At 38.8% G+C, this 144,179-nt stretch overlaps 2 protein-coding genes across 2 annotated transcripts in view; both read right to left on the bottom strand.

The window, feature by feature from the left end:
* LOC120534902 overlaps nt 1-49,771 on the bottom strand; it is a 78,056-nt gene extending 28,285 nt beyond the window's left edge. Inside the window, exons 1-4 of the mRNA XM_039762407.1 lie at nt 49,622-49,771; nt 45,729-45,798; nt 23,932-24,205; nt 14,781-14,914 (exon numbers count right to left, since the gene is read on the bottom strand). Coding sequence (XP_039618341.1) covers nt 14,781-14,914; nt 23,932-24,205; nt 45,729-45,798; nt 49,622-49,771 — 628 coding nt within the window. The remainder of the gene's footprint in view (nt 1-14,780; nt 14,915-23,931; nt 24,206-45,728; nt 45,799-49,621) is intronic.
* An 18,673-nt stretch (nt 49,772-68,444) lies between these two features.
* LOC120534978 (cilia- and flagella-associated protein 20-like) lies at nt 68,445-132,413 on the bottom strand. The gene is made up of 5 exons (XM_039762475.1): nt 132,312-132,413; nt 108,499-108,610; nt 91,814-92,002; nt 91,392-91,498; nt 68,445-68,501 (listed from the first exon to the last, which is right to left on the bottom strand). The coding sequence occupies exons 1-5, from the start codon at nt 132,410-132,412 to the stop codon at nt 68,480-68,482; spliced, it is 531 nt and encodes a 176-aa protein (XP_039618409.1). The 5' UTR covers nt 132,413; the 3' UTR covers nt 68,445-68,479.
* Between the last annotated feature and the right edge of the window lie 11,766 nt (nt 132,414-144,179).

Below are 144,179 nucleotides of genomic sequence, written 5' to 3'. Positions count from 1 at the left end.
AGATTAAGCATAATTATATAAACTAAAAGCATAAACAATAAGGTGCATTTATGTATAAATATGGCACACTACATATTTTTATTGAATACTACTTATTCTGTCACAAAATAGCTTAAAAGATATTGAAAATCTGTGCATTTTGAGAGTAAGGATGCACTTTTGCCCTCTGCATGGTATATTAACCTTTGTATTGGTAGTTTTAAACTTTTTAGTTATTGCTCTAATGCTATTAAGTAGTATATTCACTTTCACTGTGCACATCGTGGCGAGGATGGCAGTAACAATATCTGAGCTGCACAACCTAAGCTATTCCAGCCCCATAAGCTTTTTACAACGGGTCCCTCAAAATTCCCATGGACTTCCAGGACAGATAAGAAATATTGTGCTTTCAGCATTTCCTGTGTAAGCCACAGGTATTCTATTTCTGGGCTGTGCCTGATAAGCCTCCCCTCCTTCTCCATCGGAGACATTCAATTGGCATCCTAACTAAATGCCTAAACCACCTCACCTGGCTCCTTTCAGTCCAGAGGAGAAGTGGTCTACTTCAGTACTACTAACACAAAAATAATATGTAATAAAACATAATCACAATACCGAACATAAAACACCACATAACCAGTAAAATGAAATGTACATAAGATGAAATTCTAGTTGGCCATTTTGTAATTTAGTTTTCTAAATTGTTCCCACAAGATAGTTGCACTATTAAAATTAAGACTTGATAAATACTCTCAGCATTTCAATCAAGACTTATTTGAAATCTTGGCAGGTAGATTATTCAAGAGTTTCAGCAGGATTTGTTTTGAAAAGTATTGTATATTTTGGCTGCAGTGTACAACTTGTAATAAATTACCTGACAAAATGACAAAACACACTTACACACCTCTGAGAATTTAAATCAGGCAGTTGTTGCATCAAAAAGTGATGAATAGAGAGTTGGACAGATTGGAGATTGGACAATTAAGCATCTGGAACCCACTGTAATTTGGGAAAAACAGGAAATAGTGTACATCAGTCTCCCTGTTACTCTAAACCTTTTAATATTCCTCTCAAAACTTCTAAAAGATTTTGTGAAAAACATTAACAAATAATAGAGGGGGAGGCCAAGGTATTTACAGCTTTACAGGTCATTTATGGGGAGAGAAAAAAAGTTAAAGGCTATTTCTACAGCAAAAAGGACAGATAATAAGAGAAATTAAACTTCTGGCTATATTGCATTCAAGGAGGTGTGTAATGTAAAGAAAAGGTTTAAATGGAGACGTTGACTTACCAGGAGGCCAATAAGGCAATTTAAAAACCATTTTTATGTCGATATACTTTCCATTTCAATCTAGCAGGACTGTGTCTAATCATCTGGGTCTCTAATTATCCCTTCAATTTGGTTGACATAACTAGGCAATTTTTCCCCTATTTTTTTTTTTTTTCACAGTAAAAATTTCAGTAGAATACCTTTGCTCATTTCATAAATATGGTAAATAGAAAAAAAGTATTTTTATTCTAATATTTGATGTTGTTTAAAAACCAGAGTAAATCAGAAAGCATGCTTATACTTTTCTAACATACAACAGTGATAAATTACTCAGCCACTGTTAAAATAATTATACAGTAAAAACATTTATTTATTTAATTTTTAGGACATAAAATGTCAATATTTTTATAAGCAATACATAAAGAAATTTTATTCATAATAAATTATATATGTTAATCCAGACTTGAAGGTAAAATAACTCTGCTTCAATCAGTAACATTTGAGATTAATCAGAAGCTATCTTTTAAAGTAACAGTTTTTATTTGAAGATACTAAATAGGGTTTTATATTAAACAATATTTTAAAGTAAAATAAGTAAAACAGTAAATAAACAAAGCACTGTACAAAGAAATAAAGTTTTAATGTAGAACTTTGGTATTTACTTGCATAAAGAAGATTCACACAAAATTAAATAAGAAAAATATTACAACAACACAACACAAACTAACAATTTCAGAAGTTTATATGAAATAATTATCAATGTGATTTTGCTTTAATTTTGAATCTCTCATTTGATCCACATTATCTTGCAGATGCTTCAAGGTCAGAAGCTGACCAGCTGATGTGTCATTCTATTTGTTGAGAAAAAAAAAAAAAATCAGTAGCTCCTTCAGCATTCCGGTTGTTTCAGTGTGACATAGGCCACTTATTTCCTCACATACATCATCGATCTGAGTTGCTCTCTTTATTAGCTTGGAAAAATGATAATGAGAATCCTTACACAAGGTCTTACTCAAAGAGAATCTGATGTCCCAGAGCATTACTACACATTATCCATGGGGTAATGTCTTCAATTGTTGGGACTGAAAAACCATCAAAAATGCTAAAGTAACTGAACAAAATTGTTATTATCCTTATCATCAGAATCCAAGAAATATCCTTTTCCTCTTCAGATCTTTCCACTGTAACACCAGGTCAAAGTTTTTAACAGCATTTGATATGGGTAGTATTATCAGTTTCAACTCAAGCTGCAGCAGAAAAATAAATAACTGTCTTTATGTTGACATTTTTAAGAAGGTCCATAAATTTTGATTTTTCTTCGAGAGCCTTTTGTTGTTCTAACAGTGGGTTTATTAACCTCTTTCTGCATCATTCTAAATGTATAGGCTGTAAAAGTACAGTAACATTCAATGGCACAAATATTACCAAGATTTCACCAGATGTCAGTTGCTCTGCTTCGGTGGTTTGGAGTGATTTAAATGAGTTAAGCTGCTCTTTCTTCCAGTCCTTAATTCCTTAAAATAGTTGTTCTCTAAAGGAATAAATGACTTGAAAAAACAGTCTTTAAAAGGATGATTTTTGTGACATGTGCTTAGCTGGGAGGGCATTTAAGTTAACATATTTAAGAGTATGGGGCTTATTTTCCTATGGCTAACAGTGGTAACTTTAAAGTCCCAAGCACATTACTGACAAAGAAATGTCATTCTTTAATCACTCCATTTAATTTTTTTAACTGAAGAATCAAGTTTTGTGGCAAAGTGTTTTCATGGTTAAACCTAAACCCGTCTCATCTGCAATAGAAGTTTGGGAAGGAACTAAACTTGCTTCATTAATATACTTTAGAAATATTACTTTAAATTCTTTGCTTCCAACATAATCACCAAAAAGACTCTTACTTGTAATTTAGCGCTGACAGATACCATCACATTATTACCACCTTGATAACCACCTCAAACACACAGTGAAAGACAGGTCTCTTACTAACTTTTTTGTTAGGGTAAAGAGTCAGACTGCAAGAGGGACTTTATTTTCTGGTTCTTAACAAAAACATGTATAAAGTCCATATTATCATTTTTTGTCTGCTTAATGATATCTCTCTTTCCTAAGCTGTCTTTGATCACCATTTCAAATAGTAAAATTGCATTTAAAAGCACTTTTAAGGTACCCAAGAACACTGTACAACAATATACGTAAAATCAAATAGTCCAATGTACAAATAAAATTAATGAGAACAACAACAGGCAATATTTAAAAGATAAGTTTCAAGTTTAGATTTAAAAATAGAAAGAGGTTAAAGGAATGGAGCTCCAAAGACAGGGCACTTCATAACCATGGATGGCCCTGATACACAAAAATCCCTGTCACCCATAGTGCGCAATCTGCACAGTCGAATGGTTAACAGCAAGGAATCATGTAAATAAAGTGAACTTGATGTAGTATATGGATATAAATAATGAAAACAAGTAAGTTGGGGACAGACCAGGAAGAGTCTTAAAAACTAAAAGGAGAAATTAATATTGAATGTCAAAAGGGACAGGTAGCCAGTGTAACTTTAGAATTGAAGGAGTAATATACTCCTGGGGTTTTAAAAGGGTAAGCTCTCTTGCCGCTGAATTTCAATCAAATCAAATCATATCAAATAGCCTTTAACGGTCAATTTACTATATTTACAGAACATACAGAAGAACTGTGTTTTATCTTGGTAGAGTAATATATATTGCTCTACTTTCCCCTATTGTATTATTAATATGTAGCCTTAGAATACCTAATCTCACAGACTTACCACTGTATATAACTTATCCCCACCTTCCCTTCTATATCTATAACCTCAGGCAATTAGATGTAGTAAAAAGACAAGCAGGAGTTAAGTTACACATAAAATAATGTATTATTGATAATATTCATAAATAATAACAAAATGCAAAGTACATTTGAATATTGGCAACCATACAACCTGATAAAATGGTGATGTGTAATTCAGGTGGCACACAGACTTGCAGTTACTTAAAATGTCTCTAGTTAAGGCATCGTTGGTGCTCAGCTTTCAGCCACATGTCTGTTCAATATGGCTGCTGAGCTGTGCTCTTCAATGTAATGTCTTCATCATCATATGTGGGTCAGTCAGAGAGATGCTTCTTCATATGTGGGTCATTTAGAGAGATGCTTCTTCATCATATGTCAGTCAGTCAGAGAGAGAGAATGTGGTTGAGCAAGTACATTTATACTGTAGATGTTCTCTCCAATTCCTAGAACCAATAGGACATCATGGTACCTAAAGGCCTCTGAGACTAGCCAATTCCAAACAGCCATACCTCAGACCAATGGGTGAAATAGAACATCTTATCTCCTGCCCCCCAAGACCATATATTACACTAACCTGGCTTTGTGTGGGGGATGGGAGAAAAGACTTTAGCAAAGAAATGCTCATCAAACTGGTTTAAGACACATCCCCAAATCCTGTCGTAAAATTACAAAGAAAAGTCGTAAACATGGGGGGATAAACAAGAATGCCTCTCACCAAGGTACCACTAAATTACATTGGTTTGCCTAAATTATAAATAAAGACATACAAAACATTTATCAAGTTATATGCAAAATCCTACATCACAACACTCCACCCCGATGAATGTTTTGTACAGTGTCTTTATACACAATGTGTTTAAATTGTTTCAAGAGTCTGATGCATAACTTGTGCATTGATTTGCAGTATTTGCTCTCCCCAGATGACTTGTATCTGCTCCAGCTTGCGTCAACTCTTTCTGCAGTCTCCATATGTCATCAGATCTGGTGGTTCAAAATGAGACAAGTCCACACCTTCCACTAAACTAGCCCACTACAATTGAGTCTATTGTGTGAATTTTTAATCTGTACTTGTTCTCTGTCTAACTGCTAATTAGACCCCTGTCCCAAACTATCTGTTTACGCATATGCAACTGTACAATTAACATCAAAATTTGAAAGGTAACATGCCACAGGTGCCAGTACAACCACTTCTGCCCAAGTGACAGCCCATGTGCCACTGCATAAACTGTTCACAAACCAACATCTGTGGCCCCTCTACACACATTTGGGGTTGACTTAGTTGCCTCTTGTGCTTTCCTACCCATGGTGCAACTCTTGACTGCCATCAGCCTTTACCAGTATAGGCTGGCATCACCACCATGAGACATCAAAGCTTTGCAACTCTCATCATTCCCCCCGTAGGCCACCCCTAGAGTTGTTTGCTCACCATATGCATACTCATTGTGCTAAACACCTCAGTTCAGAATTGGCCCACTGGTCCTGTGCTTGTACCACAGCCGACAATCTCAGCAGGGCTTCCGCATTTTCCCAATTAGACTATACCTAAACATCGGAGCCCATATGTCTTGCAAATGTATCAGCTGCACCTGCTTTCCTGAAAAGTTCACCAATTTTCTTAGTATACATTTTCCTTAATATTATTAATTATATTAATTATCCCACTTAATTAATTAATACCCAGAATGTATACTTTATGAGCCCAAAATAATCCCCTTATTTTGGCATTCCTAACTGGTTTGTTCAGTTTCCACCCCTTGGAATATAAATTTGCTGCAGTAATGAACAAACCTTTCCTTTTAAACTATAGCTATTGTGACTAGTCCTATTATTGCATGACTTGTGGACTTGTTACTCACTTAAACCCCAGTAAGTGTCTTTTCTTGCTGTCTCTTCAGTTCTTCTTCATGTCTTTGTCTTTGCTTGTTGCTTTGTCTTTCTCTTTCTTTTTTTTTTCATTCTGCTATGTAGGCAGGTCTGCAAAATGGAAGGTGACAAAGCAGTTTCTGTCCATCTCATTTTCTTGGCTGTCGACCTGGTGCCAAAACTCAAACTTTGCTTCCAGGCATTCATTGGAACAGCTTGGCACTAGTGCCACGCCACCCAATGTGCCAATGGTAACCCGATCTCCTGCATGGATTTTACTCTGCTAATTGCCTTCACTATTTATTACCTGCACCAAACCAAAGTCCATAAAAACCTTACAATAGAAGTAGCACTATTGCAAAAGGCCAGAAAATTGAAACAGAAATAACTATTTTCCTTTCCTGTCTTCCTGCACTACCCTTCTATTTTTTTCATTGCCTGTGTGTCCTTTTTTTTATTGTATGGTAACTACTACCTGAAAGTGTGGACTGAAGCCTCTCCAAAACCCAAGTTCTAAATCCAGCATTTCTGCTAAAACTGACCTGTGTTCTTTACTAAAGACCAGCTCACTTTTCTCCATTTTATTGCATGGAGAGTCATAGGCTGTCTTTTGAACAACTGGTCAGTCAGGTTTGAATTACTGAACCTAAGTTTGTGTGTCTTGTTAATTACTGCTGGCCCTAGCACAGCTGTTAGGACCTTCACACCCCTGTGCATTCCTGGCTTCCTGCTGAGCTTGTAAAACTTCCTGCTGCACCATCCCCATCCTTTGTTCTTTGGCTTGTCCTGTTTCATTCAAACCAACTCCTAAACTGGTGCACTTTCTTTCCAACTCAGCCATTCTTGCACTAGCACATTCAGACCTTTCACACACAAGCACTTGAATTCCTTTCATTTCCATTGTTCTTTGTTTTAATTCCACACTTTCTTTACTCAGTATCCTTAAGCCAATATCCAGTTCATGCCCTCTAGTCAACAATTGCCATTCACACTCACCAGCTCCTCTGCCTTCTATCTGATCTCTTTGTCCTAAATCAAATTTCAATGCAGCACTGGTTACCTTTCCTAACAGTGGTGAAATATCTATCAGTGTAGCATGCTCTTTAAATACTGGACAGGCCTCAGAATTACTTGGAGATTGTGGTGCAGTGGAGAATAAAGGAAGAAAACACCCTTGCTGTTTTCCTTCCTTTCATCTCTCTCCTTTTCCTCACACTCACATTCCCACTTCTTTATCTGTGCACACATCTGTCTCATGTAAGTCACCCACCCATGTTTTAGGGTTCCAGTCCGATCTGGTTACTATGCCCTAACTTTCACCATGGGTGGTTTACATTTCTTTTTCCACTTCTTTCACTGCTTTCTACTTTAGCAGGGTGTTCTACATGCTAACACTTCACAATTATCACACCAACTGTTACATCTTTCAAAACTCTCACTCAACATTCCATAACTTTCACTTTCATTCACTTTGCTATTTTCTTCCTTATCATGATCTTCCTTATTACCAATAATACAAGCTAGTAAACCTCTTATAACAGCAGCTGTCTTCTTTAAACCTGATCTCTGTTTTCTTGCTTTTAATCCTTCCAGCCCCCTTCCATTTTGTGGCACACTCAGCTCAGCTTCTGCTTTCTCTACCTGAACTACAGGTTTCCTAGCTTTAGCCTGCTTCCTCTGCCACTCCACTGGAAGATGGCTGACTTTAAAATGAACTTAGGCATTTCTAAGTCTACAATTTCTCTAATACAATTTGCCAAATTCGTTATGGGTTGGCCTACTTTTGCCCCTGTAAGCAAACATACACATACATACACAAAGATTCTAAACGAATAAGTACCGTATGAATGACAATGCATGTCCCATCACTCCCTAGCACTTTAACCACTTAAATGCCGTATGAATGACGCATGCATCTTTCACCACTCCCTAGCACTTTAATTAGGGACTCACTACCACCAGTACTAACAAACATGCGGGTGTCCTTGTGACACACATGAAGTCTCTACACTTTGTTGGTTATATTCCATTCAGCAACCAAACAATGTTTTACTTCCACCGCATTTGTACACTGGGTGCCCTAAAATTCACATACATAAACAAACACATACATCAAAACAGTATTTGCAAACAGGGTGCAAAACTTGGTTACCCCAAAATCCTGCCGACTACGCCAATTGTTTTATCTTGGTAGAGTAATATATATTGCTCTACTTTCCCTATTGTATTATTAATATGTAGCCTTAGAATACCTAATCTCACAGACTTACCACTGTATATAACTTATCCCCACCTTCCCTTCTATATCTATAACCTCAGGCAATTAGATGTAGTAAAAGACAAGCAGGAGTTAAGTTACACATAAAATAATGTATTACTGATAATATTCATAAATAATAACAAAATGCAAAGTACATTTGAATATTGGCAACCATACAACCTGATAAAATGGTGATGTGTAATTCAGGTGGCACACAGACTTGCAGTTACTTAAAATGTCTCTAGTTAAGGCATCGTTGGTGCTCAGCTTTCAGCCACATGTCTGTTCAATATGGCTGCTGAGCTGTGCTCTTCATGTTGTCTTCATCATCACAGGTTAGCAGAGAGATGCTTCTTCATATGTGGGTCAGTTAGAGAGATGCTTCTTCATCATATGTCAGTCAGTCAGAGAGAGAGAATGTGGTTGAGCAAGTACATTTATAGATGTTCTCTCCAATTCCTAGAACCAATAGGACATCATGGTACCTAAAGGCCTCTGAGACTAGCCAATTCCAAACAGCCATACCTCAGACCAATGGGTGAAATAGAACATCTTATCTCCTGCCCCCAAGACCATATATTACACTAACCTGGCTTTGTGTGGGGGATGGGAGAAAAGACTTTAGCAAAGAAATGCTCATCAAACTGGTTTAAGACACATCCCCCAAATCCTGTCGTAAAATTACAAAGAAAAGTCGTAAACATGGGGGGGATAAACAAGAATGCCTCTCACCAAGGTACCACTAAATTACATTGGTTTGCCTAAAGACATACAAAACATTTATCAAGTTATATGCAAAATCCTACATCACAACAAACTGAAATACTGTTTCTCTCTCATCTTCGTAGTACAATAAAATATAAAATATTAAAAAAATATATAACACATTAAGTATAACATATAAGATTAATAAACTTAGAACTTGCAAAGTAAACCCAAGTACAATGTGCAATAATCAGCAGTGCTAACGCCACTTACAGTAAAAAGTGAGAAGGTGCATTATAGAGTAGCTTATGAGATGTACAAAAAGACGGACAGACAGAGGGGAAGATAGTGGACAGAGTTCAACATCCTGACAGCTTGGTGGATGAAGCTGTTTGAGTGTCATGTGAAGCGGGCCCGGAGGGTGCGGTACCTTTTCCCTGAGGGGAGGAGGCTGAAGAGGGAATGTAAGGAGTAGGAAGAGTCCCCAGCAATGCTAATGGCTCTACGGGTGTGGAAAATGTCCTTGAGGGAGGGCAGTGGGTAACAAATGATCTTACTGGCCGCATCCACTATGCATTGCAGGGACTTCCTACAGGAGGCAGTGCAGCCTCCATACCATACAGGGATGCAGCTAGTAAGGATGTGCTCAATTGTGCCCCGGTAGAAAGAGCACATGATGGGGGGAGGAACTTGTGCTCTCTTCAGTTTGCGTTGTAAGTAGAGGCGGGTTTGAGCTTTCTTATACATATTTCTTCTACATATTTTAACTTTGTTTAAGGTCTGAGCAGGGATACCAAATAAAACAGAGCTGCAATTGTCAAGTCGTGAGGTGACAAAAGTATGGATGAGTGCCTTAGTTGCAGTATCAAGAGAGCAATGGATGCAGCCTTGAAATCTGCTTAAAGTGGGAAAAGACAACCTTGGTAATATTATTAATACAGTGATACCTTGACTTACGAGTGTCCCAACTAACGAGTTTTTTGAGATACGAGCAGTCTCTTGGCCGATTTTTTGCTTTGAGTTGAAAGCTAAAATTTGGGTTACGAGCCAGCTTCAGATACCCCATGCCACCGGTAGTTCGTGCAGCTCGCAACAGTGTACGCCGCAACATCCTGTGTCTCACTCGTTCACTTTAAGCAGTTAGCTCACAGTGGAAGCTTCAGTGTTGTGCTCGCATTTGTGCTTGCAGTTATTCTTGCAAAACTTTGTTTTCCTAACTATGGGTCCGAAGAAAGTAAGTGCGAAGGACAGTGCAGAGAAGAGGAAGCGGATGATGTGCATTGAATTAAAGAAAGAAATAATACAAAAACATGAGCAAGGTGTGCGTGTAGTCGATTTGGCGAAGCAATACAAACGTAGCACTTCTACAATCTGCACCATACTGAAGCAGAAGGAGTCGATAAAGGCTATAATGCCAGGCAAGGGCGTTAAAATCATCTCTAAACAGCGGACATCTATCCATGAAAATATGGAGAAGCTGCTGATTGTGTGGTTGATGGAGAAGCAGCTCGCAGGAGATACCGTGACAGAGGCTATAATCTGCAAGAAAGCACAAGCAATTTACGCCGATTTGCAGCAGCAGACCCCAGGCACTACAGACGAGGCATCGGGCGAGCCATTTAAAGCCAGTCCGGGCTGGTTCGAGAATTTTAAAAAGAGGACCGGCATTCACTCCTTGTCAGGCATGGTGAGGCAGCAAGCGCGGATATGAAGGCAGCTGAGGATTACCTCAAAACTTTTGCAGGAATTATAGCGGCCGAAGGATACATCCCCCAGCAAGTCTTCAACTGTGATGAAACAGGACTCTTTTGGAAGAAGATGGCAAGGAGGACTTCTATAACAGCAGAGGAGGATGCCAGGCCACAAACCCATGTAGGACAGGCTAACCCTCGCACTGTGCGCCAATGCGAGCAGCGACTGCAAGATTAAGCCGCTGTTCTTTTATAATTTGGAAAACCCCAGAGCCTTCAAATCACAAAAGATTATGAAAGAAAAACTGCAGGTTATGTGGAGGGCAAACCTGAGGGTGTGGGTCACCAGGCAGTTCTTTGTGGAGTGGGTGAATTTGGTCTTTGGTCCTGACGTTAAAAAAATATCTCCAGGAAAATAAACTACCTCTGCAAGCCCTTCTCGTCCTGAACAATGCGCCTGATCACCCACCTAACCTTGAAGATGACATCCTTGAAGAGTTCAGGCTTATAAAGGTTCTCTACCTTCCACCCAACACCACCCCTACCCTGCAGCCCATGGACCAGCAGGTGATTTCTAATTTTAAAATTGTTCCGCCGCTGCTTTGAGGTGATGGAGAGCACAAACCTCACCCTTCGAGAGTTCTTTAAGGACCACTATAACATTGTTATATGCCTCAGAATTACCAATTTGGCATGGCAGGGTGTTACAAAGAGGACCTTGACCTCTGAGTGGAAGAAGCTGTAGCCTGAGGTTGTGTCTGAAACGGAATTTAAAAGACTTGAATCCGTAGCGGCAGTGGTGGAGGAGATTGTATCCCTCGGCAAGACCATAGGCCTGGACATGGATGAAGGTGACATCAATGAGCTCATCAAGGAGCAGTCTGAGGAACTGACAATAGAGGAGCTAAAGGAGCTACAGACGCAGCAGCACACAGAGGTTTTGCAGGAAATAACTGATGCGGAAGAGGCGGATGAAGTTATCTCTACAAGTGAGATAAAGGAAATATTGGGAATGTGGGAGAAACTTTCAGACTTTATTCAAAAGAAACACCCAGAAAAAGTTTCAACTGGGCACGCGACGGCGCTATATAATGACACTTGCATGACGCATTTTAGAAACATTTTGAAAGAGAGGATAAAACAGACCTCATTGGACAGGTTTTTTCGAAAAACACTGCAGATAAAAGTGGGGAAGGTGCGGCGAAAAGGGCAAAAATCAGTGAATAACATTTAGCTATTCAGTTCAGCCTTTCTCCACCACCTCCGTCAGCATCTTCAACTTGTCTGATCTCCAAGGTAAATGCTGTACAGTTTATTGCAGTACATTCTATTGTATTGCATTTTGATACAATATTCGTTATTTATAAGTACATTTTTCTTATTTAACAACATGTAACAAAAAAACTGCAGTGTTGTTAGGGGGTCCGGAACGGATTAATGGCATTTCAATTCATTCAATGGGGAAAACTGATTTGAGATAAGAGAATTTTGACTTACGAACTCGGTCACAGAACGAATTACACTCGTATCTCAAGGTATCACTGTATTTGGATCAAAGGAGAGTGTAAGGTCAAGAAAAACACCAAGATTTTTAACCTGTGTAGACAAGGATATAATAAAGCCTGCGGTTTTTCCTGAGAATTTTCTTTAAAGTGTCTGGAGAAGCAATAATTAAAGCCTCTATTGTATCACTGTTCAGTCTGAGAAAGGTTTCAGAAAACAAGTGTTTAACGTCAGCCAAACAGGCAACCAATGCAGGAGGAGATACTGTCTTCATAAGCCCTGTGCGTAAATAAATCGGTGTATCATCAGTGTAAGTGAAATCAGAGGACATGCTGTCTAAGTACGGCACCAAGAGAAAGTATGTCTATACTAATACAGTAAAAGGCAAAGCCCTCACTGACTCACTCATCACTAATTCTAAAACTTCATGTGTAGGTAGAAAGCTGAAATTTGGCAGGCTCATTCCTTACAGATTACTTACAAAAGTTAAGCAGGTTTCATTTCGAAATTCTATGGGTAACGGTCATAACAGTCGACAATGTCCGCCATGTTAAACTTTCTTAGATAGAAATTTTTGGCCTTAATTCTAAGCGGTATGTGTGGAGACAACCAGGCACTGGTCATCACTTGTTCAATACAGTCCCCACAGTGAATCATGGCGGTGCCAGCATCATGCTGTGGGGGTGTTTTTCAGCTGCAGGGACAGGACGACAGATTGCAATCAAGGGAAAGATGAATGCAGCCAAGTACAGGGATATCCTGGACAAAAACCTTCTCCAGAGTGCTAAGGACCTCAGACTGGGCCGAAGGTTTACCTTCCAACAAGACAATGACCCTAAGCACACAGCTAAAATAACAAAGGAGTGACTAAAACCCAATTGAGAATCTCTGGAGAGACCTAAAAATGGCTGTCCACCAACGTTTACCATTCAACCCGACAGAACTGGAGAGGATCTGCAAGGAGGAATGGCAGAGGATCCCCAAATCCAGGTGTGAAAAACTTGTTGCATCTTTCCCAAGACAACTCAAAAGGGTGCTTCTACTAAATACTGAGCAAAGGGTCTGAATACTTAGGACCATGTGATATTTCAGTTTTTCTTTTTTAATAAATCTGCAACAATTTCAAAAATTATTTTTTTTGTCTGTCAATATGGGGTGCTGTGTGTACATTAATGAGGAAAAAATTAATATAAATGATTTTAGCAAATGGCTGCAATATAACAAAGAGTGAAAAATTGAAGGGGGTCTGAATACTTTCCGTACCCACTGTATATACGTCCATAGCCTGCAGCTCGGTCACCGTGTGAGGCGGCATTGGCACTCCTGAGCATAATCTAATTTTGAAGGTTGGGGCACCAATAATGTTACTGAGAAACTTACAGCCACCGAAACTTTGTAACGGCATGAGACTTCAGGTCACGTGTCTGCAAAAGATCCTAATTGAGGCATACGGGCAGTGGCTCAGGGAAGAGAGTTTTTATTCCTTGCATCCCCGTTATACCCTCTGATCTCTCATTTCAATTCAAACGCCTCCAATTTCCAGTAAGGCTCTGCTTCGCAATGACAATTAAGTCTCAGGGACAGACCCTACAAAAGGATGACATTGATTTGAGGCAAGATTGCTTTTCACATGGCCACCTGTATGTTGCATGCTCAAGAGTAAGCTCAGTGCACAGCTTGGTCATATTACAACTGGAGGGCCGAACTGACAACGTGGGATACAAAGAGATCCTTAACAAATAATTATTAGTATATTTTCCCTCAATTTAAAAAGGTTTACTTTTCTTCTTAATAAAAATTTTAAGGCAGTACTTTGCCACTGCGAAGCGCAGGTATTTTGCTAGTAGATAATAAAGAGCAGAGGGCCAAGAACGGATCCCTGAAGGACACCCTGTAACGAATAAGATGAGTCAGACCTAAACTTACCAATGGCAACAAATTTGTATAGGTCCTTAAGGTATGATTTAAACCACACAAGAGCACTTCCAGTAATATGTAACTCATTCTCAAGTCTAAAGAAAAGAATGACATGATGTACCATATCAAAAGCAGCAGTGAGGTCTAAAAAGATCATGAATGTTAAACAACCACAATCTGCTGCGATTAAGAGATCATTAGTCACCCTGACATGTGTTGTCCCTGTACAGTGACTGACCCTAAAACCAGACTAAATTGAAATGGTCTTTCAAATGGCCCACAACAGCACATTCTAGGATTTTACTAAGAAAGAGAAGATTTGCAATAGGTCGATAGTTTTTAAAATCCTCAGGGTCAAGCCAAGGTTTTTTTGAGAAAACGTGTAACAGCCATCTTTAGGCTGGAAGGGACCAGGTTAGTATAAAGAGATGTATTGTTAATACTGGTGATAAAGGTAAGATAAGGCAAAGCAGCCTCAACCAAAGGAAAAGAAGAAGACGCTTTCATATTCTTTTTTTTACCCCCAGTCAGAAAGTTTGTTTTGCCAGCCCTAATTCGAGATCAATCTTTTTTTTTTACGTTCCCCTTTTATAAAAGCAAAAAAAGAAGTGTGTTTAGTTTTTGTTCCATCAACATTGAAAAAACAGGACAGCAAGTAAAGAATTAGGGTAAGGTATACATGTGGACAATGCTAGAGGTAGCTGTCAACTGAATACAATAGTTGAGTGACTGCTTTGTGTAATAATTCATTGGGTCACTCAAAATCAATAAAATATATAAATCTACATACCTGTTTTGATACCTGTTTCTTGTTCAAGCTGTTGATAAAGATTGTTTGAATAACTTGCCATTTTGCTTTCAATAGAGATTTGCTTGACTGCACTGACAATGCCAGCACACAACCTTGTTGTCCCAGCACCCAACCTGCCAAAGAAATGTAAGGATTATAATCACAAAAGGAATGTGTCCTTGTGCATATCAGCAATAAACCTGAGACCAATGTTTATAAAAAGGTATTCAAATTCCAGTCCCATCTCTATATGTAAGGTAATGACACATCCTATCAGTGTCTGCATGGGTATCCAGGAATATCAGTTTTCCTGTCATTCCATAAGAGTCCTGTATCACTAAAATAACAAATCTAAACGGACCAGCAGTGACACCAGCTGACGGTCCTATGGCATCATTCACCTAACAGGACTACACGGTCACTTATCGAACTCCAATTTTGATGCAAATTATCTGGAAATTGAAAATGAAAGTCAGGTATTTGCATCAGCTATTCAGTCATCATTTGATCGTAGTGCTGAACACCCTTGTGTAGCTAATGCGCCCATGGCAACGTTCACCCTGAGAGGACTACACAGACAACTGGACTTCATCAGACAACATGGTGCACTCGTGGATCACTATGGATTACCAGCCACTCAACTAGTTCAAGCGGTCTTATTCCAGTAAGTGCCTTTCAGCTTGTGAGTGATGAGACAAATGGGTATGTAATAAGTATGTGAATTTTACATGCCGTAGAGGCTCATGGAATATAAAACAGAGTGACAATTGTCATAAATATGTATTTTATGTTGATTTATGTGTAAAACCATTGCTTTGTGTGCTTTTCAAGAAACTGAGTTTTTTTTTTTTTTTTTTAATATTCAGCCCTGGGATAAAAGGGAAAAAAATAATTAACCCTTAAAAAGTTAACTGGTATACCATCTTACACAATATTGGGAAAGTGAGCATTCTATTAGCATTTCAGGCATGAAGCTGAATTCAATAATTTTACAATATTCATTCATCATCAATCTAAGCAGAAAAATGCAGTAATTCAGAAGAAAACTGTACACCAGACACCTTTCCAAATTAAAATTATAGAAACTACATCAGAGATTGGACCCTAATAGTGAACAATGCCATGGGAGCATCCGACTTCCCTATGGCATAGGTTTCAGAATTTTCTAAAATCAACATCCTTTTTACTAGTAATAAACATCCATCAAATATTTACGATCACAGCAGTTCTTAATTCATAGGCGTTTGAAGTTAACTGTCTTACTCCCTCCTAAAATTAAGTGATAAAATGACCATGACTTTATACACAACATTATTAGGCATTGAACAAACCCTACTCATTTGGAATTATCCAAGTGCACAATTTAATGGAAAAAATTCTCTCATGTTAACTAAAACTATGAAAAAATCTAATCTTCTTTGCATGGAACTGTGACATTGGCAGAAATTCATTAATGTTGCTCTAAATAAGTCTGCTGAGTTTCTGCCAGTGTCTCTGTTAAACTCACTATTGTTTTAATAAATATGATATATAACAGAATGTCTTTCTATTACTAATTATCTCTCTTGTTTTAGGGAGGGTTGGGTTTTTAGCATGGTGTAAGATTATGTAATCTTAACTTCATGACAAATAAGATTGATTGTATTTCTGGTAATTTCATATTTCTGATATGTATTGTTTTGTTTATTGGATTCTGTGTTTAACTGCAAAATTATAACACACTTTTTTAAGGCATAATTCTGGAACTAAAAATACAGTGGAATGCAAAAGTTTGGGCAACCTTGTTAATAGTCATTATTTTCGTGTATAAATCGTTGGTTGTTACGATAAAAAATGTCAGTTAAATATATCATATAGAAGACACACACAGTGATATTTGAGAAGTGAAATGAAGTTTATTGGATTTACAGAAAGTGTGCAATAATTGTTCAAACAAAATCAGGCAGGTGCATAAATTTGGGCACCGTTGTCATTTTATTGATTCCAAAACTTTTAGAACTAATTATTGGAACTCAAATTGGCTTGGTAAGCTCCGTGACCCCTGACCTACATACACAGGTGAATCCTATAATGAGAAAGAGTATTTAAGGGGGTCAATTGTAAGTTTCCCTCCTCCTTTATTTTTCTCTGAAGAGTAGCAACATGGGGGGCAGAAAACAACTCTCAAATGACCTGAAGACAAAGCTTGTTCACCATCATGGTTTAGGGGAAGGATACAGAAAGCTGTCCCAGAGATTTAAGCTGTCTGTTTCCACAGTTAGGAACATATTGAGGAAATGGAAGACCACAGGCTCAGTTCAAGTTAAGGCTCGAAGTGGCACAACAAGAAAGCTTTCGGATAGACAGAAGCGACGAATGGTGAGAAACAGTCAGAGTCAACCCACAGACCAGCACCAAAGACCTACAACATCATCTTGCAGCAGATGGAGTCACTGTGCATCGTTCAACCATTCGGCGCACTTTACACAAGGAGATGCTGTATGCGACAGTGATGCAGAGGAAGCCTTTTCTCCACCCACAGCACAAACAGAGCCGCTTGAGGTATGCTCAAGCACATTTGGACAAGCCAGCTTCATTTTGGAATAAGGTGCTGTGGACTGATGAAACTAAAATGGAGTTATTTGGGCATAACAAAGGGTGTTATGCATGGAGGAAAAAGAACACAGCATTCCAAAAAAACACCTGCCACCTACAGTAAAATATGGTGGTGGTTCCATCATGCTGTGGGGCTGTGTGGCCAGTGCAAGGACTGGGAATCTTGTCAAAGTTGAGGGACGCATGGATTCCACTCAGTATCAGCAGATTCTGGAGACCAATGTCCAGGAATCACTGACAAAGCTGAAGCTGCGCCGGGGCTGGATCTTTCAACAAGACAACGACATGAAACAGAGGAACAAGTACAACGTTCTGGAATGGCCATCTCAGTTCCCAGACCTGAATATAATTGAAAATCTGTGGTGTGAGTTAAAGAGAGCTGTCCATGCTCAGAAGCCATCAAACCTGAATGAACTAGAGATGTTTTGTAAAGAGGAATTGTCCAAAATACCTTCAACCACAATCCAGACTCTCATTGGAACCTACAGGAAGCGTTTAGAGGCTGTAATTTCTGCAAAAGGCGGATCTACTAAATATTGATTTCATTTCTTTTTTGTGGTGCCCAAATTTATGCACCTGCCTGATTTTGTTTGAACAATTATTGCACACTTTCTGTAAATCCAATAAACTTCATTTCACTTCTCAAATATCAACTGTGTGTGTCTCCTATATGATATATTTAACTGACATTTTTTATCGTAACAACCAACGATTTATACAGGAAAATAATGACTATTAACAAGGTTGCCCAAACTTTTGCATCCCACTGCATATACAGTGAACCCTCGTTTATCACGGTTAATCCGTTCCAGACTCTACCGTGATAAATGAATTTTCGCGAAGTAGGATTCTTTATTTATAAATCGAATATTTTCGCAGTTAGAGTATAGAAAACCAGTTTATGATCTTCTAAATATGTTTTTTAACATTATTAGAGCCTTTTAGACATGAACACCCTTTAGTCACCATTACACTCGTATTGCCCAATATATTAGACAAAATAAGAGAAAATAAGACATATTAGACATTACAAATATCATATTACTAGGCGCACTCGCCTTTTAAGGCGACCGACTTTTATCCTCAATTTTTGTGCGCTCCATGTGTACATCAGGCATGTAAGTAAGTGTAGGGAATGAGAACATCAAAGTGCCCATTCATAACATTTCCCGAAAACCTACTTTTTTTTTATCCCCTCAAGTGCCTGTCCAAAGTCGTATAATGTCAGCCCGAATCTGTACCGCTAAAGACGGAGTTTCATGCACTAAATAAGATATAGAGGAGAATAAGCACCATCTCCCCTGATATTTACTACGCAGTGAGGCATTTGTACTCCATCAACATTAATTATTTCCAGAGACATAATTTTGTCTATTTTTCCAGCACATCGCGCACAAAAGCAAGGGAACGATGAGAGCACCAGAACTCTGCTCACATCGCGTTGCTTCGTACCTCAAGTCACCAGTAGTAAGTCTGTAATAAGCGGAATACCGCTACGCTTTGCACTCATGGAACGGAAGGACAATCCCGAACACTTTTATATAGTAGATTATTGTACTGTACATTTAATTGCACACAAACACACACAGTTCTTACACACAACCACTAACCTATGAAGGCACGACCTCAGTAGGAGAGTCTTCAGAGGTGGTGCAGTATCTTCAGCAGGTGTGTTGTTGTCTTCTTCCGCTGAAGGAGTACTAGGTGTAGGCAGTGGGTGTCTGGGTGCGCGGCTGAAGAACATCTTGATAGGCAGTTGCTGGTGCTGTCTTTTCATATGCGTGAGGAGGCTTTTGTAGGGTATTGCCATCTTTAATCATATCCAAGAGTTTCACCTTCTCCTGGATAGTAAGCATCTTCCTCCGGCGCTTAGTTTTATTGTCAGATGGCTTAGAAAAAGCAGCAAGTTTAGGAGCCATCGTAGGGCTTAGATAAAAGTTCTCAGAAAGCGCATGCATAGTGACGTAAGCGTGTATGAGAAAAAAATCGCGATAGAGTGAAGCCGCGAAAGTCGAAGCGTGATATAGCGAAGGATCACTGTATATCTTACTGACTTACAAAGCTTTTTGTTAAAACAACCCAGAATATTTCTCTACACTGCTTACACCATTTAAATGTTTAAGAAGTCTGAGGATGCTGTTCTTCCTTTCACCACTTTTGAAAAATGCTCCTTCATATTTGAGGCTCCTACTCTCTGAAACTCGCTTTATATATGTTTATTTGTGCCAATTCATCTGTCTTAATATTTAAATCTAGACTGAAAACCATCATAAATGCAAAGAATTATTATCATCATACTCTAATTTAATTCCTGTCCATTCATCTAAGGGTTTCCATCAATCATGCTGTTCAGTCTGATTGTACACCAACCACTTCACTATAATAATTAAAAATTATTATAATTCCAAGTTTGTCTATATTGGTACAGATATAATGTAATAAATGTACTGCTCAACTGTTATATTTGACTAGCCAACCCGCGGCGTAGCATACGCCGCATAATCAGGCCGCTTTTTAAATGATTTTTAAGCACAGAGGAAAAAATAAAAATTTGAAAAATCCGTAATTTAATAAACCACCAAGAAAAGTAACATTGCAACAATGCACACTACGAAGCAACATACAATTGTCCGTGACTGAAAACCGGAGGAGCGCCTTCTCCTTCCAAAGCGAAGGACGGGGTTGAACGGCGCTTGTTCAGTACGCACTGCCCACTTATGTGCCCGCCCCCAACTCCCTTCGCTTTTGTCTGTGTACAGTCCACACGCACCTGTGAGTCACGTTGACTGTTAATTTTCCAAACACCGCCTCAGTAGGTTTCCACGTTGACTTTTCATTGTTCTTTGCGGTTCTGGGTGCTTTTTTATATATAATCCACCAAGTCACCCGACCGGGGGGGGTGGGGGGAGTAAGGGATGAGGTTACAAAGGGCAGGAACGTAATCAGTTGGAGCGTATGACCCGCAAGTACTGGGAATTTCTCGTTCGTGGGGAACAATCGCAAGCCACGGTCTCCATCACGAATGGGGTTCAACGGCTTACCCACGCCGGGTAGACACACGTTGATCCATTCAGTGTAGCGCGTGCAGTACCGGACATACAAGTGCATCACAGACCTGTTAATGCTCAATCTCACGTGGCTGAAAGCCACTTGTCCCTCTAAGAATTTGGACGCCGACCGCTGTTGGGTCGTGTAACTATTTAGGAGGCGGGAGTCTCGTTTGTTTTCGGAAATAAGCGTCCTAATCGCTCCACTATGTAAGAACTGCCATGCACCACCACCCACAGAATCGAGAAAGAGCTGTCAATCCTCTCCGTGTCCGGGCCAGGTGAGGTTTCCTGTGTTGAGTCAAATGAAGCAAAAGGCTCCACACCTGGTGGTGCCCTTCCGTCAATTCCTTTAAGTTTCAGCTTTGTAACCATACTCCCCCCCCGAACCCAAAGACTTTGGTTACCCGGTTGGCTGCCCGGGTCATGGGAATGACGCCGCCGGATCACCTGTTGCGGGGCCTGCAATGGTGAATCAGGTGATGAAACAGAGGCACAGGGTTTATTGGTTTTTAAAGACTGCTTTCTTCATTGGGTTTTAACCAATGCACGGAACGAACCAACACACAATCGTATGTGCGCAGCACAGGCGCGGAGGGTGGAACGGGAGGAGAGGAGGACGACATCCACTCCGCTCCCTCCGTCATGCTAGTCTGCCGATTTCTCGTTCAGTATACACCGCCTGCTCAAGTGCCCACCTCCAACTCGTCACTCAAGTCGGTGTCGTCTTTGTACAGTGCAGATGCACCTGTGAGGCTAGGGTTGCCACCCGTCGTTTAAAATACGGAATCGTCCCATATTTGAGAATGAAATTGCGTGTTCCGTGGTCTTGGCCCCCAAGGGATGTGGCCCCCGCTGCAGTATGTGTCCCTTATTTGTTTGTATTAAAAGTGGTAACCCTACCTGTGACTCACGAAGACTTTTCATTGCTCTGTGCAGTTTTGGCTGCCTTTCTATATATAATCCACCAAGACACCCGACCATGTGTATAAAGTGCAGGAGCATCTAAGAAGACGCATGTTTGTCGCGGATGCGAATTGCTGTATGTAGCGTGTAAAACAGTTTGCTATGAGCAACAGTTTCGTCAATGACATTTCTCCAAAAAAACCCGACTGACAGAAACAAACAGTTACCTGAAGCAGGAATTTCTATAACATTGAAAGAAGTGTTGTTTCCATGAAATACATTTGAAGCGGCAGCCATGGAGGGCAAAAGAATAGTCAACGTGGCTCACAGCTGGGTTTGGACCGCAGCACAGACCAAAGCAAGTGAGTATGTGTTTGATGAGCGGTTTGATTTGGCGGGCAGTGGTCTGAGGTGCGTTCCTGAGCACGTGGGAGGAGGGGTAGTTTGTGGGGGCTTCGTTGTTCCTTTCGCATGGTTTTTCATGGTGGACGCGGTTGGTGTCTAAACCGAAAAGAATAATGAAAAGTCAACGTGGCTTAGACGTGCATGTGGACTCCTAGCACTGACGAAAGGAGCTAATTGGGTGGTCGGTGAGTTTTTGCGTCCGGGCACATGGGTAGGCAGCGTGAATGCGTAGAGAGCGAGGGTAGACACAGGCCGGTGAAAAAGGAGTGTTGGTGGGCAGGAAAACGTCTTCCGTGTTCCTGCAGGAGCATCTAAGAAGACGCATGTTTGTCACGGATGCGAATTGCTGTATGTAGCGTGTAAAACAGTTTGCTATGGTGCAAGCGGTCATGCGTTGTAACCGAAAACTCGTAGACTGCTTACTTCATTGTGTTTTAACCTCAGTTGTAAATGATTGTTTTAAAGATCCCATGAGATACCCCTCGCAAACCGTTTCACACGCTGCATATGGCGATTCACCTCCGCGAGAAACATGCCTCTATGAACAGTCAACGCAGCTCGGAGGTGCATGACATGAACATAGCATTAACCTGACCTGCACCTCATGTGGCCTCCACGACAGACGAATATAAATGACGCCACTTTTTCTGTGTCCTCGCGTCCGACTTGGTGGGCGTGGCCCTGCGAGTTGTCGTCATATCCAATGGTCTTGGAGTTGGTGGGCGTGGCTCCTTCCTGCGTCGCCATAGGTGTCTCACTTGTCGGCTTAGTGAATCCACGGCCCTTCCGCGTGCTTTTCATGGTTGTCTTGCCTTAGTGAATTATATATATATATATATATATATATATATATATATATATATATATATATATATATATATATATATATAGATAATTTATTGTAATTTTTCTAGACCGATGAAATTACCTTTGATGACTATTAAAGGCATTATTAAAGAAAAAGACAAAAATGAGTGCTTAATATCATAAACATTACTGTGTACGGATATTCAATCTTTAAAATAAACTAGGGAGTTCTGACCCCTGCTCACTTCACTCACCCACCCCCGGGTTTGGTTTACCGGATATACAATTTAAAGAGATTGTTATTTTCATGGAAATTGTTACAAATGTAATATTTTCACTTTTACTTTAAAACTTTTGTAAAAACCAATACTTGTCCTTTATTTCCGGGCCTGGGCGTGGTTAAATCTTTCTCGCAGGACGTATAACGCTTCTCGTGTTGTGAAGGGGGGTGGCTGAACATACGCTAAGGGGATGCCATCAGATCAACGGCTGTCTTTCTGCTGCTGCTGAGCTGTTCTTCTTGTCGCGCTGCACATCAATCATTTAAAAGCCTGTACAGCAGCTGTCCTTTTGCCACTTTGTGTCTCTGCCACTCACGTTGTGAAGGGGGGGGCATCTGCTGGCTTACTGCTGCTGGCAAGCTACGTGTTCTGCTTGTTGCTTGTCGTTGTTGTAAGAGCTGAGAGCACATGATGTATGTCTGCCAAAAGCATTCCAACAACTGCTTGGTTAGATGTCTGTGAATTTGTTTTAAATGTTGTCTCACGTGATGTTCAAGTGTCTCTTACGGAAAGTCAAATTGTCATCTGAGAAGATCACGTCTCATCTCCCTTGTCTCCTTCCCAGGATTTTTTTTTTTTTTTTAATAATAGAGAGATAGTTTAACTTTCACATTTAGGGAAGCAAAGTGGGCCAGTGGTAGCGCTGTTGCCTCTCAGTTAAGAAGACTAGGGTTCTTGTACTAGGTCCTTCCTCCATGGAGTTTGCATATACTCCCCGTGTCTGCATGAGTTTCCTCCAGGTGCTCCAGTTTCCTCCCACAGTCCAAAGACATGAGGGTTAGGTGAATTGGTGATCGTAAATTGGCCCTATACTGTGTGGTCTGGGTGTGTATACTGTACGTGCTCGCCCTGTGATGGACTGGCACTCTGTCCAGGGTTTGTTCCTGCCTTGCACCCTATGCTAGCTGAGATTGGCTCCAACAGACCCTAATAACCCTATTCAACACTAAGCAGGTTAGAAAATGACTGACTTTCACATACACTGCAACTGTGCACATTGGATACAATTAATAAGGCTCTAAAAAGGAAAGAAAAAAATATTCTACACTTTTTCATAACACTGTACAATAAAACAAATGTAGGTGGTTCAAAGAAAGAATAGCATCTTACCGTCCTTGTTCCAGTAAAACCACATCTTTCCAGCCTAGCTTTGCAAGATGATAAGCAACAGAGGTACCAATAATTCCTCCTCCACAGATTACAACACGGGCCTGGCTAGGTAGAGGACTTAATATGCTCTTTCCCTCAGAGCTCAAACTCCTTAAAATGCTAAACATCACACTTCTTCTTCGAGCAACAGACCTTCTGACATCAAATGGGAATTTAGGAAACATTGCAGAGTTGAAAGTCTTACAATGCCAAGCACAGCCTTGCATTGCCTTTCCTGAAAAATAAAGAAATATATATAACTAAAAACAGACACCAAATGAATAATTTTACTTTTACTTGATAAAAATCATACACCAACTCAAAAAATAAGGTTTAAACCAGTTTAAATTAAGTCTTTTTTCACTACTGGAAGATTTATTGACTTATCAACAAATTTAAAATTATTTAGCTTAATTTAAAAAACCTTGTCAAGTAAATTTTGCCCTTCAAAACATTAGAACAATCTGGATGAGAAAAGGCCATTCGGACAACAAAGCTTACCAGTTCTATACACTTAATTCTTCCAAAATATCATCAAATCTAGTTTCAAAAGTCCCTAATTTCCTGCTGTCTACCAAACTACTTGGTAACTTATTAAATGTGTCAAGAAAACATCTAAATGTTTGCGCGAAATTTGCCCTTAAGTTTCCACTGTGCTAATTCATTACAAAATTTTAAACACTTCATTCATGTTCCCTTTAAATCTCTTTCTCCTTAAACTAAAAAGTCTCAGCTCTTTTAATCTTTCTTCATAACTCATTCCATATAGACCTGGAATCACTCTAGTGGTGCTATTTTTTTTTTCATAGCTTGAAAACCAAGACTACACACAGTACTCCAGGTGAGGACTTGCCATTGTGTTATAAACCTTGAGCATAACCTTCCTGAACTTTGACTTGTACTCTATACATCATTCTATATAACTTAACATTTTACTAACCTCCTTAATGGCTTTCGAACAATGTCTGGCAGTTGATAGTGAGAAGTCCACTATGACTCAAATCTTTCTCATAAGGTGTACGTTCCAAGTTTCAGATCTCCCATTGTGTATTCAACCATAAAATTATTACTTCCTAATGTAATACTTTACATTTACTTACATTTAATTTCATCTGCCACAAACCTACCCGAGCCTGTTCTTTCTCATCACACTGCCATACAGATGTTCTTTGTGCAAATTGCACTGAATTGTAGAACGATGTACAGATACACCATCAGCAAGATGTTCTTGCAGGTCTTTGGAGGTGATCTGTGGGTTGCCTGTAATCATTCTCAGAAACCTGCGCATAAGCCGTTCCTGTATTTTTCTAGGCCTGCCAGACCTGGGTTTAACAGCAACTGTGCCTGTGGCCTTCCATTTCCTCATTACATTCCTTACAGTTGAAACTGACAGTTTAAACTTCTGAGATAGCTTTTTGTAGACTTCCCCTAAACCATGATACTCAACAATCTTTGTTTTCAGATCTTTTGAGAGTTGCTTTGAGGATCTGATGCAGTCATTCTTCAAAGGAGAGTCAAAGAGAAGCACAACTTGCAATTAACCACTTAAATAACTTTTCTCATGATTGGATACACCTGTCTATGAAGTTCAGGGCTTAACAAGCTAGTCCAACCAATTTGGCGTTGCAAGTAATCAGTATTGAGCAGTTTCATGCATTCAAATCAGCAAAATTACAAGGGTACCCAAATTTTTGCACAGCTAGTTTTTCACATTTAATTTCATTTCACACAACTAAATACTGCTTCACTAAAAATCTTTGTTCAGAAAACACCTCAGTACTCAGATGTTCCTAGGAAATGAAAGACATACCACTGTTATCTTTTTTGTTGAAAGTAAATTATTGTGCAGGCTGAGATAGGTTCCCAAACTTTTTCATATGACTGTATATACATATACTGACCCTTGTAGGACACTATTCTTAACATCAGCCAATTCTAATAAGAGTTCCTCCCACCATACCCCTTCCTGTTTCTGAGCTAATTTTGCACCCACTTCTTTTAGTTTGCTTACCCCACTGGCAGATTTTTTTTTTGGAAATTAAAGTATTAAAAAACTCCAATTTCAAAGTTTTTTTTTCTTTTTAAGGTTTTGCATATACACTTTTTGCAGATTAATATTACATTTGACATTACGGGATAAAATTTACTTTTTGTTCTCAAAAAACAATCAAAAAAGGAAATGGTACGTTTTTCTATGGACTGTTTAATAAACGTTTATGTAGCTTATGTAATATATGCAATTGTGTTTGAGGAAGTAAGAAGGATATTATAGGCACCCCTTGTAAAAATTAGTAAGAAGGGTTAGAAAAAAATCCCTGTTTGCTGAAGAACCGTCATCATGCACTAAAAAATGAGAAACATCTGACTTTTAATTTAAACAAGTTCATTCAAAGAAAAACAAAGTCCACATCAAGAAATAAATATTTTTTAACAAAAACACATGCCACAATTGTTGGCACCCCTGCATTTAATGCTTTGTACAACCTCCCTTTGCCAATAAAACAGCACAGAGTCTTCTCTTGTAACCTTTTATAAAGTTGGAGAACACACAGCATTGCATCTGAGACCATTCTTCTTTCCATAATCTCTCCAGATCAACCAGGGTCCTAGACCCTCTCCTGTGTCCTCTCCTCTTCAGCTCACTCCACAGGTTTTCAGTAGGGTTCAAGTGAGGGAACTAAGATGGCCATGGCAGAACTTTGCTTTTGTGGTCAGTTAACCATTGCAGGGTTGATTTGGACGTCTGTTTCAGATCTTTATCCTGTTGGAAGATCCAATGATGACCCACTTTTAGTTTTCTGGCTAAGGCGGCAAGGTTTTGATTTAAAATCTCCTGCTATTTCATGGAATCCATGATGCCATGTACCATATCAATGTTTCCAGGGCCTTTAGAGGAAAAACAGCTCCACAACATTCTAGAACCTCCACCATATTTCACATTTGGGACAAGGTTCTTTTCATTATACCCATGCAGCTTTTTACACCAAACCCACTTTGCGTGTTTATTGCCAAAAAGTTACATTTTTGTTTCATCAGACCATTGAACACGGTTCCAGTCAAAGCCGTAGTAACGTTTTACAAAATACAGGTGCATACGTTTGTGGATAACTTACAGAAAAGGCTTCTTTCTGGCATACCTTCCAAATAATTTGTAGGCATGGATATGCCGTCTGATGGTGGTTCTGGAAACTCCAGGATTTTACTTTTTCTTTCAATTCCTCAACATCGATCCTTGGAGATATTACTTTCTGTTTTACCACCCTTCTCACTGTACATGGGGGTGAAATAAAAATGGGTCATATTCCAGGCGGGTTTGTGACAGTTCCAGTTGATGACCACTTTTTTAATTATTCCCCTTACAAGAGAAATGGGCATTTTCAGGTGAGCAGCTGTTTTTTTTATAACCATTACCTGAGTTGTGAAGGACAACACACTTCTCCCTCATTTGGATTGAGTGTTCTTTTTTCTTTGCTACGACAATGGCTGGTTAAGGAAATATGGTTCCATGAATCCTCACATTTGTATCCCAGGTAATCAGGAAGTCATTGATTTCAGTTGGGAAGTTCATATACACTCCAATCAACTTAACAATCTCCAATTTAAATGGGAAACATGCTTAAGTTACATTGGTTCAAATTCATTTCCAAGGGTGCCAACAACTGTGACACGTGATTTTGTTAAGAAGGTTTTATTTTTTGATGAGGTCTTTGTATTTCTTTTAATGAACTTGTTTCATTTGAAAGTCAGATGTTTCTCATTTTTTCTGTGCAAGATGACAGTTCTTCAGCAAACAGGGATTTTTTTCTAACCCTTCTTATTAATTTTTACGAGGGGTGTCAATAATAGTGGAGGGCACTGTATATATAATATAAATAGTCTTGTGTGCCTAATTACATTAAACAAATTAATTACAAATTAAATAATAATAATTAAATACAAAGCATTCCAAAATGAAAACTAATTTAGTGAGATTAATTCATAACTGCCATAGTAGTAATCTCTTTTCCAGCTTCAAACTTAGGATAGAAGCAAAGAGGCCAAAAGATATATGTACTATAGTACCTGAACACAAGGCAAGGATAAGAAAAGGTTAGAAAATAAAGTATCTAATAAATAGACAAAACAGCAAAATCCTGTGATGTTCCTGGGGCCAAATTAACAATCCACTTTCATCATGGGGAGTAGTTTGCATATGTGCTTACCTGAAAGTGGCACAAAACACTCCTGTATTTGTCTCTAATCTGGACACTTTTCTTCCTCCTTCCAGTCAGACTCAAGATCCAAGGTCATTGAACTTGCAGGCGCAAGATGTATTTAAACTTCACCCTGAGTCAATTCTTGCCACTTAACTTTTGTGTGTCCAGGATCATTCTTTTCTTGCAACAGGTAAAGCAGGCTAGCCCCACTCTCTAACATGATTTCACCTTACCATACACTAGAAGGTGGGAGGTCACCTTACCATACACTAAAAGGTGGGAGGTCTACACATGATCTTTCTTCTTTTTTTATTTATGTATCAGAACACAATAAATGCAATTGTATAAAGTTAGCATAAACAATATGCTGTGATCCAAAACAAAACTAAAAATACAGTATATTAAGCTAAATTACCCACACCTGAAAGGTATTCCTCACATATATAGTGCCCTCCAAAATATTTTTCCATGATTTAACCATCTGTTCCACAGTTTAAAATTACAAATAAAAAAATTCACATGTGATTAAAATGCATACTGCAAACTTTAATTTAAGGGTATTTGCATATATTTCTGCCATACCATGTAGAAATTACAAGTTTACCTACATGGTCCACCAATTTCTGGACACCATAATGTTTGCAATCACAGGTAAGTTTCATTGCTTCATTAGTACAGGCATAAGATACCTAGGCTTGCATCTACCCTTTGTAGTTTGAGTTGCCATTGTTCCACATGAGGACAAAAGCTGTGCCAATGAAAGTCAAAGAAGCCATTATAAGGCTGAAAACTAAGAATAAAACCATTAGAAACTTTAATAGGATACAATTACATTTTTATATAGCCCAAAATCACACATGAAGTGCCGCAATGGGCTTTAACAGGCCCTGCCTCTTGATAGCCCCCCAGTCTGGACTCTCTAAGGCCGGAGTTGTACTTCATGCGACGCATGCTGCAGCATGTTCATACTTGCATGCGTACTTTACGTAAATCTGGAGGAATCCACCAGGTGGCAGTGCGAGATATTATCACGGTGAGAACATGTTCGGCTTCTCGGTGTTGTGAATTGCCTAGAATGCCTATTAAATTCTGATGACACCTTACCGCAATATCTCTGAAAAGGATGTTTATTGATTAAATCCATCAATCCAGGGATGTGTCCATTCCTGCAAGCATTGTGCACGAGTGAGAAACAGTCCCTTGACGAGGCCTCAGCTCATCGCAAGGTGAATACAAGCACACACATACACTAGCGTCACTTTAGCGGCACCAAATCCCCAAATCTGCATATCTTTGGAAGGAAACCGGAGTACAGTGTGGAATACAAGCAGGAAATACCAGCAAAATAACTCCCTGCGAGACAGCAGTGCTATCGCTCCACCACCGTGACACCCCCATGTGTGTAATTATTCCCCCATGTGTGTAATTAACAGTATTCATTATTTAGACGAAATTATATGTAAAATGTAACATACACACTTTAATGCATTTCATCATGAAATTGATATCAAGTATAAATCTAAAGATTCTAAATGTGCAGAGAGTTGGAATATCATACATTTAATTTGTTCTGTGTGGCGATCTATTGCTGCTTTCCGCTGCGGTCAGGTCCAAGAAGCTCGTAGCGATTAAAAACTGGGATGACGTTTACGACGGTCTGTTTTAATGATAAAGTAAACTACAAGGTTGAAGTGGACATTTCGAGATTAAACCCGAAATTTCCACTTTAATCACAAAATACACGTTTCACTGTGTCCTTTATTTTTTTCTCAGTGGCTGAAATATAACGATATACATTATGTTGCTGTTGTTAAGTTGCAAAAATATAAAAGACGACACAAAAGATGGTATGTGAGACTTTTAAAATGTATCGTTATTCATATTCATCAAACAGCAAAGCGCGCACATCGATCCCCGAAGGATCTCCATAGAGGCTTGCTGTCACATGTAGATAGTAAACAGAGACTCTGACGTCACATTCCGACTTTTATCACACTGCGCTCCCCCGACTTTTTGCTGGTACTGCAACTCGCGCACGCGTCGCGTTAATTTCTGAGGACCTGGAAAAGACAAGGAAAAACTCCCAAAAAACCTTTGTAGAGAAAAAAATGGAAAAACCTTGTGAAAGGCAGTTCAAAGAGAGACCCCTTTTTCCAGGTAGGTTGGGCGTGTAGTGGTGTCAAAAAAAAAACAAAAAACAAAGGGGGGGGTAAATAAATCCTGCAGACCTTGGCCATCAAGCGGACTCCCCCTATTGGCCATACCAGAGCTGAGTCAGTGCTGGGCCAGCCAATTTGATGAAAGAACCCCTCTACCTGATGATTCCTGCAATCCTCCATAAGAGATAACTTTACCTTAGGCACGCAAAACAACTTGGCATGCGGGCAGTGGCACCAAGTGCCACATTTGAGTACTGAGAAGAGAAACAGAATATGTAAGGGTTAGTAATTAATTATAAACTACCAAGTTACTTATGTTTTAATGCTAATAACTAACAACAGAGATGCCGTCTGTACAGTTAATCAACACCTCTAATCAGGATATGTTAAACTGAAGTAGTGATTCTTCAGCCAGGACTTGAAAGCTGAGACCGAAGGGGCATCTCTTATAGTAGCAGGCAGACCATTACACAGTTTAGGGCCCCTGTAAGTAAAAGCTCAACTTCCCACTGTTATTTTATTAATCCTTGGAATCATAAGCACACCTGCATCTTGAGATCTTAATGTACATTCTGGTTTGGAAGTCATGATGATAAGTTCAGACAAGTCAGTCTTGACCATTTAAGGCTTTATTTGTTAAAAGGAGGATTTTTAAATCTGCCAATACTTAACTGGGAGCCAGTGTAAGGATTTAAGAACTGGAGTTATGTGTTTGCATTTTCTTGTTCTTGTAATAATTCTTGCAGCATTATTTTAGATTAACTGAACGCTGTATAAAGAACAGTTTGAACATCCAGAGAAAACCTACTAGAAATAAATGCATTAATTAACTTCTCAGAATCTAGCTTGTTTAGAAAAAGTCTTCATTTCCCAACATTTTTAAGATGGAAGAGACTTGATTTAGACAACTTTGTAATGTATGCTCTTAAATGACTGTGATATAGTGGGTCTGTGGCTCAGAAACAATGGCCAGATTTAAAATTAATAATCGCCACACTTGCAGTTTAAAGAGGGGGCATGGTAGAGTGGCAGGTGCGGTTCTCAGATGCGATGTGGCACAGGCGTTTCCTCACTAAGTGCACAGGTGAAGAATTTTCCGTATCTGTAATTGATGCTGGGAGCAGCTAATCGCCGCACCTGTGCCACATCCCCATTATATATAGTAGAAGCGCAAGTGTGGAGGGGAGAGAGAGAAAAGAGGTTAAGAGTGGGAGAAGAAGGCAGGAGAAAGAAAGATCCAGTGTGTGTGTGAGCGAGAAAGCGAGCAGGAAGAGCAGGCTTGCTGATCAATGCAGGCAGCTGCAGGCAGTCGCTCCAGCTGAAAAAATCTTAGGAGCTGGAGTGACCTAGAAGGAGGTTGGCATGCCACATATGTCCATGGAAGGCACCGGCTGAATATAGCCCGGTGACGGAAGGACTACCATACCAGCAGAAGGAAAGTCAGCTGCACCTGCAGGTAGGGTGACTCAGAGTTTCTATGTGCTTTGATCACTTTTATTTTAAGGGGAGCCACTGCATAAAGACCATTCTCTCAAAGTCATATTATAATGTGATGTTAGCTGATCTAAATTGAAATTTAATTGATAAAATTAAAACTCAAAGAATCTATACATTTTGAAGCAGAATTACAATCTAGATGTTGTTGTCTTTTTTTTAAATCTGCGAGTGTATTGGTAAGGAAAGAACCAAATCAAATGCAATTAGGTAGTGACCAGAAATAACTTAAATTTAAATTTTACTCCATTAAATGAAGTTATAAATAAATCTAATGTGTAGTTATGATTATGAGTTGGACCTTTGACAATCTGACAAAATCCTACTTACTTAACAAATAAGTAAAACATTTGCTAAAAAGAGACAGTTTCCACATTAATGTGTACATTAAAATTCCCCATCAATATTATATGATCATAATTTATAGCCAAAGTATATAAAAGTTTGCCAAATTCAGTCATAAACAATGAATATGACCCTGGTGGTATGTAGACTATCACTACAATTGTGTTGGAACTGGTTTTAATATTTAAAATGAATGCCACAAAGAATGTGAACTCACCTAAACTTTTAGAATGATTTGAATTTTGTTATAATGAATTTTTCCAAGCTCTCATCCTCGACCAGAATCTCTAGACTTATGATGGAATGAGTATCCATCTGGTGATGCCTCAGCTCGGGGAACAATGTTAGATTTACTAAGCCAGGTTTCAGTGAGAAAACACTTTAAAGAAAGGAAAGCTTTACTTTCAAGGGAGTGAATGTTCAATAAGCAGCATTTAAAACTGTATACTTCTTTCTGAACTGGTAATAATATTGTTTGTTTTAATTGGAACAGTTGTCCCTGGTGGAGGGTCTGATTTTATCTCTTGGTCTAAATAAGATTACCTAAATTAACTGTCTGGAATATCATTAAGAAGAAAGAGCACACTGGTGAACTCAGTAATTGCAAAGGGACTAGCAGGCCAAGGAAGACCTCCACTGCTGATCATAGAAGAACCCTCATTATGGTCAACAAAAAGGCCCAAACGCTTGTACGACAGATCAAGAAACAGTCTCATGGCAGTTGCTCAGTGAATTCTGAGATATATGAAAAGATCTGCTCCAGTTCCAATAAATGCCTCAAAACTCACTGAACGGCACTTCATCCTGCAACGTGATAATATACCAAACAAACTGCTAAGGCAACACAGGAGTTTTTCAAAGCTAAAAAATGTAAAAAATTGTTGAATTGCCAAGCCAGTCACACAAATATAAAATCCAATTGAGCATTCCTTCTATAAGCTGAAGAGAAACCTTAAGGGGACAAGAACCCGAAGAAAGCAGGATCTGAAGATGGCTGCATTAGAAGTTCAGCAGAGTATCACCAGAGAAGATACATTTTGCTGCATGGTGATGTCTAGGAGTTGCTGACTTCCAGCAATCATTGCATGCAAGGCACAGTATATGCAACAAAGTACTTAACATGACTGCTTTAATATACCTACTATTGCTATGTCCCAAATATTACGGTGCGCAGAAATGGGTGGGACTACGAAGAAGTAGTGTTGTCTTTTCCACATAGTGTGACTGAAACGTCTGAATTCCTTGATTTGTAATTTTAAACTGTGGATACACACACATATACAGTAAAACCTTGGACTGCGAGTAACTTGGTCTTTGCTTTGTCTACTGAGCATCACGTGATCACAACTGAGCTGATGGTTCTTCTGTCTTGCTGCAGGATCGTGGGTAATCGTCTCCCATTCTCGGTCTCAGTCGACATGTCTCACTCATATAGTCAACGTCTGTATATGTGTGTGTGTTGTAACATGCGAGTCCCTGACTTGCACCGCAAAACAGTACTTTAGCAACGCCAGCGCTATTCAGCTTGAAACAGTAGCAGCACAGTTATTTACTGTAGCGGAATCTGCCACTATCCTATACAAAGACACTGCAGTCAGGCAAGGTCATGGCCAGGTTAGTGGCCAAGTAATACTATGCCCTGCGCATTTATAATGTTCCTTGTATCCCCCATCAAAGGCAGGCGCTTACAGCATGTCCGTGATCTTTTCAGATTCGCTTTTACAGTGAACTGCTACAGCACTGGGAGCCTGTGGATGCTTCGGGATGCTTTTCCGCGTGTCGTCCCGTTGGGTGGAATCCCAAAAGAGTTTAGAAACCTTACAGTGCATAAAGCATTTTTTTATTTTTTGATCAAGTGTAGTAAGTCTTCAGGCAAAAGCAACCGTCATTGGATAGGTTCCTTGTTAAAGTCGCAAAAAAAGAAGATTCCAGTGAGCCAACAGATTGCAGGGATTCCATTAGTTAGAGTGAAAGTCGTCCTGCACAATAACCCTACTCTCTCGTCTCCCTCACACCAGCCAAGATTCTTTTCAAAGGTAAAATGCAGGTTAATTTGTTTTATGCATTTTTACTTTATGTTTTGTATTAATCATTTTTATATGAATAGTTTTGGGTTGTGGAACGAATCATCTGAGTTTCCATTATTTCTTATGGGGAAATTCGCTTTGATATACAAGTGCTTTGGATTACAAACACGTTTCCGGAACGAATTATGCTCGCAATTGAAGGTTCCACTGTATATGTATGTATATGCTGTCACACACATGCGCTTGGGAGTCAACCAAAGGGACCAGGAAACAACAATTCCACGCCAGGCCAAGGGGCAGTGGGTTGAACTGAACTGCATTCTTTTCTCTCCACAGACCAAACGAGAAATCCTTCCTGTCCCAGCCCTGAGGACATCACTTCCTGTCCCAGCCCAGAGGACATCACTTCCTGTGAACCAGCTATAAAAACCCCTCATCCTCCATTCTTAAACAGTTCTGTTTTGGACTCTAACCAGTACACATTGTACTCTACATTAAAGCCTTTTGCAGCAAGGGAAGCTGTATGAGAGAGAAATCTCGTTACTATGCAGTACATTCAGCAGATATTTTCATTACAACGAAGTGCACAAAAGACCTTGAAATGCCTGCATGAATCATCCACAGAGCAGTTAGTTCTATGGCCGCAGCTCAGTTGTGTACAACGATCCCCAAACAGAAACTGTAATTTTATTTCTTCGAACCTTCCTCGTACTGTTTTTTTATCAGTGATGCCTTTTGTCTATTGCTCGTCAACATTTCAAAAACATTAATTGGAATTTAACTCATTGTCCCCCTCCTATAGAAGCGGCAGACATAAAAAAACAATCAGTTCATATTAGAAAAAAAAACATTTTACATTTTAGCAGCTCTCAATTGTGGCAAAAAGAAAAAAGGTATGGCAAGTGAATTCAGAATGTTGTCATCAACACTTTAACTTTCTTGAAAGACCGAGCAAAAAAAGAAGAAAAATCTTGGGCTGCAAACGTATGGGAACTGCTGCATTTCAAGACATTGAAAAGGCAGTTTTTATGTGGTTCAGTGATGCTCGTTCAAGAAACATTCCTATTAATGCGGCATTCATTCAATAAAATGTGAGGTTGTAAACTCTCTTGGGACCTCTCCCAACTAGACAGCACGCCGAAGGGTGTCCCGAAGTGCGATCTCCACGTCTGTATGGAGCAAAAGTAGGCTCATAGCAATGCAGCGGCTCTCCACCAAAGTAAACAGAAAAGATCTAGATGGGTGATGGAAGGTTAGGAGTACTTAAATTGTAAATGCAGATAACAGGATTACTTGGTCACTGACCTGGCCGACTGCTGTGTCTGTGTATAGCAGACTGGCAGATCACGCTACAATAAATAACTGTGCCGTTCCTGTTTCAAACTGAATAAAGCTGGTTTTGCTAAAGTACTGAGGCTAAGCCTCGTGTTTTGGGGTACAAGACAGGGACTTACAGCATGACCCCGATCTTTTATGATTTGCTTCACTGTACCTCCATTAGCCTGCCATTGTCCAACCCCACATATTATACACATATTTTTTATATATACACAAATTTTTATATATATATATATATATATATATATATATATATATATATATATATATATATATATATATATATATATATATATATATATATATATATATATACACACACATATACATATACACACACACACATATATATATATATATATAGGAGAAAAATACGTTCCAGTTATGACCATTACGCATATAATTTCGAAATGAAACCTGCCCAACTTTTGTAACTAAGCTGTAAGGAATGAGCATGCCAAATTTAAGCCTTCTACCTACACGGGAAGTTGGAGAATTAGTGATGAGTGAGTGAGTGAGCCCTCACTGACTCACTCACTTACTGACTGACTGACTGAGTCACTCATCACTAATTCTCCAAATATTGCTAGTATTTATATATATATATATATATATTGAATATTGAATGAATGCCGCATTAATAGGAATGTTTCTTGAACGAGCATCACTGAACCACATAAAAACAAATGTCTTGAAATGCAGCAGTTCACATACGTTTGCAGCCCGACATTTTTCTTCTTTTTTTATGATACGATATGATTGTGTATATATATATATATATATATATATATATATATATATATATATATACATACATATATACACACACACACACACAATATATATATACAGTAATCGTGCTTCGACTTTCGCGGCTTCACTCTATCGCGGATTTTAAATGTAAGCACAAATAAATATATATCACAGATTTTTCGCTGGTTCGCCGCTTTCTGCGGACAATGGGTCCTTTAATTTAGGTTACATGCTTCCTCAGTTTGATTGCCCAGTTCATTTCATACAAGGGATGCTATTGGCGGTTGGCTTAGAAGCTACCCAATCAGAGCATGTATTACATATTAACTAAAACTCCTCAATGATATAAGATATGCTTCCCGCGCGGTGCTTGCTTGCTTCTCTCTATCTTTCTCACTCTCTCTGCCTGACGGAGGGGGTGTGAGCAGAGGGGCTGTTTGCACAGAGGAAACGGAGGCTCCTCTACAAAATGCCTCTTTATCGCGGTGCTTCTGTATACTTAAAAGCACGTATTGATTTTTTGATTGTTTGGTTTTCTTTGTGAGCGCTCTCTCTGACATTCTCTGCTCCTGACGGCGCTCCTTTGAAGATGAGATACGCTTGCTTTCTTTTAATTGTGACAAAGAACTGTCATCTCTGTCTTGTCATGGAGCACAATTTAAACGTTTGACTAAAGGGTGTTATTTCATGTCTAGAGGGCTCTAATAATGTTAACAGGATGGGAGAGTTTATAAGGGCTTAAAATATATAAAAATAAACATATAAACATACAAACATATGGTTTCTACTTCGCGGATTTTCACCTATAGCGGGGGGGTCTGGAACGCAACCCCCGCGATCGAGGAGGGATTACTGTATAATGTGTGTGTGTGTTCGCAGCGGTGAAATACTGTCTGAATATTTTTATTAATAAAAAAGTAAACATTTTTTGACTGAACGAAAATATGTAAAAAATTAATTGTTAAGGATCTCTCTGTATACCACGTTGTCAGTTCGGCCCTCTGGTTGTAATATGACTAAGCTGTGTGCTGAGCTCACTCTTGAGCATGCAACATACAGTTGGCCATGTGAAAAGCAATCCCGCCTCAAATCAATGCCAACCTTTTGTAGTGTTTGTCCCTGAGACTTATTAATTGTCATTGCGAAGCAGAGCCTTACTGGAAATTGAACGCGTTTGAATTGAAATGGGAGATTAGATGGTATAACGGGGATGCGAGGAATAAAAACTGTGTCACCTGAGGCACTGCCAGTAAATATAGTTGCTTCAATTAGGTTGTTTTGTAGAGATGTGACCTGAAGTCATGTGCCGTTACAAAGTTTCAGTGGTTGTAAGTTTCTGCTTCCTTGGCGAAGGTCGTAAACGAAAGAAGACACCGCAGTGAACACAGAAGAGAACCGTGGATTAAATAAAACCTACACAATAACTGTAACAATCGTAACAAATGAACAATAAAATAGAAGAGAACCCGTGAATTAAATAAAAAGGTTGCTTCGTTGGTGAAGCAAGGAAAAAGCACTTTCTTATATGTCGTTCGTTTTTAAAACAGTGCAGAAGCTGTGAGAAAGCTGCTTCCTTGGCGAAGCTCGTAAACGAAAGAAGACACCGCAGTGAACACAGAAGAGAACCCGTGGATTAAATAAAACCTACACAATAACTAGAAAAATCGTAATAAATGAACAATGAAACAGCGGAGAACCCATGGATTAAATAAAAAGGCTGCTTCGTTGGCGAAGCAAGGAAAAAGGACTTTCTTATATATCGTTCGTTTATAAAACAGTGCAGAAGCTCTGAGAAAGCTGCTTCCTTCGCAAAGTAAGGAAACGACTGAAGAGACGGCAGGGACGCGGTAAGTGTTCGGCAAGGCAGCTGAAGCGCTGCATTATGGGATCTGTAGTTTATTGTGTTACCAGTGCTTCATATCCCCGGGCCATTAATAACAATAATACAGTATATAAAATTATCTCGCGGGCGGATATAATTACCGCGGGCCGGATGTTGCCTGCGGGCCTTGAGTTTGACACATATGGAGTAAATAGAACTTGAAAAGATATATTTTTTCGTACATCGAGCCCGCGTGCTATTGTGGTTTGGCTTGCATGCCTCAATAAGTCATCCTCCCCTCGCTCTTACTTTTTTTACCGTTCATCTAATGAATACACTGAGTATGGCTTTACCAAAACAATCATTGATGACGAAGTATCCATTATTCGAGTATGTAGATAGGGGTATATATATACATATATATACCCGCGTATCTCAGCGGAGACGTAGTGTCTTAAAGAAGCTATGAAAAAGGAACATTTTAAAAATAACGTAACATGACTGTCAATATACAGTAATTGTTTTGTGAGTTTTACTGAGTGTTGCTGTCATCAAGGATTTGATTATCATTATTATTCCTTTCAATCAGGTTCATATTTGTAGGATGTGTTGTGTTCAAGTTACATTCCATGTTTGTCAATCGTTGTAAAGATGACAGGTTTCATTCATCGATTCGTTTCTTACTGCATCAATAAACAGCTCGTCGTCTTCTTTATCTGAGACCCGACACACTGCATGCACGGTTTTTTTTTTGTTTTTTTTTTTTACATTGTCTTCCTTTAGCGGGACATTGATTTTTTTCCACAGGTTAAATTCATCGATTCATTTCTTACTGCATCAATAAACAGCTCGTCTTCTTCTTTATCTGAGACCCGACACACTGCATGCACGGGTTTTTTTTACACTGTCTTCCTTTAGCGGGACATTGACTTTTTCCACCGTGTGCTTTGTTTCCACAGTAGCTGCATTTATGAATATGCTTGTATGTATCAGACGCTTCATATTTTTTGCTGCCTTTTCAATTGTGTAATTCGTTTTTTGTTCAGCGCTCTTTGGAACTGTTGCTTTTTGTCTGTGCACTACGTCAGTTCACGTGAGCCGCTCGGTGTACATGCATCGAAGTTTCCCAGCTGTGCTGGTGCCATGTCGTGCTATGTCCATGGCTGTATCTAATGTTACCGAAGTCCCGGCACTTAAAACTTTCTCTCGCAGTTTCGCTGAGTTTGTGCCTAACACCACCCTGACCATCTCATTTTCCTCTGCATAAGGACAGTCCTTCACCCATGAATATTTAGCCATGGCAGTTTGCTATTGGATTGCCACTGACGGACGGCATTATATGGGTAGGCACTAAATTGCAAACGCCAGCGACAGCCTGTCTATGAACTTAAAGTTTAGGTTTACATCGTGCTTTGTTTCCGAAGTAGCAGAACTCATGAATATGGTTGTATAGGTCACTCGCTCGCTTCTTATTGTTTCGCTGCCTTCTCAATTATATAATGCATGTTTTCTTCAGCGCTTTTTGGGCCTCTTATATACTGTGTGTGTGTATATATATTTCAGTTCCAAAGATTTCAGATATCAGTTCCAAAGTGCTGCCCCGTGTTTAGGGGCCTCCCATTTGTGCACTACTTTCATTTCTCAGAGTTACTTATTTAATACTGTTTTAGCAAATAAATACATATGTTTTGCACATCATGATCATACAAATGGATGATTTGACATATGAACTATCAGACACGAGTAACGCAAGACTTTTTGAGGGACAATTTTCACCAAAGTCGAGATTGTGGGCGATAGCAGTGCCATGAATTTATACAATGCCACCCTAATGACAGTGTCACCATTTCTAAGAAGATGAGTTGTCTAAAACCCACAATCATTTTACAGAACGTGGACAGAATCATGAGATTGATACTTTCAGGTATACACAAAGAGATGCATGGAAATTGGAGACACATTAAAAAAACCCACACACCACCACACTAAGAAGCACAATCTTAAATACAATGTTCAGGGAACAACAATATCTCTACAAATGTATTGATCACTGCATCAGCATTTCTGCAAGTTAAATCAAATTCAGGAACAAGTAACAATGGACAGAACACAAAAAAAGTTAGTTTGTTAAATACTTTATTTGCAACTGTACAAAATTAGAAATAACACTCAACAAATGAAAAAAGATGCATCCTTTCTGCATTAAATGTTTTAAATTTGGAGGTATGCCACTAGAAAATGAAAGCATCGAACTTGCCTAGGTCTTTGCAGCAACACATGGTCAAAGAGTTTTGAAGTAATTTAAAATGCACTTAAGAGTTTTGACTCTTTCGAAAAAGTTGAAACCGTTGGAGAGCCAACAGAGTTGGGTCTGTTGGGGATCGGAACTGGTGTGGTGCTGAGGCTTCGCCCGCTGCACGGCACCACTCGGGTCTCAATTTGAGGCGGCCCATACGGGTGGGCGTATGGAACGTCTTGTCTCTCCAGAAAGATGATCATCTTCCTCTGCTGTTGGAGGAGCTGTGTAAACTCCGCATTTCAGTGGCGGCACTCTCCGAGATGCGCAGACCAGGGACTGGCCAGATCTCTGCAAGTGGATAAACCTTTTATTGGTTTGGTCGGTCTGATGGTTGTAATACTCAGGGAGTAGCTGTTGCTACAGCGGATTGGCTTCTTCCAATGGTGTCCGATGTCACTCCTTTCAACAACCGTATTATGGGACTCAGATTACAGCATTTCCTGGGTGCCTTGTCTGCTGTCTCAGTGTATGCTCTGACCACAGTGAGTGATGTCTTGGTGAGGGAGACACTTTATTCGCAGCTTCGCTCGATAGTTGATGGGTGCCCACAAGGTGACACTCCTTTGGTCATGGGTGACTTCAATGCAACCACTGGCATTGACAGGGCTGGCTATGAGGATTGTCTCGGTTCCCATGGATCTGGTGACCGAGGTGAAAGTGGCTCCATTTTCCTTGACTTTGCAAAACATCAGGGGCTGTGAATCGCTGGATCCTGGTTCCAGCACCCTGATCCGCATCATTGGACTTGGTACTCCAATACTGGTGGTGAAGGAGGTCGATCACATCCTCGTGGAGGTTCTTGCAAAACTGCAGGGTGTACAGAAGTGCCCAGTTTGTGAATTCTTACCCCAGACTTGTTGTTGCTACTCTTAGGATCTAGCTTAGGTCCAGCAGGTTACCACCTACTAGGAAAATGAGCCTGGACTTGGCCAGACTCCATGACCAGGCTGTTTCTAATGAGTTTGCACGCAGTTTGTGTGAGGAACTTTCAGATTTGGGTACGATTGCCAATCCTAATGTGATGTGGGAGACCTTCTGTGACAAGACCCTGAAAGTTGCTGAGGGTTTGTGTTGGTGTTACCGGTGTTCCCAGAAGGGGTGTTTCATATCACAGGGCACCCTCATCGAGAGGAGTTGCAGCAAACGGCTCAATGACAACTCTGGTCTGTACCGGGAACTGAGAAGGATGGTTGCGAGGGCTGTGAGGGCAGATAAAAAGGCATTTGTTAGAGGAATCTGTACAGGGATCTGTACAGGTGAGCCTACCTTTCAACATCCCTTCTCAGTGCGATAACAACTGAATTAGTACTGTAACCTGCTTCCCTTAAGGTTTTTAATTAAAACTGAAATTTCAATGAATACAAAATAACGACGTTTAATCAAAAAAACTAAAGTTAATATTAATGAGAATTTCTCATATATGCTAAAACATCTGCCATTTAAAATAAGAAAAAAATGTTTAGATAATGAATGATAAATGATCGATGTGCAGCGCAACAAACATAACAGGCAGCATGCCATCTCCTTAGCGTGCATTCAGCCACCCCCCTTGACAACGCATCCTGAGAGAAAGAGACTTAACCACACCCGGGGCCAGAAATAAAGGATAAGTATTCTTTTTACAAAAGTTTTAAAATAAAAGTGAAAATAATGCATATGTAACAATTCCCATGAAAACCCATCTCCCATCTCTTTAAATTGTATATCTGGTAAACCAAACCCAGGGGTTGGTGAACAAAACAAGCAGCATGCAGAGCCCCCTACTTTTCTATAAATAAATTTTACATAAAATTTTCTTAAATACAGAACAGAAAAAAAAGACCAATGGAAATTGGTAACTGAGCAATAGTATCAATTAGCAGCTGTTGTGGAATTGGTTGGGACACGAACCATAGCCATAGTAAGCCCCTAGGACTGAACTTGAATAAAACTGATCTGACTTGGACATATTTAGAACTGTATGATAGACTTGAAAGGATCTGGTTTAATAGAACATTTGGAAGGTAAGGGAAGAGAAAAACTGAAGGACTGACAATTATTAATTTCATACAGTTCACAAATTATTTCAATAATACTCTTGAAAAATAGAAATCCACAATATAAGAATAATTTGAGGTGTACTAACATATTTAAACACTTCTACAGGACCCTAAACATATTATTTTGCTCCTAATCCTGTTTGTTTTACTGATGAATGACAAATTCCAAATTTGCCATTTTATTTTAAAATTGTTAAGCATTCATTCTATCAAGCAAAAGTTAGTTTCCTTTCGCTTTGAAAATAGTAGGAAATAACTACCATATTTCTGATTTTCATTATACAGCTTTAAAGTAAATGGCATTTTCAGTGTCACTAAAGCCTACTTAGTAAACTCAATCAACACAGGTTTGTTGGAGGCTGGTGACACAATTCCTAAAACAAAGATGTAATAAAAAATATTAAGGTTACATGCGATATATGTGGTTTAATCTGTAAAGGGGATGAAAGAATCCCATTAATTTAATCCTGTATGTTATTCTTTGACCGCTGAAGCACTAGAACATTACCCAGCCCTACAAACTTATCATATCAGGCTGCTTAACACACTTTAATTTTTAAGTTATTGTTAATAAGTGTTGCCAAATATAAAAATATATAATGAAGAGGAAATAATTAAAGATCATTAAAAAGCAACATTTAGTACATTTAGGAACTGAAACACAAATAGAATCGCCATGACTCAAAAACTTTTGTAAAATATTTAAAATTGCTAGTGTTTTTGAACTTTTGGTTGATGAAAAAGATAATGTTTAAAAAATATATTTTATGTTGGAAAAACAGATAACGGAACACTTACGGAAATGAAGTCTAAGAAACGCGAGAGACTTCAAATGATCGACAAGGAAATGCGCGTCTGTCTTTCGAAAATTGATCCTCGCATCAATCTCATGTGTGCTGAAAAACAATCTCAACGTTCCATTCATTAAATTTAAGATTTATCCTTTGATTCCTTTATTAATAAAATGTCTTTCAAACTTGTAAAATTAACTGTTTTTATTGGCGATTGTCCATAGATTGTGTCGTCATGACTTCATTTATGGGCAGCCCCTCAGGTGCGCCGCGAAAGAAAATTTTTGGACTTAGTGCGCCGCAACTCGAAAAAGGTTGCCTTTCACTGATATAAAGTATAAGATGGGCACGGACTTCATGTCATTTGCATCCAAGGAATAGAAAGGCACATAGCAGATCAGAGGGCTGGAAGAGGGAGCATGTTATGGAGATTAAAGTAACAAGTGCATTTAACATGTTTAAAGGCGTTTTCACACCTAGTTTGATGTAGGTTTTTTCACTCTCTAGTGTGATTTCCCCAAAAGTCTGGTTCGTTTTGGTAGAGATGATATATGCCAATTTCACAGGTTTCAGTGAAACCCTTTAGAAATGGTGGTCTTGGTGCAGTACCAAGCAAACCCTGGACTGACTTGCATGAGGTATGAATGCAATCAGACACAAGATAAATCTAAGTACAGAAAATACACTACTCTGTGGGAGAAATAGTAGGACTTCCACAGCATGCACTGTCTGCAATCTATATTACAGAATCTCATTTACAGCATTTTTCGTTGGTAAACATTTAGCATTAAAACATTATAAAGTACTAATAAATACACACATTTCTACAAATGTTACACAATTCACATAAAACAACTCACACAATTACAACTCAACCGGAGTAAGCATATCCCCCAATTCAGGTTCAGAGGTTCAAACAGTACTTGATAAAAGAAAAAAATACTGTGAAATAGTGATTGAGTCGATCAAAATACATACAGAGGTGGCAAGAAACATACAGGAATGACTTGATACTGATGATCAAACTCTCTATAGCGTCCTCTCAGTGTGCACCGTAACTTGGATTATGGAATAAATGTTAAACATTCGAAAATGGGCATTATTAACACATTTATAAAAGAGTTAAAACAGAATAAATAATTTGTGATAAACTAAATGGAGGCTATGTTCATATGGTGGTTATTGGGAGAGTAAATATGATAAGTCTACTGTCATAAAACTGAAGCACACCAATATATGAATGACCTCATCAGAACTTGTCTCTTTTGCCAGTTTGAAATGTGTCCTTTTCTTACCATGTACAGTAGTATATTGTTTTAAAGTACTTTTCCAGTGGTTTGATAACAAGTATTTTGCTCATACAGCTTTAAATAAACTAAATAATTATGGAAAATTCAGTGACGCAGAAATACAATTGTTGTCAGCCCTAAGTGATAATTATTCTCAGGTAAATTGTCTCTGTCCAATGAAATCTCCACAACACACCCATGAGGTGCTTATTGAGATAATTAGTTCCTTGTTCCACTTTTCTCTTTAACCCTGTCACCTTCTATTCCCAGCCAATCATGTTTTTGTGAAGTGTAGTATTTTTTCATGTAATGGCTGCATTGGTGTAAAAGTCGTAAGTAATGCATGCCTCATAAACACATCACAAGTAAAAAATAAAAATAATGAAGCATACAAAGGCATGTTAATGTACAAATGTACATACTATAACACTTAGAACTGTTCATGTATTAAAAATAATATTCAAATAGAAGTATCCAAACTCACTATAATTTGACAGTGCTAAACAATATTATTAAAAGGGTATTTATTTACTGGTAAAAACTGCCTCACCGAGTCTAAACACTAATGGGATTGCCAAAGGACTTTCTGTGTTGAAAATGCAGCAATGTTGGGTTATTACTAGTGTTGTGCAGATTTCCAGTAATAAAATACAATTCTAACATTTTTTTTTAAATGGTATTATACCAGCAATACACAAAACTCGGTAATGCTGCTTACATGATGGAGAGAGACAAGGAGGTAGGAAACACCAATTAACTCCATTATTTTAATCGGGGTCATATGGCAGTTAGTGTTTTTCCTTTCAAAAAGGAAGTGGGTGCCTATTTTGCACAATGGATAAAACAGTTTAACTGATAACAAAAACTACCTAAATAAATTATAAATAGGATAGTCCTAGAATGTACAAGCAAGCATACAAGACAGCAAGCTGAAAAACCAAAAACAGAATATTACATAATGCGTTCTGTATAAAATGATCCCAATTGCTAATGTTCAAAACTTGCAAAACAATTTTGATTGCTCAGGTTAAAGTTAACTTGAATGAGAAATTCAAATGGTTATATACTTTACAATTTATTAATAAAAAAGAAAAAATGTACAGCAAGATAAAAAGCTAAATGCTCACTTGAATAAAATGTTTTCGACATTTTGTCTGAGCTACTGTTTATCACGTGACAGCCTAATTGTAAGATTCTATGGCTTACCAATATCCAAAGGATGGGGCATCTGATCAGACAACTGCCACTTTAAATATCTTCTGCCATTTACTTTGATCTAGAGTATGTACATTTGGTGCAGGATTAAAAAAAAAAAAAAAAAGTAAAATTCAGTACAAAAAAAATAAGAAAAATATAAAAAAAACACAACAAGAAAAAATTAAAGATGGGTGTAACAAAACAAACTGTTTGATGTAGAACCAAAAAAAAAAAAAAAGGCATGTTCAAATAAACTTAACCACATAAGAACAATCCATCGATCCATTTGTTAATAGACTATTAACTGGCACAAAGCTATGAACACAGCATGGTCAATCCAAATTTATTCCTGATAGTACAAAAAGCCAAGACTTTCAATCGCTTTGTGAAAAAACTGCATATTGAGAATTACATAAATCTAAACTCAGAAGTTCCACAGCTAAGGCCATTTTTAAAGTACAACCTCCACAAAAAAGTCATTTAAATATTATCTGAACTACTGAAAAGCTTATAAAGTATAAGAGCTATCAGCTGCACTGACAGCTAAAAGAGACCGAAAGAGAAGTCCTTGTGTTCTCATATATTTGACATACAGAAGGTAATTTCACAAAAATACTGAACCAAACACCATTTAACTCCCCCCCAACCCTCTCCAATTATATGTTTTGCAATATGAATTTTGCTTCACTGCCAAAGTCTTAAACTAAATCTGTTTTACTTTTAAATGTATGCTTTTCAATGAAAAATAAAACGTTGCATGTTGATGAAAAATCTTTCTATTTTCGAAGACTAAGGGTCTTCGCCCCCTGCTCGCTTCGCTCACCAACCCCCGTGTTTGGTTTTACGGATACACACTTGTAAGATTTTTTTTTTTTTCTTTGAATTGTTGCTATTTCATTAGTTTCACTTTTATTTAAGAACTTCTATAAAACCAATATTTGGAAGCTTTCCTGTCCCAATATATTGAATCTTTTAAAAGAGGTCTGAGAGACTTGTGTTTAATGACTTTGTAACATAATTTAGGATAGGTTTCTCTGTTTGGAATTTCAGCCCAGACAAAACGATCCATATCATCGGCAGTTAATATTTTTATTTATTTTTTTTTTTAAAAGTAGCCAATAAATGCATGCGAGTTAAACCCCGTGTATGAAATTCTCTGACTTAAACTAATTTCATTTTGTTTGTGTCAATGAGATCTGTACCATCTTTTTTTGGTACTTTGTCAACTGACGTAATAAACTGGCACAAATGTTCTACGTTAACAATCGCCGACTGCGTTCCCCAAACACAACTGTCTAGCACCGTCTCCAACCCCTCCTTCCATGGGTCTCGCCTCCCCCTTACTGCATCAATCAGTACCCAGCTATCAGTCTTCCGTGTTCTACTCTGCCCTCCCGTTGTTATTTCATTAGTTTCACTTTTATTTCAGAACTTCTGTAAAACCAATATTTGGAATCTTTTGTGTCCCACTATGCTGAATCTTTTAAATGAGGTCTGTGAGACTTGTGTTTAATGACTTTGTACTATAATTTAGGAAAGGTTTCTCTGTTTGGAATTTCAGCACAGACAAAATGATCCACATCATCAGCAGTTAATAATTTTTTTGCAAAGTAACCAATAGATGTATTTGAGTTAAACAACGTTTTTGAAATTCTCTGACTTACACTAATTTCCTTTTGTTTTTTGTCAGTGCGATCTGTGCTTTCTTTTTTTTTTTTTGATACAGTAACGACTGACGTAATAAAGTGTCACAAAAGTTCTACTTTACCAATCGCCAACTGCGTAACCCCAACCAACTTTCTAGCACCCTCTCCAACCCCTCCTCCCACAGGGGTTGAATCCCCCTTACCGCATCAATCAGCACCCAGCTATCAGTATGCCGTACTGCACTCTGCCCTCTCGAGCGGACCTAACAGTCACTTAAAACAGAAAAGGCTTCAGCTTGGCTGGGACGCTACAATACATTCGCCTGTTACTGCTTTCACATTCTGTACCTTTCTCTGCATATGTATCAAGCCTTGGGTGTCGTTTCTCCGAGCTGCTCTTTCTTCTTTGCTAAAGGCACATGACTGAATGCTTTGCTGGATGTCCGTGGTCATATTTGATAAGATGGGCATGTCTTGCAAGAATCTTATGTTCCACGGCCCTGCGAGACGCTCCGTTATCAGTCTTTTTTGTCTCGCGGGTCTTTAAAATGTCTTTCGAGAACTTCCAAGAAGATCACGTCTCGTCGCCTGGCTTTTACATTTCAGGATTTTCTTTTATATATAGAGAGACAACATTTTCAAAGAGAACCATGTTTCAGAACACTGAACTGAAAAACTGATAAATGAATAAATAAAACAGGAACAAAATTTGAGCAGACTTAGGTTGTTGGGGTGCTTTGTCCATTCTTTGGCTGGCAAGTTGTATGGCTATACATTGATTAAGCACAACTGTTTTAAAGAACATTGCTTTGCATCCTAAATAATTAGCTATATTGTGATTCCTTCGCCGTTACATTAGCTTTCTCTTTTTGCTTTAGCTTCCATTAAAGGTGTTGCAGTTTCTCACAGTAGGTCATTACTCGTGCATTAAAAACAAAACCAGTACAGTTCTTTAAGATGGCATTTATACCCAACAATGCAATGCAGTGTGACATAATACTCATTCTCAATAGAACAGCGGGCACTGACTGAAAGGTTATTCGTAACCATCGCAAAAGAGTAACAGAAACAGTATCATGTGCAGATAAAAAAAATGGCATTTTAACTCATCCAATAAATACGAAATTACTTTTTACCCTATTTTAGTATCTGATAAATAATTGCATTCCTACTAGTAACAGTATAGTTTGTTCCCAATGACAAACAACAACATAAACCGGAACACAGTTTAAACAAGAGGAAAAATAAGATGTGAAGTTGGTGGTTACCATAATCATTAATACATTTCAAGGTTTGTTTGTGTATGAGCATTTTTTTTTAAAACTCTGCTAACCAAGGATTTCAACCCAAATGAGGCAAATATAGCTGACTTTAGAAACAAAACCTAAAGAAAGAAACACTTGTGATAGTCAATCAGTTTAACAGTCAAAGTTTACTATTATATCAGAACAGTGACCAGAATCTCTTCTGGAATTTGGAGTGTAGGTGTCGCCCCATTTTAATTTGCATTCATAGCAATACTATCAGTTAATTTCTAAATATTTTGTGTATTTCGTTTAAATTAGTTAAAGCATTGGGAGTTGGAACAGAATTAACTTAAACTTTCAATGAAAGATGACTTTCTACAGAATCTTCATCGTGACGTGCAACATTCTACATTTACATGGCAAACACACTTAACGACAGTTGGGCTTGGTTCATATTGCAAAAAATGGCTAGGCAATTGCAAAGAAAATGTAAATAGCAGAAGAGGGAAAAAAATTATAATAAAGCAAAAACATTCAATATGTAAAAAAATACAAACACAAAGAAACGATTACCAGATATATACAACTATAAATTAAACTGGTAACAATATTTAGTAGCGTAGAGTTTTTATGGACAAGTGTCACTGCACCACGCAAAAATCTTAGAAACCTTAGTTCACAAAAATGCTTGTCTTAAGATTGGCATTTTTGTCTTCTGCATTAGTCGGTCAATAATAGAGTGTATTTTATAGAGTTCTAAACATTATATTTGCGGAAAGTGAAAAAATACTATAAGATACAGTATTTGAGTGTTCTTAAAGAAAGAAACTAGTATATTAATAGACTACTTTCCAGTTAAAGGCATATAGTCCAGTGCATGGTTAAGCAACATAAACAGGTGATAATGATCATATCAGATGTATGTTGATACAAAGTTACTAACTGAAACTGTGTAAAGACAACAATCATACAAAAATAGTGAGGATGCGGTTTAACCTGTAAATCTTACCTCACAGCAAAAGCGAGAATTGCGGCGAGACATGAGATGGGCATCCCACATCATCAAGCTTTCTCCAAGAAATTTTGTGGCAGGCAACGTTTGTTTCCAGATATGATGCCAAGATCTTCTGCAGAAGCATATACTAATTGTCAAGTTCATGACCGGATACGCGGCGGTAGGGCAGTGAAACGTAGTACAAAAACTATATCCAACTAACGTCCCTTTAAAATAGGAAGATGTGCAGCACCAACATCAGCTCAAAGCCGAAAGATAAAATTGAGGACCTGGTACATCCAACCACAGACGTCTTACGATACGTTATCTTCCTGGAAGATTTGCGACTAAAATGTCATTATTCCCAGGTGGAGATAAAGCGAAACAACTCACCTACGCCTGAAAACACAAGGACTGGTGCTATGAAAAAATGGCAGTAGGTGCTCTGGACTGACGAGTCAAAATTTAAAATATTTGGCCATAAGAAAAATGCAGTTCTTCTGCTAAAAGGCTGAAGAAAATGTCATGGACGAGTGATTTGATCAAAACTGAACCCATCCAGTCCCCTTTGTTGAGAGGTATTAAAAAAAATCTTATTAATCACGTTATACTACAATATAAGGGAAATGTTTCACAGGACAATGACGCCAAATATATACCCGAAATCATTAAAACACAACTATCTGCACTGAAAAAAGGAACAGAGAATCCTGCACTAAATGGAAAAGCTAATTCTTTATCGCTTATTGGAGTTTTTGCTTTACATTAAAACACAGCTGACAACTACTAAAGAATAATACAGCACATTGTATGCAGAAGTACGTAACGAATGAACGAAAGAAACAAAACTCCAATATCGTAAAAACACATAATACTGCTCACTAAAAGTTGTAGTAAAGCAAAAGTAGAATGGCGTGAAACTCTTTCGCCCAGATCAAATTTCGGCAACTGTCATATGAGGAAAATCCAAGACCTTTGGAATATTAAAAAACTTAAAACGCTTCACACCATACATAACTCGTCGCATACATTTGGAGCACACTCAGTTCTGAGCTCTCTCATGGTCACGACATTTCAGAAAAACACACCAACAGTATAGACATATTTCAAGTATATACACATGTCCTGGGATTCAAATGCCAATCTGTATCGATATATGTAAAAAAAAAAAACGAAAACACACACAAACACACAACAATCTGGTAACATGGCCAGTAAGACTTTGCTGCCCGTTTATGTTCCACAGCAGCCTAAGCTTAGGACATATATCACGGCCTGGTATCTAACGTTTGGCGCATTTATGCGCACGCTCAGCATTTACTTACCTTCTCTGTACTTTGATGAAAAAGCTTGTTTCTTTTCGACACTCCGACAAGTGTGTCCTTTCACACAATCCTACACCCTTAACCTAGGTCCTCACTCCGAAGGGCACAATTCACCTTCCGTTATTTTATACGGTCTCAGTTTACCGGTCTATATTTATGAGATCTGAGCAGACGGCGGCTGCGAGGTCGCTCTCTGTGTCTGTCTTCCTCATAGTCCGTTTCGTAAAGCCAGACGTCGAACCCTACCGTTCAAAAATCAACTACACAACTTCCTTTGGGGTTCAGGCCTTCATTTCCAATAACAAACACCTTCACCCAGGAGACACGCCTCTTTTCTGGGGCATTTCCTACTCTTGTAATCTATCCTATAGGGTTAAAGGCGCCTTGCCCGGCCTACCAATGGTTGCTATTGGCTATATGCAAATATAAACGTGACAGCAGGAAGCAAGCCTGCCTCTGTGTGTGAAGTTATAATGTCGGACTAGTAAGAGGTAATTCTTACGAAAATATCTAACAAAGCTGAAGTAACATTGCGTATTTATTTCTGTCCGTTGACAGAGTTAATGAGAAGTATAACTGCTTCTTCGCTTTTGATATGATAATATTTGTATCCTGACCATTTGCATACTGACAAATTACAATGCGCATCACAGTAGCTCCGAATGCACAAACGTCCATCCTTCCATCTTCCAGAGCAGGGTCTCAGTGAAGCTGAAGCCTATCCCAGGAACCATTGGTAGCAAGACACGAACGGTTCCTGGACAGCATTACAGGGTAAACACACACACATTTACACACATGGGGCCAATTTAGCACTCCTCCGAAACTTTTATGTCTCCACATAATGCAAACTCCACAAAGGGAGCACCCAGCTTTGTAAAAAATAAATAAATAAAAAATACTAGCCAACCCGCGGCGTACCATACGCCGCATAATCAGGCCGTTTTTTAATGATTTTTAAGCACAGGGAGAAAATTAACATTTGAAAAATTGGTAATGTAATAAATCAGAAAGAAAAGCAACATTGTAACAATGCACGGAACAAACCAACACACAATCGTCCGTGCGGCGCTCAGGCGCGGAGGGTGGAACGGGAAGAGAGGAGAAGGACATCCACCCCGCTCCCTCCATCATGCTAGTCTGCTGATTTCTCGTCCAGTATGCACTGCCCGCTCATTGTCATTGCACAGTCCAGATGCACCTGTGACTCACATAGACTTTTCATTGCTCTTTGCGGTTTTGGCTGCCTTTCTATATATAATCCACAGACACCCGACCACGGTTGGGGGGGGTGTACAAAGTGCAGGAGCATCTAAGAAGACGCATGTTTGTTGTGGATGCGAATTGCTGTATGTAGCATGTAAAACAGTTTGATATGGTCACGCGCTCGTGCGCTGTAACCGGAAACTCGGTTTTTAAAGACTGCTTACTTTATTGTGTATACGACTGTAGGTGAATGAAAAGATATAACTCTGGAGAGGGTAACATACAATACAGCGTTGTACACGCGGCACACAGCGATTCACATCCGCGACAAATGTGAATCTTCTTAGATGGTGCTGTCGCGTCCACCGACGCTCTCGAAGCACACACACTCCAAGAGCAACCAACAGAGACTCGCCCACCAACTGTAAGACAATGGAATACCCCTCGCAAACTGCTTTACACGACGCATACAACGATTCACATCTGCGACAAACTTTTTTACACACTGCATCCAGTGATTCACAGCTGCGACATGATTTTTCTTAGATGGGTCTAAGACCATGGGAAACCCCTCGGAAACTGTTTTACACACTGCATACAACGATTCATATCCGCGACAAACTGTTTTACACACCGCATACAGCGATTTACATCCGTGACCCCTTCCTGCCGCGTCGAAGTTCAGCTGCTGAGAGAGCGTCTCGACTGTTGCAGGGCCTGCATTGGTGAAGCAGGTGAGACGGTAATGAAACAGAGGCACAGGTAGCGAGGTGGGTGTGTACAAAGTGCAGGAGCATCTAAGAAGACGCATGTTTGTCGCGAAAGCGACTTGCTGTATGTAGCGTGTAAAACAGTGTGCTATGGTGCATCGTAACCGAAAACTTTTTTTTTAAAGACTGCTTACTTCATTGTGTTTTAACCTTAGTTGTAAAGGAATGTTTTAAGGATCCCATGGGATAACCCTCGCAAACCGTTTTACACGCTGTATATGTAGATTCACCTCCGCGAGAAACATGTCTCTATGAACAGTCAGCGTGGGTCGGAGCCGCATATTGCCTCTACGACAGACGAATATAAATGACACCATTTTTTCTGTGTCGTCGGGTCTGAATTGGTGGGCGTGGCTCTGTGAGTTGTCGTATCCAATGGACTTGGAGTTGGTGCCCATGGCTCCTTCCTGCATGCGCCATAGTTGTCTTATTTGTCGGCGGCTTAGTGAATTCACGCCCCTTCCGGCGTGCTTTCCATGGTCGTCTTGCCTTAGTGAATTATATATGTAGATTCGCTTCCCTGGTCCTCCCTGCGTGGAGTTTGCATGTTCTCCCCGTGTGTGCGAGGGCTTCCTCCGGGTGCTCCGGTTTCCTCCCACAGTCCAAAGACATGCAGGTTAGGTGGATTGGCGATTCTAAATTGGCCCAAGTGTGTGCTTGGTGTGTTTGTGTGTGCCCTGCAGTGGGTTGGCACCCTGCCCGGGATTGGATTCCTGCCTTGTGCCCTGTGTTGGCTGGGATTGGCTCCCGTGACCCTGTGTTCGGATTCAGCGGGTTGGAAAATGGATGGATGGTTGGATATCTCATATATAAATCTCTTCTGGTTCGTCCTGCTTCCACTTCAAAACCAGTCCCACCCACACGCAGCCGACACGGCATCTCTCGATTCCTATTTGTCGTCTTCCATGTCATGCACTATACCGGCCTGCTGAACGTAATACATCCAGCAAATATTCGAGGTGCTGCCACAACAGTAAAGTAACTTTACCACCTTTGCGGGAGCCACCTGTGTCTTTACAACAGCTTCTTACACAGCAAACATCAGAAACTAAAAATTATCGTGAACACATTTGAGAATACAACTCTTCTTTAGCGTTTGCTTCCATGGGTGCACAGATAACTCAACTTCTTGGCCACGTACCATACTGTTTTAAAATACACAGGCAGATTTATCACCAAATCTCTCCACCATACGCTAACATTTCTACCTCTCCAGGATATGGACAGTTGTATATTTTTGACACAGTGCAAGCTACTGAAATACGTTTACAAAATAAAGCAAACTCTGCATGTGGCGAAAATGTACTTCTCCAGCTAGATTCCATGCTCAGAACCATCTACCCCTTCGTTAAATCATACAAACACATGCATGAAATCGCTCAGTCCAATTCAATAGCATCTGTACGAATAGTTTCAAGGAACACCCTAGGCAGGATTTACTACGATACAATGCCCCGACATGTAACACCGATGTTGCAGCCATTTTCATCGGAGAAGATGGCAAACTGCCTACCGAAAGGGAGATTTGCATCTATCCCATAGGCAACTCCTGTAAACAGATTTACTTGCTCAATATGAATTGCGATCCTATGGTTTACCCACTTTTATTCCCTTACAGAGACATTGGCTGGCACAAAGACTTACAACATGTTCCCGATAAAAGAACAGCCAAGCGAATAAGGCTTACTCAATGCCAATTTTACACATACAGATTATCAATGAGGAATACATTTAGTATTTTGCACTCCAGCGGCAAAGTATTCCAACAGTACGTCGTAGTTGCGTATGTTAAAACAGAGGGCGCGCGTCTCAACTATCTCAGATTACATCAACAGGATCTGCGCGTGGAACAATACAAAGGACTATCAGACGCACTGCAAGCAAAGGCTGAAAATAACAACGTACATGTGGACAAAATGATCATATTACTGTCCACTTTTCCAGGAAGTCCAAGATACATGCAACAAAACTATTGTTGTACGTGGCTTTTTCTACGGTTATATCTTTCGACTCATCTGTCATCTCCAGCAAAACACCTATTCACAACTGCTTGATTTCTTCTTGATTTCTGAATTCCTTTCTCACCGTTTTCCGTTCCTGTTCTTACACCGGTGTATGCTACGGAGGGCGCCGGCTAGTATATATATATTCCACTTTAGCAGACTTTCAGTGTTACTAGCGAATCATTTGATTATTCTCAACCATCAAATGACAGATGAACATCAAATAGATTCCAAAATAGTAGACAGCTTCAATGTTCTTTAATTAACCATGCACATAATTAAGCTTTACACCCATAATCTGATATCAGTCTTCAATTTTGACAATATTACAATGTCGATAGGTTTGCTCGATTAAAAGTAAGGGTTGGATATTGTTGGATATTGTTATTTTATATTGAATCTCTGCACTTGTGGTGATGTGTTAGTTTACCACCTTATTGCTGCCCTACAGCTCTTGACTCCTGGGTTCAAATGTTTTGCCTCTTTTATTGTATGCATGTATATACTGTAAGTGGGGACCCGAAAGGAAGCAACCTGAGAGCAGGAGACAGTGAGGCTTGGAAAAAAGTAAGTTGCGGTTTCCCCAAATCAGTGTGTGGCAGCAGAGGAATAATATAGGGGTCCTAATGACTTTTATAATGTGGAAATCATATTATTCCGGAATCCAATCAAAGACATAAAATGCTGACAACTATTGGATATTCTCAGGTATTCCTAAGGAAAGAAATAATCTAGTGAGTAGTTCAAGCTAACTCTCCACTGTCAATATGCAGTAAGGAGTTGGCAGGTTAACAGTAGCAAAAGTTCAGCTTATTTTGAGAAAGAATGGTAGGTTAATTTAGAGAATGATATTGAGTTGTTTTGAGACAAATAAATAAGTGAACACTTCAATTAGACAGACAGAAAATGGAATACACAAAAAGACAATATTTTGATTTAATCTATTTTTTGCCTGCTTTCCTTTCTTCCTGTTTTCACCCAACCAAATTTTTCAACTCCTTTGCAATTTCAGTTATTGGATTACAACGATAACTTGGAGGCACTCACTTGATGGGTATGTGTACAGTAGCTAAACAAGTCCACTGCAAAGAAGAGACATCCCTGCAGTCAGAGACCAGTGGTGTTTCTGCATCAAGGGCAAGAAGGCCATTGCTCCCACCCCCCAGCAGATTACAATTTAATGCAAAAATTACACCTGTTCACAAATTGAATAAGCAGTAAACTCTCTTCAATAATTTAATAAATTGTTAAAATATTTTCAACAAACTCAACATAGTCATCATGATAAATAATTTCCAGTTTGTTCGAGGATATGCACAATGCAATGTAATTTCACAACTAAAAAAATATTTCTTTTTGGAGTAGGTGTTTTTTTGTGCCTGGTGCAACTAGCCTGTTTCTGGTTTACTTTCAGAAGCCCTTTGACATTTTACAGCTTAAACGTTTTACTTCTGTCTTGGGTCTGGCTTGAAAGATATAGCCCTTCAAAGCTACTAATTGATTGATTTTTGCGATACAATTTAAAGAGTGTATAAACTTGCACCTTATTATTTTGGAGTGGTCATTATCATTATAATGAATCATGTTGATTACTTACTGTATGGACAATGCAAATTAGCACTTTTCCCACTGAACAAAACTTTGAAATTTTTGAATAAACGTTTGCATTTCTGCTTTTGATATTAAGTATTGTTTTTGGAGTTGATGTTGAATTAACTTTTAATATATCTATATCTTGCGTTTGTGTAGTTTTTATGCCAATATCATGATAGTCTGCAGAAAATTTTGAAGGAGGGGCAAATTTTTCTATGACTCACAAAATTAAGGAACACAACTTAGCAAATTAATAATACAGAGAGGTAAACAGTATACTTGTTTCATTTTAAACAGTAATGTTAGAAAATCACCCCAAATGACATTAAATTCCTTGACTTTAAGGGGCATTTTTTTACATTAAGCTTTTTTTTTAGTTGGTGATAGATCACCAGAGAAAAATATGCCTAATAATAAGGAGAGTCCAAATTTTCACCAACAGTACAGGCATGAACAGAAGTCTGCTATACAGCTCACACCTCTGCCCTCCCTCGATTCTCGTGATTACAGACCTACCTGATCAAACATAAAAAAAATTGGGGATGGACTGTGTCCCAGCTGGGATGGGCCCTGCTTCCTTGCTTGGCCAGGAGGCAAGCGTAATAAGTAATCATAGGCAAGGCTTTCCATTTCTCAGCCAGTAGGTGGGCAGACCATTCCAACATGGATGGGCTGGCATTCCAGTGGGTTTCAACAGAAGATCCTTGCCCAGCCTTGGGGCCGTAGTGGTGGATGGACTTGGTAAAACAGCCTTCCAAGACTTCACTCACCCCTGGTGTGCTGGGTGGCAGCATTCCTGTTTGATGTACCCATAAACACACCTGCAATGCATGCTGGACATTGTAGTCCCATGGGGCAACCCTGCCAGGTAACATTTCCCTTATAGTATAACGTTATTAATAAGAATTTACTAATACCGCTCAACAAATTGGTACCAGTACACTTCTTCTCCACTCCTCAGGCATCCTTTCACTTTCCAAGATTCCATTAAACAATCTGGTTAAAAACTCCATTGCCATCTCTCCTAAATACCTCCACGCTTCCACAAGTATGTCATCTGGACCACCAGCCTGTACATTCTTCATCCTCTTCATAGCTTTCCTTACTTCCTCCTTGCTAATCCGTTGCACTTACTGATTCACTATCTCTACATCATCCAACCCTCTCTCTCTCTCCCTCTTCATTCATCAGCCTCTCAAAGTACTCTTCCCATCTGCTCAACACACTCTCCTTGCTTGTGGGTATGTTTCCATGTTTATCCTTTATCACCCTAAACTGCTGCACATCTTTCTCAGCATGGTCCTTCTGTCTAGTCAATCGGTACAGGTCCTTTTCTTCCTCCTTAGTGTCCAACCTCTCATACATCTCATCATACGCCTTTTCTTTAGCTTTCACCTCAACTCTCTTCACCTTACGCCTTATCTCATTGTACTCTTGTCTACTTTCTACATCTCTCTGACTATCCCACTTCTTCTTTGCCAATCTATTCCTCTGTATACTCTCCTGTACTTCCTCATTCCACCACCAGGTTTCCTTTTCCTCCTTCCTCTGTCCAGATGTCATGCCAAGCACCCTTCTTTCTGTCACCCTTACTACTTCAGCTATCTGGCAGCTCTTCATTGCCACCCAGTGCCTATCTTACCTACACCCTGAACTGAACCTTGCAGTAGTGGCTGTTGTTAACCTGGGCCTCGACCGATCCAGTCTGGAAATCTATATTGTTGTCCACATATTGATTTGACTAAATTTTTAAACCAGATGCCCTTCTTGACGTAACCCTCTCCATTTATCCGTCCTTGGGACTAGCACAAGGAAACACACTGGTTTGTGCATCCGCTGTGGCTGGGTTTACATTAATTGCAACATACAAAAGAACAAAAAAGGAAGGTGAAGTTGACTCAATATAAAGTTTTGGACCTTTTGTCTACTTTAATTCCTGTACCTTATTTATTATTTGCATATATTATGTTTATAATATATGCATATTTGCATGTTTAACAGTTCTCATCATAAAGAATATTAGTTGAATACATCATGCATCCCCAAATAAACGTGCGTGTAATGAACTTGTCATCAGCCAAATATCAAATTTTTAATGACTTTTCAACTCCACAAACTGTAACATAATTTATAAATATTATAGCAATGAGAATAACTCATTGAATGCCAAGAAAAATGTGCAAACTGACAGTTATATGTTAAAAAGGGGTTGAAAGCAATTCAGCCGCAGTTAGAGCAGGGAACATGCTGTACTCTTATGTTTTCATAGGTCAGTGTCATGCACACACAAGCTAGTGGCATGTACACATGGGTTTCATGGCCAGTGTCATACACATGTGGGCCAGTGTCACGCAAACAAATGTCAATGACATGCATGTGCAGGACAGTGTCAAAGGTCAGTGGTATGCACACATGGGCCACTGGCCCGCTACCACAGGCCAGTGGTTCACCTTAAATTTCAGATTACTGATGTGCCTTTGTACATCCCATGGGACACCAGTCTAAGGTGCAGTATGGATCGTCTAATGGCACAGGACATAAATCAAGGAAGTGGTACTAAACCATAGTAAATAATAAGTAGATGAATGTTCCCAGGAACACATGGCCTCAATAGTAGTGAGATCGAAGAAGCTTAGAACAACCTGTACTCCTACCAGAGTTGACTACGGACTATACTGGTCAAGGACAGCCTTGATCAGTAAAGTGACCAAGAACCCAATGGTCACTCTAACAGAGCTTCAGAAGTCCTCTGCTAAATACTGAGAACTTGTCTGAAGGATGACCATCTCAGGACTACTTCATCTATAAGAACATATAAAAGCATGTCTGGAGTTTGCCAAATGGCATTTATGTAACTCTGTGAGCATGAGGAAAAAGATTCTTTGGTATGTGAGAGAAAAATCATGTACTATGAATGGTGAAGTCCAAGCACTACAGTACTCACCACCAGCCTGATACCATATCTACAGTAAAGAATAGTGGTGGCAAGTGCTTCTCAGCAGCAGGTAATTGCTCAGAAGTAAATGCTGCCAAAGTGGCTTCTGCAAAGTTCTGAATTAAGGGTATGAATCTTTACATGAATGAGAGATTTCAAATTTTCATCTTTGATAAATTTGCACATCTTTCTGAAAACACAACTTTGTTTTGTCATTAGGGATTGCTGAGTGTAGAATGATGGGTAAAACCTTCAAATTTGTCAATTTCAAATTAAATCTGTAAATCAATAAAGCATACAGAAAGCAAAAGGGTATGAATATTGTTTGAATACAATTTATATGTCATGTTATATATACTCTGTTAAGGCCAGTAGAAATGGTCTAATTTGCATAAAAATTAGGATAAAGAATAGGTGTCACATATTGAATAATTACAAGAAAGCAAAGAATTTATTTGGTTAAAAATATTGCTATATACTGTGGTCTTTTGTTTGAAAAAAATCCCCATGGTTAGCAGTGCAATTGACAAAGTATCATGGCATCAAATAATGGAATTATACATGTTACTTCTGTATTTTGTGGTGATTATACAGTAGAGTATAACTGATCCTGACATTTCATATCCTTGGTACTATAGTGTTATGAAACATCTTTATTTTTTACCAGTTTATTTTTTGGTATCTATTCTATAACATGCAATCTTGGCAATTCATCTTTGCTTAGTATTACTTAAAATTCTAATCCATATTTTGGTTTATTGTATTTTTCTTTCTAGTATTTGTGACATGATGTATAAAACTAAGTAGGGAAATAATAACATGTGTGAAACCTGTCTTTTCTGCATTTTCCCTAAGATTGCACCACATTTTCCTCCCATATTGAAATGCTTCTGTAATGTCTACGGCACATTTTTCAAGTTAGTTTTCTGCCTTCTTTTAATCTGCAGTAATATGTTTCTTTTGTTTTGTCTTTTAAAGAAAAAACATTAAAATCTTTCCTTGTTTTTCTAATAATCCTACCCTCCTGTTAAACATTTACCCTTACATTAACCCTTGTAAGGACTTGGGTACTGACTGGGATGGAGAGTGAAGTCTTACCTGGCTGGGAGGCCTTAATGGATGGACAACCCAATAGGATAAGTAACCCGGCTGATACGGCTAGCACTTCTTATCCCAGTCTGGGCACTCAAGGTAAAATTGATAGAATGGGACAGTTTAACCCCAACATGGGAGGTGGCAGAACTTCACTGGTTCAGGCCCAGTTTTGAGACAGTCAGGGTATCACAGGATGTGCAGTTTGAAAGTGCAAACCTGTTGGGGTTCCCTGGGTCCACCAGAGGGCTGCCAAAAGTACTTCTCCCTACTTTGGGGAATTTCTGGAAATGCTTACTATGGGCTATGCCCTGGCACCGGAAGTAAATCCCGGGTCTTCTATAGAAGTAGCCACTCTACCATACCCAGGCAAGTCAGAGTCAGAAGGCAGAGGACAAAACTCACCTGGGGGAATGGAAGGAGGGAGAGAGGAAAGGGAGGTTTATTGTACCTGGTGGTAGTAATTGGATTTTGTGTATTCTAAAAGATACTATTATTAATAAAATAACTTTTATTTGAACCAATGATTGTGCCTGGGGCAAATGGGTTTAGGATTTGGGGCCCATTGGCACCCCCTACTGATTGGATTCTATAATTTATACTTGTGTTAATTAAAATTTAATTTCCCCAATTCACTCATCATCCATTGAAATTACTTTTTGCAGTTTTGCTGATGACTTTATTATCAGCCGTTATTTGTTCTTTCTATCTGTCTTGAGAAATGTTTTGTCTTTCAGGCCACATCATCTTTTTTCTTTTGGTGTCTTTCTGTATTATTCTTATCTTCAAGTAAACAAGCTTTTTATTCTAATAAATGATCTCCGAGATATTCCAATTTTTCCCTTTCCAGCTTTACTTTTAACTTACTGGGAAGAGAAAAATACCAGTAGTATTTTACATTTTTTGTGTTGAACTGTCTTTCCACTTAAAGGAATACTCCAAGCAAAATTTATATAGGCTGAAACTATTGTGAATCCATCTAGCCATCCATCCATTTTCTTAATCTGCTTATCCAAGGCAAAGTCATGAGGAAGGTGGAGCCTATTCCAGCATTCATCGAATACAAGGCAGGAACAACACCTAAACAGGACGGCAGTCCATTTCAGGATGAGCACATAAACACAATAGGAACAATTTAGCAACACCAGTTCACTTAACCATCGTTTCTTTAAAGTATGGGAGGAAACTGAAGCACCCAGAGGAAACCCATGCACACACAGCGAACAATTTTTAAGTGATGGCAGAAGTTCCCCAGCAATGCTTGATTTTATCTGCCAAGTTGTTCCAAAGACTGAGATTAACTGAGTCAAGCATGGATGATGCATTCTTTCCACTTTCAGAATGGCAACAGATACTTGCCATCGCTATCCTAAAAAGAGCTCAGCCAAAGTCATTTTGTAAATTATTTATGATTAGAACACTACACTGTCACATTCGGATTTTAACTAGTTACAGAAAATTCACAAGACTATGAAAAACCCACCTGTGGTCTCATTCATAAAATTTTGCGTGGATTTGAACATAAAAATGTGTACACCAAAAAACAGTAAAACACATATGCAAAAAAAAAAAAAGCATATTTTACCAGCTGGCATAAATACATGTGTATGCAATTTACAATCATTTTGTAAATATGCAAACGTGAACATGGGTCAAACTCCACCTGGCTGCCACCCTGAAACAACCATATATGGATCATGCTGATAAACCTTGTACATATTCAGTCATGATACTACAGACCTTCTAGCCCCTAAATTAGGGCACACAAAGAATCTATATTTGGTGGCCTAAGTGCAGGTGTCATAAAAAAAAACCTCAGATATATTAAACGACACTATGCCTGCAATAAATATAAGCATCTGATCTCTGGTGATGAAGTACATCACTTGTCACTGACACAGTGCGTATGTGATAGGAGGAGTAAAAAACATACCTACGTTATCTGATATTGATCTGTAAATAGCATCTGTAATGGGAGATGTCTTCTATGCAGCATTATGCTACTGGGATGTTTGTCAGTCTCATCTTCCATCCATCCATTATCCAGCCCGCTATATCCTAACTACAGGGGTCTGCTGGAGCCAATCCCAGCCAACACAGGGCGCAAGGCAAACCCTGGGCAGGGTGCCAGCCCACCGCAGCAGCCTCATCTTGACCTCACATATGACTTGTATGTTAATGAAATTAAGCTGCAAACATTTAACATAAGTAGCTTCATTCTCACAAGGTGTCCAAATTGCAATTTGAGTGCTTTCAGAAGACCCAATTACATTAGGAAAACCAAACATTGCTGCAAATTTGGTTTCTGTGGTGGCGTGTGCAAACAAACAATATGGAAACTGAATGTAGCTCCTTGTCAGTTGACATATGGTTCCAGCACAGTGGACTAAACTTTGATGATGTTAAAACCTTCAAACAGGTAGAACCCAATTCTGGGCAGGTTATCTTTATAATGCTAGGGCTAAGCCAACACATAATGTAGTTAGTTCTAACAGAATGGCTGTTTAAAGTCTAAATCAGCTGATAAGTCAGTCATCATCATGGGTAAAAGAAAAATCCAACCTGTCCCTAAAAGCTCATTCCCTTTGTACATTCAAAACTAATGGTTCTTTAATAGCATTTTATGTTTTCTTTATTGGGCTGTGTAGTTCCTTGTAGAATCATTGCTTTCAATTCTGGGAAAGGTTCTCTGCATATGATGTTGATTCTTTCTGCTTTAAAAAACTTCCCATTATGTAGGAAAAAAAACTGAAATGTTAATGTATAGTAAGTAACCTTGCAGGACACTAACAGATTACAAATATTTGGCCTGAGACTGTGTTTTTTTATGCAGCAAGAGTCCTTTTAAAATCATGACCCAATTGTATTTCACAAATCTGTTACCATCTATTCATGGTCATTTACTGTATGCTGTATGGACCATGTTACGAATCCAAATTAACTTTTCTTGAACCTGCATTTGAAATGGGTTTCCTATGGCATCACTCTGAAGAACCACTCTGACAGAACTATTAGTTTATAAATGGACTATGTCAAGATATTTATAGCTTTCTGTACACAAGGAGTGAATCACACCTGTGTTTTTACTGCACGTTGGTCTGTAATCCTTAGAAGAGACCACAGGTAGCTGATATATACAGGTAACTGATGAAAAATCAAAAATGTTCTTAAAAGAAACATCATCTGGCACAAGGACGATTCCTCTTATAAGGGAGCTAAAATAGGGGTTTAATGTGTTTGTCATGTCAACGCACATTCTAATAACAATTTGGTGATATGAGTCATCATGTAGCTGGTTTTGCTGCAGTTTGACTACTGTATCAAGAGTGTCATCATTTACCTGTTTCTCCAAAATGTGTACAGAAGAGTTTAAGCTGCTGAAAATATATGCAAGCAACTGACTTTATTAATTAAATACAATCTTTATCATTTTTCTATTTTGGTTACATTATGTACTAACATCCTCCATGCATGAGAATTCCTATTACTTTGTTAAAAAAAATTGACAACATGAGGCAGCCACAATGGATATTTCCTTTAGTACTAGGATTGCTAATGTTTTTGTGGTGCAATTTGAAGAGGCATATACTGTACATTTTCACTGGTTAACTTATTTCACCCATTCATTCAATTTTGTGGTATAATCTTTATGTTGTGAACAGGTACTAAATTCTTTTTTTATTCTTACTAGGGGGCTCTGCCCCCTGTTCACTTCGCTCGCCAACCCCTGTGTTTGGTTAATCGGATAAACAATTTTAAATGCTTTTTTTTTTCTTTGGAATTGTTGCTTAAACTGGTGCGGGAACACATATTCTCATAGCGTATGGTCCATTATTGTATAAACCAACATTTTGTGCATTGAATGGTGCAAAGGCGAAAAGACTTTGTTTTCCACTCTTTGCCCTTTATTTCTGACCTCAATTTGTCCTGATATTTTTTCAATTACACCTGGTTCTGATGATTAATTACCTTTTGTTTGCGCTATTGTGATCTTTACTATCTTTTTTTTTTGATACTGTAGCGACTGACGTAATAAAGTGTCACAACAGTTCTATTTGAACAACTGCCGACTTCGTAACCCCAAACACAACTTTCTACTACCCTCTATAACCACTCCTCCCACGGGTCTCGCCTCCCCTTTACCGCATCAATCAATATCCCACTATCAGTCTTCCATGCTGTACTCCGCCCTCCCTCAATTGGACCTAACAGTCACTTAAAACAAAAAAGGCTTCAACTTGGCTGGAACACTACAATACTTTCGAATTTTACTGCTTTCATATTCTGTACCTTTCTCTGCATGTGTATCGCGCCATCGTTTGTTTGAGCCTTTCGAATTCCACTGCTTTTATAATCTCTTATCTGCCTTTTTTTCTCTTTTCTCCGTGCTGCTCTTTCTTTTTTGCTGAGAGCACAGGATCTGTGTATGCAAGTGCTTTTACATGACTGAGTGTTTTGCTGGCTGGCCATGCTCTTAATTGATAAGAAGGGCATGTCTTGCAAGAATCTCATGTTCCACGGTCCCCGCAAGACGCTCCGTGGCCAGTCTTTTTTGTCTTGTGGGTCTTTTAAATGTCTTCCGAGAAGATCACGTCTCGTCGCCCTGCTTTTCCTTTCCAGGATTCTTTTTTATAATAGAGAGATTATTTATTAACGGAATGATGAATTCCTGTGCACAATCTACTGAAAGCCTACCTACAAAAATAACTTTAATCTAGTGACTATGTTAGCTTTTTCACAAAGTGTGGTGTTATCACTTCACCCTGTACCCAAGGATAATTTGACCACTGAAGCTGTGTGACGTCATCACATCAGCTGTGAGCAGGTGGGATGCAAAAGCTGCCTCCTTCCTTTGCAGGTGGCTAGGGCTTCCACAGCACATATCTGCAGCAAGCCTGTATGTATGGAATACACTTAACTACACCAAAATCTATTACACTCCAGTATAGGTAAGAGAAGGTAGGGCTGGTTGAGGATCTCCTATTATACGGCAGTTGAAGAACATGTGTTCCCAAATGCTAACTGGGAGAAAGTAAAGAGCTAAGGATTAAGAGGACAGGGTTGTTCAACTCCAGGAGTTAATGGACAAGGTTAATACAGTGCAGGCAGGCCTTATGGATGAAGGCCAGTAAGAAAAGAAAGAGGCCCTTATCATTGCGGAGGTGATTAGGATGGAGTAGGAGTAGTACAGGGTGAAGGCAATGGTTGATGGCCAACAGGGTGGTGTACGGAAAAGCATTGCAAGTCAAACAGTAAATTAAGAAAAGCTACCACAGACTCGGCTTAGTTTCCATATCAGAGCTACCTTTGATATTTTACCAAGCCCAGAGAATCTGGCAGGAACAATCCTGGGACCATACTCCACCTTATCATGCCCCCACATGTTTAATATATGCTTTAATGCATTTCATCATTAAAATGATATCAAGTATACACTTTAGTATTGTAAAATGTTCAGAGAGCTGTGATATAATAAATGTAATGTATTGTGTGTTTTGATCACTGCCGGTGTCCGCCTGTGGAGAAATCCTTACAGTATAATACAAAGCATTTAACATGCTACTTTAGTTATGATGGGGTTTGAGAAGCTCATATCAGTTTATGATTAAGTTTATGATATTCTGCTTTAATGTGAAAATCAACTATAAGATTAAAGTGGAAATTTCGAGTTTACAGTCAAAATATCAACTTTAATGTCAACAAAGACCTTTTTTTCTTCACTGTGTGCCTTTTTTTCTCTCCTGTGTCCCTATGACACTCAAGATGGTGGGCTATGACTTGCCTTTTCATGTTGACTTTGATATCTGACCACTTCTTTTTTATTTCAACCACTGTAAAACATTCTGAACTTGAAATTTTGATTGCCTCTGCCATGCTGTGACATTCCATCAATTTCCTTTTGGTGCTTATACCACATTCGCTGAAACTCTTCTTTTTCAGCTGATGATATATTCAGACTTTACTTACCTCACATAATAATAATAAATGTAATTTATAATGTACCCTTGTAGCCCAAATAAATGGTGTCAATTACAACAAAATGGTTTAAAAAATACATTAATCATTGCAGTAAAATATTTAAAAAACAGATTATTCACACATTTTAGCAAACATGTATGTTTTAAGTTTGTTTTTAAAAACAAAACTCTTAGTGCTTTGTCTTCTCGAAGATTATTAGGAAGATCATTTTCCAAGGTTATAACAGTATTCTGTATTGCATGAGCTTCTGAGTCAATATTGGGTGAAAGGAAGGGGATATAACTATCTGCTGAAAGAGTTGTGACTTTAACAATTATTGTATAGGGTTTTAATTCAATTCAACTATGCTTCAACTATATATTTTATTTTTGACAGAGGAATTACATGACATTGCTCCACATCATTCTGTTCTTACACATGTGTGTTTCCTCCAGTCAACTTTCTTCAATTGAAGGTTGTACTTTGGTCATTTGTATTGCAGTTGTACTACAGATAAAAGAACTGTTCTGGTTTCCACTTTTGTGAAATGCTTTTCTATAAAGCCTTTGAAAGATTAATTAAATCACTAGAAATATTTAAAGGTAGACTTAATGTATTAATTATATATTTATTATACTCAGCTTAATAGTTTATAATTTTATTTCTCCCTTGAATTTTGGAAAGGCACATTACATAGTTATTGCAATACTGAACCATCTGGGCTGCAACTTAGTGTTATCCTTATATTCTATTTCTTTAACACTTTTCAGTTTCTCAAAAATACAGTGTACGTAGATATGTACCTTTTTTCCTCTTCATTTCCCACCTTTCCTTTACACATATTTTGTATGCATTGCTTCAGTTTCTTCTTCTACTAGATAACCATGGCTTCAGCAATTTTTTCCTGTGGATCTTTTAATGTGTTTTGGCAGTTTTTGAAACCAACTTACATGGTATGCATATATCTTCAATATTCTAATTTTGAATTATAGTGAAACACATTTCTTTCTAAGAAACTCCTTCTTACTTCATTCATCTTCATATTAAAGGAACCCATACTTAATTCCTTTGTCATTTATTGCTTGCTTACGTCTTTTACATGTTTTGTATCACAGTACAGAGTTACGGTAAAACATAATTACACTTTAAATTTCAAAGAATTTAATTAGAATGAAATCCAGCAGTTAGATGCTGCATAACATGTCAAAAATATTTAAAGGAATGCCTCAGCCAAAAATTATTTTTTTAATATGCTACATACTCTGTATAGTTTGTAGTGATGGACACAAAAATCTTAATTCTAACATCTGATAGAATAGGCCTCTATGAGGACCACCACTGGAACACAACAAACAATATAAAAATGTCTGTGAAATGTATATGCTCACAACATGTAACATACATACATTTTTGCTAAAATATTGTTAAATAGATACTTATGGAAAGTCAGAGTAATTCACACAGTAGAAATACTTTCACATAGTAACAAGCTTTTGAATACTGAACACTTGACCAATGAATGAGAAGAAGAGGAGTGTCTTCTTTTCTAAATTTTCTTTTCATTATTTGGGGGAGATATTACACTTGTTCTTGGGTATTCTAGTGCTTCAGTCTCTTGGGTGAATTTAGTGAGAAAATAAACACATATGAGCACTGTATTCATTTTTTTCTTTCTGTATAAAAGAATTGGATTACATTGGATTGGAAATATCACACTGTAAGACTCTTCTTCAATAAAAATTATGGAATTACAGATATTTATTATTATTATAAATATATGCACATTAAGAGTGAATAAAAATCTTATGATGATACTAATGTATTTTAGAATACACACTGAAAAAATAAAATGTCCTATTTCAGAATTTTTTCAGGGACTTATAAGATGAAGCTTTACTTGACAATATTATTGCGACATAAAAACAATATGAACCAATTTAGAAAATACTTCATTTTCCCCTTTCTTAATATTAGGTGTGTTCAAGTTGGTTTTAAGATCCAGGAGGCAGTTCTCTGCAGGAAATAATTTGAAATGCATATTGTTAGATTTAAATTTCTATCATCTTAAGAGAGATCCCAATACCATTAAAATAATAATTTAATAATCCTTCTAAATCACAATAAATACGGTAACATCAAAAAAGAAAATATGCTTAAATTATAATCAGTACTTAATAAATTATATTATTCGTTGAAAAAATATGTATGAATTCTGTTTCAAAATATTTCAGAAAACATTTTCAGCAATACAAGTGCTTAAACTTTATTATTAGGAATATGGATTTATAAAATTAATAATTTAAGAAAACAATAGAAGATTGTTGATTGAAAATGTCATTAAGTAGAGTAAACTCTATTATAATGAGGAAAAGAATGCCACTCAGATAAACTCTAACCCACCACAACTCAGAAATAGTATAACTGTGTTTAAAAAAAATGGAAATGGAAGGATGTTATATATCTTCCAGAAAATAGTAAAAAGAAAAGAATGGGACAGGGTGCACTGTAGTCCTTTCCATTTTACAGAATGTTAGAAAGTAAATGTCATAATGTTTTAAACATATCATTTAGTATTACTTACTTTGTAAATAAATATATTTTAAACAGTTCTATGCCTTTCATCCACTCAAAGGTTTCTCATTCTCGTCACCTCCCTAGCTAGTAAGAATTTACACTGATTCTCATGTACACTCCTAAGCATTGCTCATTTTGACAGGAACAATGAGAATCTTACACACTCTTCACACCAGTGAAAGGCATTCAAGAAACTGACCCAAAGCATACCAAGACTATGTACACTGTAAGAAGGACAACTGCCTACGAGGGGAATTAATTTTAAAGAATTGACTACAAATAAAATTTTTCTATGCTATACTATGATTAATCATTAATTTATTCCTCAGTCAACAGATGAGAAAATTACATTAGTAGTGACAGGGCAGAGCTGCATAACAAGAATAATCTCTATTATAAAAAAAAATCTTGGAAGGCATGGAAGGAGACGATACGTGATTTTCTTGGAGACAATTTAACATCCCGCAAGAGACACTTTGATGTCCCGCGAGAGACACTTTAACATCCCACAAGACAAGACACTGAGACAAAAGGACAGCTGCTGTACAGGCTTTTAAGTAAATGACGTGCAGTGCAACAAGCAGAACACGCAAACCAGCAGCTGATCCGACCGCACTCCTTAGTGTGCATTCAGCTCCCCCCTTCACAACGCGAGCACAAGAGACGTGAATTGGCTTGCGCTTAGCATGCCCCTTTGGGGGGAAGGGGGTGGGTGAGCAAAGCAAGCAGAGGGCAAAGCCCCCTAGTTGTAAAAATATATGCTATGCTTTTCTCATTTCTCATTTCAGAATTAACATTTGGTATTAAATGACGGGAACATTTAATTATGTCTCTATTCAAAGCAAAGTTAAACATTTAGTATAGGACTCAGTACTTTTTTTTTCTACACCTTAATCTTTACACTCGAAGGAAAAGTCATTAATTTGTCAGTCTTTATAGTCTTTGTGCCTGCTGCTGCCAAGATAAGCATACACATCCCATGACAATGAATTCAATAAAGTGGGTTAGGTAACTGCTGAATAGATGAATGTTTTACAGCACACATAAAATTATTATCAAACATAAATAATTATGTACTGTTTTCTAAATGAAGTTGGTGTAGAAACAATTTAGTCAGATTTTGTGTTATTGTATAATAAACATAATCATTTTGCAATATACCTCAAAGTATTTTAAAGCTGAAATTATTTCTTATTGCCTATAAAGACATTTGAGTTTATTTTATCCTATATAGTTTTAGTACTATACACATTTACAATTACTAGTTAAGTAATTATTAATTGAGATGGCACAGTGGTGCAGTGCTAGTGCTTCTGCCTCTCAGTAAGGAGACAAGGGTTTGTATGTTCTCCCTGTGTGTGTGGGTTTCTTCCAGGTGCTCCAGTTTCCTCTCACATTCCAAGGACATACAGATTAGATGAAGTGACATTGCTAAATTGGCCCTAGTGAGCATTTGCCCTACAATGGACTGGCAGCCCTATCAAGGGATTGTATCTGTGTTATGTCCTGTGCTTGCTGAGATTGCTTTGGCTTTGGCTTCCTATGATCCTGCTCAAGATCTAGCAGGCTCAGAAAATGGTATGGTAATTATTAACAGTATTCCACAGAATTCATAAAGTAGTTATTCCAATACATTCAGTAGACATTGAAATTCTAAATCTGTAAGAACCTCAATACCTAGAAATTATACAGGATTAGGAGATCCAGATGTTGCAGTCCCCTTTTGATGCCATTAGGCAAAATAGACAACAAAAACAAAACAAAAAAAATCATAATATCAAGACACAAATACTAGAGCTTCTGTCACTATTTGGGTTAAGGATGAAGTGTACATATCCAGGTGAATTTGGTTGTCCCACCTAACCTGATGGCCAGCCATCTCCTGAAAGTGATTAATGCACCCATTAATAAATCTAAAAATGCTCTGTTAAATTACAGACTGAGGCACTGTTCCACAAAGCACAGTATTATCATTAATATATTTCAATTTGTAAACAAATGACCTCCCAGCAACAAACAGATTAAGCATTGATTTATGCCAAAGGTTTATGTTGTAGCCAGCAAGTTTTCTCCTCCACTGAGATCGAGGAAAGTTTAATTTCAGATGTTACTATTAGCATAATTCTTCAAGGACTGACAAATTACTCCATAAGCATCACATTACTTAATGCAGTCTTACTTTCCAAGTGAAAGATACTAAGGGAAGTAAAAGTATAATGTCTGGAATTTTCTTAGTCTGCATATTTTGGCATCACACCTGACAGACTGCTTTACCTCAAAAGGCCTGCTACACAGCAGCCAAAATATATTATGTTGGCTACGGAGTTTAGTAAACTTTGAGTGACACAGCTGAATCAAGGTTATTAGTAAGGTTATTCATTCATTCATTTAATCACAAAAGAAAATTTAGATAAGGCGATGATCGATACACAGAATGACAGAAAATGAAACTTATCAGCCAAAATATTAACCTAAAATCAAGAACTAGACCAAAACCAACTTCAAAACGCTAAATTAATTATTTTCTTTGCAATTTTTTGTTAGTTTTTTTTTTTAATATGTTTCCCTTATTTTAATTAAGTTTGAATTCTAGGTTATATGACCTGCCATCTTTATTGCAGAGGTGCAACAAAATCACAGTTGATAAACATTCAGTACTACATAACTAGGACCTGGGGACTTTTGATGTGAACAATATGATGGTTCCACACATATCAAAATACAAAAAGTACATCAAAAAATGGCAACACTATGACATCACCAGAACAATATTAAAATAAATAAAATATCAAAATAGTCATTAATTTTATACAAACAAAATAACAAAAGGAAGAAATATTACTCTAATAGAGACCTAATACAGCACTATCCTAAAGTCCCCAAGGCCCTGAAGGCATTTATCCAGATTCCATTAATAGTGCTGATGGAAATGATATAATAGTCAAAGAACATGGATATCCTCATGGCACTAAGGACCAATATACTGATGCACAGTCCTTCTATAGTACAAGGTGCTGAACATAAGAACCCAGTCTTTAAGAATCCAGATGTACTTCCAGGATGGACTGGCAGTAAGGAAATCATAGGAAACAGATTATGGGACAAGAAGGAGAAGTCAAAGTTAATACTAGAGTAGGTCAAAGCCAAAAACTCATAAAGTGCAAAGCATCCAAAGGCCAAAATATTAACCAAAAATTAAAGCCTGAAGTCATGCAAGTCCAGAATACTTCAACATATTTTATTCTAATTAGCATTGAATGTTTTTTTCACTAATCAAAAATCTGGATGCTGGAACTAATGTCTAACTATCTTGGATATACATTGGACTATGGCATTACATGATGCAGCTTTCTGTTGACACATGGTAGCAACAGAGCTACATTACTAGCATCAGTATGGCTACCAGTTCTGAAAAATAGCAATACAATTTTTTCACACTTTGTGTGTCTTTCTGGTTCATTTTATATTTCTGGCATTGACCTCTGCAACTTTTTCTCCAATTCATGGCTATTTTTGTTTTTTGTATTTTTTACTGCCACTGCCACTCTAACAGTACACTGACCATAATAGTAGGATAGTCTGAATTCTAGTATAGTAAATAATAAAAACCCTACACCCACAAAAACTGGAGGACTGGCAATTAAAAATAGTAGCTAAATTCTGTTTAATATAATAGGAATGCGTGGGCGGCACGGTGGCGCAGTGGTAGCGCTGCTGCCTCGCAGTTAGGAGACCCGGGTTCGCTTCCCAGGTCCTCCCTGCGTGGAGTTTGCATGTTCTCCCCGTGTCTGCGTGGGTTTCCTCCGGTGCTCCGGTTTCCTCCCACAATCCAAAGACATGCAGGTTAGGTGGATTGGCGATTCTAAATTGGCCCTAGTGTGTGTTTGTGTGTGTCCTGTGGTGGGTTGGCACCCTGCCCAGGATTGGTTCCTGCCTTGTGCCCTGTGTTGGCTGGGATTGGCTCCAGCAGACCCCCGTGACCCTGTATTCGGATTCAGCGGGTTAGAAAATGGATGGATGGATGGATGGAATGCATTGCTTTGGATTCTGGAACAAACAAAACTCTGACCATTTTCTTGTGTTAATGGTGCACATGATAATAAATCAATTGCTGCTGTAGTAGTTTTTTCCTGAAAGATGACAAGAGCAAGTGCAGAAGGACTATTAATTATATAGCAAGGGGACTGAGGGATGAAAAGTTAATTTAAAGGTTAAAGGATTAAGCAAAGAATACATAAACTTAGATTTGTTTTTATGTGTATGTAGAATGGAAACCAGCATACATACATTTCAGGACCAGAATTAGTTTATGTTTCTAGGCCTCATTAAAGGTTTTTTCAGTTGAAATCCTGGAATGAGTTTTCGGAATGCAAAATCAAGATATGGTTTCTGCAAACCCTGAGTCAAAGGATTAGTGGAAATATTACCAGTACATTGACATAAATACAATCATGGCCGAAATTATCGGCACCCCTGGAGTTTTCCCAGAAAATGCACCATTTCTCCCAGAAAATTGTTGCAATTACAAATGTTTTGGTATACACATGTTTATTTCCTTTATGTGCATTGGAACAACACAAAAAACTGAGAAAAAAAGGCAAATCTGAAATCATGTCACACAGAACTCCAAAAATGGGCCGGTGAAAATTATTGGCACCTTTTCAAAATTGTGGGTAAATCGTTTTATTTCAAGCATATGATTCTCGTTTGAACTCACCTGTGGCAAGAAACAGGTGCTGGCAATATAGCAATCATACCTGAAGCCAGTTAAAATGGAGAAAAGTTGACTCAACCTTTCTGTTGTGTTTCTGAGTGTGCCACACTAAGCACGGGGAACAGAAAGAAGAGCAGAGAATTGTCTGAGGACATGAGAACAAAAATTGTGGAAAAATATCAACAATCTCAAGGCTACAAGTCCATCTCCAGGGATCTTCATGTTCCTTTGTCCATTGTGCACAACATAATCAAGAAGTTCACAACACATGGCACTGAAGCTAATCTCCCTGGACGTGGACGGAAGAGAAAAATTGATAAAAGACTGCAACGAAGGATATTCCAAATGGTGTATAAACAGCCCCAATCAACGTCAAAACATATTCAAGCTGTTCTGCAGACTCAGGGTGCAACAATGTCAGCTTGAACTATCTGTCGACATATGAATGAAATGAAACGCTATGGCAGGAGAGCCAGGAGGACCCCACTGCTGACACAGAAACATAAAAAAGCCAGACTGGAGTTTGCCAAAATGTACTTGAGGAAGCCAAAATCCTAATGGGCGAACATCTTGTGGACAGATGACACCAAGGTAGAGCTTTTTGGTAAAGCTCATCATTCTACTGTATATAGAAAATGGAATGAGGCCTACGAAGAAAAGAACACAGTACCTACAGTCAAACATGGTGGAGGTTCTAAGATGTTTTGGGGATGTTTTGCTGCCTCTGGCACTGGATGCATTGACTGTGTGCAGGGCATCATGAAATCTGAAGACTACCAAAAGATATTGGGGCGCAATGTAGGGCCCAGTGTCAGAAAGCTGGGTCTGCGTCAGAGGTCATGGGTGTTCCAGCAGGACAATGACCCCAAACATACCTCTAAAAGCACACAGAAATGGTTGAAGACAAAGCGCTGGAGAGTTTTGAAGTGGCCAGCAATGAGTCCGGATCTAAATCCGATTGAACACTTATGGAGAGATCTCAAAATTGCTGTTGGGAGAAGACGCCCTTCAAATCTGAGAGACCTTGAGCAGTTTGCAAAAGAAGAGTGGCCGGAAATTCCAGTTGAGAGGTGTAACAAGCTTGTTGATGGTTATAGGAAGCGTTTGATTTCAGTTATTTTTTCCAAAGGGCGTGCAACGAAATATTAAGTTGACGGTGCCAATAATTTTGTCAAGCACGGTTTTTGAGTTTTGTGTGAAATTATGTCACATTTGGCTTTTTTTCTGTGTTTTGTTGTGTTGTTCCAAAGCACATAAAGGAAATAAACATGTGTATACCAAAACATTTGTAATTGCAACAGTTTTCTGGGAGAAATGGTGCATTTTCTGGGAAAATTTCAGGGGTGCCGATAATTTTGGCCATGACTGTAACACTATAATATGGTGAGGTGTACTATAACTGCTTATGTGACACACCTTATCAAAATAAAGTTCTTACTGTTAATTTTAAATAATTAACATTCAAATGCACAGGACTCTCACAATATAGACAAAGCCAATGGAAAAATATGTAGGTTTACGTTTTGATTTCTCTCAATAAATGTTTAATTATATATTTTTGATATGATTATATATTTTTTTCAATTCATGTGTAATAATAAATTTTACATAAATGTATTCCAATAAAAACACACATGGCTCTGATGGAGACACAACAAATGAAAGGAAGGAAACAATCTGCTTATCATACTGTCTACCACCTCTTGGGGTGTGTGCAAACAGCAGCATAACATTGTATAAATTATTTCTGCCCTATACCACTGAAATGGCATTCATTTTAAGCAGACATCTTTTTGCTAACATGGCAGGCAGCACTCACAGCCAAACTAATCAACATTGTTCAACAAAGCCGCACTTCCATTGGCAACAGTACATATACCATGTCTTTAACTATTTTCTTTCCATTTAAATGAACCTAAAACTAAAGCAGTAATCGTCATGGTCATCATTCAAACTAAACAGCTGTTAAAAATACACTGCTTTTGCATACTGTGTATGAATAAGCTAAGGAATAAGGTTCATTATACAGTTCTAATTTGTGATTTACTCTAAGGAGTTGTTTTTCTGTATTACTGTATATCACGGAGTATATATTTTATCTAGATTATTGACAAATTAATGAAATTAAAGAGAATGTATAGGATATATTGTTTAAGCTTAATCAGTTGACCTCAAATAGAGAATAAGTGAAAAAAAAAAATAGATTCAGTGCTCTCTATAACATCTGGGACAAAAACACATTTTTTCTTGATTTACACCTCTGCTTCACAGTATAAAATCACAGATCAAACAATTCAGAGATAATTAAAGTGCACATTGCAGACTTTAATTTAAAGGTATTTGCATAAATCCCGGCCACGCCATATAGAAGTGACAACACTTTTTATACATGGTCCTCAAATTTCAGGGTACCATAATGTTTGGGGCATAGCAATGGTAGATATATTAAAGCAGTAATATTCAGTACTTTGTTACATATTTATTATATGTAATGACTGCTTTAAGTTTGCGATTCCTAGACATCACCAGGTTCTGAATATCTTCTCTGGTGATGATCTGCCAAGCTTCTAATGTAGCCATCTTCAGTTCCTACTTGTTTCAGGACTTGACCCCTTAAGTTCTCTCTTCAGCATATGGAAGGCATGCTCAATTGGATTTAAATCAGGTAACTTGTTTGGCCATTCAAGAATTTTCCAATTTTGTAGCTTTAAAGCCCTGTCCAGTAAGTTTGGATACATTTACTGGAGCCTGAGCACATGTTTCTATGCACCTTGGAATTAATTGTGAAACTGCCGTAAGCACTTACATCATCAATGTGTGCCAATACCTGTGGCAGTCATACTTGTCCAAGCAATAATACACTCACCACCATGTTTAACAGATGATGTGGTATGCTAGGATCTTGGGCAGTTTGTTTTTATCTCCACGCTTTCCTCTTGCCATCACTCTGATACAGGTTCAACTTTGGCTCATCGGTGCACATCACCTTTTTTCCAGAATTCTTCAGGATCTTTTAAGTACCTTTTTATACAAACTGTAATCTGGCCATCCTAGATTTGTGGCTAACTAGTGGTTTGTATCTTGTAGTGTGGCCTCTGTATTTCTGTTCATGAAGACTTCTGCAAATAGTCTCTGACATATATACAGCTGCCTCTGACCTGTCAGACAAGCTTTTGGGACTTTTTTCTTACCATAGTAGATTCTTAGGTCTGGCCTCAGAACCCCTGCTTGGCCTTGGAACCCTTGCAGATTTAGTTTTTTTCTCCTTCTGGTGTTTTTTTTTGTTTGTTTTTTCTGTCATCCCTGGCCATCAGACCTTACTTTTTTCTTTGTTAATTAGTATTGCCTAATTTTATTTTTATATTTCTTTCTTTCTTTCTTCACATTGTAAAGCACTTTGAGCTACATCATTTGTATGAAAATTGTGCTATATAAATAAATGTTGTTGTTGTTATCAGCAGTGGAAGTCTTCCCTGGCTTACCAGCCCGTTAGTGATTACTGAGCCCACCACAGTGTTTTTTCTTCTTAATGATATTCCAGACAGTTGATTTAGTTAATCCCAAGGTTTTACCGATGTCTGTAATGGTTTTATTCTTCTTTTTCAGCCTTATAATGACTTCTTTGACTTTCATTGGCACAGCTTTTGTAATCATGTTGATCAATGGCAACTACAGACTCCAGATGTAGTGTATAGATAGAAGCAAGCCTAGGTATCTTATGCCTGCACTAATGAAGCAATGAAGTGCACCTGAGTAATCACAAACACCCATGATGCCAATTGTTGTTAATATTATTATGGTGTCCTGAAATGGGGGAATACGTATATAAAGTGTTGTATTTTCTACATGGTGTAATCGAAATGTAGGCAAATTAAATAAAATTTGCAATGTGCACTTTAAATCACATCTAAATGGTTTGATTTGTGATTTTATTTTATTAATTTTTTTTTTTTATTAATTTTATTACAATCCATACATAGCAATCAAGTTTTTACAAAAAAAAGAATTATGTTAAGAACAGATCGATCCCCACCTCTGAGAGAGAGAGCAAGCCAAACGGCGTAAAATTAAAGGCTTGTAAACATACCTAAATTAATAAATTCTCTGTGCTTTATAAACTTATTTTAAAATGTTACTGATTAGATCCTGTCATGTTTTGAAAAAAGTCTGTACGGATCCTCTAACTGAGTATTTGATTTTTGTTTCTCTTGAGTATTGTAGTGAATGCAATCACAATTTGTTTGTCCTTCTCCACTTTAAGCCTCTCTGGAAGAACCCCAAACACAGCTGTTAATGGGTTAGGAGGGATTGTGAGTCCAAGGCTGTCTGAGAGGTAAGTAAAAATTTTTGTCCAGAATAATGTTAATTTGGTGCAGGCCCAGAACATGTGACCCAGTGAGGCTGGGGCTTGGTTGCAACGTTCGCAGGTTGGATCATGCCCTGGAAACATTTTGGAGAGTTTTAGTCGAGACAGATGTGCTCGATATATAATTTTGAGTTGTATAATTGTATGCTTTGCGCATATTGAGCTCGAGTGAATTATCTGCATTGCTACTTTCCACTCCTTTTCTGATATATTAATTGAGAGATCTTTTTCCCAGTGTCCTCTTGGATCTTTGAAAGGAAGGGATTGTAAAATGATTTTATATATTGTAGAGATGGAGTCTAATTCCTTGAAATTGAGCAATATTTTTTCCAGCGTGGATGAGGGTGCAAGATGAGGAAAATCTGGAAGGTTCTGTTTAACAAAGTTCCTGATTTGAAGATAGTGAAAGAAATGTGTAGCTGGAATGTTAAATTTGGAATGTAATTGTTCATAGGATGCAAAGACGTTGTCTATATAAAGATCTCTAAGCAAGTTGATTCCAAATTTTTTCCAGATATTAAAACTGCATATGTTTGTGAAGGTTGAAAGAGGTGGTTCTCTTGCAGGGGTGCCACAGAAAGAAGCTTCTCTGTCTTAAAATGCTTTCTACATTGGTTCCAGATTCTAAGTGAGTGGAGCACAATTGGGTTATTAGTGTATTGCCGATAACGTGTGTTTATTGGGAGCAGAGCAAGGAATACAAAGAAGTACTGCAGGATTTTACTTCTATTGCGGTCCAAGCCTGTGTATGTTCTTCTATTTGTGTCCAGGTTCTTATCGCCTGTATATTTGCCCCCAGTAATAAAACTGGAAGTTAGGTAGAGCCATGCCGCCTTCTGCCTTTTGTCTTTGTAGGGTCGCTCTTTTGATGCGTGGATGTTTTGAATTCCAAATAAATGAGGTTATTGTTGAATCTAATTGCTTAAAGAATGATTTATTAATGTATATTGGGATGTTTTGAAATAAAAAGGAGCTTAGGAAGAATATTCATCTTAACAGTGTTAATTCTTCCAGCTAGTGTGAGATGAAGGGTTGACCATCTATGCAAGTCTTGTTTAATTTTTTCCATGCAGACACGAAATTTTGTTGATAAAGAGCTTTATGTTTACTTGTGATGTTTACCCTAGGTATTTAAACTGTTCTGCAATGATAAAAGGTAGGGTGTCTAATCTAATATTATATGCTTGAGAATTCACTGGAAAGAGTACACTTTTATTCAGATTAATTCTGAGACCAGAGATCTTTTGAAATTCTGTGAGTGCTGCTAAGACTGCAGGCACAGAATTTTCTGGGTCCGATATATACAGTACCATATCATCTGCATATAATGAGATTTTCTGTTCCAGTCCTTCTCTGCTAATCCCCTTTATCTGATCAGTATTTCGACAATGTATTGCCAGTGGTTCAATGGCAATGCAAACAGCAGCGGTGACAAGGGCATCCTTGTCTAGTGCCACGTTCTAGTTTAAAGTAGTCTGAGCAAATGTTATTGATGCAAACTGAAGCTTCTGGGTTAGTATACAGTAATTTAATCCATGCACAAATGTTGGGCCAAATCCAAACTTCTCCAATATAGTAAAAGGTATTTCCATTCAATCATGTCGAATGCTTTTTCTGCATCCAATGATAATAATATTTCTGGGGTGTTTGATTTAGTTGGTGAGTATATTACATTAAACAGGCGTCGAAGATTTGAAGATAAGTGTCGGCCCCTAATAAATCCAGTTTGGTCTTGTGATATTACTGAGGGTAGCACTTTCTCCATCCTTCTAGCTATGATTTTAGAGAGTATTTTAACGTCGTTATTCAGAAGTGAAATTGGTCTGTATGATGCACATTGTAATAAGTCCTTATTTTGTTTTGGAAAGACAGTGATTAGTGCTTGGCGAAAGGTTTGTGGAAGAATTGGTTATCTCTGGCTTCTGTAAATGTTGCTAATAGGAGGGAGCTAGCTGAGCGGAGAATTTCTTGTAAAACTCTGCAGGGTAGCCGTCAGGGCCTGCTGCTTTTCCACCTTGGAGTGACTTTATAGCATCTAGTAATTCTGATAATGCCAGAGGTTTATCAAGTTCCTCCACACTAAAAGCGTCAATTTGTGGTATCTGTAATGTATCCAGAAATGCATTAGATTGTATATTGTCTTCTTTAAACTCAGTAGTATATAGGGATTTATAGTAGTCTCTGAAAGTGTGCATTATATTTTTGTGTTCGATGATTTTATCTCCGTTCGTGTTAGTGATTACGAGATTGCATTGCACATCTTGCTTGTGAATTTGTTGAGTTAAAAGCTTATTAGCTTTCTCTCCATGTTCATAGTAATGATGTCTGGATTTGTAAATTAGTTGTTCAGTTTCTTTAGTTGTCAAGAGGTTTAATTCTGAATGTAGAGCCTGCCTCCTCTATGTAGAGTCTCGCTTGGTAGTCTGGCATGTTCTTCATCTATTTTAGTAATTTCGCTTTTTATCTCTGCTACTTTCTTCGCTTCGGATTTATTTCTGTGGGAAAGATATGAGATAATCTGTCCTCTTAAGAAGGCCTTAAGAGTTTCCCAGAGTATTCCTGCAGAGATCTCGGGGGGATGTATTTGTCTCTAGAAAGAATTTGATTTGTTTGGATATAAATTCAGTACAATTCTCGTCAGCTAATAGAAGCGGTTGAGGCCATCTGGGGTGAGTGTATGGGGCTTAGTAATTTCAGCTCCAAGATCATAGGAGCATGGTCCGAAATAACAATAGCATCGTATTTACAAGATTTAATCTTAGGCAAGAAGTTATTATCTATAAAGAAGTAATCAATCCTTGAGTAGCAATGATGTACTGGTGAGTAGAAAGAATATGTTCTTGAATTTGGGTTTAAAAACCTCCAGGGATCTGATAAGTTGTGATCAGTTATAAACTTTGTAATTATCTTTGCGTGTTAGTTGCCTTCCCCTGTGGAGGAAGTCTATCTAAAAGTGGATTTAAAACACAATTAAAGTCCCCAGCCATTATAACTTTATGAGTGTTCAGATTGGGAATGGATGCAAATAAATTTTGTATAAATTCCTTATCATCAACATTAGGTGCATAAACATTTATCAAAATCATTTTACAGTTAGATAAGTCTCCCATGACCATTACATATCTCCCTTCAGGATCCAATACTACATCTGATGCTACAAATGGTACTGTTCTATGTATGAGAATTCCCACCCTCTAGTTTTCTTTGTAAAACTAGAATGGAACATTTGGCCAGTCCAGTCTTTTTGCAGCCGGAACTGATCCTTGCTTAGTAAGTGGGTTTCCTGTAAAAATACTATTTTAGCATTTAGACCTGTTAGGTGAGAAAGTACTTTCTTTCTCTTTAATTCGTGATTCAGGCCTTTAACATTCCAGCTTACGAAGTTAACTGTCCCATCATGGAGACACTGATTCTGAGTTTTTGATGTCATTTTATAGTCTTAACTGGAAGTGAAATAGTTTAGGTCTTAATTTCCTATTTCCCCAAGAGTTGTTGCCATGCAGCTTATTATTACGTTGATAGTTATAATTATAAAGATTGAGATGATAGATTAGGTATAGATCAGGCCTGCTCTCTTTCTCTCCCCTTAACCCCCACCCTCCCTTTTTGCCTCCCCAAGTGAGGCTAAAACCCACTTCACGCAGTCCCAGTCCTCTGACATACCCAGAGACAGAGCACGTCCAAAGCACAACAAGCCCCATGCAGTGGCGCTTTAGGGTTAAAAGATAGAGATATCTGTTACCAATATAGTCTTTAAAAGAGAAAAAAAAAAAAAAAAATTTTTGCACTTAAAATATATATATAGTCTTCAGCAATTTTAGTACATTAAGATGATACCCCCAGATAATAAACCCGGGTGATGGTGTTAAAGATGTGTCCAAAATAAGCATAACAAGTCTTAATGCAGTAATAGCAATAACAGTAAACCAAGGGTATGATATTGAACAGTCTCATTTAGGGTACACATGAAATAATTAGAAAAGAAAAAGAAAAAAAAAGGAGGAAAAGTAATTAAGCACAATAAAACATAAACAGATAGCCCTAGTAATACTAAGTAATAATAAGAATATATGAGAATATATGCTGATAAAAACCCGTATTTTAAAACAAATAGATCAACAGTAGATTATTAATCCTAGCTTTATCATTTACCGCCATGACTCACTATTATGTATCAGAATAGTCCGGGATCAGCTTTCTTAATTCATTTTCTGCTTCTTCCTTGCTAGCGAAGACATAGAAATGACCTTGCCATTCCACTTTCAGTTTTGCCTGATACAGGTGGCTGTATTTGACACTGGCTTGCCGTAGCCGCTGTTTAATATTATAGAAGGCTGCGCTTAATAGCTGTTGCTGGAGAGAAGTCAGGGAAGATACGAATGTGGTTATTTTCATATATAATATCTTCCTTGTTTCTGAGGAGTGCCATCACCTCTAGCTTAAATGATAATCGTTCAAAACGAACTATAAAAGATCTTGGTCGGGTCTGACGGTGTTTGATCCGGTAAGCCTGTGCTATCTCAGATTCTGCTTTAAAGTCGCCCCGATTATTTTAGAAAAAGTTCAGCTGCGAATTTCACAGGGTTTGAACTTTCTCGATTCTCCGGCAGACCTTCAATTCTGACATTATACCTTCTACTCCCATCTTCTAAAGCAGCCAGCCAGCAAGTTTTTCTCCGAGTTTTTTACATTCGGAACTGACATTTACTGCTCTTTCCTCGGCACTGGCAGCTAAATGTTCGGCCATTTCGATCCGATTCGTGAATGTCTCCTTAAGATGCTTCAATTGATCAGCAAGCGTGCTCAGTTTAACCGAGTTTTCTGAATGCGCTCTTCAATTTTACCCAAACCTGTCGAAGCTCAAGTTGTACCTCTTGACGCACCCTTTCATTTGCCTGTTGGATTTCCTGTTGGAATTCATTTCGCAGCCATTCATTGGCCTGTTTCATCTCCTGTTTCAATTCCTGTTTCAGTCTCTCAAGTGCCTTTGCCGTTGCTTTCTCATTAGCCTTCTCGCTTTTCTTTATATCTTGCGTGAGCTCAGCAAGCAACACTTTCAGTTCAGATAGTTCAATTGTGCCTTCTTGTACCGTAGATGAAGCAGCAGACTTTGCTGAAGCCTGTGTCCCCGCTGCTACAGGCTCGTGTAATTGCGTAATACAGGCTCGTGTAATTGCGTAACTGAGGCCGCGGACTTCCCGGCCTTTTCCAGTTTCAGGTAATCTTCTCCAATCGGCGAACTATCCACATCTGCACTCACGATCGCACCTTCGCTCCCCTTTTCGCTCTCAGCCGGCGACCATGTAGCGGACCGTGGTCCCGAGGAGTCTGTGCTTTCGCCCATCTGATCCAGGTCTGTCTCTGATAGGCCGTATCTTGAACTGGGGCTTGCTGATCGCAGCTTGGATGTAGCTTTAGTTTTCGATTCTTTCGAACCCCCCTTCTTGTTGGCCATGTTTATATGTGCTTACATATACTGTAGCAGTCCCTCTCGGGTTGAATAAATACAGGATATCTCAGAATAATAAGCAAATAATATGAAAAATAGCACCACTGCTAGCGGAGCTCCACTTCAGACGTCCATCTCTCGCATCGGACGAGACCAAGCCCAAGACCAAGATTTGTGATTTTAAACTGGATTAGTGGGGTAAATATAAAAAAAGTGTCATTGCCCCATACATTATGGATGGCACTGTAGAAATCAAGGAAAAGTTTTAAATTAAACATGGTTAAAAAAAAAGAAAATATATGAAAAAGAAATAAAGACAATGTTAGATACTAGCAAGTGTGAGTGCAATGAACAAATGCTCTGTGCAGGGCTGGTTTATGCTAATGGTAAAGCATAATAACTTCTGATTTTGTAAGCTGACTGTGACAGTGTTAAGGAATGCTTTACAGGTATTTAGTAGTATGGACATATAAATTAATTGCAAGAACACGTAATAGTTTAGCAACAGGGGGATTTTAAGTAATTAAAATCTTGAAGATATAAGAGCTCTAAAGACACATGAAGTGGAAGAAAATTACAAACTAAGAAAAATAACTGGGTGACATAAACTGTACTAACTAAATATATAAGAAAACTGAAATCAAATTTTAAGTACTTACATTGGAACATTAGAACAATCTAGACAAGGACAGGCCATTCAGACTAACAAAGCTCGCCATTCCTATCCATTTAATTTCTCTATTATAAAATAAAATCTTGAGACGAGACAAGACGTTTGCCAAGAGATTTTTAAGTCCTGCTCTCTCAACCATTTCAGGTTAACATCCCACGCCCACGATCCTCTCACCTTTCATTCGTGTGAATGCTTTTGTCACACACAGTTCCTGCACTCAGCTCTTATAATTTTTTACACTTTCCTCACTTTAAGTTCCTAATAAATGAAGACTTACTATGTCCAGATCTTATTAAAGAGTTATCAACAGAATAAATGAGTACACAGGCAATCCTAGCCCCGAGAAACATTGAACTCAAATGAATTAATGCAAAAATTTTTGATCAATTACATGGCAAATTGGTTAAATGTGTATCAATAGACTATGCTGAAACAGTTGGTGGTGATATTGCGGAAGATGAAAACATCAACTTACAAGATTCCGTAGAATCTCTACAAACATTAACACCATCCGGTCTTCCACCGGCCAAATTACTGTTGAAAGAAGGATGTATTGTAATGTTATTGTGTAATTTATGTATGAGTGATGGGCTATGCAGGAGGACAAGATCAGCTGTATTCAAAATAGGTTGAACAATTCTGACATGTAAAATTTTAACAGGCGACAAGAATGGTAATGTAGTACATCTTCCGCGGATAACATTAGACACCAAAGGAGATCTTGATATGCCATTTGTATTAAAACATTTACAGTTTCATGTAAATAGCTTTTGCTATGACAATTAACAAATCACAGGGACAAACATTCGAAAAAGTCGGTTTATTTATTAGAGAGAAAGAAATATTCACTCACGGGCAGTTATACGTTGTGTTGTCACAATGTAACTCCAAACACAGAATCAAAATTCAATGCAATATTGATGAAAAGTTAATGACAAATATTGTTTTTACTGAAGTTTTTCAGTAAAAGTGTAAGTTTAAAAAATATTTGCGTGTTAATTTCAAAGCTAAACAGAATGAAAACGTATAACGCAACGAAAACCTCTAACGCAACTTGAAAATATTTAGGTCTATTATGCATATGTAACAATTCCCATGAAAATAACAATCTGTTTAAATTGTACATCTGCATCCCCATATGCGAACAGCAGTGCAGCAAAATGGGTAGCGACTATTGCTGGCCTGAGGGTTGGTGAGTGAGGCGAGCAGGGGGCAGAGCCCATTTGTTCTTCTAAAAAACATCAAGTTTACTTTTGAAAATCTAACTGTCTACCCCACTACTCGGTAGCTTATTCCAAGTGTCTATGGTCCTCTGTGTAAAGAATGACTTCCTAATGTTTGTGCAAAATTTACCCTTAACAAGTTTACAACTGTGTCCCCATGATGTTGATGAACTCATTTTAAAATAACACTTCAATTATGACAAGTCTTAATCTTTTGCTAAAAATTGAAAACGCTCAGCTCTTTAAATCTTTCTTCATAACTCCTCCCCTGTAGCCCTAGAATCAACCTAGTCGCTCATCTTTTCAAGCACTGCTATGTCCTTTTTGTAGCCTGGAGAACAAAGCCAGTGCGTTATAAAGCTTGAGCACAAACTCCTTGGACTTGTACTCTTCACATTGTGCTATATAACCTAACATTCTGTTTGCCTTCTGAATAGCTTCTGAACACTGTTGGGAAGTTGATAGTGTAGAGTCCACTGCAACTCCTAAATCCTTTTCATAATTTGTACTCTTGATTTTCTGACCTCCCATTGTGTATTCAAAACTAATATTTTTACTTTGCAAGTGTAATACTATGCATTTACTTACATTAAATTTCATCTGCCACAAATCTGCCCAAGCCTGTATGCTGTCCACGTCCTTCTGTAATGATTTAATGGACTCCAAATTATCAGCCAATCCACCTATCTTGGTATCATTTGAAAACTAAACCAGCTTGTTACTTATAGTCCTATCTAAATTATTTATGTACACAGTATATTAAAAACAGCAGCAACCCCAGCAATGACCCCTGTGGAACACCATTCTTAACATCCTTAACAGCCAATGGTGATAAGGTACCTCGCATCATCACCCTCTGCTTCCTGTGTCTGAGCCAATTCTGCACCCATCTAAAAACATCACCCTGAACTCCCACTTCTTTTAATTTGATGCCCAACCTCTCATGTGGCACTTTTATCAATTTCTTTCTGAAAGTCAAGATAAATAATATCATATGCTCCACTTTGATCATATTTTTTTATTGCTTCATTGTAGAATTCCAGCCTGTTAGTAAAACACAACCTCCCTTTTCTGAACCCATACTGACTGTTCAGAATAACTCCTATACTTACTATGTGTAGCTCAATCGTTATCCTTAATAATTTGTTCCATTAAATTTCTTGGGATTCATGTTAAGCGTACTGGCCTATAGTTCCGTGGCCCTTTTTATATAATGGGATAATATTTGCCATTTTCCAGTCTTTCTGAATTTCCCCAGTGTGCAGTGACTTCCTAAAAATAAAATGTCACGGGTTTATATGTGTACTTGTTATCCTCCTTAAGGCCTCAAGAGTATGTATTACCTGATCCTGGTGATTTGATTTGTTTGATTTCAGGCTATTTAATTGAGCAGTACCCCTCCCTCTACAATTTCCAAATCCTTCACTACCTCCTTATTAGTCCCATTTACCACTGGGAGGTTATTCACTTCTTCACTTATGAAGACCTTAGAAAAATGCAAGTTTAGAACGTTCGTTTTTTCACTGTCTTTTATACCACTTTACTATTTCTGATGCACTTCACCTCCTCCTTGACTGTTCTTTTACTGCTAAAATACTGAAAGAATCTCTTAGGGTCATCTTTCACTTTATCAGCTATATTCCACTCCAACTGTCTTTTAGCCTCCCTAATATCATTCTTCATGGTTGCCCTCATGTTCTCATATGCTCTAAATTTCACTTTGGAATTATTAGTCTTATATGCCTTATAAAAGTTTTTTTCCTTTGCAGCTTCTTTTTTAACTCTTTATTAACCCCACTGTTGAGGTTTCCTTTTAATTCCAAATCTAGGTATGTAACTGTCCTGCATTACATGTAAAACATTTTTAAACCTGTTCCACTGCTCTTTGATTGTCTCCACAGTTAAAAGGTTATGCCAGTCTATCCTCCTTAGACTTTGCCGCATTTGCTCAAAATTTGCCCAACCAAAGTTAAACTTTTCAGTCAACAATTTTAGTCTTTGTATACACTCTTACAAAACACTGAGAACTGTAATATATTAAAGTCACTTGTCCCTAGTGTTTCAATCACCTCTGCACCCTCAATTCTGTCTTATTACAAAATAGTAAATCAAGGCAAGCTTCGCCCCACGTTGGTGCTTTAACATACTGTGTTAAAAAAATAGTCACTTATTACTTCTAATATCACTTCTGATTCAGGATGAGAAGGTTATTAATTTCTAAAATTAATACATGAATGCTTGCTTGGAATTAATTAAAAGGTGATTCTACAAAGTAGTATAAATAAAACGGTCTGCTTTTTAAGCACTCAGAGATTTAAATGTTGTGATGGATGGCCGGTGTTTCAGTCCAGCCGGGACGTCCTTCAACAGAAGAAAGCAGCCTTTTCAGGGCACTACATCCCCTGGGACGCTAGATGGCAGCTACCCTGGATGGAAATGGTTCCTCAGATTTCCACAGGGCAGTATGGGACATGGAGTCCGTCTCTTCAGCCCTGTTGGGTGCCGTGGGTGCCACCAAGGGGAGCTCACCAAGAACCTGGGATATATTACCATGACGCTAACCCGAAAGTACTTCGGAGTCATGAGGACGAAAACCCGCAGTACTTCCAGGATACTTGAAGAAGGCATTTGACCCTGAGAAGGAATATTTCCGGGTCATGGACTTTAAAAAGACTGTGGGAAACCCAGCAAATTAAGCCAGAGTTGGGTGGTAGAGGAACAGAGCTGCTGGGAGTAGAGGATTGGTTATTGATTATTATTATTATTGTATTATTGGAGAATTGTGGAGTGTTCGGTGCTTTGTGCACTTTATTGAAAGAATAATATTAAAGAAATTATTCTTGGTATTTTAAACATGTGTCCTGGACGTCTGTCTGGTGGGTTCCATGGGGCAAGAGCGACCCCTAGCATCCACAATTGGCATAGTCGGCAGGATTCTAGCCGTCAGTTAGGTCAGAAAACCTTTAAAATTAACATGGACAGAACCCCAGACAGCGACACATGCAACTGCCAAACCTTTTATTTTCACCGGTCCATCATGGGGAAGAAAAAAATTAAATCAAACGACAGTGCTGAAGGAAGTCAGATGCACAACAGCCCCGCGTCCATAAAGAGCAACGGAGCAACACCGCCTTATGGGAAAACAATTTTCTAGGGTGCCAATAACAAAGATTAGGTATGGGAGAGATTGAAAACATATTTAAAATAACCCACTTTGTCCCCTGCTCATACCTTGCAAATGACACACACCCAGAGATCGTAATTAAAACGGAAAGTCATCCCGCAGATGGTTCTGCACTCTCCGAGGGAAACAAAAGCACGAAAGACTTCTGCATGAGGTCAGACAGCCACGAACACGTGACCAGCCCTGAAGCAACACGGGAAGGAGAAGGTCAACCGCGGTCCATAGGCTGGAGTCAGGACAACCAGACAGATGCAAATTTTCCGAAAAGGGAGGAGAAGGCAGACGAAGCGGTGCACACTACGAATAAAGGTAAGGAGTTTTGAGGAGTGATCAATCGATCCGCCGAGAAATTGAGTCAGGCGAATCACGGTTGGCTCAAAGGTAATCTCCGGAACTCCAAATCCCAAAAGGCCATGCGAGACCCAACTGTGCAGGTGCAGGAGAAGCCTGTCAGCTCGAGGCTGGAGGGCGGGGATTTTGAAAGTCTGGGCTTACCTCCAGCCGATTTAAACAGTCACTTTAATGTGCGGGAGCTGGAAAATTTAATCCAGCCTGTAAAAAGCCTTTTCCGGGTCATAACCTTGATAAAGAAGATAATTGAGGAGTTGGGAGCGACGACTGAAGCACCTATACGGCGGGTCGATGAATATTTATGCTGCTTCGGACAGGAGTTTCCACGGATGACAGATTCGGCAGTACAGGTGGGTAAATCCGGTACCGTACAAGAAGCTGGGACGCAGAGTACAAAGGCAGCGGGATTGGTTAGTATCGGCTGCCAAGTACTCTTAAGTCCCACAGTTGATGTAGGCGTGATGACCGAGTGTCCGGTGGAAGAAGCGGGGCCGTTGGAGCAGCGGAATAGTGCTGACTTACGAGTGATCCCGAACCTTAAGACATCGCCACCAGTCTCACTTAAAACTAAAGGGGTGCAAACAGTAAAGGGTCTATCTCTCACCCATAGGGAGACCCAAACTGTAAGCAAGCCCCAGAAAGAAAAGGAGAACCCTGCTAACAAAGAGCGTGGGTGGAGGGGGCGCTCTCCCCGTGGGTGGAGAGATAGTTCGCCCCCAGCTAGTCAAAGGGCAATGCAGACATTACTGGCCTGCTTCCAGTCCCGCAGGACATTACAAATTGGGAGGAGGCTATGTTATGAATGCTATCGGCCGGGCCACTTATGGCAAGACTGTCCTGGGAGAACCAGGGAGGTTGTTAAAGGAAAACAGAAGTGCCATGTCTCCCCGTTGTTCTCCTGCTCTGGTGTTACAGGAAGAAGCCGTGGGCCGGTCAGGGCAGACAGTCCATCCCGGGGAAGGACTGCCCTTGCGGGGCTGGCCACTTCGCATTATGATGCTCAGCTGGGGGAGGAGTACTGTGATGGATTGCTAGCGTTTCAGTCTGGCTGGTACTTCACTCAACAGAAGAAAGCAGCCTTTTCAGGGCACTACATCCCCCAGGACACTAGATGGCAGCTACCCTGAATGGAAATGGTTCCTTGGATTCCCGCATGGCAGTATGGGACATGGAGTCCGTCTCTTCACCCCTGTTGGGTGCCATGGGTGCCACCAGGGGGAGCTCACCAAGAACCCGGGGAATATTACCGTGACGCTAACCCGGAAGTACTTCGGATTCACGAGGATGGAAACCTGCAGTACTTCCAGGATACATGAAGAAGGCATTTGACCTGCAGAAGGAATACTTCCGGGTCATGGACTTTAAAAGGACTGTGGGAAACCCAGCAGATTGAGCCGGAGTTGGGTGGTAGAGGAACAGAGCTGCTGGGAGTGGAAGATTGGTTATTGTTATTAATTATTATTATTATTATTGTATTATTGGAAAATTGTGAGGTGTGTGGTGCTTTGTGCACTTTATTGGAAGAATAATATTAAATTAAGTATTCTTGGTATTTTAAATGTGTGTCCTGGACGTCTGTCTGGTGGGTTCAACGGGGCAAAAGCGACCCCTAGCGTTCACAGTGTGATCCAATGTAAAAGTAATTCTAGTTGCTGCAGCTGGAGGTCCTGTAGTAACAACGCCAAGAGAGATAAAGCATAATTACTGTATCTATGCTTTAAATCTGTGTATTCTTTACATAGAATATACCTGTATATTTATTTAGTTCTATGCTATTGTGTAACGGAACAGATTAGGCAGGTTAGTTAGATAATTAACATCTATAGCATTTCTGATAAATAAATATTTTAATTATCATTCTATTAGTCTGAAAGCAGTGATTCATACAATAATTTAATAAAATGTATTTTTAATGTAATTAAATTGCATGTTATTTAATTTATTCTGTCCTATTTTTCTAGCAGCGTTTAACATAAGTTACCCAGTTATCTACTTTCTAATCCACCAACCAGTTCAGTGTCATAAGGAACTTACACCTATCCAGATAGGATTGGACACAAGGCGAGAACACCCACACCTAATTGTATATAACCTATTTTTAATCTCATTTAATGGACACAAGGCGAGAACACCCATACCTAATTGTATATAACCTATTTTTAATCTCATTTAATATATAAAGGAAAAAAAACAGATGGATTTCAAAATGTATAAATTCCATGAGCAGTAGCCACTGTATTACCCTTATGATAATTAGTTCTCTGTTCTCTAATTTTCAAATTAAATTTTCAAATGAAACCTTTAGTAGATTATCTTATCCATTTTAAAGACTCTCATAATTTTATTTTGTGTTTGTGCATCTTTATTACCTGTGTCTGGATCTAGACAGGTACAACTTGAACTCAGCAGGCAGTTCATCCTCTGAATAAAGTCTGTCTGAGAAATAAACCCTTCTTATTCGGCAATTTGCATGTATCTGCAGAATTGGATGAATAAAAAGAAGGTTCAATAAACGAATAGACAGATGGACATCAGCAAATACAGAAAATTCAGTTTTTTAAGACTAAAAGAATATTTCAAGTAGAATTGAAGTTAGAGATATATACAGTAATATAAAATCAGTAAAAAATGCATCCTGGCAGAATAGCAATGAACATTAATCCCATAATAATTATTGATAAAATGACAGCAACAGATGTCCTCAAAAGTAATGTATAATGGCAGTCAGAAGAACAACATTTTAAACCACAAAGTAACTTAGCTGCCTTTGTAAACTGAGGGCCAACTACACCTGAACACGATGGGTCTCAATATACTTTGTCCTGAATGTCTGCCATGTGAAGTCAGGCAGATTGAACTGTATGTAGTTCCATCCTTCATCTAATCTTAAAGGCAATGTGCAGCTGAAGGTTTTGATTCTCGTGGTACTCTGAAAGTTACTGGCACGGAAACGCCTACGCATGTCTTTGTCATCTACAACCTGCAGAGCACAACAGTAAAGGTATTTAATTAGACACATAATCAAATATATAGCAGTATTACACAGATAATAACTTGTTAAGTTGTGTTTAAAAGCAGTCTCTATCATGTTCTAATCTCTCAAACATGGGATATACACATAACTATAACAGCAATATTTATTTGACAAAACATTACAACAATGTGCATCCCATTAAGAATAAATGGAAACAAGTACCTTGTGGATTCTTAATCAAACCTTATATGTAAAAGAACATAGTACATGACATGTAAATCATATTCTCATGACACATTCCTCCTGTTGAGACAGATTTATTACAGCAAAACTATGTACAAATTTCCAGTAAAACATCACATTACACATTTTTAAAATCATGAAGTCTTACTCATTTTATACAGTTTTATTTATACCTCATTTAAACAAGCTTACATTATGAACATAGTTACTTACATCTGCTCAGTAAGTGTTTTAAGATGGTTTCATTTTTCTTTTAGACCTACTTGATATAGTTTAGTCCTCATTATTCTTCTTTATTTTAGATTGTTGTGCCACAGAATCACTGACAGACTCATCACAGGGCTCCAGACTGTGACTAAAATGGTCGCAAATGTGCACAAAAATAGATTAGTGATTATCATTTCTACTTAGATCACCAGTGGCAAATGAAACCATTATAATTAGTTTCATTGTAACAGATGCAAAAAGCATTTTTATTATTGTTGCCATTAACATATGTGTCAATGTTGGGGGTGGTGGTCGGTGGATTCCTCCTTGGAGATCCATATTTATAATAAATCTCATATAAATATATCTAATATCTAATATAAATCTCAACAGCCCTTGTACTAAAGCCTGTGGACCACTATCACCCTCTACTTCCTGTCTTTTAGCCAGTTCTGTATCTACACACTACACCCTGCTCTCCCACTTGTCTTAGTTTGATGTCCTGTAACGGCCGACCCCTTACCCGGCCGGCAGCTACACCTCCAAGACCTGTGGCCTGGATTAATTGCTGAGGTTAAATCTTAATCATGCCGTACCTTTAACAAATTAAACCTTTCCCCCACAATCGACGGAGTAAAAAAGCACAAAAGAAAAGCAGATATGTAAACTTAAACTGATAAATTGTATTAAATGAAACAGACAAGCTAAACAAATTATAAATATCCCTCCACCAAAGCAACACCGTGACGAATCCCTATATGAATATAACAACCCCTCCCTTGCCCTTGTAACATATAACAAACAACACAAATATCAAAAAAGAATGAATGAAGCACGGAAATTAACGGTCGTGAACTTGAGTCAGAGTAACAAGTGTCCTGAATGCAGATGACTGGTTAACCGATATATGGAGTGTTTGTAATTCCCGGAACAACATGGAACAGCCTCACCGTGTATCCTCGGCGATGGTGGAAAATGATCCGACCCCGGGGTCTCTCGTGATGAGGGTGTTGGAGTGAGTCCGGTGTAATGAAAGAAACTGGATGGAAATGCGCGATGTGGAATACAGCAGGTACAAGTGGTTCGTGGTCGTAAAATGAATGTCTCCTTCTCTCTCTCCTCTCTTTCTCCTTGTTTCCTCTTGTTTTTATAGTCCTGTGACGAATGTAATTGGATTAATTGAAAACCGGTGTTTTCCAGGTTTGGGGCTGCAATCTCCTTCCATCATCCATCCCCCTTTACGGGGACGGCATTCACTGACACACACAAACAGTAAACGGGACGATGGAAACAAGACGCACATGGTACGAACACAAACACTATTACTACTATGTAGCCCCGCTACATTCCCCCCCCCAGCCTTGGACAAGGGAGGGCCAAAGTACGGCTTGATATTGGCCACATGAATAGTGTCAATCTTGGAGTTAGTGCCGATACCCCTTTGAATCTGGAAATTAACTGGACCGGTTTGTTTCATGATTACTGCTGGACCTAACCATTTAGGCGCAAGCTTGGCGGAGAACCACTTGCTGGCATCCGAGAGGTGGTGGGCTGTAGTCCGGACCAAGTCTCCCGGCTTGAAGTGCGCTTCCTTCCGCCGGGCATTATATAACCGGGCATGTCTGGACGTCGATTCCACCAACCTCTGTTGGATTCTCCGCCGAAATTCTTCTAATTTTAAAGTGTTATTGTGAAGGGTGATTCGTGAACTAGGGGCTCCAGGTAAGAGTCGGTCGAACGGCAGCTGTCTGCCTAGTGCTACCAAAGCAAGCGTTTCACCTGTGGCCTCGTGCACCGCGGTGTTCAGGGCAAACCGGAGCTCGGGGAGCCATTTATCCTAGTCCTGATGGTGTTCACCCACATAGGAGGCAATCATGTGCTTCAGGGTCCGGTTCACTCGTTCAGTCATGTTGGCCTGGGGATGGTATGCTGTAGCAAGATCTTTCTTCACTCCCCAGGCTGTATAGAGATCATCAAGGACTGAACTCGTGAACTGGGGACCCCTATCTGAGATGATGTTCTTCGGGACCCCCCAGTGGGTGAATATCTCATTCTTCAGGGTGAAGCTCACCCTGCTGGCACGGGCATCCGACAGTGCAAATAGCTCCACCCACTTAGAGAAATAATCCACTACCACCATCAGGACAGTCTTCCGTGAGCTGGTCATCGGGAATGGCCCCATCAGATAGACCCCCAAAGTCTCTCCTGGTCCAACTGCGATCGTCGATTGCAACATCCCTGATGGTTTACCAGGTGGGTTCTTCAGCTGTTGACATGTGTGACAGTTCTTGACGTGGCGGCAAACATCTGTCCGGACCGATGGTCACCATGCCACCCCCAGAATCTTCAAGAGGGTTTTCGTCCGGCCAAGATGACCACCTCGGGGATGAGCGCCTCCGGGACCACAAGTTGTTGTTGCAGGCCCCCCAAAGATGGAACAGATCTATACAGAACTCCCTGGAGGTCCACAAAGTGTACACGGTCAGTGCGCTGTTTATCCAGCTCCTTCCGAATATTTTGGCAAAAAGGGCTGGAAGCTTGTGCTTGGGGCCAGATCATAAAGAGTACTAGGTAGTGATGGAAATACCTTCTTCGCTTCTGCCAAGCACACCATCCCCGAGGACTCTGATGCCCTAGACAGAGCGTCAGGCACGATGTTACTACAGCCCTTCCGGTACGTCACCTTGAAGGTGAAATTCTGGAGGCGCAGCACCCACCTGGTCAGTCGGGAAGATGTCTTCGGGTGATTAAACACCCAGGTCAGAGCATGATGGTCTGTGTACACTTCAAAATCAACCCCTTCTAGAAAATGTTTCCATTTTTCCACGGGACTCCTTTTCTGCTGTTGAGTAATTGAGCTCGGCGCCGTGCAGCGCTCGCGAAGCATATGCAATGACACGCTCTTCCTGGTTCTTTTTCTGGATGAGCACGACCCCGAGCCCCAGGTTGCTGGCATCCATATGTACTTGAAAAGGGAGCCGTGGATCAGGCTGGGCCAGGACGGGTGGCTTTTGTAGATGTTCTTTCAGTTGCTCGACTGCGTCCTGGCATTCTTTGGTCCATTCCCACGGGACATCCTTCTTTCTTAATTGGTTTAAGGGAGCCGCTATGTCGGCCAACCGAGGGATATATTTATGGTACCACCCCACCAATCCCAAGAAACGCTGTAAAGATTTTAAGTATGTGGGGGTGGGGTAGTCTCGGATGGCCGAAATCTTTTCTGGGTCTACAGCAACCCCCTCTGCAGACACGATATGCCCGAAGAAATGGATTTGGGGCTGAATGAAGGTACACTTTGTGTTCAGGGTGAGGTGTGCATGCTGGAGACGATGAAAGATGGTATCCAAGTCCTGGAGATGCTGTTCAATTGAAGGGGAGTAAATAATAACAATGTACACAAAGCAGATTTTTCCGATTAACCCCCTCAGCACTTGTTCCATCAGCCGTTGAAAAGTGACACCAGCGTTCTTTAGGCCAAATGACATGGTTTTAAATTGGAACAAGCCCTCAGGGGTGATTACGGCCGTCTTCTTTTTACTCCCCTCATCCATCGGCACCTGCCAATAGCCACTGCGGAGGTCCAATGTACTAAAAACAGCTGCTCCATGCAGTGACTCGAGTATTTCATGAACCAGGGGCATGGGATATGCGTCCAGGTTTGTCTTTGCGTTCACACCCCTGTAGTCCACGCAGAAACGAAAGGCGTCATATGTTTTCTTTACTAGGACTACAGGGGACGCCCATGAGGAGAATGATGGTTCAATTATTCCCTCGGCGAGCATTTTGTCTAGATGTTGTTTAATAATATCCTTCTTCAGTGGAGAAACCTGATACGCCTGGTGTCTCACAGGGACTACATCGGAGGTATGAATCACGTGGGTAACCCCCCGTGCGACTCCTAATTTCTCTGTCCATACCCCCGACCACTTCAGGACTGGCCTGACCTCTTCGCGTTGTTCCTCCACTGGGGCAGCCGCCGAGGTTTGATTTTCCCTCCTCACTACTGCGTAAAAGTTGAGTGGCTTCAGACTTAAGTCTTCCCTAGCTTTATGTACAAAATTGCATACCCCTTCCCCTGGCATCGTATTCCCCCTGGGACAGAGATGAATAGTCATCTTCATTGCTGTTACATAATCTAGCCCAAGGAGTAACGGGATGGACAGGTGCCGGTCATCCAGAACGTAGGTCTCCATTTCCCAGGTGGTGGACAGTACACTGTACCTCAGAGGGACTCTGCCCAAAGCCTTGTGTTCACTTCCATCCGCCAACAAGAATCGGACAGATGTGGCAGGTGTCATTTTATCTGACGGTCGGCAAATCTTCCTCCAAATACTATGTCTGATGAGAGTCTTAAGGACTGGGTTTCTTTTGTACTGGACTGTATTTTACTCCAGTACGACTTGGAGTTACCCCAGTCCCGCTCCACCTGTGAGCCAACCCTAACCAGATCTTCAACCGACCCCACAACCCCCCTGAGACACCCAGCTACCCGCGGGTTACAGGCATTAAGGATGCGGCAGACTACCTCTTCTTCAGACATGGCCGGCCACCACTTTAAACACAAAGCCCTATATTCATAGGCAAAGTCCTGGATGGAATGTGTTGGAAGTTGCACCATGGATCGCAGCTTGTCTTCAAGTTCGGTCTCATAATCCTCAGGAAGAAAAGCTGCGAGGAAAGCTTGTCGAAAGGATTCCCAGTCCGTGAGGTTTTTCTTCGCTGTCAGCCACCAGCTGCGCACTGACCCAAAAAGGGAGGCCCCTATCACTCCCAAAGGTTCTTCAACTGTCAAAGGCGTGACAGCCAAATACGCCTCCCCTTCTTCCACAAAGTTGAGGACATCTGTAGAATATTGAGCCCCCAGCTTGGGGAAGGCCAGGCGTACCCCAGGGGTGGGAGGACGGGTAACGTATATAGCACCTTGCGACCCCCGAGGTGTCGAGTGGATAGGTGACTGACAGTACGTCTGGAGACTCTTCCTGACTTTCCCCTGAAGAGATTCTCGCCAGCGTCGATCCCGCCTCTGGAGGCACAGCACGATCTCTTGTCCCAGGAGTTTAAGTTGTTCATTAACATATTCTTTCATCTCCTCTTGGGAGCTGCTGATGCGGGTCCGTAAGGCTTCTTCGCGTTCTAATGCGCTTTCGGCTACCTCACAGACCCTCTCATTTACATGAGCAAGTTGCTGAGCCAGATCTTCCCATGGAGGCGAAACATCTTCCTGGCCATCCTCTTCAGGTCCATGGTGATTTTCAAGGTACAGCGACTGTAAAGAATCTACCACCTCCTGCACCGCTGAACATGCTCTGACCATGACGTGGCGAGCCCCGGCTACTCCTTCCTCACACTGCAGTGAAGCAATGGTGTCGTCCAGCTCAGCACGCACTACAGACATGATGTTATTTTTTTTTATTTTTTTTTAAGATTCCTCAGAGAGGGCACCACTTATGTAACGGCCGACCCCTTACTCGGCCGGCAGCTACACCTCCAATACCTGTGGCCTGGATTAATTGCTGAGGTTAAATCTTAATCAAGCCGTACCTTTTAACAAATTAAACATTTCCCCCACAATCGACGGAGTAAAAAAGCACAAAAGAAAAGCAGATATGTAAACTTAAACTGATAAATTGTATTAAATGAAACAGACAAGCTAAACAAATTATAAATATCCCTCCACCAAAGCAACACCGTGACAAATCCCTATATGAATATAACAACCCCTCCCTTGCCCTTGTAACATATAACAAACAACATAAATATCAAAAAAGAATGAATGAAGCACGGAAATGAACGGTCGTGAACTTGAGTCCGAGTAACAATTGTCCTAAATACAGATGACTGGTTAACCGATATATGGAATGTTTGTAATTCCCGGAACAAAATGGAACAGCATCACCGTGTATCCTCGGCGATGGTGGAAAATGATCCGACCCCGGGGTCTCTCGTGATGAGGGTGTTGGAGTGAGTCCGGCGTAATGAAAGACAAACTGGATGGAAATGCGCGATGTGGAATACAGCAGGTACAAGTGGTTCGTGGTCGTAAAATGAATGTCTCCTTCTCTCTCTCTTCTCTTTCTCCTTGTTTCCTCTTGTTTTTATAGTCCTGTGACGAATGTAATTGGATTAATTGAAAACCGGTGTTTTCCAGGTTTGGGGCTGCGATCTCCTTCCATCATCGGGACGGCATTCATTGACACACACACACAGTAAATGGGACGATGGAAACAAGACGCACATGGTACGAACACAAACAACATTATTACTACTACATTCCAACCTCTCATGTGGTACCTTATCAAATGCTTTCAAAACAAGTAACAGCATATGCTCCACTTTGATCATATTCTTTTGCTGCTTCCTCAGAGCATTCCAGCATGCTGGTAAAATAGGACCTCCTTCATCTGAACCCATGCCGACTGTTCAGTAAAACTCCTGTTCTTGCCATGTACTGCTCAATCTTGTCCTTAATAATTCCTTCTACTAATTTACCTGTGATGCATGTCAAGCTAACTGGCCCAGTGCACAATGACTTTCTAAAACTATGAATCAAAGGTTTATATATTTACTCAGTAGCTTCTTTAAGTACTTGAGGATAAATATCTGGTCCTGGTGATTTGTTTGATTTCAGCTCATTTAATCTGTAGTCTTTAATATCTGCCTCTATTTCCAAATCACTCAATGCCGCCTTAATAGTCCCTGTTAATGCTGGGATGTTATCTACTTCCTTATACATGCAGAAAATCTGATATTTCATTATCTGTATTTCTTATTTCCCCTTTACTACTCATGATACACTTCAGCTCTTCCTTGACTGTTCTTCTACTCAAATACTAAAAGAATATATTTGGTCATCGTTTGCCTTATCTGCAACATTCCTCTCTAACTGACTTTTAACTTCACTAAAATCATTCTTGATGGTTGCCATCATACTCTCACACACCCTAGGATTCATATTGGAGTTACTAGTTTTATATACCTTGCACAGCTATTTTTTTTCTTTGTAGCTTCTTTTTATCTCTTTTATATCCTTACCTACCCACTGTGGATTTTTTTTTAATTTACCACTAATTCTGGTTCTTGAATTGTACCTGTCCATTATATGTAAAATGTTTTTAAACCTGCTCCAGTGTTCTTCAGCTATCTCCACACTTTAGACTTTGTGTATATATTCAAAATATGCCCTACCAAAGTTAAACTTAACAGTTTGTCTTTGCATCCGTGCTCCACCAAAACACTAATAATTGTATTATATTATAGTCACTTGACCATATAGGTTCAATCACCTCTACACCCTCAATTATCCTGGTTATTACAAAAAATGAAATCTAGACAGACTTTTCCTTGTATTGGTGCTTTAACATACTGTGGTAAAAAAAAAAAAAAACTCCTGCTCTAGTACTCCATTTTTTGCAAAGTTAGCCCAATTAATATTTGGATAGTTAAAGTCCCCCATGACTATAATGTCTCCATTTAATCTTGCCTTTTTAATATTACTAAAAAGATGTGCATTGAAGATACTGTCTGCACTGGGGGTTCTATACCTCATTCCTAAATAAGATCTCTTTCCCTAATGATTTTCCAGATGAATCCAGATGTCCTCAATGAGATGTGGCTCATCATCCAAATGAAGAAAATTTGTATTTAAATTCTTCTTTACATAAACAGTAATTCTGCTCCTTTTCTGTTCTGTCTATCCTTCCTAAAAAATGTGTATCCCTCTATGTTATACTCATCCCCATCTTCGTTATTTTGCCAGGTTTCTGTTATTGCTATAATTCCATAATTATGCCTGGCTACCTAAAACTACATTTTATTTTTTATACTTTAGGTAAGCTATTCTTAATGTGTGACCAATTCCCTACTTTAAGCAATCTTCAATTAAGCCACTCATGCACTTTCCCAACAGACTGGTGCCCCTTCAGTTCAAATATAAACCGTTGTGGTGCCCCTCTGGTTCATTGTGGAAGAACAGGTTCCATTTGTTCCAAAAGGAGTCCCATTGTCTCATACACCTACGCCAGGGGTCTCCAACTCAAGTCCTGGAAGGCTGCCGTGGCTGCAGGTTTTCATTTTGACCCTTTTCCTTATTGGTGACTAGTTTATGCTGACCACTAATCCTAACCCTAACAAACTTCCTTTGCTTTCATTTCAACTGACTTACACTTTAAGACTCAAACTCCCCTAATTATTATTTCTTTTTTCCTTAATTAGCAGCCAAATAATAATGAGATACAAAATGAACCAACACACAAACTGCTAACCTGCATCCATCACACAATATCTAAAAATAAAGACAGATGGCAGTCTCTGTGATGTTGAACTGCTCAGGTCCAGAAATCACTTTGCTGGTGGCATTGGGAAAGAAAGTCCACAGTTTTGAAAATGTCTGCTGTGGCAGAATGAAAGCACCAAGAAGCCATGGAACGAATTAACAATGGATTTAATGAACAAGAATCAGCTTCTAATTAAGAAACTGGTTGGAGTGAAATTGGTTGGACTTTGATGGTCTGACTTAGCTGGTGGTCTGTTGGCTCACTAACTTCAAATCTCATTTTTTGCCATTTAAGGAAAAAATTAAGCAATTCAGAGGACTGAATCCTGAAAAACAAATGAAGTTAGAACAAGTTAATTAACAGCAAAAACTGTTCACTAATTAAAAAAGAGTTAGAATAAAAACCTGCAGCCACTGTGGCTCCTGAGGTCCAGAGTTGGTTTGTCTTAATTTTTGCATGAAGTTTGCAAATTTAGAATTTACTGATTTTATGAACCTTAAATAAGATCTAGTGGAACACACAGACCTCACAGTAAAATGAAGTGCACGCTTGACCAAGTTCATAATATGGTCCGAAAATCAATGCATAGTAGGTTTTGTCAAATAACATAATATATTGTGCACAGGAATGGAATAACCATTAAGCAAAATGAGCACGTGCTTAGGGCATCAAGGGAATGGGGGCACCACAGAAATTTTCCATTGCTGACTTTACTGTGGACCACATGGTGCAAAACTGCAATATAAACACTTTCCATCTTACTGTAATTTTTGTTTTATTTTGAAAAATTCAATTCTATTTTATGATTCATTATTGTTTATATTTTGAATTAGATGTATATGAGAGCACAAAAATCTTTTATGTGTTTAGTCTCTCTAAAAGTCTTAATTGGGCTCAATTGTGCAAGGTGAATGACATTTGTCTGTGTTTTTGTTTTGTTAAACTTGCCGTATATTTGTACAGGCTTGGATGTAAGTGATGGTAGCATATATTAAATCATAGTTTTTAAAGAGAAACGTCTGTATTGTCAGGCCATGAAAGCTTTTGGTCAAGTGGTTCTCTAAAGAGGTATGTACATGTAATGAATAAAGTGGCTATGTGTTTTTACTCCAGCAAAGTGTGTGTTTGGGGGAACGCCTTCGAGCCTTGTGACACTGAAATATTTAATCAAGGAAATGGGGGATAATGGGTGGAAGAGTATCGTTTAGTCTTCCATGAGTTTTGAGCAGTAGGACAGTGCAACAGACGATTGGGAGGAGTGGTTGCCTGTTGGATACTATGATGAGCTAAACATGTCATACATCATTTATTTTTGTATGAAAACTATTGGTTTACAAGTGAATACCAGTGGTTTATGAACAATTACAATTGGTTTTGCATGTGAAAAATACTGTTTTCATTCATATGAACTATATTGGTTGTGTCTGTATACCTGTATTATTGGTTTGTGCGTGAACTATATCTGTTTGTATATGCATAGCACTGGTTTGTATATGAACTATATTGATCACGTGTGTGTATCACTGGTTCCAGTATGTTTGTGATTGGTTTGTGAGTGAACTGCATCGGTTTAGGCTTGCATATTATCAGTTTAGATATGAACAATATTGGCTTGTGTTCTGTGCTGGTCTAACAATGGATCTGTGTATGCACTATTTTGGTTTCATGCACATCTTACTCTGGATTCATGTGGGTAAAATGTCAGTTTTGTGCTTGAACTCTATTGGTTATATGTGTGTACTAGGTCGGTTTCTCATATGAAACATACTAGTTATTGCATGCGCACCCTATTACAACTTTGTTTATGAACTATATTGGTTATTCATGTGATCTTCAATGGAAATGGGAAGGGCAAGAAGCAGGTACTTAAGGGCCAGTACAGTCATGGAGTATCCAGAAAAGTGGGTGGGAGGGGGATCTGTGTTTAAACGGAGCAGTATTTTTTTTCTGCACAATATGTGTGAAAGGACTTGGTGGTAATTATTACTATTTAATAGAATCTATTTAATGAACACAAGGCTGAAGTTAGGTACGTATTCCTCTGTCTTTTTATTCACTCCCAACTACATGCTTGCTTGCAACCCAGTTTTTGCAAACTAGTTACTTCTTTTAAAGGCAAAGTATTCTATATTTACGACTGACACCTTTATCCAACATAACATTTAGTTAGTACTGGTTACATTTCTTATGCTCAGCGATCCCGCACTGTGCCGCCCAGGTAAAGTGACTTGTTCATGGTCAGTGTTGGAAATGGACCTTCAAGTTGAATCATTTGGCAGGTTCACTTCCACCACAGATTTTGTATTCTGATGAAACTATTACTAGCACTTATTGTTGTAAATATGAAAGTGCAGCCTTCCCCTGTTTCACTATTTCTATACTTCCACTTCCATTTCTCTTTTACCCACATATTAATTATCTCTCTTCATAATATGTCCATATCACTTCAACCTACTCTTCTGTATTTTTTTTAAGTGATCTCTCCTAATATGTGAGATTGTCTCAGTTCTTATTCTGTCATTCTTTGTAACTCCACAAATCCTTCTTAATATTCTAATTTCTTACACATTTTTTCTCCTGCGCCCATATATTATTGCTGGTCTTACAACTGTCCTAAAAACCTTACCTTTAACCTTTCCTTAATTCTTTGATCTCACAGTACTCCTGATACCTTTTTCCAATTGTTCCATCCACACTGCACACTGTGGATTATCTTGGCATCCAGTTCTTCATCTTGGGCTACCAATCATCATAGATATTTAAATATCTTCTCTTTTCAATAACTCTCCATGCAGGCTAATTTCTAAATCCTGATCCTATTTAAACTTCAAATATTCTGTTTTCTTCCTATTTATTTTTAATCCTCTATCTTACAAAGCCCTTTTCCATTCTTCCAACTTCACTTTTGTTAGGAATTATTCCTTTTTACCTTTTTACAGGCAGTTGTGCATCAAATTTCAATATTGAGCATTTGTACTGGAGGTTTTAAGAGGTCCTCAATTAATTTAAACAACTCCATTTGTATGGGAAACTAATTTTTGGCCCATCTTGGCTGCAATTTTATCATGTGCATGTTGCCTGTTGTTAGGGCATGCAATGGTTGTTATGGGAGTGTTCTTGGAGGTAATGACTTAGGTATTAAGAGTAAAAGGTTTTACGGGGCAATCTGAGCTGCAGATAAAAAACACCATAATTAAACACTTGCTGAAAACTTCATAATTTGTATTTTGACCTTTAGTTTTTGTCCCTAACCTTTTTTTTACTCTTTATTTTTGGTATTGACACACTGTCTTCTTTTATCCCCCAGTTTTGACCAGTTTCTGCTTTCATGTCCTTATCTTGGTTCTGCAGATCTCATCTGCCATACAGACACAACATTTTCCATGTTCTCCTTTCTGAAGTTCTACAACAGGATATCATCAGCCAAAAGCTGATTGATCTTTTATCCCATGAATCAACACATTTCACAAATGCCAGGAAAAGATACAGACAATACTAAATGCTCCATAACTGAAGGATGTTTCTGAATTCAATTTTGAATTCAGTCTGATGCCAAGTAGTATAAAAAACAAATATAAAAAATACTACAATGTACAAAAGGCAAATAAATACAAGGGCCAAAATAGCAAAAATCAAACCATGAGGAAAAGGTCATGTAACATAAAGGCCAAATAACTATGCAAAAATTACAATAGTATGGACAAGATCAAACTGTACAAAAGGCAATTTCATACTCAATGAACAAATTTGAAAAGGCCAACAAGTAAAGGTCTAAATCCAAAATCCATTGGTTTGAACTCAAAATCCCCTTTTAACATACAAGGCCTTGAATGACTAAGGTCTATCTGATCACATCACACCAGAGCTCACATTATTTTAAGATGCTGGCCTACTTAAAATACCAAGAAATAATATAACAGTGGAAGGACGAGCTTTTAGTTGCAGGGCAACTAAAACACTAACCAAAGAGTTGCTAATGCCAGAATCAAATTTGTTAAAATTAGACATCAAGCACTAGAATCATTTTAACCACCATACAAAGTTTAGCCATTCTCAGATGGTGAAATATCTAAAAATAATCACTGGGAAATTATGCAAAAATGGTGCAAGTCTCATATGCTGCCTCAAATACTTATAGCAAGATAACGTATAACTTGATATATAAATATAAGACAAAAAATATTCATGGATTTCTTTTGCATACCCACTACTAGATTTGAAAGCATGTTCAAATAAGAACCACATTAAAGTAGTTAATTTGGTGTCCACCCCAGTCATGAAAAAAACACCAGTTATGCAAGAGTTTTCAGACATTTCAAGTGGTATCTTACCAGGTCTATAAGAATACCCCATCTACCATAAAACAGTGTACAATGGCTTAATTGTGCTGGAGAAATCTGTGTAGAACACAGTACATTCTCATTTAAATCTAGAACATTATGAACATTATAGTCATCTGTCTTTAGAATGAGGAAGAACTATGCTATATTATACTATATTGTAAATACTACAATGGGTCCTCAGACTTTTTAATCTAGGGGCCAGCTTACCATCCTTCACACTGAGGGGGCCAGAGTAGGAGTGAAATACAAAATATATGGACATAATGCCATAAATCTAGGTACATTTGAGAGGCAAATTGTTTTTCATGAAATTAAACAAGTTCTTTGAAATGTAATGAAATTGCAATATAGCCTGTAACCCAACAATACTTAATCATGGTACTTAACTAAATCAATATGAACTATGAGTCTGTTTTTGGCTAACAAGAAAGTCTATGTCAGTTTCCATGTTTGTCCTGGCCAGTTGTAATAGGTTACATAGGTATGCATCAGTGAGTCTGGATCTGGTCAGAGATTTGATGGGTTTTAATCTGGTCTGCTCACAAATGTAGGTGCTTCTAAAAATGGTTGTCATTTTCAGTACATGTTTTATTAGATAAGAGTAAGTCTCAGATAGGAGAGAAGAATGAAAATTAATTAGGCTGCTTGAATTGAATGTGTGGTTCAGACTGTCAGTTTTGCAATTCTGCCAGATCCAGCTTGTAAATGGCATCAACAATCTCAATGCCTGTGGCAAAAGGGTTTGAAACAATCAAATCACTTTTGCATGTACATCAAGCTCTCAAACTTGTTTGTGGAATTCAATTTGCAACATTTCCAAGGTTTCTACACAATTGTCGGGAATGCAACTGATGGTTTTTTAGCTGATCGTGTAGAATATTGGGAAGATGGCAGACATTTTCTTCTCTTCCTTGTTTAAGAAGGAGGCTCAGCTTTACTTTAAATGCTTTTACATGTGAATGCATATCATGGAGGAGTTTCCCTTTCTGTTGAAGCTGCAAGTTGAGACCACTTAGTTGCTCTGTTATAGCTGATAAAAAAGCACTTTGTTTGGGACACCGTCAGTTGTCACGCTGGTTAAATTAGATTAGTTGAGTCCCAAATTATCAACAGTTTGGTTGACCTTTTCGTAGATGTCCTCTCCAATTGCCATGTGGTTGATGCTCTGCAGTGCAGGGAGCTCTTCTGTGATCGAGTTATTCATTAGTTCCTCGAATGAAAATCAAAAGCTGTTCCATATCACAAATATCATTGCTTTCATCAATAACACTTCTTTGGATTTTCATTGCTAATGCATCAGCAAATTGTCACCCATTTCTTTCACTCTATGTGAAATTGTTGGTGCGGAAAGACTTACCACACTGAATAAGTCTGCCTTCTCTGGACAAATCTTATTAGCAACAGAAACCAGACAATCTTTCACAAACTCTCCATCAGTGAACAGTCTACCACTGGTAGCTATTAGCTTGGCTACTTGAAAACTGGAACAAACTGACAAAGTATTTATCTGTTTTTGTTTTAAAAATGTTTTATGCTGAATCGTCAAAACATTTCTTAATTTTCTCAGACAATCGTATTTTTTTTATATTGAGATTCATAGTGCCCAACGCAAGCTGTATTCTAAACAAAAAAAAAAAAAATAGTCATTGGTCCACTGTTGATTGAATATCCTGCACTCAAAATCAAATTTTCTTTTCTTTGACATTGTTTAATGTAGCTAGTTTGGGATTCATTTAATAAGTTGGGGTAAAATGATTGCAGGAAGTAATATGGGTATTTTTTTAATGTTTCTATGGTTGCTCCAGTTGCCAAAATTGCACTTAATTTGATTTACATAGGCTTATGTTTCGGAATTTAATGTTCACCTGACTGGACCACAAACATTGCAGTTATTGTTGAAAGGGCTGTTAAAGTGACAGTCTAGTGCTGCATTCAACCTGTTGGCAGTAGGTTTTCTGCTCCTCTAATGCCAAATGACTTTGTTTTCTGTTAGCTTGAGTTTTCTTATATTCCTAAGAACGTTTTATTTAGTATATTATTGATTTCTAAATTCCTTAATGGGAAAACACCCAGAAAATAGTTTTAATCTACAATACAACTGTTAATTTAAATGTTTGTGTTGTTAAATATGCACAATTCATTGGATGTTCCAGTTTATGTTACTGACTTTTATTTTAGTATCTGTGAAATTAAACAATTTGGATGTGCAACTATTACAATAAGGTAATTTGTCAGTCATTTTTTACAATAGATAATTTAACTAGCTGAGAGTACAGTGAAGTTTGCTCTTGTTTGTGCTACAGTAATAGATATTTGCAACATGTCACAAAGCTCTGGTGATTTATATTATTTTTGAGCAATTCCACATTTTTTCTGGAATCCCTGCCTAATTCTCTGTGTGCAAAAGCTTTGCCCAGGCAATAAATGGACAATGTATATAGAGAATGGATTTTATGCAAACAGAGTCACTTATGCTTTTGAAAGGAGAGAAAAAAAGAGGGATCTTCCAGAAAAACTCATGGAAAGAAAGGATGTACAAGGATTTGTAAGGACTGCCTCCAACCAGGACATAGCTGGGCGGTGCCAATGAAGTGGTGGGCAACAAGGTGAAGTAGCTGAGTGAAATTGTTGCAACCAGTCCTGAAAGGAAGTTCAAGTGAATTTCAAATTAATTTTAAAGAAAAATTTAAGGAGTCAAAAGTATTAATAGAGAACATAATGATTAAAAGATATGCTGCAGACATTCAATTATTTAACTGGTCTGAATTTTTTGAACAGATTGTGTCAATGGCCTAATTTTTCTTTTCATGTGTGTAAGTGTACCAAATTAAGATGAATTTATAGTAATATTGATCAAAGGCTAAATTAAAACACATGTGGAAAGTTAATCATATGATGTGGTATTAGGAATTTACTTTGTTCTGCATGGTTAATTCTGTTTATTTTCATGAAGTTTACTGAAAGTTTAGTTTATCCTATTAGTGTTAATACATGTAATAAATTGGTGCTTTGAAAAAAAGCAAAAGGTTTATGTTACTAATAAGACTGGAAAAGAAAACTGTACATGTGAGCCATCTGAACTTTCTAATAGGCTACAGTGTGTGGGAACATTTAGGAAAAGGAAAGTTTGATGTTATGCTATCAGCCAGCCATGCTGCATTATGTGACTTAATGATTACAGTTTATAGTAGACATAAGAGTTCTTAAAAATGTAACTTAACTAGGAATGAATGCATAAAATGATCTAGACAAGTTTTTGTAGTTTTTTGTGCCCTTGAGATTATGGGAATTTAGCATTCACACAAGTGTTTGCATAACAGTGTTGGAATATGTCTATAAAAACAACAATCTTTTAAAAGAATCACTATAATAGTAGCTAACACATTAGTGACAGAGCATCAATTAGGTATTTTATAAACAATTAAAAGTATCTCACCTGCACCTCAAAAGTGAAGTATTTTTTTAAATTTTTTATAATCATTACTAAAAATGGAAGCTTAATTCCCAAACCTTTCTTCGGATCAGTAGGACAAGTGATGTATGTGGTACTGTGAAGAGAAATTTTAGTAAAAAATCTGATTATATAATAAATAAAAACATAAGAATATTATTATTATATACTGTATTTAGTCTTAATCCAAGGTGACTTAGAAGATACTTATTATATTACAGTTTTGTACACTATTATTTTTTAAAATTAGAGTTCAGTCAGAATGAATGACCTTCGCAACGCCCACACACAGAGTCAGAGATGGGAAATGACCTAGCAACTTATGTTGTAATTTCCAGTGCCTCAAAGAAACAGCCAATAATACAAAACTGCAAAGATCAAACACTGTGGAATTATTAACAACACAGCATTTTTAAACCTTCCTAATCCAATTGAGAGTCAGTGAGCCAGAGACAATTGCAGTAGAACTGGACACAAGGCAAGAATCAGCCCTGAAATGCCTCCTTTCTAATGGGCTCACTTATGCACACACCCCCATTTACAATGGGCAAGTTTGGAATTGTGAATTAACATTATCTGCTCATTTTGGGTAATGTAGGAGGAAAAACCAAGGGATAAAAACATAGTATCTACATGAAAATTCCTTCAGATGTGGGGAGAATATACAAATTCCACATGAATAACTTCCAAACATAGGATTCAAATGCATGGTGCTAAACCTGCAAAGTACCAACACTGTTCTAGTATGTGCAATTTTTAGAGAGAAAAAAAAAAAAAGTAAAATCCATCCATCCATTTTCCTAACTTGTTTATGCATGGCAGAGTTTCCGGGCAGCATCTCAAAAATGGAAAAGTTTAAAATGCATTTTCAATGATCTGAGAAATTAAATAAAAAATAAGACACAAAAATGAAAGTAAAACTACATAATACTAAAGATATCAAAACCAAGAGGATCTAAGGCTGCTGATGTATTCCCGGGTAGTCATTGAATTGATCATCATTGCTAAGGTTACCAATACAAAAATTGCTGCACCCATGAAGAAAAAACATGGTATCTTTGAAGAATTAAAAAAAAAAAAAAACACATCTCTCAGGACAACAGCTAGCTAAAACTACACTTCAAAATCAGATTTGGGTTAAAACTCTGATGTTTAGCCTCATAGAATTCTTCAAAAGCCCCCTGAGAAAGCATACAAATTAATAAAGTACACCAATCACACAACACACTTCTTCTTGCTTAACTTTTCTTCTTTCTGGTTCTGACAGTTGGCTTCAAATTTCTGAGTTAACAACATCTTAATTTTATTTAATGGTAATGGTAGAAATATTTGAATGACAACTTATCATTACAATCAATGATGATATTCTGAAGGTCTTTAGATGTCAGATTACATGTTTGTCTGTCTGAAAGCCATCCAATGTATTTACAATTTATATTTCAAGTTAAGTTTTTCAAACTGACTATATGGTTTATAAAAAAAACAGATCATGGGTTTTGTACCACTATTAAAATTCACTTTTCAAATTGTATACTGGATGTACACTATAGCAAAATTACATGAACGTACAAGCAGTCTACTAAGAATTGTTTTCCGACTAGTAGAATAGTATAGAATTGCAATGCTTGTTGTAGGACTCAAGTGAGGAAGTGATTCACTATTCACTAGTTCAGGATTTTAATGTTTAATTTTCAGTGTGTTCAAACATTGCAATATAAAGAATGTTATACTCATGAATGATTCAAGCAGAACCAATATTTACTTCTCTGGTAAAAATGGCTTGAATTATTTTATCCATAACTAAATCAGCTTCAGATTTTTGGCAAAAGAAATCTCAGCCTATAAAAGTTTGGAATAGTGGAAAAATACAGATGACCAGGGGTCAAGTTTTAAAATGTGCATATGGTACAAGTTTAGGATTTATTGTTATTTTTCTCATTTTTAATTATTTTTCACATTTTATGTTATGTTTATTGTGTTTTACATATAATGGTGTACTTTAACTTAAAGTGTCCTAATATTTCTTGTGCCCCAGTTATATATTTTGCCAGAGAACAGGCGATAGCAGTGTAATCAATGAAATACAGTATTGTGGAGTTTGTAAGCATTATGTTTTATTGGCTTGGATGTTTCTGTTTTTGATCATTTTCTGCAGTGTTTTTTGGATTTTGTTTCCTGGACCTGGAATTTTTACAGGTAATTGTTTACTTCAGGATTACTTTTGGTTACTTTTTTTGCCCTTCAGACCACCAGACACTCTAAATAAATCACTCACAATTCTCAAATTTATTTTGTCTAGAGAATATTATATTGCTTTTCTGCCTTATTGACCATTTTTTAAACTTGGTTTTGTTATTTCTGGAGTTGGAAGTGGTAATCATCCTGTACATTTTGCCAGCATGGAGGAGGGAGAAAAGTAACCGAGCAGGTGCTATACCACAATACTATGCAGAAGATCAATTTTATTGTTCACCTATAGAAGTTGATGGACAGAGATGAAGAGAATCAGGTGGGAATCTGGATCTACGCAGTCTGCCATTTTTTCGTCACTACGCTGGGAGGGTTTTCGGACGAAGGTCTGACACAGCTTCGAAGGGTTTGGCTGTTGTCCAAGCCTTTTAATACTGTCTGGTTCACTTGCTGGTCTTCTCTGTCTCCAAACATGGGCAGACAGGGACTGAACTCCTCCTCCACAAAATACAGAAATAACTGCCTACATACCAGTTCTCATTCTCCCAACAAGGAAAGAAGATTTTGTACTGACAGAGGACAGAAATACTTTTCTGTGTTTAGGCTGACTATACAATCCTATAGTTGTATTTGGCTATCTAATCCAATGCTTGGTTGGCAATTCTAAATGCTGAGCTCCTGCCAAACTTAGCATGCACGTGTGAATGGAGACTTTAACAGTTTTGTTCAGGACAGTGACATAAAATATTAAAGAAAAATGTATTATAACAAACAGGCAGCCAGTTCACACTAAGAAATGACCATCACAAATATCAGTTATTAAAACCTGTAACAGGAATCACATGATTTCTGCATGATGTCTCTAATGTAGGCTCCTGTTCAGCACACAACTCTAAAAGGGTGGCTCCAAGAAGTTTAAATTGGCTCATAAGCAAGTGATTATCATGAGCAAAAAAATCATTAAGATCCTGAAATGTTGCTGTAGCAGCCAGTCTTTGACGATATCCTTCAAAGAGGTAACTCTGCACTTGCCAGTTTTGCTGTACAACATGCAGCAAACCCATATTACAGACAAAACAGGCTAAATACTAAAAGCAATTGACATTAAGCATATGCATTAGGCATTTTTACCAATACTAAAGATGGTTATAATGACAGAACATGTCAATTACCTGTGATATAATTAGTTTAAGAGCATCAGAATATGACTGATGTCTTACTGAAATGTGGAATAAGATTCAAAGCTAAGAGGCTTGTAGATGTGCACAACAATCTTATATAGTGAAGTATATGAATCAGAATATGTAACCAATGTAGGAAGAATTTCAATATAGAGAAGCTTTTATCTGTGGCATCTCTGCATGATAACCACATTTTTCCACCTTCTCAAATGTGGACAGTTTAATGTCTGGAAAACATTCAGGATTACATCACTTAGAGATCTATACATAGACAACGTCTTCATATCATACAAACAATTACACTCCAAATTTAACTTTTCAGCAACACATTTCTTTCACTACCTCCAAATCAGAAACTTAATTAAGCAAAACCTGCCCAATCTTCCTCACCTCCCACCAACCTCTATTCCAGAAAAAATAAATATCGATCAGTCTTGAGGACTCCGACAGCATTTCTGTAATATATTAAAACTTCTTACAGTCCCTCCCTTTCAAAGATCCCAGAGTATAATGGGAATAGGATCTCTAACTCAACATTTCAGAAAAGGAGTAGAAGGTAGCGATGCATAGAATTCATATGCAGTCTGAATCTGCAGAACCAACACCGTCAATAGTTATGACCGAGATGAGCTGACAAAGGAGGACAATTCACCGATGATGCCAGAGGATGGTAGAAAAAGTACTCAAGTGCTTTTGTCAAAAGTCAAAACACAAGTAAAACCAACAAAAGTGTCAATTGTGCAGTGTTCAAAAAGTACATAAATAAATCCATAAAAATCATTGTGAAAGTGAGGATAAAAAAAAAAATAAACCTGTTAAAATCTGAGGTTAAAATGCAGACTAACTCCTCCTGATCTCAGCCCACCTCCTTCTTTCTCCCCAGCTCACTCATTGCTCACGTAGCCCTCAGAAACACATGCTCCTTTTGACCGACCTCCATCTTGGCTGCCTCCAAGTATCACGGCCAAACTGTCCAAACTCTCCTCCCTTCTTCCTTCGCGCTCATATGGTTGCATCTCAGAAGCCTATGGAGGGCACCTGCCTTGTTCGCCACACTCCACCTGAATGTTTAGTGGGGCAAACTAGCCTCTAGAGTGCCACAGCTAACGCTCCTTCACGTGACCCCAGCTCGCACTGCTTCCTCCTTCCGGATGACCAGATCATACTTCCTAAGCCTGCCTTTCATGTCCTTTAACCTCCTTCACTTTCAATCCTTTTTCCACTCGTCTTTGATTTCGCTCATCTTTGATTTCGCCATCTTTGATTTCCTTGTGCAAACCCGTATATATACACTCACGTCTCTGTGGATGCAGCACCTTAATCACATGCCACAGGAAGCAATTGAAAATGATCGCACCCAAACATGCAGGTGTGACTTGCCCAACTACCTCATTAACTCCCCACAGTCGTGTGATTGAGCCCACGGAGAGTTACAAGGCTTTATGGCTTTAAAGCTGGCTTTTTTTTTTTTGAAGCCACAGACCCACCATACCAAACATACAATTATTCAACTTTAAATTATATATGGAGTGCACCTGTCTCGTTTAAAATTGCCCAAAATGTTTCTAGGGTAAGATCCAACCTGCAAATGTTGCAATCAGGTCCCAGCCTCATTGGGCTATATGTTTGGACGTGCACACAATTAACATAATTCTAGACCAAAATCTTTAAATGCCTCTAAAACAGCCTTGGATTCACAATCCCTCCTAATCCACTAACAGCTGTTTTTGGTGTACTCCCAGATGTGCTTAAAGTGGTGAAGGACAAACAAAGAAGAATCCTAACCCTCCTCTTGAGTCAGTGGGTAACTGATGTTATATACTATTTGTAATTGGAAAAAATCAAATTCTCACTTAGAGGATCTATACAAAACTTTTTCAAAACCTTGCATTGGATCTAATCAATAACATTTTAGAATAAGCATTTAAATTGAGGAAGTGGGTTATCTTTCCTTTTGTAATTCTATTTACTTATTTATTTTTCTTACTGTTGATCTTTTCCTCTGTTGGTGTAGCTCTTTTTCTTATGGGCGGGGTTGATTTGTTTTGAATCTAGTTTTGTTAAACTTGACTTGCTTGTATGAAATGTTATTTGACTTTATAAATTATAAATCTGCTCTTTTAACAGGCCTTGTGTGTCACTAAAAGCCCAGAAGAATGGGCAAAGCCCACATTGTCCTACAACATAACATATCATGTGACGTCTCATTTATGTGATGCAGCAATTGAAACAACAATGCAGCCATGCAAGAATTCACACCAAATGTCAACAACTGCACCAAAGAAAAAACAAAATTGTGTCACCAGAATAATGATAAAAACATATATAAATTACCACAAAACAAAAGTAAGGTGAAAATCCCATGTGACACATTTGAAAATGAAAAAATAATAAATTATAACAATCAGAAGGCAAACCTCTTGCTTGGAAGCTGTATCATCATTGCTGAAGATAGGCCAATCATGGCAGTATCATCAACAAATTCAAATTCAATGATTGAGTTAGAATTGGGTATTACTATATTGTCTCAGGTGAATAAGAAGCACAGTAGAGGACTTAACACATTATTCTGTGGGGGCGTCGTGTTAAGGATCCATGTGGAGAAAGTAATGCTTTCAATCTGCACATGTCTTGGTATGGCAATTAAAAAGTCCAAAATCCAGTTCTGCTGGGCCTCCTATTTTACTTTTTGTTTGCAAGTCCAATCCACACCCGGAAGTGTTGGGGGAACAAAGACTAGGGACACCCAGAGTGCTTCTGGGTGCACAGCTGGTACTTCTGCCACACCAGGAAGGGCCGGCGGAAGTTCATCGGGAGGCACCTGGAGTATGTCCGGGTGATTATGAAAGGGGCCGTCTCCATCCATTCCATGGCTGGAGTTGGTAGAGTAGAAGGACAGAGCTTGGAGGAGAGGAGAGGAAGAGAGGAGAAGAGTGGAGTGGAGTCGAACCTGAGGAAAAGGCATTTTGGATGAAGGCCTGGACTTTTTTGGGGAAGTGGGTTGTGTGTGCACTGTATATAGTAGGACATTGTAAATAAAGCGGGTGTGGTGACTTAAATTATGTCTACCTGTCTGTGTCCGGGCTGTTTCCCACTGCAAGTAGTAAAAATCAAAAATATCAAAAAACTGATAGTAAAGATCGCATTAGCACTAACAAGCGGAAATTATTACTCAGTGAAATAATAGAACAGCAACAAAACATTGAATATATGGACATAGAATATTTGCATTCTTCTGACATATCACCTAAGGCATTAAAGTTTAAGGGGGGACTTGTTGATCGTCTAATTGGTGCTGCCATCAGGGAAAAGTAGTGTTTCTTCCCAATGAAGAGGCGTATCCGCAAGAATTAAAAGATTTGTTATTTGGTGAAAGTGAAATCCACCAAACACTATAGGCAAAATATCTGAATCTATAATAATCTGTTCACGTTTGCATCATTAAATGCTCAAAACGTAAATTTACACAATATGCTATGAGAATCTGTGGTCCTGCAACAATTAAAGCTATGACAAGTTTAAGTTTGAAGAAACCACAATTCAGTCAGGTGTATATTTATGATCATGGAGAAGCGATGCAACATAGAATCAAAAGAGTTAAACAATCAGACATATTAGAAATTCTATAGCCAATAATGGATACAAATCCATACGTCAAAAAGTATTGCACGAAATTTATCTGCAAAACATGGATAAAGAAATGTTCTTGGATTTCTATATGAATCCGAAAGATCACGGTCGAATTTATAATAAACCAACATGTGACAAATTATTAGCGATAATAGTTTTGAAAGTTGGAGATATCAAAGACAGAGTTGATATTCGTGTATATCCAAAAACAAAGCACGATTCAAAAGGAGATCCTGATATGCCATTCCTATTAAAACGTTTACAGTTTCCTGTAAGAATAGCTTTTGCTATGACAATTAACAAATCACAGGGAAAAACATTCGAAAAAGTCGGTTTATGTATTAGAGAGAAAGAAACGATATTCAGGTTTAGGCAGTTAAATATTGCATTGTCACAATGCAAGTCCAAACACAGAATCAAAATTCAATGCGATCTTGAAGAAAAGTTAATTCCAAATATTTTTTTTTACTGAAGTTTTAAAGTAAAAGTGAAAATAATGCATATGTAACAATTCCCAGGACAGTTATGGATTATGTTGGAGCCCCCTCGCCACGAATTGACTGGGATTCTCTTAACATGCCGGGAGAATGGAAAAAGTTCCGACAGCATGTGGAGCTGATGTTTTCTGGCCCGCTAAAAGGCAAAGACGAGAGTGAGAAATGCAGCTACCTGCTCCGGTGGACTGGGGAAAAAGGAAGAGACATTTTAAACACATGGACTCTCACCCAGGAGGAAGCCAAGGTACTGAAAACTTATTATGACCGTTTTGAGGCATATGCCATGCCTAAGACGAAAACGATATTCGCGAGATACAAGTTTAATGAGAAGATGCAGGGTATAAACGAGACTTTTGATCACTTTGTAACGGAGTTAAAATTGCTGGTGAAGGACTGTGCTTATGCAAACGAAGATGAGATGGTCAGGGATAGAATAGTGTTTGGCACAAATTCAGCAAAAGTGTGAGAGAAACTTTTGAGCACCGGGTGTGAGCTAACATTAAATAAAGCCGTGGACATCGCAAAATCGCACGAGATAGCACAAGCACAGCTGAGAACCTTCGATGCATGTACTCCGAGCGGCTAACGTGAACTGACTGTGAATGCAGTACACAGACAACAAGCAAGAGCTCCAAAGAGCGCTGAACAAAAAATGCATTACACATTTGAGAAGGCAGCAAAAGAATATGAAGCGAGTGACACATACAAGCATATTCATAAGTGCAGCTACTTCGGAAACAAAGCGCACGGTGGAAAAAGCCAATGTCCAGCTAAAGGAGGACAGTGTAAAAAATATGGTAAATTGAACCACTTCGCTAAAATTTGCAGGAATGGGAAAGGTAAAAATGTGCATGCAGTGTGTGATGTCTCAGATAAAAAGGAAGACAAGCTGTTTATTGATGCAGTAAGAAAGGAACAGCCATCTGAAGCTGAACAAGCCTTTGTAGACATAGCAATAGGAAAGCAAGGTGTAAAACTTAAGTTTAAAGTAGACACTGGTGCACAAGATAATGTAATTCCTGTGAGTGAGTACAATAGTCTACTGAGTGAATGCAAACTATAGTCCACTGTACGCAAGCTAACAGGGTATGGAGGAGAGCAGCTTATAGTAAGAGGTACATGTACGCTGCATTGTAAATACAAGGAGCGCAGCATGGTTTTGAATTTCTATGTTATAGAGACATAGGCACCTCCAGTGTTAGGGCTAAAGGTATGTCTAGATTTAGATTTGATTAAGCTAGTCCTAGCAGTGACCTCAGCAGCTGACATACAGTCCATAAAAGAAGAGTTTGCTGACGTTTTTAAGGGCATTGGTCTGTTCCCTGGGGAGTGTAGTATTCAACTTGATCCCGCAGCAGTTCCAGTAGTGTACCCACCAAGAAGGATTCCCCTTGCCTTGCGAAGTTGGCTAAAGGAAGACCTGCTGAATATGGAGAAATCAGGAATTATTTGCAAGGTGACAGAACCAACTGCATGGGTGAATGCATTGGTGGTCATTGAAAAGCCAAGAACAAGCAAGCTCAGAGTTTGTATTGACCCTAGAGACTTGAACAAAGCTATTAAACGGCCCCACTACCCCCTGCCAACACTAGAGGACATCATGCCACACCTGACAGGAGCACGCTACTTTAACGTAGTAGATGCCCGTTTGGGATACTGGGCTATAAAGCTCACAGAAGAATCTTCTCTGCTGACAACATTTAACACCCCATTTGGACGCTATCATTTCCTGTGCTTACCGTTTGGCCCAGGATGAATTTCAGAGGAAAATGGATGAGACATATCAAGGCCTGAATGGAGTGGTTGCCATCATGGACGACATCCTCATCTATGGCACAACCCGCGAAGAGCATGACCAGAACATCCGTGCCATGCTATAACGTTCAAGGGAAAAAAGAGAGTCTGTCTCAGTTGCTGAGAAACTCACCATCGGAGCCACTGAGTTCAGCTACTTTGGTCATTGCCTCTCAGCTGAAGGCATCAAACCAGGCCCAGTGAAAATCTCTGCTATCAAGATGATGAAGCCACCAAAGAATTGGACAGAACTGGAGACAGTGCTAGGCATGGCAAATTACCTCGCCAAGTTTGCACCTAATCTGTCTGAGGTCAGTGCGCCAATGCGTCATCTCTTGAAGCAGTCAAGTGGGTTTTTATGGGATAAGCAGCATGATGCAGAATTTCAGAAAATGAAAGACATCATTACTAGAGAACCAGGACCAGTTCTTGCCTATTTCAACCCTGAGAAAGGCCTCTACTTGCAAGTAGATGCATCAAAATATGGGCTTGGTGCTGTACTGCTACAAGAAGGCAGACCCATCAGCTATGCTTCCAAGTCCTTCACAGACAGTGAGATAAATTATGCCCAGATTGAAAAAGAAATGTATGCAATTCTCTTTGGGTTCAAGCGTTTTCACCAATATGCATATGGTCGTCGAGTTTGTGTGGAGTCAGACCATAAGCCGCTGAAGTCAATCTTAAGAAAGCCATTAGCCACAGCCCCACCAAGGCTGCGGAGAATGATCCTTCAGCTGCAGAGATATGACTTCCACATTAGAATATCGTGAAAAGGTCCAATATCGAAGACACCTGGTGCCACATTCTAATCAGCTAATTAACTCAAAACACCTGTAAAAGCCTTTAAATGGTCTCTCAGTCTAGGTTTGTAGGCTACACAATCATGGGGAAGACTGCTGACTTGACAGTTGTCCAAAAGATGACCATTGACACCTTGTACAAGGAGGGCAAGACACAAAAGGTCATTACTAAAGAGGCTGGCTGTTCACAGAGCTCTGTGTCCAAGCACATTAATAGAGAGGCGAAGGGAAGGACAAGATGTGGTAGAAAAAAGTGTACAAGCAATAGGGATAACCGCACCCTGGAGAGGATTGTGAAACAAAACCCATTCAAAACTGTGGGGGAGATTCACAAAGAGTGGACTGCAGATGGATTCAGTGCTACAAGAACCACGCACAGACGTATGCAAGACATGGGTTTCAGCTGTCGCATTCCTTGTGTCAAGCCACTCTTGAACAAGAGACAGTGTCAGAAGCGTCTCGCCAGGGCTAAAGACAAAAAGGACTGGACTGCTGCTGAGTGGTCCAAAGTTATGTTCTCTGATGAAACATCAAGGTCCCAGAGTCTGGAGGAAGAGAGGAGAGGCACAGAATCCACGTTGCTTGAGGTCCAGTGTAAAGTTTCCACAGTCAGTGATGGTTTGGGGTGCCATGTCATCTGCTGGTGTTGATCCATTGTGTTTTCTGAGGTCCAAGGTCAACGCAGCCATCTACCAGAAAGTTTTAGAGCACTTCATGCTTCCTGCTGCTGACAAACTTTATGGAGATGCAGATTTCATTTTCCAACAGGACCTGGCACCTGCACACAGTGCCAAAGCTACCAGTACCTGGTTTAAGGATCATGGTATCCCTGTTCTTGATTGGCCAACAAACTCGCCTGACCTTAACCCCATAGAAAATCTATGGGGTATTGTGAAGAGGAAGATGCAATACGCCAGACCCAACAATTCAGAAGAGCTGAAGGCCACTATCAGAGCAACATGGGCTCTCATAAAACCTGAGCAGTGCCACAGACTGATCGACTCCATGCCACGCCGCATTGCTGCAGTAATCAAGGCCAAAGGAGCCCCAACTAAATATTGAGTGCTGTACATTGCTCATACGTTTCATGTTCATACCTTTCAGTTGGCCAAAATTTCTAAAAATACTTTTTTTGCATTGGTCTTAATTGATATTCTAATTTTCCAAGATACTGAATTTGGGACTCTCATTAGTTGTCAGTTATAATCATAAAAATTAAAAGAAATAAACATTTGAAATACATCAGTCTGTATGCAATGAATGAATCTAATATACAAGTGTCACTTTTTGAATGGAATTACTGAAATAAATCAACTTTGTCATGATATTCTAATTTTATAACCAGCACCTGGAATGTTCTGGCCTGGAATGTCAAAGTAAATAGAGGCAATTGTAGCAAAGTGTCAGATCTGTCTGGAACGTTATCCATCGAACACCAAAGAACCCATGATATCTCAGCACATCCCAGACAGGCCATGGCAAGTTGTAGGTACATACATATTCACTTGGAACAGTGGAAACTACCTCGTAACTGTTGACTACTATAGCAGATATTTTAAATTAAGACAAACTTCACACCAGCACATCAGCAGCTGTGATACGCAAGCTCAAAGCAGCCTTCGCTAGATATGGCATTGTAGAGACATTAATATCAGACAATGGACCCCAATATACATCAATGGAGTTTGAATCATTTACCAAGTCGTGGGAATTCACACACATCACTTCAAGTCCAAACTACTCACAGAGTAATGGTCTTGCTGAAAGAACTGTGCACACAGCCGAAGCACTTTTGGACAAAGCTTATGCAGATGGAAAAGACCCATATCTCAGTCTGCTTGAATATCGTAATACGCCAGTGGACAATTTTAAGTTCCCAGCACAACTATTGATGAGCCACAGACTTCGCTCAATTCTGCCAACCACAAGCAAGCAATTACAACCACAAGTTGTTATCCATAAGGAAGAATTCATAAGAAGGAGCCAAAAACAACATCACCAAAAGGTTTATTACGACAAATCATCCAAGCCACTGCCACAACTTGATGCTGGAGCAACTGTCAGACTCCAAAAACAGGGACATTGGAAACTAGCGGGTTGTATCCAACCAGCTGGAACTGACCGATCATAAATCCTCCACACTTCAGATGGACAGGTGTATCGCCACAACCGCAGGCACATCCGGAGTACTAAGGAAAAGCTTACTTCGAATAATGTCAACATTGCAGACACCGAACCAGATGAACAATGTGACACACAATTAAAATCCACACATGTAAACACATCAGTCTCACCTGAAGGTTGTACACCTGAAAACACACCACTGTTACCTGATACTTGCACCACTGAATCATTGCCTAGTTTAGGATCACATTTACCCTCATATCGCACTAGGTCTGGATGAGAAGTCAAACCACGAACAGTCCTAGATCTGTGAGTTGTAAAGAGTATAGGTGGACTGCTGCCATATTTAAAAATGAAAATGTTCTTGTGTTTTTAGTATGTGTTTCACATTATATTTTTAATATTTGATGTTCTTTTGTATTGTTATTTATACTGACAGGCAATTGTTAAAACATTGGCATTTGTAAGTTTAAGTATTCAATAATATACAGTGCATCTGGAAAGTATTCACAGCGCATCACTTTTTCCACATTTTGTTATGTTACAGCCTTATTCCAAAATGGATTAAATTCATTTTTTTCCCTCGGAATTCTAAACTCAACACCCCATAATGACAATGTGAAAAAGTTTACTTGAGGTTTTTGCAAATTTATTAAAAATAAAAAAACTAAGAAATCACATGTTCTTAAGTATTCACAGCCTTTACCATGAAGCTCAAAATTGAGGTCAGGTGCATCCTGTTTCCCCTGATCATCCGTGAGATGTTTCTGCAGCTTAATTGGAGTCCACCTGTGGTAAATTCAGTTGATTGGACATAATTTGGAAAGGCACACACCTGTCTATATAAGGACCCATAGTTGACAGTTCACATCAGAGCACAAACCAAGGCATGAAGTCAAAGGAATTGTCTGTAGACCACCGAGACAGGATTGTCTCGAGGCACAAATCCGGGGAAGGTTACAGAAAAATTTCTGCTGCTTTGAAGGTCCCAGTGAGCACAGTGGCCTCCATCATCCATAAGTGGAAGAAGTTCGAAACCACCAGGGGCCTCATGTATAACGGCGTGCGTAGAACTCGCACTATAACATGGCATAGGTACAAAAGCCAAATTGTGCTTACGCACAGAAAAATCCAGATGCAGGAATCTGTGCGTACTCCAACTTCCACGTTCTTCTGCTACATAAATCTTGATCAGCGTGAAAAGGAACGCTCGTGCATGCACTTTATGTAACGCCCCAACTCCTCCCAGAATTACGCCTCTTTAAATATGCAAATCAATATAAATCGCCCTTAAGCTCACAGCCTTCTGTGAAAAGACAATGTGAAAAGCACGGGGGAAAATATAAGAATTTCAGCGAATACCAAGTGGAGGCAAAGGAAAAACATACTATTTGTTCAAATAAACCGTGGTATAATCAACAAAAGGAAGTTGATCGAGTGACTTAGCGTGTTGGAGAAACTTGAAAGCTCACGTTCACAAAATCGCACAGTGACGGAAATAAAAATGAAGTCATATATCAAAGTCGCCGTGAAAAGGCGAGTTGTAGCCCACTGTCTGAGTGTCATATGAAAGCTTATTAGGATACAGAGAAAAAAGGCACAAAATGGGGAAAAAGCACGAAATGTCAACTTCAATCTCGACATTTCCACTTTAATCACGTAGTTTATTTTGTCATTAAAGTAGAACATCATAAACTTCATCTTAAAATCGTTTGATTAACCAGTTTCTCAAATCACATCGTAATTAAAGTAGCATGTTAAATGCTTTGTTTTGTATTTGATCTTCTATGTGCTCTGTGTGTGTGAATCACTACTTGCTTCTTAAACCGGCTCTCTTCCTCCAACTGGACACAGAATCCATTACATTCGTGATATTACAGCTCTCTGAATAACTAAAATACTGAGATGTATACGTGATATCATTTTTATGATGATAGGAGTTAAAGCACGTTATTAAACACATGTTTCACTTCGATGAAATAATTTATTGCAGCAGTACTCGGGGACGGCTCTAGGCTTGTGGTGGCACTGGGCAGAGGAAGAATCAATGTCAATGAGGTAGCTTATGCACGGCGGATGGCCACGTCCGTTGCAGACACTGCATAGCCGCCTCGTGCTCATGACACAAGCATTTAACTTTTGCCAAAATTTGTTGCTGCGTTTTTAGCTGTGTTGTTATTTTCTCTTTCTGTTTTATATTCAATATATATTGGCATAGCCGCCACTGCAGTCCTTGCTTTTCTTTCCCCAAGTAACCGATCGCCACACAATCAGCTCTGTAATAGAAGTTAAACCAACTGTAAGCTTAGTGCAGATTCTTCAAAAAGTTTAAGGAACATTGAAATATCATCGTAGTACATGTTTAATTATTCTATCCTTCACGACACTCCCAATGAAGAATATAGATTTCTAGCAGAATACCCGCGCTTCACAGCGGAGAAGTAGTGTGTTAAAGAAGTTATGAAAAAGAAAAGGAAAAATTTAAAAAATAACGTAACATGATTGTTAATGTAATTGTTTTGTCATTGATATGAGTGTTGTTCTCATATCTATCTATATCTCTCTCTCTCTCTCTCTATATATCTATATATAGCAAAATACCCGCGCTTGGCAGCGGAGAAGTAAAAAGAAAAGGAAACATTTTAATAATAACGTAACATGATTGACAATGTCATTGTTTTGTCATTGCCATCAGTGTTGCTGGCATATATATATATATATATATATATATATATATACACACACACACACACACACACACATATACGGGAAGGAACAACGTGCTCCCGGGTTGAAGTAAAGAACTGATTGCCCTGACCCGGAAGGAATAAGGAACTGTGGACTGTTGGGACAGGAACACCTCTGGGTCAGGGGCTATGAAAGGACAATGCCTCAGTCCAGACGCTGAGCTGTGCTGGGTGGGAGAGGAGCAAAGTGTCTGGGCGAGGAGGAGTGGTTAGTGTTTTGTATTGGTTTAATATTTACAGTATGAGTAGTGTGGAAGGTGCTTGGTGCACATTGGTGGAAGACGAAAATAAAGAGTCTTGGACTTTTACCTGGTGTCTGGAGTTGTACCTGAGGGTTCAAGGGAGCACTAGTGCCCTATATATAATATATATATATAAGATAGAGATAGAGAGAGAGAGAGAGTTTTTATAAGTTAAGACGGTCAGGAGTCTTCCTGCTTCTAAGAGGGTTACGTCGTACAGCTGATGTGTGTTCATCCCCTAAGGCAGCCTCAGGTAACCGTGGCACAACAGCATCAGCAGGAATTGAAACAGGAGAGTCAGGTATGCCCGGTGGGCTTTGGGTCCACTTACTAGAACTTGGTTCCTCAGACGTTTCTGTGTTACCGGCTGCTTCATCGGGTATAGTGGGTAACAACTGTTCAACATGTCGTCTCCATGTCTGGTGGTCTCGTGTGCATACCTTACAAGAGACAGGTCCAGTCTTTTGAAGAATGGTTGCTGGTACCCATTTCTCAGTGGTGGAATAGTTACGAGCAAGAACAGCATCTCCACTGAAAAACTCACGATCTTTAGCCCGCTTGGCACGTTGTTTTACTTGAGCGTGCTGCTTATCATAAATTCTCATTTGAGTGGTAGCTGGTCTCAACAGATGAAGATGTGTTCTCAGATGCCTTTTTAGAAACAGATCAGCTGGTGACATACCTGTTGTTGCATGGGGTGTGTTACGATATTTAAGAAGAAATGTATAAAGTCGTTACTTGAAAGGTGCTTCACTTTTGGATGCTTTAAGAGCATGTTTAAGGGTTTGCACCATTCTTTCAGCCAGACCATTAGTAGAGGGATGAAAAGGGCTGGATAGGAGATGTTTAATACCATTGCCTTTTAGGAATAATTCCATTTCTTGGGACACAAAAGAAGGCCCATTATCTGTCACGATTTTGCCCTTGTTCTCTGGGTTGTTCAGGTAGGGGAAGTCTTGACAGACCATCTGCATTTCCATGTGCCTCCGAACGCCTGTATTTGATCTCATAATTGTGAGCCCCAAGGAGCAATGCCCAGCGCTGAAGTCTGCTTGCTGCCATAGATGGCACACCAGTATGTGAGCCAAAAATAGATATGAGAGGTCAGTGGTCTGTTAGCAGGGTAAATTTTCAACCAAAGAGGTAAGTGTGGAATTTTTTTATTCCAAAAATTATGCTTAAAGCCTCTTTTTCAATTTGAGGATAATTTGTTTCAGTTTTACTCAATGTTCTTGACGAAAATGCAATCGGTCGCTTCTCACCTGTTGACATAATATGCGACACAACAGCCCCAACACCATAAGGGGATGCATCGCAAGCTAACTGGATTGGTAAGGATGGGTTCAAATGTGTTAAAACTCTTATCAGCCAGTGCAGCCTTGGTTTTGCTAAATGCTGTTTCACACTCCTGTGACCATTTCCAGGGTCTACTCTCACACAGCAACTCATGGAGTGGTTTCAACAACATTGCTAGCTGTGGAATAAAACAGCCATAATAGTTCACGAGACCCAAGAATGATCTCAGCTGGCTTACATTACTTGGAGCAGGGGCATCTACTATTGCCTTCACTTTTGAAGAAGCTGTGTGCAACCCATCAGAATCAATAACATGCCCTAGGTACTCCACAGACATTTTGAAAAAAATCACATTTGTTCTTGTTTACACGCAGCCCATACTTTCCTAGCCTGCTTAAGGTTTTATCCAGATTGGCCATGGGCTCCGTATCATCTCTGCCTGTGACCAGGATGTCATCCAGGTAACACTGTACCCCTGGTAATCCACTAAGGATCGGATCCATGGCAAGCTGAAATAACGCTGGTGCTGAAGTTATTCCAAAAGGTAAGCGACAATAATGGTAGAGCTCTTTGTGTTGCTATGGTGAGGTACTTTTGGGAGTCCTCATCTACATGCATTTGCAAGTATGCTTGGCTGAGGTCTATTTTACTAAATTTGTTTCCCCCAGCTAATCCAGCAAAAATATCTTCAGTCACAGGAAGGGGGTATTGCTCAGCTCCGAGTACAGGGGTAACTGTTATTTTAAAGTCCCCACATAAACGTACAGATCCATCAGACTTGACCACCGGAACCACAGGTGTGGCCCACTCAGAATGAGAAACAGGTTCTAGGACTCCTGGTTTGACAAGCCGGTCAATGTCCGCCTCCACCTTAGGTCTTAAAGCGTAAGGAACACTCCTTGCCTTCAAAAACCTTGGTTGACAATTTGGTTGCACCCGAAGTGTCACTTTAATCCCTGTCATACTCCCCAGTTCCTCCTGGAAGACAGCTTGGTGCTTTCTCAGGACCAAATTCAACTCGGACTGTTCAACAGACACAGCATTCACCTTGGTCCAATCCAATTGTAATTTTTCTAGCCATGATCTGCCCATCAGAGCTGGATAATCCCCTTTTACTATATATGTGGGCAAATTGTTTCTTTGCCCATTTAGATCAACCTGAACCTTCATTTTACCCAACACGGGCACACTCTTCCCAGTGTATGTCTTTATTATGATCTTAGGGTGTTTCAGTGGGAGGTGATTTAATTTTTTCTTAAACCGTTCCTCTGATATTAAGGAGACAGCTGCTCCAGTATCCACCTCCATTTTTACAGGGTGCCCTTCCAGCATGGCAGTAATAGTATATGCTGCTGAGCCTCTTTTTTATTCAGTGTTTTAATTAGTAGTTCAGCGTCGGAATCAGTCTCGCTATCAGTTTTATTTTCTTTCTGTACCACGTGCAAAGCCTTCTTTTTACAAGACCAGGATGCCATTTTATTTTTCCCAGTTTTCCCCCGTCTGTGCTTTCCTTTCTTATTGCTTTACATGCACGCTCCACGTGTCTTTTTTACAGCTACGACATATGAGTTCTTTTGCCCAGCAATTCGCTGGATGGTGATCCATCTTTCCACATCTGTAACACTGTTTGGTGCCCCCTTTTTGTTTGCTTGGGTCTGCTTGAACTCTGTGTACTCTTGCAGCTGCCCCTAACTGCTGTGCCTCTTTAGCAGTCAGCTCCATAGACACGGCTATCTCAATCGCTTTCTGTAACGTGAGTTTGGCCTCAGTGAGTAACCGCTTCTGAATGCCCTCACTTCTTAATCCGCACACTAGCCTGTCACGCAAGGCGTCATCCAAATTAGCACCAAATTCACAATGTTCTGTAAGTTTCTTGAGCACTGCTACATATTGAGCAATAGACTCGCCTTCTTCCTGGTTCCGTTTGTGAAACCTAAATCTTTCAGCTATTAATGGCTTAGGCGAAAAATGCGATTCCAGGATCCTTACAATATCATTAAATGACTTGTCACCGGGTTTTCCTGGCTGCACCAAACTTCTCAGTAGACTAAATGTCTTTGCCCCGATAACGCTAAGAAATGTCGGCACTTTCAAGTCATCGTCAATGGCGTTGGCTTTCACAAAAAACTCAAATCGCTCCGTATAAGCGCCCCATTGCTCAACTGAATCATTGAATGGCCCGAAATGTCCCGTTATCATTGCCATTTTATCCCTTGTGCTTATCTTCAGTGAATGGCGAAGGAACTTTACCACCGAAATAGAAAAAGTTGCTGCTTTTCGCTTTCCTCTCCGGCGGAAAGAAAAACTTACTTTACACGTTGCGTAGTAATAGAGGTGCACTTTTAAGTTCGTCGCATTCACGTCGCCAGTGTTATACAGTGGGATGCAAAAGTTTGGGCAACCTTGTTAATAGTCATTATTTTCCTGTATAGAGTCAGTTAAATATATCATATAGAAGACACACACAGTGATATTTGAGAAGTGAAATGAAGTTTATTGGATTTACAGAAAGTGTGCAATAATTGTTCAAACAAAATCAGGCAGGTGCATAAATTTGGGCACCGTTGTCATTTTATTGATTCCAAAACTTTTAGAACTAATTATTGGAACTCAAATTGGCTTGGTAAGCTCAGTGACCCCTGATCTACATACACAGGTGAATCCTATAATGAGAAAGAGTATTTAAGGGGGTCAATTGTAAGTTTCCCTCCTCTAATTTTCTCTGAAGAGTAGCAACATGGAGGTCACAAAACAACTCTCAAATGACCTGAAGACAAAGATTGTTCACCATCATGGTTTAGGGGAAGGATACAGAAAGATTTAAGCTGTCTGTTTCCACAGTTAGGAACATATTGAGGAAATGGAAGACCACAGGCTCAGTTCAAGTTAAGGCTCGAAGTGGCAGACCAAGAAAGATTTCGGATAGACAGAAGCGACGAATGGTGAGAACAGTCAGAGTCAACCCACAGACCAGCACCAAAGACCTACAACATCATCTTGCAGCAGATGGAGTCACTGTGCATCGTTCAACCATTCGGCGCACTTTACACAAGGAGATGCTGTATGCAGAGTGATGCAGAGGAAGCCTTTTCTCCGCCCACAGCACAAACGGAGCCGCTTGAGGTATGCTCAAGCACATTTGGACAAGCCAGCTTCATTTTGGAATAAGGTGCTGTGGACTGATGAAACTAAAATTGAGTTATTTGGGCATAACAAGGGGCGTTATGCATGGAGGAAAAAGAACACAGCATTCCAAGAAAAACACCTGCTACCTACAGTAAAATATGGTGGTGGTTCCATCATGCTGTGGGGCTGTGTGGCCAGTGCAGGGACTGGGAATCTTGTCAAAGTTGAGGGACGCATGGATTCCACTCAGTATCAGCAGATTCTGGAGACCAATGTCCAGGAATCAGTGACAAAGCTGAAGCTGCGCCGGGCTGGATCTTTCAACAAGACAACGACCCGAAACACTGCTCGAAATCCACTAAGGCATTCATTCAGAGGAACAAGTACAACGTTCTGGAATGGCCATCTCAGTCCCCAGACCTGAATATAATTGAAAATCTGTGGTGTGAGTTAAAGAGAGCTGTCCATGCTCGGAAGCCATCAAACCTGAATGAACTAGAGATGTTTTGTAAAGAGGAATGGTCCAAAATACCTTCAACCACAATCCAGACTCTCATTGGAACCTACAGGAAGCGTTTAGAGGCTGTAATTTCTGCAAAAGGCGGATCTACTAAATATTGATTTCATTTCTTTGTAGTGCCTAAATGTATGCACCTGCCTGATTTTGTTGAAACAATTATTGCACACTTTCTGTAAATCCAATAAACTTCATTTCATTTCTCAAATATCACTGTGTGTGTGTCTCCTATATGATATTTAACTGACATTTCTTATCGTAACAACCAACGATTTATACAGGAAAATAATAATTATTAACAAGGTTGCCCAAACTTTTGCATCCCATTGTATCTATGGGTACTAACATTGTAATCATAAAAGGAAGAAGACGGACACAACTTCAAAGTAGTAACTAACAGGTCCTTTACTTATATCGTTCCCAGAGTACACGTTACACAGCTTTATTATTAGTCTCTACTTCCTAATAGCTCTCCAATACCCATAATCCCTTATTACTACGGAATCCCCAAAAGTCCAGACTTACAATATACTACAGAGTGTGGCACCAGGTGTATTCAATGTTGAACTTTCACAATATTCTAATTTTCCGAGATACTGAATTTGGGACTTTCATTAGTTGTCAGTTATAATCATCAAAATTAAAAGAAAAACATTTACATCAGTCTGTGTGTAATGAATGAATCTAATATACAAGTTTCACTTTTTAAATGGAATTACTGAAATAAATCAACTTTATCATGATATTCTAATTTTATGACCGGCACCAGTATTATTTTACCATCAATCTAATGAATGAATCTTTGTGACCACAGAATGTATATAAGACAATCAGGGTAACGTCTGAACGAACAAACTTCTATTAGCTTGTTCCGTTTGTGGACTCAACAAGCTGAACCTGCTCTACGCACTTACAATGTCTTTAAAACTGCTAATTAATCGGCATTAACGTGTGCGATTAACGGGATAAAGATTTCTGCAATTAAATCTTTTGATTGAACCCCTAAATGTATTCATTTAATCTGGTCAATTTGACCACGCTTTACATTTAATGAAACAGCGCCTTGTGGCTCCAAGTTTATTATTAGTGCTTGATCGCTGTTTCTTGCCAATTAGTCTTCATCCACACACACTGCTAGAGTTACCTCTCGTCCCGTATTGGAACATAAAATACAGCATCCCCGAAAGGACAAGTTTCATTTTTGTGACACGCTAACAGTGCAGACGGAGTGTGATTGCCGAGATCGGCGTCATTATTGCCATTGTGCTGTATTCATATATTGATGATAAAAAAAGTCACTTAGCACAACGTCCAGAACAAGACAGTACACACAGTAATATCTGCTAATGCAAGTTCTCCCATCAAGCATTAAGAGGCTGACTGAGAAAGAATGTCAGTGGGCCAGCCCTCCCTGTCCTTGGCGAAGCTTTCTCGGTTGCCCATAGAGGGGACGGGCTATCTGATCTGAAACAGCATATGAACAATTAAAGAGCAGATGACACAGAGTGGAATCATTTGATTCCTTATACCTCCCTCACACTTACCCCAACAAAGACATGCATGGTATGTGTTGCTGTTTAATTACTCGTAAGTTACCTACTGTAGCCTACATAGCTTATATTATGCTGGAAGCTAGCAATAAACGGTGCAAATTAATCATGCTAATATTTACATCCATTTCGGCTAAAGGTTAAGATAGTTACTTATTTTTAAATTCATAAACTGTACATTCTATGACAAAATACAATTTCAAACATCTAAACAAACAATACTTCCAGATAAATATTTAGAAGTTTTTTTCAGTACTGTATATCCTTTGCTATTTAAATGACCTATCTACACACAATTTCAATCTATTGAGTGACTCCTCCTCCCCAGGTACCTGACGGGTTGACCTGTGAGTATTACGCAGTTAAGCACAACTTGATCTATAGCAATGCACAAAAGCCAAATTATAATTAGTTTTTTCTCTATTTCACTATTTCGTTTTTTCTGTATTTGTTACTGCTTTAGTATGCTGTCTTGCAGCATAGCAGTCTAGACCATACATATTGTATTGGTTTACCCGAATATTACGGCACCCTCAGCCCCCCCTCCCACCCCACGGTTGTGTGTTAGGCGGTTGTCGTTTCTGTTACAAAAAATAAACTAACTGAAATAATTCGATATGCATATAGCAAGTGATTATTAAAACTGTTTTTAATTAAAAATTAATTCGTTATTTCAGCATTACAGAAAAATATGCTTGAAGTATGACAAACTGTGATTAATATGCAATTAATTTTGATTATATATTTTAATCATTCTATTAATTGCAATTATTTTTTTAATTTATCAGCAATCCTATAAATATAAACCTGTTACACAATTGAACAGGTCTGACCACCTGTGATATTTAAAAGTTGATTTGATTTGCTAATGAGACCATTAAAGAGATTAATGTTGATTATATCTGCATGCCTTGAACAACTTTCCCACAAATATAATCTCTCACAAAAACATTTTATTTCAGAAGTCAGAGAGTTCATCAAAATCAGCTTGACTTGCTTCCAAATCTTCCTACAGTATTTACTCTCTTTTTACTGCAGTGGCTTTATTAACAAGTAATACTGCTGATAAAGGAGTTTATCTAAAGAAAGTGGCGTTCATAAAAATGTACCTTTAAATAATGTAATGTGAGAAAGCACTGGGTAAAGGATTTTATAATTAGAGTATCAACCAAAGAATGAAAGTCTGATCCAGATGGAATAATAATAATAAATTTTATTTAAATAGCACCTTTCCAAGGAATATGCTCTTCCTCAGTTGGTAGAAGACATGGTGCAATTTATTTTATACTTCTTACACCTCTCAAGTTATGACAATCACAAATATACCCAGATTACATTATGTCCTAGAGATGCATTTAAATAGTCATCTTTTTCAGTGATATGTTTTGGTTATGTCCCCTAATTGCCTTACAATTTTCAACTACTTTTTGGACAAGGTCTAAACCAACATAAAATCCTCACCTATTATTAGGCCTATGTGTGTTAATACTGGAAACCAACATACTATAGCACAATTGAAAAATGACACATTTACTATATTATATTATGACACAGAAAATTAAATTTACTCTGCAGGGAATAATTTCAAAATGTTTCAACAAATGGCAGCTGTTCACAAATGCATTTCACAATAGGCAGTCTGTTATAGTGGAAAATGTATATTTGCTGCAAGCCTTCTAGCCATTTTAGCAATTAAAATTGAATACTTCTTACTAAACGCTCACCCCTTACTGCTTCTTTTTAATTGGGAGAACGGAGCTATGAATAAGACAGAGCATTCACAACTTTGTTTGTTTGGAGTCATGCCATGCTCATTGATGTATAGTGTTTATTGCATTTACACTTTAAAACTGATCACATTCTGTGGTGCGCTGGTGCCCTGCCTTACGCCCTGTGTTGGCTGGGATTGGCTCCAGCAGACCCCCGTGACCCTGTAGTTAGGATATAGCGGGTTGGAAAATGGATGGATGGAACTGATCACATTTTTTAAATAGTTAAAGAAAACATTTACTTTTAATTCTGGAATGGATAACAAAAATTCTTAATTTCAACATGTAAAACGAAAGACAAACAGAGGATATAATACAGGACATCTGATACACACCTGACATTGGTTCCTTCAACTTCTAGCACCAGGGACTGAATGTCATTGTCTGTAATTCTTTTTATGTGGCCATTTCGGACCTCACAAAAGAGAAAAAACATATCACTTTATTGTAATCCAAATGAAGCAAGGCACACATCACATCAAGAAGCAACTCAACTTTTCTCTTATACATATACAAAAAAAAAAAAAAAAAAATGACTGGGCTGGTAAGCAATAAGTGCCATCTGATGATGAGGTGCTCTAGTTAAGGACTTAGATTAATAAAATTATAGGAGTGATTGCCTCATACTGACTGCTAAAATTACAAAGTTAATCACTTGCACTTTGTAGATATTTTAGAAGACATTGCATTAAGTAAAAATAGGTCATAAAACGTACTGTATGCACCTATATCTTTATATATTGCATATGTATGCACTGATCATAGTCATGGGGGACTTTAATTACCAAATATTAACTGGGATAATAATGCAGATGGAGGAGAACAAGAGCAGGAGTTTTTAGAAGTAATCAGTGACTGTTTTTTAACACAGCAAGTTGAAGCACCAACATGGGGTGAAGCCTGTCTGGATTTAGTATTTTGTAATAATCAGGATAGAATTGAGGGTGTAGAGGTGAGTGAACCACTAGGGCAGGGGTGGGCAAAGTCATTCCTGGAGGGCTGCAGTGGCCGTGGGTTTTTGTTCCAATGCAGTTGCTTTAATTAGAAAACAATCCTTGCCAATAATTACATTTCATAGCTTGTTAGTGCTTTAACTCTGCTATGTCAAGTCATTCTCATATCCTAGATTTTTTTTTTCATTCTAAGGATATCATCCAAATACTTTGAAGTGTAAAATGGATGGGTAATTCTCAGTCCTTCGCTTTTTTCTCTTCTCTTTCCTTCCAAGTATTTAATTAAATGAAATAGTACACGATAAATACACACAGGTGTAAAGGGTAACAAGCAAAATGGATAACTGCTGGTTTCTTTTGTCATTTGCATCTTATTGCTAATAAGGAGCAATTAAAAACCGAGAATGCAGCTGTTTAAGACTTAAATAAGCAATAAGGGTTCAAAATCTTAATGAGGGAAATAACTAAAATGAAGCAGAAGTGTTTCTAGAGCAATAAGTGCTTCTTATTAAGCAATTGGGTTGAACAAAAACCTGCAGCCATTGTGGCCCTCCAAGAATGACTTTGCCCACCCCTGCACTAGGGTCAAGTGCCAATAATGTAATACAATTCTCAGTATTTTGTAAGAGTGCAGATGCAAAGACTAAAGTTGTTAAGTTGAACTTTGGTAGGGCTAATTTTGTGCAGATGTGACAATGTCTAAGTGGGATACACTGGGATAAGCTTTTAAATGTAGAGACAGTCGAGGAGCAGTGGAACAGGTTTAACAATGTTTTACATGTAATGCAGGACAGATACATACCTAAATTTGGAATTAATAGGAAACTAAAAAAAATCCACAGTCGATTAATAAAGATTTAAAAAAGAAGTTGGAAAGGAAAAAACTGCTTTTTAAGGCATATAAGACTAATGATTGCAAAGTGAATCATAGAGCATATAAGAACATGAGGGCAATCATTAGGAAGGATATCAGGGAGGCTAAAAGACTGTTGGAAAGGAATATAGCAGATAAGGTGAAGGAAGACCCTAAGAGATTCTTTCAGTATTTTAGTAGTAAAAGAACAGTCAAGGAGGAGGTCAAGTGCATCAGAAATAGTAAAGGGGAATTAAAAGAGGGCGGCACGGTGGTGCAGTGGTAGCGCTGCTGCCTCGCAGTTAGGAGACCTGGGTTCGCTTCCCGGGTCCTCCCTGCATGGAGTTTGCTTGTTCTCCCCGTGTCTGCGTGGGTTTCCTCCAGGTGCTCCGGTTTCCTCCCACATTCCAAAGACATGCAGGTTAGGTGGATTGGCGATTCTACATTGGCCCTAGTGTGTGCTTGGTGTTTGTGTGTGTCCTGCGGTGGGTTGGCACCCTGCCCAGGATTGGTTCCTGCCTTGTGCCCTGTGTTGGCTGGGATTGGCTCCAGCAGACCCCCGTGACCCTGTGTTCAGATTCAGCGGGTTAGAAGATGGATGGATGGAATTAAAAGATACAGACATTGAAATAGCGGATGCCCTAAACCTACCTTTTTCTGAGGTGTTTACAAGTGAGCAAGTGGATAACCTTCCAGAGGTAAACGCAACTACTAAGGAGGTACTGAGGGATTTGGAAATTGTAGAGGGAGAAGTGCTGCTCAGATTAAATAAGATGAAATCAAACAAATCACCAGGCTCAGATAATATTTATCCTTGTGTTCTTAAGGAGGCTAGTGAGTACATATATAAACCCTTGACACATACGTTTCGGAAGTCACTGCACAATAGAGAGATTCCGAAGAACTGGAAAATGACAAATATCATCCCATTATATAAAAAGGGTGACAGGACAGATCCAAGCAACTATAGGCCAGTAAGCTTAACATACATTACAGGAAAATTAATAGAAGGAATTATTGAAGATAAGATTGAGCAACACATGGCAAGTACAGGAGTTATTCTGAACAGTCAGCATGGGTTCAGAAGGGGGAGGATTGTGTTTTACTAACATGCTGGAATTCTATGAAGAGGCAACAAAAGGATACGATCAAAGTGGAGCTTATAATAGTATTTATCTGGACTTTCAGAAAGCATTTGATAAGGTGCCACATGAGAGGTTGGGCATCAAATTAAAATAAGTGGGAATTCAGGGTGATGTTTTTAGATGGGTGCAGAATTGGCACAGACACAGGAAGCAGAGGGTGATGTTGCGAGGAACCTCATCAGAACTGGCCGATGTTAAGAGTGGTGTTCCACAGGGGTCAGTGCTAGGGTTGCTGCGATTTTTAATATATATAAATGATTTAAATAGGAATATAAGTAACAAGCTGCTTATGTTTGCAGATTACGGTATACCAAGAAAGGTGGATCAGCAGATAATTTGGAATCCATTATATCATTACAGAAGGACTTGGATAGCATACAGCTTTGGGCAGATTTGTGGCAGATGAAATTTAATGTCAGTAAATGTTAAGTATTACACATAGGAAGTAAAATTGTTAGGTTTGAATACACAATGGGCAGTCGGAAGATCGAGAGTGCACCTTATTAGAAGGATTTAGGAGTCATAGTGAACTCTAAGCTATTGACTTCCCAACAGTGTTCAGAAGCCATTAAGAAGGCTAACAGAATGTTAGGATATATAGCATAATGTGTGGAGTACAATTCCAAGGAGGTTATGCTCAACCTTTATAATGCATTGGTGAGGCCTCATCTTGAGTACTGTGTGCAGCATTGATTCTCCAAGCTACAAAAAGGACATAGCAGCACTTGAAAAGGTCCAGAGAAGAGCGACTAGGCTGATTCCACGGCTACAGGGATTGAATTATGAGGAAAGATTAAAAGAGCTGAGCCTATACAGTTTAAGCAAAAGAAGATTAAGAGGTGACATGATGAAGTGTTTAAAATTATGAAGGGAATTAGTACAGTGGATCGAGACTGTTATTTTAAAATGAGTTCATCAAGAACATGGGGATACAGTTGGAAACTTGTTAAGGGTAAGTTTTGCACAAACGTTAGAAAGTTTTTCTTTACTCAAAGAACAACAGACACTTGGAATAAGCTACCAAGTAGTGTGGTAGACAGTAAGACATTAGGGACTTTCAAAACTCGACTTGATGTTTTTTTGGCAGAAATAAGTGGATCGGACTGGCGAGCTTTGTTGGGCTGAATGGCCTGTTCTTGTCTAGAGTGTTCTAATGTTCTAATGTTGTCCAAGAAAAGATGGTGGAGTTTGTTAAAAGGGTCCCTAACATGCTTTTGAATCATTCTCATAATCTCCAATCTTGGACTCATTTGTTTATAAGAAGACATCATGGTCTTACTGAGAAGAAAGAGCCAAGTGCTGTCTTAACTCCTAATGAAGGATATTATTTTTAAAGTTCAGAGTTCTTGAATTTTTCCAAGGTTTCAGTTTAAAGGTGGCAGAATAATAATAAAATTTAACATACTAAATTAGGAAAAGTGGTCAGCATTTTCAGTAATTGGCCTTTCAATTGTGAATCAACGTTTTGATCTGTTGTCCATAAGCAGTCTGTGTGTGAGTGTGTGTGTGTGTGTGTGTGTGTTTGTGTGTGCTTGTGTATATAAAAGTTGGCCATACTGGGAAAAGACCTGAGTGATAGCTTCAAAAAGGACACAAATGAAATATAATACCTTCTTATCCCAGATCTGAAGTGGTTTACTTCCAACACTATACAGGATAGAAAGAAACCCACTTTGAAATGAATTTCTATACATCTCTGATGTTGTTGCCTCTGCTCTTAAGCAGGTTAACCTACAATAGATATAAAGCAAATAAAGTAAAATAAAAAACTCAAAGATCACAAAAAAGTTTAAAAGAAACTGTAAGACAAAAAGGTTGCACTATAACTCATCAAGTGTTTTGATTATTCACAATTGTTTCAAAGGGTAGTAGTTGCTATGGACTGGCAGGGTCCACACTGGCAATGTACAGAATAGAGCAGTATTTAGGTGGAATGTATGTGTATGTATTACTAATTCAGTTGGTCTCCATGAGGTGCTGAATACAACAAAAATTAACTGCAAAGCTGTCAAGAAAACAATAAATTCAAATGAAATAAAGCATTGTCAAAATGAACTTGAACTTCACAAAATAACACAATAAGAATGAAAACAAATATATTATTACAGAATAAATGCAATGGTATGTTTTAGACGTGCTTGGACACAATGAGATTTAGTTAAAAAAATTAATTCATGATAGCTGAATAGAGCATTTCATGTGAAAAGAAAAAATTAGGTCAGGTAAAAGCTCATTTTAACTGTTCTCTATTTTTCTATTAACTGCTTAGTATCTGTGACCATAGATTTTTATAGTAACTATTTGTCGGGGGGAACAATAACTAGTAGATGGGCAAACACCAATAGAGTAACATAAATGGTAGGCAAGCACACATGAATCTAAAGAAACAAACTTCAAAACCAAGCACCAAAACTAAAATCACAAGCTGAAACAAAGTCAAAAGTAAACATCATCCATCCATACATCCAGTTTCTAAAGTCAATGAACCAGGGCAGTGTTGCAGGGCAGCTGGTGTCTATCCCACTAAGCAATGGGTGCAGGCAGGAAATGTGTACAGTATTTCAAATTTTATTATTGTTTTTTTTATTTTGAGTTACCATTTTTCATGTCTGTCATTTTTATTGGTTTCATATGTCACTATGTATCAGTGTACTATTTCTTTATATGTCAGTGTGTTCCATATTCTTTGTAGGTGGAACCCCAGGAAGAGGGACCACCTATCCATCTCTGTGGTGTTATGGGTCCACAGCCCTCTCAGCAGAGGCCAGTTTTAAATAATCACTGCGCTCGCGGCGGCTTAGTGAAGGGGCGTGGTGGCTGTAGCAGATCTTGGGCGATCTGCGGTGTGGGCGTTTCTCACCTAGTGCACAGGTGAGGGACTGCCCACATCCATGATTGTTCCTGAGGCTGGTAATGTGCTCCAGCTCCTATGGCCCTCCCTCAATATAAAGAAGCGTGAGTCGGTTAGAAAGAAAGAAAGAAAGAAAGAAAGAGGTAAAGAGGTTACAGGAAGCGAGCGAGAGTTAGGCTTGCAGGCAGCTGGACAGTGAGCCCTAGCGGGGTGTTTGGCCGACACCCAAGGGCCGTAGTTAGTGGTGAGCACTTTATGAGCATTTTATGAAGAGCGGAAGCGACAGGAAGAAAGATGGCTCAGAAGGCTGCCGGAGTCGGGAGGCTTGGGCGGTAAACTCCCTGGCGTGAGCTTCCTGGTCATCAGGGAAGTTAAGTCTCGGTCCAGAGGAAGCAGAACCGAAGCCAGGGATTGGGACGCCCCCAGATCAGTGGTGGAAAGAAGGTCAGCTGCAGGTAGAGTGGCTCCCCTGTTACGAAGCTTGGACAGGGAGGAGCAGGGGAGTCGCCAGTTAAGACACCGGGCTTGTTATTGATTTTAAAGACTGCTTCCTGATGAACGCTTTAACCTCGTTTTAAAGGATTGTGTTTTTTTTTGTAGTGTTTTTAATTTCCACCATTGTCACTGTTTTAAGGGATTATTTATTTAATGAAGACTCTTTTGGAGCACTGCACTGTTTAATTGAACACTTTGGTTTTATTGTTGGGTTTTAAATAAAAGCACTTTGAACCTTTTTACATCATCCCCTTGCTCAAATGTTATTGCCTCACTGTCTAGCTCACCTCGGTTATAACTATCGACGGTGTTGGGTTCAAGGGCTCCCGTACAGCGATGGGAGCATGGAGTCGAACCCGCATCGTCACAATCTCCAATTAAAAACTTCCCCCAGTCCTAAAAATGCTTTTGTTGATAGTCATTTAAGTGGGAATCATTGTGAAGTCAATTGGAGTGTGAATATTATAGTTTATTGGTGGATTTTCTGGATTTTTTTTATAATTTTGCTCTGTCTCAGGATTCTGATTATTTGATCATGTGTTTTGGGGCTTGTTCACTGTGGATTACCTTTTAGGAAACTTAATGCTTCTGTTTGCTGGGAGCTTTTGTTACTGTTTTTGGTATTTTTAATAGTAAATCGTTCTATAAAGATTCTTTTCTAGGCCTATCTTTGCACCAGCTAAGGTTTATACTTCTCCTTTGGTGAGGCTTTTTGTGATATTGAAAGATATTTCAAAGTTATTTTGGAGCAGGCCATTTTAGTTGGAACTAAACTCATTCATATGTGGCCTTTCCTAGGCAGGCAGTAAAGGCCTGGCATTTCCAGGGAAGCCTTTGTGAGGTATTCTTCAGGCTTCACACCTTTTTTGCTTTCATAGAGGTTCCAGTTCATAGCAGGAACAACCCAGTGCCCTTATTCTGAGTCTACTGTAATAGTTTAGGGATAATGACTCAGTATGTAATAGGAACCTGTTTACAGTAAGCAGTATTTGAGTCAGGCTATTCAGGATACAGAGAACATAATATATCCAGATGAGTGTTGGTCAGTAGGTAGGCAATATATTCCTGGCTGCACACTAATGTTGGTTAATGCTAGGATACATCTTTTTATGGTTAGTAGGAAAACTGCAGACATGCAAAAAAAACTTTTAAATATAAATAGGACAAGCAAATATTGACATAAAGGTTCTGAAAGCCAATATTTTACCTAGGGATGAAGCTTTGAAAGGCATCAATGCTACGGTTTTGGTAATATTTCCCTGTATATTTGCATTACTTATATTACATTAAATCATTATAATACATTAAAAAAACAAATTCAAGAATGTATTACTTTTGCATGAAGCTTACCTGAAAACAAGTTAAATTCAAAACAGACATGGAATTTTTCTCAAACAAATCTCTCAAAAATACACTACATACAAATGACTAACTCCATAGCTTCATTTACTACCCCACTTAACCAAAATGGAAAAGATTCAGCAGAGCTGGAAATCACCAACCCCTCCACCAGTCCATTTACACCAAACATTTTAAGTAATAAATTATTTGATTTGACTTGGTAGGAAAGCAGTATTTAAGAAAGAATTTGGCAATGAACAGAACATTAAGTATTGGTTCAAGATTTATATATCTAGAATATTATACCCCATAATGTTTGTTCTTGCTTTTAAATCAATAGAAATGCTTTATAATTATTTCTTAAAAATAGTTCTAAAAAACAAACCTATAGCTGCTGCCACAGTATCTCACATGAAGTGTGGTATTATGTTAATGTTGCTATGTTTCTGTCTCAAAGTTTTCGGGACAGCTCATAATTCTGAAGGGGTAATCTTGTCTGAATAAGATAACAATGTTTTATTAGACTGCTGTGCATGTATTTCAAAAGTAATTCACCTTAAAACTGCAGTTTAGGCTATTCACAATTCAATTATACATTAAGTCCTCCAAAACTCTCCAATGTGATTATTTAAAAGAAGTTAGGAAAATATTGTCCAGTCATCAACATCTACTTAAAGTTAAAGCACAGCAATTTAACTGGGCCAACCAATATGCAACACAGGACCTAGTATTTCAGTAGCAAATGTTATACTTCACACAGGACCATGGGGACCTGTTGCCTATCCACCTTAATGCAATTTTATAAAACATGGTCTTTATTGCTTTCTTAACACTTAAATCTAGGATAAACAGGAGCTGCTGATCATGCTGTTCATTCTGCAACTGCTTTTTTGCAACAAAATCAATAATATCAGAAATGCTTGACAAGACACAATATGAGCACTAATAAGGTTAATTAAATAAGTTATTTCATTAAGAGCAGGAACTGGAACCTAATATGGAGATTGGCAAAAAGCGGCTACCATTGCAACCTTCCAGGACCAAGATTGGAGATTTCTATTCTGGACAACAACTACTCTTGATTTATCCCCTAAAGAATATCTGTGTTGTCTCCCACTAGTCATTAAACAAAGTATGTATTCACTAGGACATTGATTACATCCTAAGTGAACACAATTTCAGCAATATGCTTTTGCTTATTTGATGAAAGAGACAATACAAATGTGATGTCAGCAGATAATAGAAGAAACAAAACTAAACAAAACATGCAAATGAACCTCCCACTTTCTTAACCTGACCATATTTGCCACAGCTAAAACCAGTTTGGGACTCCTACCCATCTAACACCTAATGTCTGACATGGCTTGCAAATATGTTTTTCACACACGGCATTACTGTAAAATTTGGATTTATCATTGAATTAATCATCCTACCTATTAAGAAAGAAAACAGCACATTTGTGGCATCAATCAGGATCAGAAAAGAGGAAGAATAAATACTTGTCCCACACATATGCTTGGGAGGCAGTCAAAGGGCTCAAACTGGGGCACTGAGATGCAAGACTGGGGGTTGGCATTGGGTATTAATGTCTTTTCTTGTCCCTGTACAGAAGTACTGAAGAAAAGACTGCCTAAACCAGTCACTTCCGCCTAACCCTGATCTCACTTCTGGCCCCCGCTGATGACATCACTACTGGCACTCTCAGATGACCTCACACCACTTTCTTCCTACAAACACACCCTTCCTCTTCCTCAGCTAATAAAAGTCTGCTGTGTTCACTTGCTATCAGTCCCTGTTTTTGGGACTCCGAGATCAGTCTCTATAGATTACTCTTCATACTGCATAATGTATGGGGTGGATCCCCAACTCTTTTTGATTTGTTGTGTGCTTTATTACATACCGTAAAAAGAAGAAAAAGAGAACAAACTTTCAATATCTTTACCAGTTTTATAAGTAATTGTATTTCAATTGTTTTAATTTACATTTTGAGAAGGAAGAAAGGTGAAATGGCGAACTGCTGGCTTTGCTTCACTCTTAAATCACTCTGGATAGGAAATGCTTGTAAGCAGAGACAGTTTTCTGTAAAACTAGCAAAATACCCGCGCTTCGCAGCGGAGAAATAGTGTGTTAAAGAAGTTATGAAAAGGAAAAGGAAAGATTTTAATAATAACGTAATATCCCTGACCATCTTATCTTCATTGTCAACCGTTGTAAAGATAACAGGTTTCATTCATTGAAGTGATCACTACCCAAATCGGTACTTGTGAATCTAAGATGTTTAACAGGCATTCCCGGTATTAAGTTGTGGATTTGCCTGCGAATATTTAGCGGCAACGTGTCTATGAACGTAATTTAAACTTAAGCTTTACACCTTGCTTTCCTATTGATATGTCTACAAAGGCTTGTTCAGCTTCAGAGGGTTGTTCCTTTCTTACTGCATCAATAAACAGCTCGTCTTCCTCTTTATCTCAGACATCACACACTGCATGCACGGGTTTACCTTTCCCAGTCCTGCAAACTTTAGCAAAGTGGAGCAATTTACCACATTTTTTATACTGTCTTCCTTTAGCTGGACATTGACTTTTTCCACCGTGTGCTTTGTTTCCACAGTATGTGAACTTATGAATATGCGTGTATGCGTCAGTCGCTTCATATTCTATTGCTGCCGTCTCAAGTGTGTAATGCGTTTTTTGTTCAACACTCTTTGGAGCTCTTGCTTGTTGTCTGCGTACTGCGTTCACAGTCAGTTCACGTGAGCCGCTCGGAGTACATGCATCGAAGGTTCTCAGCTGTGCTTGTGCTATCTCGTGCGATCTTGCTATGTCCACAGCTTCATTTAATGTTAGCTCAGACCCGGCACTTAAAAGTTTCTCTCGCACTTTTGCTGAGTTTGTGCCAAACATTATTCTGTCCCTGACCATCTCATCTTCGTTTGCATAAGCACAGTCCTTCACCAGCAATTTTAACTCCGTTACAAAGTGATCGAAAGTCTTGTTTATACCCTGCATCCTCTCATTAAACTTATATCTCGCGAATATTGTATTCGTCTTAGGTATGACAAACGCCAGCGGCAGCGTGTCTATGAACTTAATTTAAACTTAAGCTTTATATCTTGCTTTCCTATTCGTTTGCATAAGCACAGTCCTTCACCAGCTTTTTCAACTCCGTTACAAATTGATCAAAAGTCTTGTTTATACCCTGCATCTTCTCATTAAACTTGTATCTCGCGAATATCGTATTCGTCGTAGGCATGACAAACGCCAGCGGCAGCGTGTCTATGAACTTAATTTAAACTTAAGCTTTACACCGTGCTTTCCTATTGATATGTCCTCAAAGGCTTGTTCAGCTTCTGAGGGCTGTTCCTCTCTTACTGCATCAATAAACAGCTCGTCTTCCTCTTTATCGGAGATATCACACACTGCATACACGGGTTTACCTTTCTCAGTCCTGAAAACTATAGAGAATTGCTTCAATTTACCACATTTTTTACACTATCTTTCTTTAGCTGGACATTGATTTTTTCCACCGTGTGCTTTGTTTCTGCAGTAGCTGCACTTATGAATATACTTGTATGTGTCACTCGCTTCATATTCTTTTGTTGCCTTCTCAATTGTGTAATGTGTTTTTTGTTCAGCGCTCTTTGGAGCTCTTGCTTGTTCTCTGCGTACTGCATTCACAGTCAGTTCACGTGAGCCGCTCAGACTATATGCATTGAAGGTTCTCAGCTGTGCTTGTGCTATCTCGTGTGATCTTGCGATGTCTACCGTTTTATTTAATGTTAGCTAAGACCTGGCACTTAAAAGTTTCTCTAGCACTTTCGCTGAGTTTGCTTCATACGCTAGTCTATCCCTGACCATCTCATCTTCGTTTGCATAAGCACAGTCCTTCACCTGCAAATATTTAGTGGCAGCATGTCTATTAGATTGCTGCTGATGGAAGGCCTTATATGGGCAGGCACTCAATTACGTGGGAGGTGTGATGATGCGGGACGCAGCTCCGCCTCATACGGCGAACGAGCTGCAGGCTATGGCCGTATATATGTATGTAAGTAGGTTCCAGTTATGACTGTTACGTGTAGACTTTCGAAATTAAACCTGCTTAACTTTTGTATGTATGCTGTAAGGAATGAGCCTGCCAAATTTCAGCCTTCTACCTACACGGGAAGTTGGAGAATTGGTGATGAGTGAGTAAGTGAGTCAGTCAGTCAGTTAGTCAGTCATTGAGGGCTTTGCCTTTTATTAGTATGGATTACAACTTTTCCTAAATGTCTTGAAGTCATTAATATAATTCAGGTATCACAATATTATCTCTCTATTATATAAAAAAATCTTGGGATGAGACAAGACTTTGTCCAAGCAGGGGCGGAAAGAAAAGACAAACAGTAGAAGAAGAAAAGAGAAAGAGTAGAAGACAAAGTAGAACGTTGTAAGAGGTTCAAAAACTTTGCAGGGATACACATGCTAAGCAGGGTAGAGATTATGAAAATGCTAAAATTCGAAAGTCTATAAAAATGAAAGTAAAAATTGCATTAGCACAAACAAATGGAAGTTTTTATTTGGTGAAAT

This window comes from Polypterus senegalus, chromosome 9, assembly GCF_016835505.1.
Source record: "Polypterus senegalus isolate Bchr_013 chromosome 9, ASM1683550v1, whole genome shotgun sequence".
Lineage (NCBI taxonomy): Eukaryota > Metazoa > Chordata > Cladistia > Polypteriformes > Polypteridae > Polypterus > Polypterus senegalus.
Note: the sequence above shows the minus strand (reverse complement) of the source record. Positions and strands in the feature narration are given on the sequence as shown.

What these genes read in the sequence shown, in the direction of transcription:
- LOC120534978 (XM_039762475.1), bottom strand. Translation starts at nt 132,412, where the DNA reads ATGTTTTTTCTCTTTTGTGAGGTCCGAAATGGCCACATAAAAAGAATT. An exon ending in GTTGAAGGAACCAATGTCAG is followed by an intron (nt 108,611 to 132,311) that starts GTGTGTATCAGA and finishes TTCTCTTCACAG; the next exon opens with TACCACATACATCACTTGTC. An exon ending in CTGTCTAGATCCAGACACAG is followed by an intron (nt 68,502 to 91,391) that starts GTAATAAAGATG and finishes TATTTCCTGCAG; the next exon opens with AGAACTGCCTCCTGGATCTT.